We start from the raw sequence: 140,898 nt of genomic DNA, 5'->3' as shown, positions 1-140,898 counted from the left end.
CTTGTGAATTGCTGCATATTTCCAGCCTCGTTGCTCCAACTTCCTTTGCCAATGTTAAGCCCCCCAGGAGCGCTTCGTACTCTGCTTGGTTGTTCGAGACGGGGAACTCGAACTTGATCGACTGCTCGTATACGACCCAGATGGGGCTCTCTAAGATGATCCCGGCACCTCCGGACGTCTGGTTGGAGGCCCCGTCAACGTGGAGCCTCCACCGTGTGCCCGTCTCTTCGGTTGGATCCCCCGTCACTTCTACTAGGAAGTCCGTCATTGCTTGCGCCTTGATCGCATGTTGGGGTTCGTACCGTATGTCATATTGGGAGAGCTCGATGGACCAAGTCATCATCCTTCCCGCCAAATCGGGTTTTTGTAGTACTTGTCGGATTCCTTGGTCCGTCCTTACGACAATCTGGTGGCCTTGGAAGTATTGTTTTAACCTTCGAGAAGAGGTCAGGAGGGCCAGAGCTAGCTTTTCCAATTTGCTGTATCTTAGCTCTGCCCCTTGTAGGGCTCTACTCACAAAATAGACCGGTTGTTGGACCTTTCCTTCTTCTCTTACCAAAACCGTAGCCAGAGCTTCTCCCGTTATGGCGAGATACAGATACAACGGCTCTCCGGCCTTTGGCTTTCCGAGCACAGGGGGTGTTGCTAGGATTTCCTTGAAGTGTCTGAACGCTTCCTCGCATGCGGGAGTCCATTCAAATGCTATCCCTTTCCTCATGAGGTTAAAGAAAGGCAGGGCCTTTGTTGCCGAGGCTCCGAGGAAGCGGGATAGCGAGGTGAGTCGACCTGCCAATCTCTAGACGTCCTTGACACAGCCCGGGCTCTTCATTTGGAGTATTGCTTGGCATTTTTCAGGGTTGGCTTCTACCCCTCTTTGGGTTATCATGAACCCCAGGAACTTCCCAGCTTCCATGGCGAAAGCGCATTTGAGGGGATTGAGCCTCATACCGTGTCGTCGGAGAGACGTGAATACGTTTCCCAAGTCTCTCAGGAGGTCGTCGGACTGCGTAGTCTTCGCGAGGATGTCATCCACATAGACTTCCACAATCTTGCCTATGAGGTTGCCAAATATTTTGTTCATCAGCCTTTGGTATGTTGCCCCTGCGTTTTTTAGGCCAAATGGCATCACCTTGTAACAGTAGGTCCCCCCAGGTGTTATAAACGCTGTCTTGTCCTCGTCGGGACGATGCATCGGTATCTGATTGTAGCCGGAGTAGGCATCCATAAAGCTCAGATACCGGTAGGCCGCTGCCGCGTCGACGAGTGCATCTATGTTGGGGAGGGGAAAACAGTTCTTAGGGCACGCCTTGTTGAGGTCGGAGTAATCTACGCACATTCTCCATTTGCCGCTGTGCTTTTTTACTAGGACTACGTTCGAAAGCCAGGTTGAGTAGTCTAGTTCCCTTATGAAACCTGCTTCTAGGAGGCTGGCCGTCTGTCTGGCCACCTCCTCTGCTCTCTCTTGCGACATCTTTCTCCTCCTTTGGGCCACTGGGCGAGTGCCCGGCTTGACGGCTAGGTGGTGTGACATGACTTGGGGGTCTATGCCCGGCATGTCGGCCAGTGTCCAAGCGAACAGATCCCCATTGGCCCTGATCATTTCCACTAGAGGCTCTTTCAATTCATGTGGGAGGTTTTTGTTAACAAATGTGAACTTCGCCTCTGTGTCTCCGACCCTGATCTTCTCCAGGTCCCCCTCTGGTTCTGGCATGGGCTTGTCGTCAACCCTGGCATCTAAGTCAGCCAGGAACACCCCGGATGCCTCTTTAGACTTCTTCCTTAGAGAGAGGCTGGCGTTGTCGCAAGCGACTGCCGTTTCTAGGTCTCCCCTAATGGATCCTACAGATCCGTCATCAGTGACGAACTTCATGACTAGCAGCTTCGTGTTGATTATTGCTTCAACATCGTTAATCGTCTTCCTCCCCAAGATGATGTTGTAGGCTGTTGAGTCTCGAAGGACCACGAATTCAGCCATTGTTGACCTTCGAGCTTGTCCCTGTCCCACGGAAACCGGCAGGGATATTACTCCGTCTGGCTTGATGAAGTGGTCACCTAGCCCTATGACCCCGTGCTGGTGAGTCGATAGGTCGGCATCCCGTAACCCAAGTGCGTCCAAACACGTTGCGGAACATAATGTTCGAGTCCGCTCCCGTATCGACGAGGATTCGTTTGACGAGGCCGGTTCCCACTCTGGCTGTGATGACCATGGGTGGGTTTTCTGGGGCCTCGTCGAACCATTGGTCCTCTGGGCCGAAAGAGATGGATGGAGGCTTGTTGGAACTTTGCGCCGAGGAGGAGGAAATTGCCAGGACCTTGGCGTCTTTCTTGTGTGCAGATCTCGACTTCGGCGCCGTGTTTTTGGCGGTCACTACGTTTATCACAGTGAGGCCGTGGTCGTTTTCTTCTGGCTTTTGTCGCCGTTTGGTCGATCGGGTCTTGTCGTCATCATCCTGGTCGCGGTGTCATCTCCTCGGCTCCCGGATAAGATGGGAGAACTCGGCCAGTTTACCATCCCTTATTGCTTGTTCTAGGGCGTCCTTCAGGTCGAAGCAATCCTGTGTTTGGTGCCCATAGCCCTTATGGTAATCGCAGTAGAGACTCTTGTTTCCCCCTGTACGGTCTTTCAGAGGTCGGGGCTTCGACAAGATTCCTTTCTCGGCTATTTGCTGATAAACTTCCATGATGGAGAGGGTGAGAGGGGTGTAGTTGGTGAATTTTCCAACCCGGGGAAACGGCCTGGGTGTCTTGTTCGTTCCCCCATCTCTGGCATGTTCCTTCTGCCTTTTTCCGTTACCTTGTTGTTTGGGTTGATTGTAGGAGGGTTGTCGTTTATTGGCAGCCACGACTTGGCTGACTTCCTCGTCATTTATGTATTCCTTAGCCACGGTTTGGATTTCATGCATCGTCCAAACCGGCTTTGTGGTGAGGTGTTTTCGGAAGTCTTCGTTGAGAAGGTCGTTGGTCAGACAAAGGCTGGCCACCGAGTCGGTTAGGCCGTCAATCTCCAAACATTCGTCGTTGAACCGGTCCAGGTATTTCCTGGTCGGCTCCCCGGGCCTTTGGGTTATCCCCAGTAGGTTGATTGGATGCTTTGCCTTTGCTATCCGGGTCGTGAATTGGGCCAAAAAGGTACGGCTGATGTCCGAGAATTTGTAGATGGATCCCTGCGGGAGGCCGTTAAACCATCGAATCGTGGGCCCTGCTAGGGTGACCAGGAAGGCGTGACAACGGACCTCTTCTCCTACCCCTTCTAGGTTCATCCTGGCCTCAAAGGCCGTTAGATGTTCCAGGGGGTTTTGTGTCCCATCGTACCTCATGTCCGTCGGCTTGTCAAAATGCTTTGGTAGCCGGACCTCGAGGACGGAGTGGTGGAACGGGGTTGCGCCCATTATTACAGGTTGTCGCGTTCTCTTGGACCTGTGTTCGTCCCTCTCCCGTTCTTCATCGTTATTCCGTGTTCTTCTGTTGCGGGAGTATATAAGGGGGTCACGTCGTCTCCTCGGGCGCTCACTTTCTTCCTGACTGCTTCCAATTTCATATACGGTGGCGGACTCTCGCCGAGAGTGGCTTCTTTGGGTGGCATTTTTCTGACTTTCCGAGGAAGGGGAGTAGCTTGGGTCAGAGGTGTGCTGGGTGTGTTGCCGGTCGGCTAGCTGACGCTCCAGATCTGCACCCTGTGGCGTAGCTCCTGCATTATTCGAGAGCTGTCGCTGCCTGTCCCCCCGAAAGGGCGTCCTCCGGCAGCTCGCGTGGTCGTCGCGGCTCGCCGCGGGGGGGATCTCGCTCGTCCTCTGGAGGAAGCCGCAGAGGCAGCCCCCCGGGTTAGCTCTACCTTCGAGCTCTGCCGCACCGGTTGCATCCATCTAGGCGTCCCCACAGACGGCGCCAATGTACGGTGGTCGGTTACCGAACGGGTCGGGTAGAGATTGAGGTGATGGGAGACACCTTGCTCCGAGTAGCTGCGCTGGGAGTGGATCAACCGGGTTGCCGAGCTCTTGTCACGAAGTGGAGGGGGGTGTCACCTGCAAAGACACTCCGACGCTCTTGTCAGTGAGTGGGCAGGCGAAAAGTAGGAGGGTGATATGTGACGTACCTTGGGGGAAGGGTAGGTCTTTCCCCATTTATACCGTGTCAGAGATGGGCCCTGCAAGGACAGGCCCACCCTTTTCGAGACCTCCCTTGCACAGCTGTAGCGAAGCTGTCAAGGACGCATGTCAGGGACGCGTGTCCGGGACGGCGAAGGGGTGTCTTGCTCCTAACCGTTCGGGTCGGGTGGTACCCGGGTCGGGCCGACCCATATTCAGTTTGGGTCAGGCCGTGACACATACTAATGTTTTTATAAAATATTTAGGAGAGTCATGCTCTCATTGTTTTAGAAAAGTTCCGCCACTGCATCTTTGTATATAATTTGAAGATGTCTCTTAGATTCGTTTATTTTCTTTCTTTTTAATCTCTTGATTATCATGTTATCTAGGTCTGATGATATTAGTATTGATGAAGTTGGTTCCTATAATCAAGGAAGAATTTGTTATATTACCTATTTTATCTGTTGTAATAAGAGTTGAATTTCGGTATTTTTTGTTGGTACAAATGTTTTTGTAATATTGTATTGTTGAGAGCATTAAAATCATTTACTTTGACTTCAAATATAAATGTGAAGTTGTATAAATTTTTCAATTAGGATGGTGCTTGAGTATTATTGATATTTTGGAGTGTAATTAGATTTAAGTTAATTGTGTCCAATAATTTTTTTGTTTCTCTATCAAATAGCACAAAAATTATTATAGCACTTTAATCTAAAACCTTTAATTTAATTTTGAATCTATAATAATTCTTGCGTATTCGTCCATACGTCAAATCGGATGTTATTATTGGAATAATTGTTGGAGATTCAAATGGTGGATATGTAAGTATGATAACTTATACATTGTTCTATATCTCCATGAATTTAGAAATTTTTACTTGCATTGTATTATTTGATCTACGTACCGAAATTGATAACATTCGAGATTATGGTATAAATAATAAGGGTATTTTTTTTCATAAATTTGTTTTAAAAATACAAAAAAAAATCATGGTTTTATTTTTTTATTTTTGATTTTCTAAAATTTAATTGATTGATTTTTAAACTTTGTTAAGTAAATGTGTTCACGTGGCATCATTAGAAAAACAAAATAATAAGGGTAAAGTATACTTTTATCCATAAAGTTTGGTAAAAGTTTTAAAAATACCCCTAAAATTTATTTTATTTTAATTTTGTCCCAAAAGTTTTCGATTTGCATCAAATATACTATCGACGGCTAAATTTTCAAAAAATTTAAAACCAATTTAACAATAATGCATGAAAATTATGCTTAATTTGTTTGTGTTGAGGGTTGTTTTTATAAAATTATTGTTGAATTGGTCTTAAATTTTTTTGAAAAATTAGCCATCAAAGATATATTTGATGCAAATCGAAAACTTTTGAGACAAAATTAAAACAAAACAAAATTTAGGAATATTTTTAAAACTTTTATCAAACTTCAGGACAAAAATATACTTTACCCTAATAATAATAATAATCATGTTATTATTACAATCAATCAATCTTCCTCAAACTTATCAAATGATGGGAGGCCTTGATTTCTTAGAAGAAAATGAATTAAATTGTAAATTGATTATTGTATCTGGAATAAACTATATTAAATGATAATTGAATTTATTTCATTTTTGAATTTATACTTTTATTCCCCTCTCAATTTTATATATATTACATAAACTAGCACTTCTTTTAACTATTATTTCCCTCTACAAAATTTTTTAAATTATAAATATTAAATTTTAGTTTTTTTTTTCAAAAAATAAGACTTAAAAAATATGATATTATTTTTACTTAAATTTTTTATATTCTTATTAATTTTAGTTTTAGATTTTTTAATATTCATTAATATTACGCTAAGTACACATAAACATAACAGAAAGGTTTTAGAGAAAACAAAAGAAAAAAGAAGCTGCTCTGCGTTGCGGTTTCACGGTACACTAATGGGGGCTGCGGACACGGAGTTGTTAACGGCGGCGGAGCAGCCACGAAAGGTACCGCGGCCAGGTAAAGGAGGATACTCAGGTCACGGCCTGAGCGAAGAAGAAGCGCGCGTGCGCGCAATCTCTGAGATCGTGAGCTCCATGGTTGAGCTCTCACGTAAGGGACAGAACGTCGACCTCAACGCGCTCAAGTCTAGCGCGTGTCGCAAGTACGGACTCGCACGCGCTCCGAAGCTCGTGGAGATGATTGCTGCACTCCCTGACTCCGAGCGCGATGCGCTCCTCCCTAAGCTTAGGGCGAAACCGGTTCGAACCGCCTCTGGAATCGCGGTGGTGGCGGTTATGTCGAAGCCGCATCGGTGCCCGCACATCGCGACCACCGGAAACATATGCGTTTACTGTCCCGGAGGACCTGACTCCGATTTTGAGTACAGTACTCAGTCTTACACTGGTTATGAACCGACTAGTATGCGTGCAATTCGAGCGAGGTAGGGTTTTCGGTTAAGTTTTCTGACACTCTTTGGTTTTTAGCTGTTGTTTAGTTTCTAATTAGGTGTTTTTTAAGGAAAAAAATGAAAAGGAATGCTGTTAGGTTGAATAGAATGAATGCTGCAAGTGGTGATGATTGTATTTGTAGCTTTGAGATGATTGATAGAATATGTAGTCATGTTTAGGGAAATTTTATATAGAAAGTTAGCTAGTTCTTTGAATCATTCAATAATCAGCTTTTCAACAATTGTAAAGTGGGGCTGAAAGTTGGAGGCGATGATAGCACATATTAATGAGGCATCGAATGTTAAATGGAACGGTAGATTTGAGATGGCAAACATTGCGGAATGGACTTTTAAATGAGAATTCTGTTTTGTTTTAGTCTCTTGATGAATGGTGATTATGCTGATAGATTTGTGCTTCGTGATCAAGTAAGTGAAATGAAGTTCAAGGATTACAAAATTTCGATCTTGGATACGTGGATTATGAGGGCATAAGATAGTTTTGACTTCCATAATGGTTTGTGCTTGTTGATAGACTTTTGAGGCAAGGTTAGACAGTGTTTGAAATTGCTGAATGGCAAAGTTTGGGGATGAAGAATTTTAATGACATATTGATCAATTCTTTTTTTATACCAAAAGGGTTAACATGGATGTCATGCAGTGCACGGATTGTTTTCGTTTTCTTTTAAATATTTCATCAAAGGGCTTAATTTATTTCCATTTTATTTGTGTTCTTTCTTGTGCGTTGATAGATAATTATAAACATTTTCCCAGTGAATATTTCTCATTCTAAATTTGTGCTTTATGTACCTGCTTGCTACCCTGGATTTAGGTATAACCCATATGTCCAAGCAAGAAGCAGGATAGATCAGCTTAAGCGTTTGGGTCACAGTGTAGACAAGGTTTATACTTGAATTTTTTCCCCTTAATATCCATAGGGCTGAAATATGGTACTTTACATGTGTGGTTATTTTCCACTCCAGGTTGAGTTCATTTTAATGGGTGGTACTTTCATGTCGCTTCCTGCTGATTACCGTGATTACTTCATAAGGAATCTTCATGATGCTTTGTCTGGACATACTTCTGCCAATGTAGAAGAAGCGGTTGCATACTCTGAGCACAGTGCAACTAAGTGTATTGGCATGACAATTGAGACGTAAGTTGCCATTTAAATATTTATAGCAATTGTTTTAGATGTATGTGTACTAGTGTAGCTCATGAATTTGAGTTCTTTAATACACCAGAAGGCCAGATTATTGTCTTGGGCCTCACTTGCGGCAAATGCTTTCCTATGGTTGTACACGGTTGGAAATTGGAGTCCAAAGCACCTACGAGGATGTTGCTCGAGACACTAACAGAGGGCATACAGTAGCTGCTGTGGCTGATTGTTTTTGCTTGGCAAAAGATGCTGGTTTCAAGGTTTGTTATTGGTTTCTCATATTAATCATCACCTTATGTGACAAGGCAGTTCAGTCCAGACTAATTAATCTTTTATTTGTCCCTTATGTTTGAAATTTGTGGATAGAAATTCATTGGTAAATTTTCCTGCATTCAGATTTTCAATTTATGATGTAATCACACATGATGCCTCATCTATTTGTCTAGATCAGGATAAGCATTGGATATGTATTTATGTTAGTAACAAAATCCCACTGTCTATGTTACAACTTGGTGATTGTGAATGTTAATTGTTTCCTTTGAAAATATAGAGTATGCTGATTATGAATACTATCAAATTGACTCGTTCCTACCATTTTGGCTATCTTTAACTTTCTTGGCCGTGCTGTAGGTTGTTGCTCACATGATGCCTGATCTTCCTAATGTTGGTGTTGAAAGGGACATGGAAAGTTTCCGGGAGTTTTTTGAGAGCCCCTCATTTAGAGCAGATGGGCTTAAAATATATCCTACACTTGTAATACGTGGAACTGGACTTTATGAGCTCTGGAAAACTGGGAGGTATTTTCCAGTTGCATTATTTTATTCAGAAAGCTTTTTGAGAGAGACCATTCAATTTCTTTCTTAGTATATTTTTATTTCTTAGGAAACTAGAGGGGGAAAAAATTCTTCTCCTTGGAGACTGAAAATTTTAATGAATGCAATTTTAGGTATAGAAATTATCCACCTGAGCAACTTGTGGATATCATAGCTAGGATTCTTGCTATGGTGCCACCTTGGACACGTGTTTATAGAGTTCAACGGGATATTCCCATGCCTCTGGTTACATCTGGGGTTGAGAAAGGAAATCTGAGAGAGCTAGCATTAGCTCGAATGGAAGACCTGGGATTGAAATGTCGCGACGTTCGGACCAGAGAAGCTGGAATCCAGGTTATTATATAGAATCAGTCTTGTTTGAGAATTTTATGTAATAGAGTACTAAGCTTTTGAAAGTTCTATAGACACAATTAGTTTGCTAAATTTTATTTAAATATTTCTTTCTAGGATATTCACCACCAAATTAGGCCAGAGGAGGTGGAGCTTGTACGTCGTGATTATACGGCAAATGAGGGCTGGGAGACATTTCTCTCATATGAAGATACACGTCAGGTAATTTAACCTCTTTCCCTCTAATTTTATTGCTGGCATCCTTACGTCATACACCACACATTCGAGTGTCTGTAATAATCTCTTCATGTAATTTGCTCCTGCTGCTGAAATGTAGTAATGATCTTTTTTGTACTCTCTGAAACAGGATATCCTTGTTGGTCTTCTACGACTGCGAAAATGTGGCCGAAACATTACTTGCCCAGAGCTTATGGGCAAGTGTTCTATTGTTCGTGAACTTCATGTTTATGGAACTGCTGTACCAGTTCATGGGAGGGATGCTGACAAGCTACAACACCAGGTAATGCTCTCAAGCTAATATGTTCCATCAATAAGACTTTTTTTAAATGATCTTAATGAATGAACATCTTTCCCCCTTTTTTCTTTTTAAAAAAAAAAATTCTTTAGCTTGTATAGATATATTTATGCTCTATGTTCTCTAATAAAAATGATTGTTAACAGGGTTATGGTACGCTTCTAATGGAGGAGGCAGAGCGTATTGCTTTAAGAGAACACCGATCAACAAAAACAGCTGTTATTTCAGGGGTTGGCACCCGCCATTATTACAGGAAACTGGGATATGAGCTTGAAGGGCCTTACATGGTTAAATATCTAGTATAATTTAATCACTAGTAATAGCTATTTGTTAATGTAATTTTGTAGCATAGCATGTGTTAAATGATAATGTGTTATATGCCTATTGTAATGCCCTCACTAGTCCATAAAGGTTCCCTACCTCCCTTGCCCTACTTTTTCATAGCAAATTTTGAAAATTAAGAAACTACTTTTTTTTAGTTCACTATATTTTTTGGAAATTTAATAGATTGTTTGGTTTCTTTAATTCTAAGGTTCTTGCTTTATTTATAATAATCCACAGCTATGTTGCAACTAGTTTCGTACCTGCTAAGAATTAATATCTACTTATAATCCCCTATTTTCCTTTTAGAAAACTAAATTAGTTAATTATTACACAAGTTTTGATTACATCGAACATTTGAACAAATTCCCGATGCCGTGTTTGGCTTTGTTAAAGCTTTTAATATGTTAAATTGTGACTTTTTTTTCAAAAATAAAATTGTACTATTTGGTTTTTATATGGACTACCAACAATTATTTAATATGATTAAAAAAATTTAAAATATGAAAAACTAATTGAAAAATCAGATCAAATGTTTAATTAAGAACAAATTATCATTTTGATTCCAGAAGATTCAATTTTTAATAACATGGTTCTTTAGAGGATGTCGTTTTAACCATCCAAAATGATCTAGGATGACAAAATGTACCAATTTTTATATTTTTTTATAGGTGGCAAATCGTGTATTTGATATTTTCTTTATGTAAATATTTGTATAATTATTTAAAAGATGCATTTAAAAATAAGACGTTCGATTTCTAAAGGGAAAAATTAGTATTGAAAAATTAGTATTGCAAGTTTGTCCCTGTCAAGGGTTGCCCCATCTAAAACCTGTAACCTAATATTACATCATATGGATATCAAATGCACTATTAGTAGGTATTTTTCATTATGAGAGTTTTATTTATGTGATTTTTACAGTATGCTAATTTTTACTATTAATCGAGGTGAGATTAAAATAATTTAATCAGCTAAGACAACGATATGATAACGATGAGAAGTTCTTATATATACTACACATCACCAAAGAACAAAGATTTACGTCTTATGTTTGTGCGACTCGGATACTGCATGCCTGTGCCTAAATCATTGTACCTCGTACTTCGTAAATTATAGTAGCTACAACTTACGTTTCCACCATGCTCAAATCAACATTCACTCCCATTTTCTGGGCACTTGTCCCAAAACCCATGTCTCCAAAACTATCACCCAACGTAATCATCAACACCTTCGCAAACAGCACTTCACTTGTTCGACAAAATGTCTCACTCAAACAACACCACTGCATCACCCCTTCATCAGCATACATTCACCTCCCCTTCTGCAGAAAACGTTGCCACTACTGTGACTTCCCCATTGTTGCTCTTGGTTCCGCCTCGGCCCAAATAGACGACGACCCGCGAGTCGTAAACTACATACAATGGCTCTGCAGAGAAATCAGTGCAACACAAGTGGAACTTGATGCCAAGGCACCCCTTGAAACAGTTTACTTTGGTGGTGGAACACCCTCCCTTGTGCCTCCAAGGTTGGTTTCTTTGGTTCTGGAGGCCTTAAAAATGAAGTTTGGGTTGAGTGAGGATGCAGAGATATCAATGGAAATGGATCCGGGGACTTTCGATGCTAAGACGATGAAGGAGGTGATGCTGTTGGGAGTGAACAGGGTGTCTTTGGGGGTTCAAGCATTTCAGGAGAAGCTATTGAAGTCTTGTGGGAGGGCTCATGGTGTGCAAGAGGTTCATGAGGCTATTGATATTGTCAAATTATGTGGGGTTGAGAATTGGAGCATTGATCTTATAGCTTCACTGCCTCATCAGACCAGTGATATGTGGAAGGAAAGTCTAAGGCTCACAATTGAGGCAGAACCAACTCATGTTTCTGTATATGATTTGCAAATTGAGCAGGGGACAAAATTTGGAAACTTGTAAGTAGTAGTCACATTTGTTGTGAATGTGAAAGTAGCTTTTGTTATGTTTCGTCTTTGTAATTATTTGGAACCTGAAATCCGAGCGTTTTTGCAGGTACACACCGGGAGAATTCCCTTTGCCTTCCGAGACACAATCTGCTGATTTCTATAAGATGGCTTCAAGGATGCTTTGTGATGCCAATTATAACCATTATGAAATCAGCAGCTATGGTAAGAGTGGATATGAGTGCAAGCACAACTTCACCTATTGGAAGAACAAGCCTTTCTATGCCTTTGGCCTAGGCTCTGCTAGTTATATTGGTGGGTTGAGGTTTTCAAGACCAAAGAAGGTGAACGATTACATGAAGTTTGTGGAAAATTTGGAAAATGGATTAGTGAATAGCTCCGGTGATGGCCAGATTCATGCTAAGGACACGGCCACGGATATCGTGATGCTGTCCCTAAGAACTGCAAGAGGCTTAGACATGAAGTGCTTTGAAGAATCATTTGGGAGCTCTATCGTTTCATCACTGATTGAGGCCTATATACCTTATGTTGAGAGTGGACATGTAGTTTGTTTGGATGAAGAGAGAAGAACAATGGGGATAGATGAGCTCAACAATTCTTTACTGCATAAAACAAATACAGAAAGGAGGCTGGCTTATATAAGGCTAAGTGACCCAGAAGGTTTCCTCTTATCAAATGAGTTAATATCCCTTGCATTTGGGGTTATTGACAATTGCATGGATTGCCTTCAGCACTTGGAAGTTGTTTGAGAGCATGAAGAATTATTATTATCTATTAAAGCAACACACAAGTTATTTATAACCATAACCCATACTATTCAACAATCACTTGTGTCTATATTTTATAGTGGCAACAATATTTGTTCTGCATTTGATGGGTGGTGGATGGTTACTCAAAGTCTCAAACACCAACATTTTGTTTATACAAGTTACATATCTCCTTAACAAAATTATTAGTTTATTATAATCAACTTAAGGTACAAGGCATCATGACAAGTTACAGCAAATTTCAAACAGTAATCAATTCTGTCAAAATATTGATCTGTGCTTGGCAAAGGCTTAATGAACATGTGTATGACGATCGCAAAAAATATTTTTCCTTCCATTCGTGCTTGATATCCTGCAACCAATAATTCGCCTCAAATTGTGTTTAAAACCGAGCCAAGTTTGATTTCCTTATCACCATTCCATCACTGTTCTCCACAACTCATTCTTTAGCACAAACATGCAAAGCACATCATTGCTTGTATATCTTCCCAGCTTGTCAATCATTATTATGATTGCAACTGTTTAAGTGTCAAACCTGCAGTAAGGGAATTCCACATGACAGAGTGAAGTTCTCATCAAGTGAAGTAAGAGCAATTAGATGGCGCATGACATTGAGAAGGAAGAGACTAGGGCCTAATGGGGATGATTGAAGGGTTGACAAGCATTATAAGGTTTAGCTTGATTCAAAATGCACAATGTATAACAGCAGAGAAAGTTGCACATTAAAGAAAACACAGTCCACATCGTCATATAGAATAGATGTATGTGACAGCAGGATCATCAAATTTTAGAAGTCACAACCTGTTCGATATCATTAACTGATAGCAATTTAACCATAATGTTAAATAACTACCAAGATTTGACTAGTTAAAAAAGAGATAAATCTTACCAATCATGATGGCTTTGATTTCCGTCCCATTTTTGAGATGCGGCGAAGTTCTTGAGTACTACTCTTCATATCTCTGCAATTTGCCAAATGACATTATAAAATATAGAAAAGAAAATCACATGTTCTAAATTAAACTTAAAAATATAAAAAAAGAATATACCTTTGTACCAGATAAAGGAAAAGATAGAACAAAGGAAGTAGCACCAAGATCAATGCTCCAGAAACCACGACAAAGATACTTTTTTGTACCTGTAGAGCAAATAACCATGACATGATATAGAGTAGCTTTCTATGTGTCTGTGCGTACATTGCGATTATCACAGAAATAGAATGAGTCCTTACCTTGCCTCCTCTAGAGAAGGGTTTCTGTTTCCCTGAGCAGGTATGGGCCTCACAAAATTGGTGTAAAAATATTTCTGCCAGCCGATCAGGAAATTGCCACATGAAACAAAACAATAAAAGATGTCAATCATTTAAAAATAACATTCTAGTGGCACAAATGACAGAAGAGTGAATCTTAACATTTTTTACATAAGTATACCATGAAGACGACTTGCAGATGGACCATCACTTACAGGAAAACAACTCTCAGCAAGACTCTGAAAGAAAAAAGTGAATACAAATTAGGCAGACACTAAATGCTGCAGTGAACAGCAGAAGACCCTTGGAAAAGAAGTTAGAAGGAAAGAGAGAATGGAAACAACCTCACATAGGTGTTTATTCCTTGTGGCAGCAGCTGGATTACACTTGCTTCTAGAGAACTTTGTGTTCATCACAGCATCGCAATGCAATGCCCCACATAAATCAGCCAAGCACTTACCATCACTCTGTACATACACCCCCATCCCCCAAGAATTAGAAACAAACTTTTCCAATTATAAATTATTTAAATCCAAATTGGATTACATAGTTGCAACCAAGTTATTTACAGATGAAATTTTGAATGAAAATATGTAGCACAATATGCATGAAAGACTATAATGAATTTCATGTCCAATATTAGAAGTATATTAAATGAGTGCACACACTCAAATATAATGGAATTATGGAAACTGGGTGGACTAATTATATTGGGTTTAAAGTCATAGGAAGCAGAGTATAATTGTAAAAATTATATTGGGTTGCAATACACTTATTTATACACACACACACACCCCCTAATAGAATGAAAAAAAAGGTTAAAAAAAAAAACAATAATAATAATAAAAAGAATCTACATACTAAATTGAGATGATTGGAGTGTCTGTTATCAAAATGCTGATCAAGAAACTTCTCATCTCGGAAGCTTTTCTTACAATATCCGCACTTCCAGTCATGAAAGCCTAGGCAAATTTTATGCTCTTCTTGATCCCTAAACATGTCATTTTCAGGGTGAAGTCTGCACTTGCTTGAAAGCTGATAGTTTTCTTGCTCCAAAAATGGTGTCAAATACTAACAAAAACCACACATAACAAAGCAAACAAAATTAACAAAGATATGCCAAAAACTACAACCAGTATAATAAACTCACAAGAATTGAAAAAAAAAATAAATTCCCACACCTCCTCTATCACTTTCCTAGCTGCCCTGCTCCTTTCTCTAGAGCAATGCACTTCATGCACATGCTCTTGTTCCGGTTTGAGAATTCTACATCAATAAAAAAGCATGGTAATTGGTCACGATTCATATTCCACATTTAAATTAGGCTGAATATTAAAAATGAAAAATTTAAGTGTGGCTCCATTTTAGTACCTTTCATCTGCATATCCCTGAAATAAGAACAAATTCAAGCGTCAATTTTGCACCTCTTGGCAGTATAACAAAAACTGAAAATGAAGGTCACTGTGATTTTCATATAGATTAAAGCTAACTCAATCAAATATTGTATCAGGAAAGTTGAAAGTGAACCCTAAATTGATTCTTCTTTGAAAAGCTGAAGCTTTTTGAGCTGAGCGGAAAACATAGAAGCAACAATCAGAGAAGGTTGGTTACTTACCTGGTTCGGAAGTATGGGTGAATTGGATGAAGAAACACGAAGAATAAATTGATGAGAAAAGAGTGTGAAGAGTAAGAAAACTGAAGCAAAATCGATCGCTTTATTCATCGCTACGTTTTCTTTGAGACTGGACTTGGACCGCTATGGACTCTTCCACCATCTTTTTCCAACGCTTCTAAACTTTCGTTGCTAAAAACAGAATGCATTATTAATTTTAGTATGAAAATCAATTACTTTGAATTTAGATACAACATGTGATATAAATTATAATACACAAATAAATGCGTAGGTAAAACTTTTAAATGAATATTAATCCTTTTTATAATGAAAAAATGTTGAAATAAAATGATTTTTTTAATATTTTAAGAACATTTTGGTCAATTCAAATTAGAGAATTAAATTAAATTACATAATTAATTTTTTAAAAATTAAGAGAATACATTGAATTGAATTACCTATAAAATTTGAGAAAATATATTAAATTTTACTTTCCAAAATTGACAAGTATCATGTACAGGTTTAAAGATTATAATAATTAAGGGTTAATGAATAAGATGATTCTTAAAAAAAAATAATAAATGAGCTCATTTATCAATTATATATTTAAAAAATTGATATATATAATTATAAAAATAATTACTATTTAAAAAATATATATAATTAGACAATTATATAAAATATTTTATATTATAAATATATTAAAATTAAATTTATTTTAAAAATTTAGTTATGTTAAACCAATATTTTTATATCTTATTTTTAACATATCACATAACATTTGATTGTGATAAATTAGTATCATAGAATGATAATTTTAATTCAAAGTCTCAAATATCCAAATTCACTTACATCTAATCTTTTATAAGTTTATTCATCATAATGATTTATATAGTTTAAATAAACGATAAATAAATTCTCAATTTTTTTATCTAAAAGATAAATAAATTTTTGACTAATTAAAATATAAAAATATTTATTATTTTTTAAAATATGAGATATCTAAATTCTTTTGAAAATTAATTTGTCCTAATATATTTTAGACAAATAAATTTAAATATCTCATATTTAAAAGATTAAAGATATTTTATATTTTTAATTAATCATATATTTAAATTAAAAAATTAGAAACATATTTGTCTTTTTTTTTTTTTTATAGTTCTGATAAAAAAAAAATTCATGCGAAACGACGACGTAAGGTTGAAACTCAAAAAGCAAGTCCATTTTCTTCCGTGCTCATTTGTATTTTATAGTCGTCCCTGCCACTGCCGCCACCGCCGCTAGCTGGTTCTGCTGCTTCACCACCGTGAAGAAAGTAAAATAAATAAATAAAAATGGGGAAGAAGACGAAGAAGCCTGGCAAAGGCAAAGAAAAAACAGAGCGAAAAACCGCCAAAGCCGAAGAGAAGCGAGCTCGCAGAGACTCCAAGAAGCTCTCTCCCGAAGACGACATCGACGCCATTTTAGTAACCAACTCACTCTACTCTCTACTTTCGATTCCGAGTTCCAAATTTTTTTTAATTTAATTTATTTTTAAATTTTCGTGTTTTGTTCGCAGCTAAGTATTCAAAAGGAAGAGGCAAAGAAGAAGGAAGTCCACGTTGAAGACAACGTCCCCGCACCGTCACCTCGCTCCAACTGTACGGTAATGCCGTTTCGGAAACCATTGTAACCGTTTTCAGTTATTGTGTAACTGTCAAATACGTTTTAGTTTCGTGATTATATTATTGTTGTGATTTGCTTCCAGCTCACAGTAAATCCCTTGAAAGAGACAGAGTTGGTTCTCTACGGTGGTGAATTCTACAATGGCAACAAGGTTTATGCTTCTGATTATTGATTATTCTGTGTACGTGGAAATTGAAGTGTTTTTGAGTTGTGACTTTATTGTGATTTTGAAAACTTTTGGTGCAGACTTTTGTGTATGGTGATCTTTACCGGTATGATGTGGAGAAGCTGGAGTGGAAATTGGTTTCGAGTCCGAATAGCCCGCCTCCACGCAGTGCTCACCAGGCAGTTGCTTGGAAGAACTATATTTATATTTTTGGTGATTCACTAGTCCTTTGTCTCCGTGTGTTTGCTCATAGTTTCGTATGCAACTATAGAAACTAAGTGTTGATATACTATGTGAGCTTATCTACATAGATTAGGTCATGCTGTACTAGCGTAAATCAAGTTTGTTTTTCTCAGGTGGTGAATTTACGTCTCCGAATCAAGAGCGGTTCCATCACTACAAGGTTAATTGATGTGTTATATTATTACCATTGTCATGCAAATGAAATGTGGCTTGCTATATTGGCTGTTTGGCTATATAGAGATGTTTATTTTGGATTCTGAATTTCTGATCTATGTAGGATTTTTGGATGTTCGACCTGAAAACAAATCAGTGGGAGCAGCTTAATTTAAAGGGATGCCCGAGTCCACGGTCAGGACACCGAATGGTATGATGTACTTAAGACATTACTAATAAGAATGCTAGATTATTAAAATGTTTAATCAGAATTTGGATCCTCTAAATTTTAGATTTTTACTTTAGAGGATAAAGTTAAATCTCTCACCATTGAATGTTTTCTCTCTCATGTTTTCTCTTGGTCCCACCTATAAAATAAATGGTGATAGATCATACTTTACCCTCTAAAGTAAGTTTCAAAATTTAGAGAATCCAAATCCGTTTAATCAGGTTCTGTTTAACCAGAATACTACTGCATAGCAAAGTTCCTCAGTTGAGTTACTACTTACCATTGATTGTGTCTTGGACGTGTCACCTGTCAAATCATAGGTCCCCTCTTAGTTTATTTTTATTTTTCTTTTTTGCTTTTAGTTGCAACACAAATGTGAAGCTGGAATCATACTCATACCAACACCAAACGAATCAAAATTTCTGAAAACAAAGCTTTATTTTTAAGTTCTGCTGGAAATATGGAAGTTAAATGGTCTATTTGGTTTACAGCTTGATTTGGTTCATTTGGACATGATATTCCCAGCTCTTAGCTTGCTTTGCTCATTGCATTTTCTGAAAGTCTTAAGCCGGCAAATTGAAATATTCTGCTTGTCTCTCTTTCCATTTCTGCTGTATTTGAGATTTTATGCCACTTTCTTGCTATTGTTATGTTTGGGACTATGCTTCATAAATCTAAATTTATAGTAATCATGCTTTGTGATATCGTATTATGAATCTTAATGTGCATTTAATCCTTGTGCTTTGTTATTTGGTTCTTTTGCAGATATTATACAAGCACAAGATTATTCTTTTTGGTGGCTTCTATGATACACTTAGAGAAGTGAGGTTGTTGATGCTCCATATTTTTCAACATGTATCAAGTCCATAGTTCTGTAACTTATATGCCTTTGATATCCCCACCTCCCCTCCCCTTTTTTTACGATAATAAAACTGCTTGCAATGAAGAGCTTGCGATAGCTAATAGATGAGAGTTGTTTTGAAAGTGAGCTCTAAGATATTATTTCTGGGTTAAACACAAACTAACTGGAAATGCTTCACTTCAATAACATTTCTGTGCCATATGAGTGTTAACAGGTTTTGTATAATCATGCAGGTATTACAACGATCTATTTGTATTTGACCTTGATCAATTTAAGGTAAATATATTTCTTGGGCTATATTTGTTCAATTAATATATTAATGTGCTATCTGCTGGTCTAATGTTACTGCTGATATGCCAAGTTGCATGGTACAATAATGCTGATTTTTTACTCATTAATTGGGACTGATGGAGTTATCATTTGTCCTGTAGTGGCAAGAAATAAAGCCTAAGCCTGGAGCAATGTGGCCTTCTGGTCGTAGTGGCTTTCAATTATTTGTTTACCAAGATGATGTGAGTTAATTATTGGACCTTCTTATATGGATCCAGTTTATGTTTTAAATTTCATGGAGGCATGCTTATATAGCCAATTTTTCCTCTATGTGCTGTATTGTCATTGTGAATCACTAAGGTGGGTCTATGAAGTAATTTTAAGTTCAGAAACTATCTTATTTACATTGTTCTTTCCATATTACAGATATTTCTGTATGGTGGCTATTCGAAAGAAGTTTCTTCTGATAAGAATGGATCTGAAAAAGGAATAGTTCATTCAGACATGTGGTCCCTTGATCCTAAGACTTGGGAATGGAACAAGGTAGTGAGTAGTTTGAAGTTTAATATTAAATGAATTTTTGTAGTTCTAATTTTTATCCTTTTCCCCTCTCTATCTTCCATATGTTTTGAAAATGAGATATCAATCCATATCAAGAGCAATATGGTTTAAGTATCTTTGATTCATCATACAATGTTGGAGAAGTAGAGGCAGATGCTCTTAAGGGATAATTTTACTGTACAACTGTATAACTGTGAAGATGACAAGATGTTGTGTGTGACTGATGTTGAGTAGTCAAAAGGCAACTATAAAATAAGCTTAATGTTGTGGAGGTGAGAATATTGCAACTGATGACTTGATATGCTAGACATCACATGATAAAATTAGGAATTAATGCACCAGTGGAGGTTGGTTAGAAGATATGTGAAAAGGATAATAGGATCTCACTTTAGTTAGTTGCTCATTGGGTCATGTGTGGAAACGACCATTATATAGAAGCATCAGTAAGCGAGAAGAGTACATGGACAATATTGTAATCACCAGAAGTAGAGAGAGACAAAAAATGGAAGGCAAAGTGAATTATTAAGAAAGATTTAGAGTTTAATCATTCAACTTTAAACATGGATAATGAAATTATGATAGGAGACTAGTTCTGTATAATTCATAATTTTTATAGCTCACTCCACTTAATAAAACAAGGATTGGTTGGTCCTGTTTTCATCTTAGAAAATTTTGAGCTTTCTTGTAGCTTATAGTTGTGCCCACATTGTAAATTTGTAATAAACTTAAATGATCATAGCCATTGTTCAACGGAAGCATAAACTTATTCTCAGTATTCAATTAATAGTGTTTTCTCTTATATTTTTCTTCTCTATCTTCTCCCTCATACACACAAAAGGGACCCAGAAAAATAATGTAAATTTATCTCTTCAGGTAACTGATTTTTTCATCATTTGCTTTCATGATAGGTTAAGAAAAGTGGAATGCCTCCTGGGCCTCGTGCTGGGTTTTCCATGTGTGTTCATAAGAGGAGGGCTCTTCTGTTTGGTGGTGTTGTGGATATGGAAGTAGAAGGTGAGCTCCTTTTTTTTAATGATTATTAATTTTAGCCTTTTGTGATTGCATATAGTCTTACTATAAGTTAATAGGAGCCATCAGATGAGATTATATAGTCCTCTATGTGGCCCATTTAACATTTTTGTGACCTTTGTAAACAAGTAATGGCATCTGAGTATCTGACAGTTCACCTAGGTTCTTTTGGAAGGGGAGTGTTTCTTTGTTTATGCTTGCTGTATGGTCAGGTTTCTAATTGCACTAAAATTATGCAGGTGATGTGATGATGAGCTTGTTCATGAATGAGCTTTATGGCTTCCAGTTAGATACCAATCGCTGGTGAGTCCTATATTGTGTCTGCGCTTAATACATCATTTTCAGAAGTTGCTAGTTGCTCGTTTAAACTCAATTCTTCCATTATTTTTAAGTTTTCATCATTTTGCATTTACACTAATTGGCATTTTCTGCATGCACATGTTAGGGATAAAAATAAAATATGCTATAATTAGTTGTTAGATAGGATAGACTAGGTTTTCATGTCTCTTGATTAGCTTATTATTGCTCTTGTTTTGGCAACAGGTATCCTATAGAGTTGAGAAAGGAGAAGTCAACAAAAGATAAGGTAGATCCCATGTAAATTATTCCACGTACATTTCAAAAACTCTTGTTTTTAGATCTCTTTTTTCTATGTAATATTATATTGTTTATTAACAAGATGGTTTTGCAGTTAAAAAAGAATGAACAAAAGTGTATTGGTGACGTTGATAATAAGACAGAAGAAACTGAGGATTTAGAGTATGAAGAAGGCGAGATTGATGATATATCTCAAAATATTGCTTCAACCGTGACTATTGCTGATAGTGAACCACTAGCCAAATCTGAAGGAAAGTCTAAGGAATCCCGTGCTAAGACTGATGTTCAGAGTTCTTCCTTGCCTGAGGTTGTCATTTTGGACTAGTATATTGTGGCACTTCTTAAGTTTTTCCCAGTTACTGGTCAATGATTTTTCTCCGAAATCTGCAGGTAGTGAAGCCTTGTGGACGTATTAACTCCTGCATGGCAGTTGGAAAAGATACATTATATATATATGGTGGCATGATGGAGATTAAAGATCAAGAAATTACTCTTGATGACTTGTACTGTTTAAACCTCAGCAAACTTGATGAATGGAAGTGCATAATACCGGTTTGTTACATTTTCTTAACCCTTTTTTCCCTACCATTACATGCATCCATGCATCACTGCAAATAAAGAGCATATGTATCTGTGCAAACTATACCCAAAACTATGACTTGTTAGCACTGTTTACTGTTATTTAACTTTGTCTACTATGTAATGTGAATTGGGGTGGCTTATAAGTTTTTATTAAATTTGAAAAAATTCTGTCTTAAAATATAACCTGATGATGCTATCACTCTTGATTTTCATGAATGCAGTTTATTTAATATAGAATGTCTTATGATAGTAATTGACTAATTTTCTATTTGAATGTGCTTTTTTTTTTTTTTTGCTTTATTTTCTGTGGCCTGACTTAGCTTTTTAACAACCCAGGCATCAGAATCTGAATGGGTGGAAGTCTCGGAGGAGGATGATGATGAAGACGATGAGGAAGAGGATGGTGAAGATGAATCTGATGGGGATAGCGGAAGCGATGAGAATGAAGATGACGAAGAAGAGGAGGAAGAGGTGCACGTTCAAACTGTGTAATTCAATCAAGAATAAAAATGGAGATTGAATTACTTTCCTCTGTAGTATTTATACAGGTTCATTATAAAAAAAATTTTGAATGTATAATAAATTGCAGAAGGGAAGGCGATTAATTTCTAAAAACAATTTAACCCTGCAGAGAGAAAAGGTGGAGAAAACAGTATAAACAATAGAAACTGAGAAAAGATCAACAACATATCCTCTTTTTGGAGTTTTGCTTCTTACTGTAGTTTCATTATTCAAACTTACTTTGTTATTGTTGAAATCTTTCTGTTCTTTATGTATTTTTCTCTTTATAGTTTATACTGTAACCTCCTGTATTATTGACTTGGCTTCACTTTTTGGTCAGTAGAATCAGAATGCATCAGTTCAGATGGGAGATGCTGTTGCTTTAATCAAGGGAGTCGGAAAGAATCTGCGTAGGAAAGAGAGGAGGTCACGGATAGAGCAGATCAGAGCTAGCCTTGGCTTGTCAGATTCACAGAGAACACCATTGGTAATTAATTGGTTTTTATTGATTAAACAGTTGATAACGAATATATGAATTTCACATTGAGTAATAATATAGTAATCCTAAAAGGAAAATTCTAAACGGTACAAAAGTGTTTGGTACTAACAACACACATAATTAAGTTAGAAGCCATTGTGACTTGCATGTTGTTATATAAGAAATTTTCTTCCATTTATTTTAAGCAAGCCATTCTTTGATTGAATACAGAACAATTCATATTATTCACACCAACTGTTTTCGAGCTACCAAGTGGTATTCCTAAATTTCTCTTAATTACTAAATGAAGTAAATGATACTTTTTGTTGTAAAAATATAACAAGCATAATAGAAGAGAAGAAATACACAGAATGAGATAACTCTTTTATGTTATTCTTATTATATGTTACGTGGAGCACCCAAAAGGCTATTTATAGGTGAAAGATGAGATATATGAACCAAATCAAATAAAATATTCATAACTGATTTATAATTAATTCTATTTGATCAATTCCTAACCAAAATCAGATAACAATAAGGACATCCACATTTAAATATTTCATAACACTCTTAACGTTTTGAAACCCTAAAAAGATACTCAGTTCTTCCTTCATTTACAAGTTAGAAAGATTGTTAGGAAGATAAATAATTTTTCTTTCAAATTTTACTACTTTTATGCTGCATTTTTAATTGTTTCTTGTTGCATGTAAAGCCAGGAGAATCGTTGAGGGACTTCTACAGACGTACAAATATGTATTGGCAAATGGCAGCGCATGAACATACTCAGCACACTGGGAAGGTAGGTTCTCCCTTCTCTCTTTTTCCTTTACTATAGTATTTTGATAATTTTCCTTGAAAAATAATTTGATTTATAGTAGTTTTACTGGTTTCCCTATTTCTGTTTATGTTTCATTTCAAAGTATATTTGGTGTTGATCTCGAATGTTTTCTTATATCAGCCTAGTGCAAAGTGTTGGTTTGATATTAATGCAATTAATGTCTCATTGGAATTGTTTGTTATTTCTTATTATGCCGATCACATCTAGTGGGATAAGACTTTGTTGTTGTTGTTGTTCTTTGTGATTTCTTATTTTGGATGTATGTAGATTGGTTGACCTGATTGTATATTATTTTAATAAATGTTGCCCAAATGTAGTCGCAAATGATATATGGTGCTCAGTTATATGTTGCTGCCTTTTTTTTTCTGTTTTCAACTGCGATAAATTTCAGCTGCCTATTTGATAGGATAGAGTAGAAGTATTGGGAGTTTCTTTCAAAATGAGCAATATTCTGGATTCTGGAACTTAATATTTTTCGAAGAGGTTCCCGTAAATTGTTGGGTTCATTCCCCTTATTCCCTATTCTTGGTAGTGAGTACCATGAAATCCGTTTGTGTGGATGTGGATTAAAAAAACTATTTGATTACTTAGGGTTTAGTAACCAGCTTTAGACATCAAAATAATAAATAACCTATTCAAGCTGAGAACAGTAGAATTAAGCCCGATTAATTTTTAATATTTTTTTCGGGCAATTTTAATTGTTAATGTAGCTAATATATTATATTATATTAAAATAAAGTAAATATGTATTTAGTGATTTAATAATTAATAATGTTCAAAGTAAATTGTTGTTGTGTTATATAAAAAATATATTTATTTATAATAATAATGAAAAGTGAAGAGCATTTTCGCAATTTCTGCGCATCAAGCACATTCCAAATCAAACGGGTGTTTTGCCAATGCCATTATCAAATAGTGGAGGGAATAAAATTATTTTGTTTATAAGTTCCTTCCCCTACCTGCATTCTTTTTTTCATATATTTCATGGAGTTACTAACTAGTGCTTCATGTCTTTGTGACGAAATTCTACTGTCATAGGAACTTCGCAAGGACGGTTTTGATCTTGCTGAAGCTCGATACAGAGAGCTAAAACCAATTCTTGATGAGGTAATATTTTGTTGCACACTAAAACTTAGGACTAGGAATTATATTCTTACACCTAAAAACCATTTCGCTTTTGGGTACTCAATTCTCTTCGTTGTACACTGCAGCTGGCTCTATTAGAAGCTGAGCAGAAAGCTGAAGAGGCTGAAGGGCCTGAAACAAGTAGTAATGCAAAGAAGAGAGGCAAGAAGAAAACCAGAAATTGATAACTTATTACAAGGTTATGATGCTATAGAAAATGCAATTTGCAATTTTGAGTTAGTTTGATTTTTCATTTCTTGCAAATTTTTAAAGAGGCATGTCTTTCTCAAGATGTTGTAGTAGTAAAGAATTCACTATACAAAAGTGGAAAATTGAATTGATCCTTAGTTGTTTTTACCTTAAAAAAGTAAAAAACTCACTATGCTTGTTTCCCCTTTTATATAATGTTTACATTTCTAAGCTTGAAACTGGGTTTTAGCTGTTGTCAATTTCTGTGTCTTTAATCATCAAAACATTATTGGTCCTGAAACTTGAGTAGTAGTTATGAATTGTTCTAATGATAAAATTCGAAAAAAAAAAGTGTTGATACTCAAAAGTAGCATAATAAATGTGAGCATATGTGTATAATAAACCTTAATGATTGTATGTCACACACATGTACAAACCCTAATACTAGTTGTCAACTGAAAAATGTTCCTTGATAGTACAATTAAAACAGATAACTTATCTTAAGAGTTTTAAGTATTTCAAGAATATCGGTGTTCTAGTATTTTTATCTGTTGATCTTAATTATATATAAATTTTTTTATGATTGAGATCAACTGCTAAAATAATTAGAACATCGGTATTTTTTGAATACTTGACAAGTTTTATTTATCTTACTTGATAGCAATTATATTGAAATAACACTATTCTTTTCAAAATATATGAACACTTAGAATGGGCAAGTTAATTATGGGAGCTAAACCTGAAGCACATTAAAAGAAGAGCCTAACAAGTAACAAGGTCCTCCTTACTTTGTGCTACATGATTGTATTTCTTAATTCTTTGTTAAACAGAGTCTCTTTCAGAGGCTCCCTTTGGCATACCGATACAGATACCGTATCTCAAAAGAAGAACCCACCGCAGTCCCTACTCTAAGATTTTATATATATGAAAGTGTAGCAATTAATTTATGTATTGATGAAATAATTTTATGTCACGCATGCAGGAATTATATAATTTTATATGAGGCCTTTGAGAATCAAAGCTGCATTTGTGTTCACACAGATAAAATCAAAACAGGTATTTTCTCACGCGTGGCTATGTTTGTGAAAAAAAAGAAAAAATAGAGGGAAAATTCAGCTTCAAAGTTATTGTCACTTTTAAGTTCTATGTACTGATATAGTGGTGGAATCTCTCTCACAATCACAAGTAACGAGAAAGAAGGATAACTTTGAACCTACACTATTAAAATATGGATTTAAAAAATTAAAAGAATAAATAAAAAAGAAAAGAAACAGAGGGATCTTAAAATACATAATTAAGAATGGCATCTAGCCTGTAACAATTATGGGAAAATGAAAAAGAAGGTATTGTCTTATATATGATTCTGTAAATCTTTTTATTGGTAAAATAAATCAATTTATTTATTTTTTTTAAGCTAATTTTTTAAAATGACGCCTGAATGAACAAATGTTCTTAAATACCAATTTTATTAGTTTATTCCTTCCCACTTAGTAGGGTAACCAACTAAAGAACATGATTAATATACATGATTTTTGCATAAGTACAAAACAAGATGGAATATTATAAACTATTATCTCAGCAAGAAATTTGGAAATTCTAATTTGTAAGTGAAAATTGTGGGATTATGTAACCATATGAGTCACAAAATTTAAATAGCTTGGGTCCATTGAGAAATAGAGATGTGAATTATAACATTCAAATTGGGTGATTAAAATGGAAGAGTGCCTCGATACCATTAAAACTATAGGGTATAGTTATAAGACCATGTTCTATTAATTTTCAAAAGAAAAAAGAAAAGAAAAGAAAAGAAAGATCACGTTCTATTAGACAACATATTGCACTATTAAAGTAAGTAGCAATCTTTTTGGGGGCTAAATAACAAATAAGTTAAAATGTTGCAAAATAAATGAGTGGTCAATTAATCACCCAATTTGAACCCCATTAAATAAGTCAACATTTTTTATTTATTGACTCCATTTTAAATTAATTGTCAAATATTTGTCATTTTATATTTTTTTTTGATAAATAAAAAAATTAATGTATCTAAATATTATCATATCTATAACATATTGACTTTCTAATGTATAAAAAAATTATAACATTAATCAAGTAGAACTGAGGGTGAATAAGAAATGATTCAATAAGATATCTTATACAATGAATCGTAAGCATTTTTTTAAAAACAACCATAGTCAAAATCTACTTCTAGTTAGTCAAACAATGTTTGATTATGTTGGTGTTGGACTGTTGGTGGTGGTGGTGGTTGTATATGGTACCTTTAATCCTTCAAGAACACGTTTCTAATTTCTATTTTTGGTTTCATGCATTAACATCTTCCTTAACCACTTTAATTTAATTAATTTGTGCTTCTAAACACACATCATACGCGATTGCTTTCAAAAGCAAATACCTCTTTACCTGGTTCCTCAGATTTTTCCTATATTTTATATATATGTTCACTTTTTTTTTTGGAGAAATAAAAAAGAAAATGTAATAAAGAAAAGAAAATAGAAAAGTAAGTGAAAGAAAAATGTAATGAAAATAATGAAGTTGAATAATGTAGTGCCAGTAACATTTATTTAAATTTATGATTGCATGTTAATCATGCAAACTTCTTAATTAACTCACTTCTAGTTCTAGTATTATCCTCTAATTTAATTACATCAATCTTATTCATCAATGCACATTATTTCTCCTTATTTGGGCACGTTTAATTATGTGTTGTTTCAGGTTTTTTAATATTTTTTTGCCTTTTTTATATATTTAGATAAATAAATAAATGGATTCAAACATTATAGTAACTACTTTTCAAAGTACCATCAAAAGTTTGAAATCGAATATATAATTTAAAATAAATAAATTATTAAAGAATAAAGGTGCTAATGTTATATATATGCACACAAGATAAGGCTCCTAAGATTCCCAAGTTTGGATTGCAAAAATAGTATTTGATCTTTCGAAGATTTTGAATTTGGATTTTTCAAGCTACTCACTTGTCTTGCTTGTTCATAATTCAAAACAAATCTATTAAAGAATGAAGCACGAGTATTTTATTTCCATTTTCTTTTATCTAGTGGGACTAGATTATTAAATTATGTAACATTTTATACCAAACATTTGACTAAATTTGGACTTGAGACGACCATGTACTTCACCTATTTGTCTTTAATAAAGATTCATACCGAGTCGTTAGCAAAAGACTAAAAAAAAAAAAAGAAAAAAAAGTGTTTTTATTACGAAAAAAGACAAATAGGTCTCAAATTTTCTAATTTAAAGACATATAAATTCTTGACTAATTAAAAATAAAAAAATATTTTTCATTTTCTAAAACGTAGTACATTTAAGTTTTTCTGTCCAAAATATATAAGGATAAATAAGTCTTTCGGAGAGACTTAGATATCTCGCATTTTAAAAAATGAGGGACTTTTTGTATTTTCAATTAGTTGATGACTTGTTTATTTTTGAGATAAAAAGTCAGGGACTTATTTATCGTTCTCTTTTATTTATTTGTCGTTTTTCAATTTTTATACAATGATAATATATTAATAACATTTAAGGTAAGGTAAAAAGAATTCTTTTTGACTTAATTATAGAAAAATGTTAATGACCAATATACTTTTTATTTTTGTCTTACATTTAAACTAACATCAATCAATTTTTTTTTACACTAAAAGTATTGGTTCCTAAAAGTCTCCTTACAACATAAATACGTACAAATTAAAACAAAGCTTAGCATTCGACAAATGGTTAAATGATTTAAATCTCTTACAACTTACCAACATACCTTTAAAGACTAAAGTAATTAATACTTAGATATTAAAATAGAATTATGTGAACCCTTTTTCTTTCTTCTTTTTATGAGAGAATAATCTAAATTAACGATAAATCCACACGTGACACAACCTAGTTGGACAAATCCACGTTTTAAGGATCTTGTGTAGTTTAGTTGAATTAAATCACTTACAGATAAAATGCCTCTTGCCTAACTCATGGTGTAACATATAAACATTTACACGTTACTGCCAAAAATAAGAAACCAACAAAGTAAATAAAAAGATTGAAACTCTAAAGAAAATACTCCCAAAAAATAAAAAAAGGTGGTATAGATTCATTGATTTGAAGCGTAGAAAGGAATAGAACTCAACCATGTAGGGTCAAAAAAGAAAGATATACGTATGGTTAGGTGATTATGCATAAAGAATCATGATAAGGACATGGACCACCAAGGAATTTAAATATGGAGAAAGTGAGAAACTAATACCAACACATAGCATAAATAAATTATTTAATTTCTCATATTTTCTTCGCTAATAAAAATGCAAAAGCAAGCACTAGTTGATAATATACTAAGAAAAAAAAGTTTTGGCATGCAATAATGTATGTGCATATTTTAAACTGAAAAAAGATCGTGTAAATAACCAGACAGGTAAGCAATGCATCATATATAGAACATTAAATAAAAATATATATTCAGTTTTTTTAAGGATAAGAAAGTCTTTCAATTAGGAAAAGTATACCATCATATTATCTGCCAACTTATTATCAATAATAATTAATTATTATATTTTAACACATGTATAAAGAGACATATCTAGAAAACATATTTATAAAAACACTTCTATTAAACATAAATATAAAAAAGATATTTTTATTAGCCACATTGTAAAGACACTTCCATTAAACACAGTTATAAATAAAAATTGACAGAAATTGATAAAAATACTGTTGGTAACGTAGTGAAATTGTTCGATTATTAAAAACGATCACGCGAAATTCACATACATTGACTAGTTATATTACAATTTATCAGATAAAAAATATTATTCATAATAATAATAATGGGTAATACTAGGAAGACAAAAAAAAACAGCTAAAACTTACCTTATTTAGCATTTATTAATCAACAATTAATGAATGCTAAATAAGATAAATTATGGCTGTTTTTGACTAATTTTGTTTGACCAAACATTTCTGAATAATAATATAGTAAAGCATTTAATACAAATGATGAGTAAAGGTACGTTCGAGGTAAAAATTAATTAATAATAATCTTTAATAAATTTATGTGTTATAATATAAAAAATTATTTATTTCTTTCGCAATTTAAGAATTCTTTAATTACACGATCTTATATTGATTCTATTTCAAATTTATGAAGGCTATAACTATAAATAATTTAAATATTTAATGGCTTTCATTAATGATCCGTTGACGATATATATGTGCTTTACAAAATATCTACTTAATATAATGAATATCTATATTTTTATTTTTTTTCATACGAAAATATTTTAAGTTAATAATTAGAAAAAATACAAATGATTGTTTTTATATTAATATAATAATTTAGTCAAATATATTAAATTATTTAATTATTTATTTTATGAAAAAATAATTATAAGTGAGTCTTTGTCTAAAAACTATGATATACGGACACTAACATGGATACGACATGATACGGAATACGTAGTCATACGAATTTTAAAATCTTATAAGACACGGAGATACTGTATATATATAAAATATAAAATATTTTTTAGATAAATTACAATGATTTTGATATTTTATTAGTATTAAAATATAAAATAATTTTTTTAATATTTTAATATCTTTTTTAAACTATATAAAAATATTTAAAATATTTTTTATTTTAATAAATAATAATATATATTATTTTTAAATTCATTTTAAAAATAATATTAAAAATATAAAGTTAGACAGACTGACACGTGATGATATTTAGGTGTGTCTAAGTATGTTTGAAAAAAAATTATTTTTTATTTTTTATTAAGAAAGATGAATATCAATAAATATGTTATTCAAAATATCTGACATGCAAACACAGGAACTTTAATAAGGAAAATGAATCCTCTCCAGTGAAAAAAAATTGGATAGTATGTAATATTTAATTATGTTATTCATTTATTATTCTCTCTCTTTTATTTAATTTTTGTCCCACTTATAGAATTAAAGGTGAAAGATCACACTAAATTTTATCTAAATGTTAAAAAAACTGAAGAAGATCCATTTTGCTCTAGTAAGTGTTCGTGCCTGCTAAAAATTAATGCTAATTTATTGAATTGAACACGTCATTTTTTATTATAGTTCATACGATGAATGTTTCCCACTTTCAAAAAAGTCCACTATCCTTCATTAATTGTCCATGGTTCATAACTTGATATAGCATAGGCAACCCCCCACCTATGCTATATTAATTCCACACGTTACAATCGGTATATTCACTCTCTTCTGCATGATTTCAGCTTTCTCATCACACCCACCAAATAACAAAAGAAATCTCCTATTCATGATTCTTTCTCCCTCTTCCTTTTCTATATACACTACTCATCATACTCTTTGACACCCCATTACTCCTTTTCCATATATAAATAACTCATTATCAACTTAGAGAGAGCACCATAAACAACTTAGAAAGAGAAGAAGAGAGAGATTGATGGGTAGTGGAACAAGAATGGAAGAAGGTGGTGGTGGTGGTGATGGGTTTGTTTCAAAGTTTACAAGCTCATTCATCAAAATGGAGAAAGCCCTAAATAGGGCATTCTCAAAGTGTTTTCTTGGCAAGTACTTCAAGTTAGAAGCAAGAAAAACATGCTTCACAAGAGAGTTTCGTGCAGCCATGGCAACTTTTCTTACCATGGCTTACATCATCACTGTTAATGCTACCATCATCGCAGTCTCCGGTGGCACTTGTTCGACTGCAGACTGCACTCCACCTAAGAGTGCAGACTGCGTCGTCAAACCTAACGCAGGCTACGAAACTTGTCTTGCAAAGACAAAAAGTGATCTTGTGGTGGCCACCGTTGTTTCAGCAATGATTTCAACGGTGGCCATGGGATTACTGGCAAATTTGCCATTTGGTTTGGCCCCGGGCATGGGGCCAAATGCTTATTTGGCATTTAATTTGGTTGGTTACCATGGAAATGGTGGGCCCCTCTCATACCAAACTGCACTTGCTGTGGTCTGTATTGAAGGTGTTCTCTTTCTTCTTGTTTCTGCTCTTGGTTTGAGGGGTAAGCTTGCAAAACTTATCCCTCATTCTATTAGGCTTGCTTGTGCTGCTGGTATTGGGCTTTTCATTGCATTTGTGGGCCTTCAATCAAACCAGGGGCTTGGGCTTATTGGACCTGATCCTTCAAATTTGGTTACAATCACTGCTTGTAAGATTGTTGACCCAGTAACTGGGGCCTGCCTTGGTGGTAGAATGCAAAGCCCAAAATTCTGGCTTGGGCTTTTGGGCCTACTCATAACAAGCTATGGGCTCATGAAGAATGTGAAAGGAAGCATGATTTATGGTATTCTCTTTGTAACATTTGTGTCTTGGTTTAGGCACACAGGAGTTACTTATTTCCCTGATACACCACTTGGTGATGCAAACTATAACTATTTCAAGAAAGTTGTTGACTTTCATAAGATAGAGTCAACGGCTGGTGTTCTTAGTTTTAGTGACTTCAATAGGAGTGAGGTTTGGGTTGCATTGGCCACATTGTTCTATGTTGATGTGCTTGCAATCACTGGAACAGTTTATACAATGGCTGAGATTGGTGAGTTTGTGGATGAAAAAGGTAACTTTGAAGGTGAATACATGGCTTACATTGTTGATGCTGCTGGAACCATTGTAGGGTCCACATTGGGTGTTACAACCACAGCAACATTTGTGGAATCATCAGCAGGTATGCATAAAATTTTGAATGAGTTGTGAAAATTTGGATTTAGTGAATATATCTTTTGTCCCCTAATAATTATTACTTTGGTATAATTAGTATATTTGATAAAATGTATAAATAGTTATTAGTTATTTCTGTAGACATTAGTAGTAGCAAGAATCAAAGACCCAAATTTTATGTTTCCATCAGAAAACAAATGAATAAATTAATTATTTTTTATTGTCAGTATAGTTAACTAAAAGATAGTTACTAAATAATCAATAATATCATCATCAAACTAATTTTTGTATTAACACATAAGACTATGGACTTGTTTGGGTGAGTTTCTAAAAAAAGATCTTTTTTTAGTTATCTTTTTTTAAAAGATCTTATGCAAAAGTAAAAGTAATTTTATGTTTGGGTATTTCATGCAAAAAGATCTTTTTATTTATCAATTATGTTTGGATATAACAATATAAAAGTACTTTTTTGTTTATTTATTACATGAAAAACATCTTTTTTCATCTTTTTTTAAGGAAAAAAGATCTTTTAAAAAAAGATATAAATTACAGCTTCTAAAAAAAGATATTTTTTCTGATTTTTCTAGTACTTTTACTTTTACTACTCGAAATTTGCCAAACACGCTAAAAAATAAAAAAAAATATTTTTTCATTGAAAAAAGATCTTTTTTTTATCAAAATAATGGCGCCCAAACAATCACTATATATAGAATAAAAATTTCTTACACTTAAGTCAAAATATAGCTCCAACTTACCTTATTATTTTTTAACTTAATCCTTGAGTTTTCCTAACTGCTTTACTCCAACAGGTTTGAGGGAAGGTGGCAGAACAGGACTAACTGCTGTGTTCATTGGGATGTTCTTCTTCTTCTCATTGTTCTTCACTCCATTATTCTCAAGTGTTCCTCCATGGGCCATAGGATCCTCATTGGTGCTTGTTGGAGTGATGATGATGAAGGTGGTGAAGGACATAGATTGGAACAACATGAAGGAGGCAGTGCCTGCTTTTGCTACAATGCTGCTAATGCCACTAACATACTCCATAGCAAATGGGATCATTGCTGGGATTGGTCTTCATATTGCTCTTAACTTTTTTGACTATGCTTCAAGCACCATAAAGTGGTTTAGGAACATGAGAAGAATGGTGGTCAAGGAACAAAATCAAGTGTCTGCTACTACCACAGCAGCTGTTGACTCAACAGTGGAAATTATTTGACATGTTTTGTTGGGGGTATACTTGTAATTTTAAGTTGTCAGCTTTATGTCTTCATTATTAGTTATAGTACAAGTTTTTTGGTTTTTTTCTTTTAGACTCCTTGTTTATAGATTTTAGCTGCTTATATAGAAAAATAACTAGTTAAGAAAACTTAAGCATCACTAGAATGTGTTACACTTTTAGTCTCAAAGTTTTGATAATAGTAGTAACAATTGTATGCGGATTTTTTTTAATAACTCGCTCACATGAAAATGTCTTTTTCATAAAGATTATAATTGAAAATCATTAAATAATTTGACATGTTTTGTAAAATTGTTTAATATTACACATATTCCCATTTTAGCTTTAACTATTATTTACATAAAAACATCTTCTAGTGAGTAATTAACTTTTATTTTTCACCTAAATATTGGGATATTCACCAAAAGAGTTGTTTTATATATTTTCTTTATTTATGGTACAAGGAATTTACTCATTTTCCTTTCTCCACTATTGGATGAGTGGTTGAGGAGCATGACTCAGATAAGCTAAGCTTCACATATATACTACCTAATAATACAAGAAAGTAAATAAATTCAGTATATGGAAGGGTAAAAAAAAAGTTCTAAACTTTAAGCTAAATCAACTTTGCAATTGCATCTCCAGTAGTAAAACACAAGTGAAGAAAGTTCATTAATACAAAGCCATCACAGCATAAGACATATAACCAAAATACATGTAATATTTTTCTACCATCATTAATTGTGGTTTATATCTACATTGAAGATGTGTTTATCCTCCTCCTTAAGTTCAAAAGTACACAAATCTCCTGGTTGAATATTATTGGCTCTGTAAAATTGTGACCATCCTTTTATCAGATAAAAGGCTTTTGTACCATGCATTTTTTTATCATGAAGATCATGGTAAAGAACCGGCCATAGTCTCTTCTGTGGATCTTGCAGGATCACCACCATCCTGTTATTTTTATAGTTCCGGCACTGATGCAAGTGTGAAGGCAATTCCTGCATCGAAAGTAATGTTCAAATGATTAAAAACATACGAAAAATGTTGTGAGATAAAATTTAGACTGACTTAGTGTTGACATTTGAAGACAATAATTCAGATAGGGTCAACAACATGGATCAAACAATTCTACCATGTCCTATCCAAAATTAAACCTGTTATATTTTAACAGTATCCTCTAAAGTTTTCTAAGGTTCTCTCTACCTCTAATTACAGGATGACACGTCACCCTCTGAAGATTTTAAGAAGTGTTCTATGTAGAAAGTTACCAGCTAAAACAAAGTAGCAAAATTTGGCATTCCTCCAAGCAAGGAAACTCATGTCACTTCCTATCTCAAGAAACTATCTGTTTCAAATCCATATGCCTATTTTGTAATGTAAAATCAATTTGGATTCATTATATCATATGGTTTATATAGACTATAGAATATAGAGCTAAAAAGGGTTTGTAAACATCATACAAGAAAATTATCATTATGATCGGGTACCACGCAGCGCACAACTTCTGCCAATTGAACGTTATCACTGTCATCATCGTTATCATCATTTTGTTCAGTCTTGTGTGAACTCTTCTCAAACTCTTTCTTGATAACCTTTGGAAAGCCTATAATCACAAAAAGCAGTTGCCAATACTGAGATTTAAAGTGAGTAAAAGGACTTAAAAACAGAAGATTCAAAAAAGGGCTTAGATACCTTTGGGAACTTCAATACCTCTGGCTTCGAATTCATCCTTGAATCTGGACATGTTGTAAGTCATATCCATACGCGGCTCTTTTTTAATCCTTTTGGACATTTCACCTGTAATTAGAATAATGAGTCATTGATTGCTTTAGCCTAAATCAAGCAACTTCTTTGGGAAAACAGATACCAATTGAGAATATGTTCATGTATATTGCAGCATATGCCAAAGCATGCTGCAAGCACTATCAAGAGTGAGTAACGAATTTCAAACAGAAGTGACAAAAAGAAAACACCTTTTGCACACACTTTGTCCTTAAAAGTGCACTCCTCACTGGGATTCCTGTCTGCCTGCTCGCTCTTAATCTTTTTTAAGATTTTGCCTGTACTCGTCATATAAATTGATTTAATGCTTCAGGTACATCAAAGGACTCCAATGAGAAAAACAAATTAAGAAATAGAAAAGAACACCGAGATGACGAACCGTTTTGAGTAGCACTTGAGACCCTTGGTATGCCATTATTGACAATATGTTTGGTATTGGGACATCCATCAATTTGCAATCCATGTTTTCCCTTGGATGTTGCCATAGGATCACTTTCTGAAAATAAGCCAATGTAGTTGAAAATCATAAAAAGCTAAATGTAGGTTAGCATTACACATAATGCAAGGAATAATCTTAGAATCCCAACATATATATGGGAAGGGGAAAAAAGAAAAAAAAAATATATTGTTTATTCTTCACTTGATCCCTTAATAAATTCAAAGCTTCTAGAAATAAAAAAGGAAGCTAAATCATTAATTGATTGCTTCATAGATGACATACTGAGTCGAATAGCATCTGAGATATTCGGTGTGGCATTTAACATTGGTTTGGTGTTGAGACATCCATCAATATGAAAGCCATGTTCTTTCTTGGACATTGCCACCTTATTATCACCTTCTGAAAATAAGCCAATGTAGTGAAAAATCGTAAAAAGCTCTTTACTTGATCCCTTAACAAATTTAAAGTTTTTAGAAAGTAAATGGAAGCTACTATATGTTTCATAAGGTACCTAAGTCCTCAGCATATTGGAACTCTCTAACTTCCCTTTTCAAAACATTCTTCTCTTTTCTTTCTCCAAGTTTGCAAGTAGAAGTATTATCGTATGTGCTTCTGTCAGTATTTCTAATAGAATCCTTTTTTCCAGATAGTTCAGCTTCTGACAAAAATGCAGCAGCTCCTCTGAATCTCTCTTCAAATGAAGGAGAGTTGTCGCATAGAATTGCATCGACTGGATTCATGCACAATTTGTAGTTGACAGGAGAAACTCTTGATTCTCTGGTTGTAATTTTCGCAGTGTTGTCATAGTTTTCTGTCATTCTCGTAGATTTGACACTTCCATTGCTCTTATCATGTTTTGAAATATTCTCTACATTATTTGGTGTTCCTCCTACACCAACCACTTTGTTCTGGCTATTTGTCTTTTTAGCATCTGGCTCAGAAACAACCGACGCATTTTGATCTGGTGTAGCCAACATGACATCTCTAACTGGAGAGACACTACTGTCCCTTCTACGTTTTGTCTTATTTCTCGTATTCGAAAAACAAAGCTTTTCACAAGCATATTTATCATAGATTGTAACATAAAAGTGCACATCAGTAACATGATGGAATACCAGAATATCTCCACGTTCAAGTCCATGGTCCGACGAAAACTTATTCCATCCTTCCTTGAAAACCAAGTGACTACCGGCTTTGGATAAAGTTACTTTCCATCTCTCCCCACTTTTGTCAGCAAGAATGATTTTCTTATTAACGGAGGCAGCTACAGCAGGTTTAAACTTGTCAGGAAGATACTGCAGTTTGAAAAAGATGATCCAACAATACACAAGATCAGAGCCAGTGATTAAAATAAATAAAAATCCAAGCAAAGAAAGAAAAAATAAATGCAGTAAGAAAATGAATGATGGAACAAAAGGTCAACGAGGAGCTACAACACAGAAAATATGAACAAATGCATACCAATCATGGAGAAAAGTTACATACATAGAACTGGCCCTTTTTTTTGGCAGATATAGAAAGAGGTAGTATAAACACTCAAATAGAAATGCAACATGTATTGTTAATTTGTTATAGGTTGTACTTAAGAACCTCATTAAGTCAAACTATGTTTCAAGTTTCTTGCAATTTGTGCAAGCAGTGACGGGAAGAGGTAACTTTGCATTTTGGTAGCAATGTATTTAGCAAAACATGTAGACATTAAAAGAAATTATTATATCAAAATCAACTTGATGAATACCAAACGGATTTGTCAGTCTCTTGACCCAAAACCTTAACTAAATGGATTCATGATTTTCCGAAATATAAATCCTTTCACTTAATCCAAACAATGGGACTTACAATCACACTTGTAACATAACACCATAAGGGTAGCATCCGTCACTGGTTTGGACAAGCAGTGGTGAAGCTTGAAGAGCAATTTTGTGGAGCCAAAAAAAAGAGTGGTGCTGTTGAAGCTATATTTTCTCATATTCAAACATTAGTTGTTTATTTATTTATTTTATCAATTTATACATAAAAATATTGGAATATATAAGTTGTAAAACATGTAAAGAAATTATTGTTAAAATAATAATATTAAAAATTATGACAACGAATGGATCTGTCTAATAAAAAGGCTTCAAATTCGAGAACTAATAAAGCAATTGAATAATATCAAGAGAAAAAACTTCGAAATCGTGATCATTGTTTGAATATGTATTTTTTATTTGTGGGTAGCCATGCTACCTGTACACAATAACTGGCCACCAAATTAGGCAATCGTATAAAATAAATATTAAAATACAAAATATACATTAAAAATGAGATAAACAACATATGTATTTATATACAAATAGATAGTAGTTGATTTGGCTTTTTTTATTTGCAAGCACTATATTATGAAGGGTTAAATTAAGGCCTTATTATATTAGAATTTTATAAAGAAAAAGGAGAAAACATAATTTCAGGATTTGTGTTCACTGTTTTCTCTTTTTCCTTTGCAAAATCTAGAAAATAGAAAACCCTGACAATAAAAACAGAAAATAAAGGGCTTGTTCGGATGAGTTTTTAAAAAAAAAAAAAAGATCTTTTTTCTTTTTTTTAGAAGATCTCATGTAAAAGTAAAAGTAATTTTATGTTTGAATATCTTATACAAAAAGATCTTTTTATCTATCAATTATATTTGGATATAACAATATAAAAGTACTTTTTTTTATTCATTTATTACTTGAGAAACATCATTTTTTTTAAGAAAAAAGATCTTTAAAAAAAAAAGGTAAATTACATCTTTTCAAAAAAAATATTTTTTTTTCTAGTGCTTTTACTAAAAAAGATTTTTTTTTATTGAAAAAAGTTTTTTTTATCAAAATAATGACGGACAAACAAGGACAAAGTCACAAACCAAAGCTAGGTTAGGGATTGGGATTTGAACTCAAAACATAGATGTTGATAAAAGATGACTATTCCTTCGCATAAACATGATTATTTTCACATAGCGTCCAATCTTAACCAAATAAACACACTCAAAAAAAGCCATGCACAAACTGAGCTAACTATACTATACATTTGAATTTTGAATATGGAAAGGGATTAACAGTGAAACAAATAAGTAATCATCACTCAAGAAAGTTTCAATTTTGAAGGAACAGGGTGCAGAATGTGCAATAATAACAACATTTTAGCGGGGAAGATGAAAGAATCATACCATAATAGTGGGAGTGTTCTTGTCAAACATGATCCTGAAGAAAGAAGGAGGAAAAAGTGACGATTTTTTCTTCTCGTTTCCGTGCAACAAAACACACCTGCTGGCGCATTCTTCACACACTAGTGCCTCGGGACGCATCTTCTTCCTTTCTTTCTCAGCTGAAGATGCAAAATAAAAAGTAAAATCAAACAAAACAAAATAAAAATCTCTGGTTTTGAAAACACAAAGAGATGAAAGTGAAAAGAGAAAGAAACGTTACCAGAAATGAGGGATTGTGATGGGTTAAGAAGGTTTTGCCGTTTTGGGAAGCTTGCTTGCTCTGTACGGTTTTAGTCATAATCACTATCTTTTGACGTTTGATGGAGTGCAACTTTTCGAGGGAATGGATCATTTCACATTTTCCGAGTACAGATTTTGGTGGTGTTTTTAAGAGAAAATGACAAATAAATCCTTGTCAACTGAAAAATCAAAAGTCACTTAGTAGGTAAGAGGATTTTTAAAATAGAATAAATTAAATTTAAAGATTAATATATTTAGAGTCAGAAATTTAAATGTATTTTTAAATTTTCAAAGGTTTAAATGTCTGTCAATTAAAAAGTAGGGATTGATTTATCTTTTTTTCTGTTTTTAAATATCTAAGGATAAAGGACAAATAGGTCTCTGAGATTTTAATTCGTGGACATTTAACTCTCTCAAGATTGAAAAATACAAAACGATTCCTGACCTCTCAAAACGCTGTACAAATTGGTCCTTCCGTTCAATCTGTTCTCTAATGTCAAACGGACAAGGTTGATGTGGCATTCATATGGCGATAACGGAGTGATGTATCCATTACGGGGTAGGATGAGATGTTGACATTCATTTGGAGGACAAGAAGGTCCTTCTACTCTGCTCCAAAAACGATGACATTTTGGGAGGTACCCTAATTCTCCAAATTGGTCCCGGATGCCATCGCACTTGTATAGTTATGGGTTTATTGCGTCTAGGGTGTCTATGGCCAGTGAAAGAGGTTATTCGAGCACCCAACGAGTTCGATTACTGTCTCACATTCGTTGCATGGAGGTTGGAGACGAGAAGGACGGTATTGCTCCGATGTGCAAGTGTGGCATGTATGTTGTACTGTACAAGTCTAGGACGCCAACTAACCCCAACCGATTTTTCTTGGGTGCCCCTTCTTCAAGGTAACATGGTTCTATGAAGTTTGAAGTTGGTTCATGTGTTTAGTTGAATTTTGATTTTTTGGTTGATGTTGCAGTTGAAAAATCCATCCCACTGCAAGTTTTTTGTCTGACTTGATGATTATGTTGCAAAAATTAGGGGTACAGAGAAGTCAATTACTGACAACGAAGTTGACGACCTGGAGTAGTGCTTGTGGAAGAATAAAGTAGAACAGAGGCTGGTTAAGTTGGAGAAAAAGCTTGCTTGTCTAGAGAGGAAAAAAAATATAATCTGTAGGTTATTGTTGTATGTTTGGTAGTAATTTGTGCTACTGTTGTTGTTATTAGGTGTTATTAGATGTTGAGCATCGCTGTTGTAAGGAACAACTGACATAATATAGTTATGTTTATCCTTTGATGAACGATAATATGTTGTCGTTGTAACATCATGTGTTTAAATGACTATATATAATATTGTGTTGATGGTCTATGTATGCAAAATTCATTAAATAATTTGGATCATTAAATATTGAACCATAAGATAAGTTTGAAGGATTACAATCCTAACAAAATGTGATAAGCAGTCTCATAACAGGTCACAACTTGAGTATCATAATTTTGCCAAAAAGATACTAGAATGCATAACACATGAAAATAAGTTTGTCAAATTTTTACATCAGCTACGACTGACTTCCTAAAATAGCAACATCATTTCTTGGAATTGTTGACTCCTGGGGTGGGGATGAACCGAAACATGCTTTTAGTTCCAGCGCTTGCTGCAGCCAAAGTCTCATCAGATGGTCCTTCACTTGCTGCTGCACTTGGCTGCTGTGATCCTTGAACATGTTGTTTGTCAACATCCTTCCTTCTAATTGGTTGTTTTGGTCTCAAGGTTTTGTTGGATGACCTTGCTGGAACTTTGGCTGGAGGTTTGAATGGAACCTGACCTTGCCTTGCAGGAACTGCAGAAACAGGCACAGATGTAGCTTCTGGAGCAGCTTGTTGTTGGACCACATTTAGAGTTGGGAGCTGCAGAATGGTTCTGGTTGATTGGAATAGCTGAATTTCGCTCTTCACCCTGAAACACCATGTTATGTTCATGTCATAAATGAAAGAAAGACATTAAAGTCATCAAGCAAATTAAAAAAATACAAATAGGTCTTTTAACACTTTTAAAATGGACAACTAAATCCTTCAACATTTTATCGGGAGGACATAAAGATCCTTCGTCCAGCCAAGTACCTCTGCCTCAGGTATTAATTGTGACAGTGGTAGAACCACAAGTGAAAGGTTGTCATCGGTCATCTTCTTTGGTTTCCTAGTCTTAGATTTTCAATTTGGGTTTGATGGCGCACCTTGCAAGTCTTATAGTTGTGCCCTGTTTGACCACACTTGTTGCAGGTCACATAGAAACTCCTCTTCAATTTTTCACCTTCGATAATAGTTTTTGCTGGGTCTTTCTGCCTATTATGGACCTTTGGACGATCGATTGGCCTCTTAATGACAGGTGCAACAGGCCTAGTCTGATCAGTCCGTATCCAGAACTCTTCATTGGTAACAGGCTAGATGAAATGCTCGTAAGTCTTCTTCAGAGATTCCATGCATAACCATGGATGCACATAATCTTCCATGTTATCATGTCTTTTTTTATTGCTGCAACCGCATAAGTGCATGACATTCCTTTTCCAGAAAATCCAACATATTGGTAACAGCAATGCAAGTAAGGATAACAATTAGATAAATCCAATTTCTAGTAATTATAATACCAGCAGGTAGGCAAAGACAACAAAAAACAAGTAGAGAAATGCAATTTTCACTGAAGTAAAGATAAGTCTACACTGACCGGTTAGTTGTCATCTGTTACATGTGCATGTATGCTTGATCAGGTCCACATCCAACTTAGATCCCTTGTATATGACCTCAAATTGCTTGCGCTCATTATCACCAATCCACTCTACAGTACATTTGTTACTTGGTTTGACAAGCCACTTCAATCTTTTCTCTTGAATCGGTGCAAGCTTTCTGTGATGGCAGTCTACTAGTCTCTTGTGCTGAACCATACGCCTCATTAGGTAGCAGTGCACTTCCTCGCACATTGTGAGTATAGGCTTGTACCTGTACTTGAAAATCTTGGAATTGAAAGACTCGCACATATTGTTAGTCAGGTTATCCACTTTTGGACCATGACTGAAGTAGGCCCTTACCCATGTTACATGGTCAAATTTCACCAGGTATGACCAGGCATCCTGATTAACTTCCTTCACCCTCTTCATTATTGCCTTGAACTCAGACACAGTCGTACATTTTGCACAGTCCCATACAATTTTCCTAATGTATAAGTCTTTGAAACGGTTGATAAAATTCTTCCACATGTGCATGACACAATTCCACACATGTGCATTCGGCATTATCTCTTTTAATGCAGGCATCAGACACTAACACAGATTGATTCGAGAAAGGTTTTCATCAAATTACAATTTAAGTATTTAAATTAAGTAGAGAAAATCATGTACTAACCTTTTGTTGGTCAGACATAAAATTCCAACCATGTTGTTACACATCTCTAACAGTGTTGTCAGAATCGGACCGAACTGTCCGGTCGGATCGGAAAACCGGTGAACCGGTGGTAGAATCGGTTCGGGCAAGCTTTCTGACCGGACAAGGAATCAAACCGGAATGACTTAGTTTGAACCGGCCGGGTTTCATAAGAACCGGTGAACCGGCAAATTTCATTTAACTCGGACCGGTTCGAACTCTTTTATTTTTTTTTTCCATGCACTTGAAACGACGTCGTTTCTAATTTTTTTTAAAAAAACTAAAGCTACTGAAACCTAAACTAAAAGTGAAACCCTAGCCTCCATCGTCCATCATCCCCTTTCCCTGTTTCCCTTCCCAAACCTTTTGGCCATGAGAGCTGAGAGATAGAGAGTCTGAGTCTCTGAGACAGAGAGTGTGAGAAAGACAGAGACCCATTCAGCCAGCGCGGCAGCGCCATCTCACCTAGCTCACCGTCGTCGCTGGAGGCAACCACACCAGTGCGCCACTTACCACAGCCAAGAAGCACCTCCATCGAAGATTCAAGTCGACTCCTGCTATTACTACTGCTCGTCGCCTACTGCCTCCTGCTCGTCAGTCGTCACCTTCGGTCTCCCTCTTCTCTGCTCGTCCCTCCATCCCTCCAGGTATGTATTTTTAATTTTTAATTTTTTTGAAGTTATTAAGGATATTAAATTTTCAATAATTTAGTACTGATAGTTAGAATTAATTGATTAATGATATTGATTATGTATGTTGGTTTCTGTTTGATTTCTGTTTGATTTCTGTTAGAATTTAGATTGTTGATTGTTCAATTTTTTGTAACATATTGTTGTTATATATATTGCAGATGAAAACATGAATACTTCCACATATATTTTTCTGTTTAATCTCTCTTGTTTGTTGTTTTATTTTTTTATTTCTGTTCAGTTTGTTGATTATCCATTGTTGTTAGATTGTTGATTATCTGTTATAGTGTTATATATGTTGGTTGCTATTGTATATTACTCTTAGTAGTTAGTGCATTATTCTTAGTAGTTAGTGGATTTATTTTTTTCAATACTTGCTTTGGAAGATTATGTTTATGACATGGAGAAAGCCTTAATCGGTTCTAACTTCTAAGCTTTATCCTGTGGATAAGGAGCTGGTAAATTATGCAATTGATAAGGCTAGAACTATGCTTGATGATGGTAACAAGGAGAAGAAAGAAACTGATTTGCTTGTGGAGTATCTTACTGAAGCTAAGCTTGTTTTTTATCCCATTATAGCTAAGACTGGTTAGTTTTGTTTAGATCTTTCCTTTGTTGAACTTTTAATTTTGCTTGTGATGCAAATCTTTGTGATATAAATTATCTAAAGGAGATTGGTCATTGAGAGTTGAAATTTGAATTTCGTGGACAGATCTTGTGAACTTTGAATGTGGTAAATGCTAATTCAATATCACAATTTGGTGTTGTTTATGTTCATTGAGTACTCTTTGATAGTGGGACTATGGGGGTGTGGTGATATCATTTGCTTTTCAAGTGAGAAAGCCAAAAGAAAAGAAAGTGAATTGACATCATTGACTTTGAATCTATGTTATTGAATCAATGCCATTGCTTTGTTTATTGCAGTTGCAGATTTGATACTGTGGAGACAGAAGAATATTAGTGTGGGAATATTATTAGTCAGAGAATAAGAGGAAGGGGATTGGGAATATTGTTACTTAGTGTGGGAATATTGTTACAATGTTACTTATGTATGACCGGGTTAACCGGTTTAACCCGTGACCCACCGGTTGAACCAATGACCCAGTGACCCAGTAGTCTGACCAGTTCGATTATCGGTTCGATTCTAACAACTATGATCTCCAATGTCCTCTTGTAGTAGTGTCAGAAACTGCTTCCATGACTCCTTTGATTCAGATATTGTCACAGCATAGGCAATCACATAAAACTGGTTATTAGCGTCCTGTGCCACAGCAGACAGTAATTGGCCCCATGATAGGTCTTGAGAAATGCTCCATCCAAATGAATCAAAGGCCTGCATCCACTCTTAAATCCCATCTTGCAGGCATCGAACATATATACATTTTGTCGAATGTTTGGGGTTTTTGTGATTGGAGAATAACGTATAGCACGGCAGTAGACCTTGGATTGCTTCAATGTATCTCCATTAGATAGTCTCTCATCTTCCCATACTGTTCTATCTCATTACCCATGATCCTGTCTTTTACTTCCTTCACAGCTCCGTAAACCATTTTAGGGTGTAGAATTAGATTAAACTTTTCTCTTAAGAAATCAATAGCCTCATGTGTGTTCATGTGGGGATGGGTGGTCATCCTTTTCTCCACTTTTTTGCTGATCCAGTATTGGTCAGCTGCGTTGCTTCCAAGATCTCTTGCATACGTATGTTCACTCCTATATGTTTTCACTTGGAAACACTGCAACTGTTTATTGTAGGAGAGATGGGCAATCCAAGGATAGTCCTCACTCTTGCAGCCAACTCTAACCCTTTCTTTGTCATTTTTATTTTAGACAACTCCCTCCCCTCAACAATAAATGAATTCTTCACAACCTCCTTGAACTTTTCTATTGTAGCAAATCTTGTGCCTAGCTCAAATCTACCTTCTCCAAAGTTATACTATTCATCAAACTCAGGTCAGTGTGGTTTGTTCCCTTCATCCTCCGATGAGACAGGGGTATGCAGCTCCTCAGATTCATACTCGAACATAATGTCCTCATCTTCTGTGTCTATATCACTAATATATACTCTGTAATGGCTGGCCTCATGCTGGGCTCCCTAGCAGGCCTAGATCTATTGGGCTGTCTTTCTGGCCTACTTGTGCTGAGCTGTTTAGCAGGCCCATTAGACCTTGAGGAACCTTCTTCAAATGAGCCCACCCTTTTTTAAACTCATGTGTTGCTTGTTTTTTTTTTTTTTTTTTGCTTCTCCTTGGATTCAACCCTTTTCTTCGACGATAGAGACACTTGTTTTCTCTTCCCTCTGGCAGCTCTAACCCTTCTGCCCTCGTCATCTTCACCACTTTCACTCCCACTTTTATAACCAGCAGGTGGTGGTTTATACAGCTCATCTTCCTCACTATCATCATCAGTGGATGAGTCATTCAACTTTTCCAAGTCATTTGGATCGACTTCTTCCTCAACCTCATCATTTTTCTCACAATAACTATCTGCAATCTCAGGTTGGTCAACAGAATGGTAAAAAAAATTGTAAAACTCATCTGTGTCTTTATTTCTCAACTTAGCCTGTTGCATTTGGTTGATCCCTGCATCAACCCTCAGTATATGCAACCCTAACTCCATATCTTTGCTTTTTGGATCATACCAGTAAGCCTCCTTATACGACTGATATCACAGTTCTTTGAACATTGTGACCAGATCTATGAAATTGACAAAATCCAAGTCCATTGGAGGAAACCTCTCAACTTGACCATGCAGATAGACTAACTCATTGGTAGGTGCCCCTGAAAAGTAGCTCCCATGATGAAACACGGGAACACCAAATACATCAACCATCTGTAAAATTTTTCAATTCACAACACAACGCAAAACCAACCTTATTATCAATCTCCAAAACTTTACTAAACAATGCCTGACAAATGACTAACCCCACAACTAATCACCTACTACACTCACTTACAGTCCCTATCAGCAAATAAAGGGCATAAGCAGAACAAATTTGAACAACAATGTGCTTACCACTCTCCACGACAGACGCAGGTAGACCCACAGATAGGGGTGGCAAGCGGGGAAGCTCGCCGTGCCAGAAGCCCGCCTAGTGAGGCGGGCCTAGACTCCCACCCCGCCCCGCCTAACTGCGGGCTAAGTCCGTCAAAGCTCCTCTTTTTTTTATTATTAACTACTAAATAATATATATAATTTCACAACCATATTAATAAATTTATAATTTCTAAAGGCATAAAAAATTATATTTTTTATATTCACAAATATTAAAGTCTCTGTAATTAAAAATATCTAATAAACATAATTATAAACCAAATTTTCATCCAAAACATAATTATAAATATTCTCTCCAAAGTAAAATAAACATAATCCAAAACATAGTTATAAATATTGTCTCCAAAACAACATAAACATAATCCAAAACACTCAATTTTTATCTTTATACTCTTGTAAGTTGGGTTGGGGAAAATCGAATTTTAGCAAAAAAATTACAAAAATACTCCCTTACAAACAAAAAAAAAACTACCCAGCGGGGAAGCGGTGCGAGTTAGGCGGAATTTTGCTCTTTGGCGGTCCCAATTTTCCAGCCCAACCCGCCTTTTTTGGCAGGTTATACGGGCCGGCCCGCGCGGGTTTAGGCCTGTTTGCCACCCCTACCCACAAAGCTTCAATGGAACTGTTTCACGGAACAGCAACGACGACAATACGGAGACGAAGCATTGTATTTTTTGGAGGAAAAACATAAGTGCTAGAGCTTTCTATAATTGTCTGTGACTGATATGGGCATAATTGGCATATCTCATAAGAACCATTGCAAAACGTTTTCCGAAACGACGTCATCTTAGTGCACAAGGACCACAATGTCCCATAACCCTTTCCAGTGGACCACGTCAACCCCGTTCACACCATCCTGGAGACACGTACCCATTGCTACGCCACATAAGCGCCAAGTAATCTGAATTCGCAACGTGTTGCGAAGCAGATTGAACGGAAGGACCAGTTTGTACGGCGTTTTGAAAGGTTAGGGATCGTTTTGTATTTTCCAGTCTTAAGGGAGTTAAAATATTCACGAATTAAAAGTTCAGGAACCTATTTATGCTTTACCCAATATCTAAAGAGTTAGTGTGTTTTTTTGTATGGATGTTGCGGATTTGAGGGTTAAATTTATAGTTTTTTATTTTTATTTTGTTATGTCAAGTCAGATTTATGGTTTTTAATTTTTTTAAATATAAATCTAAAAGTTAGATTTGCATTTTGAAAAGTGGAAAAAAATCATTTCACTGCAACTAGACCTTTTGATTTGTAGACTCTATAAATATGATCTTTCAATTTTTTAAATATAGAGTCCAATTTATTATTTAAAATAAAATAAAAAATTTTAAATTCATATCAAGAAAAAACACGGTAATTAACTATGATACTGAATTACACCTTAATTTTTTTATTTCTAAAAAAATTAGTCAGATTTTTCTTTTCTATTTACTAATTTGATTGATTCTGATTGGTGTGATATCAATCCTAATTCCCAAATAGTTACACAATTCCCTAATTTTAAATCTAATATTTTAATATTTAATACATTTTTATTTTTTTATAATTTTTAACAATTTTTTCTATTATATTCATATATGACTAATAAAAATTAACATGTTACAATGCAATGGTGTAATTATGGATGAAATGACTAAAATGAGAATACTGTACATTAAATAAGACAAACCATTTATTATTATTCACTTAAATGAATATGAGGAACAATTCTAAAATATCATCAATTTTTTCTTCCAGTACTATTTAAGTATTTATTATTCAAAATCTCAATTCGCATGGTTCAATTTCATAGTATCTCGATTGCATTTTTTTAATATATTCTTTTTATAGACAAAATTATTAATTAATTCAAATAGTAAAAACCCAATTCAAATACTCACACGAGTCACATCAAATCATCCCAAGTTATCAATTTTTTTTTATCAACACTTTTTAGTAATATGTTGCTAATAATCTCTTTCAAAATTTTAAGTTGTATAATACAAATAGATCATTTTAATCATTAACAATTATACACATACGTATTCATAATATATATATATATATATATATATATATATATATATATATTTCTTTTATTAAAATATTGCAAATTTATAATTTATTCTATTTAATAATTGATTTTAGAAATAGAAAGCAATCTTTTTGTTAAAAGAAAAAAAAAACTTTTTGCTGAGTCCAATAATATCTTACAATCTTTTTTGTTGAATATTTTGATAAATTAATTATAATGTATAAACTCAATTTTATAATAATTGTAATTATTGTTGCAAATAATTTATATATAAATAAAAATTAGTGCCAAAGGGAAAAGAAAATACTCCAATGATTTGAAATACTAAATAAATTATTCGAGTCTAAAATATAAGTATATAACTAAACAATTCAACTTACTAGGTGTTAGAAGTTAGAGATATAACCATTAGCTAGCGTTTGTTTTGAGGTACTGACACAGAGACTGAGAGACTGAGACTCAGTATCGTGTTTGTTAGTTCAGAGACTGATACTAAAATTTCTGTCTTTATCTCTAAAATTTCAGTATTTCAGTACTTCCAAAAAGTAGGGACACAGGGGACTGAAATTTTTAAAGATGAAAACTGAAACTTTAATAACATTTTATACCTAAAATACTTTCATTTTAATTAATTAATTCCAATTTTACCCTTTATGCAAATTAAATTAGAGTTTTATTCTTATTTCAATTCCTGTATCCCATTTTGCACCAAACAGAATAATGAGATTTATTTCAATCCCTGTCTCTGTCTCTGTCTCTTAGTAACATTTGTTTTGAGGTATTGAGACAGAGATGGAAAGACTGAGACTCAGTATCATATTTGTTAGTTTGAGAGACTGGTACAAAAATTTTTGTTTTTGTCTCCTAAATTTCAGTATTTCAATATCTCCAAAAAGTAGAGACACAGAGGACTAAAATTTAGATGAAAACTGAAACTTTAATAACATTTTATACTTAAAATACCTTCATTCCAATTAATTAATTCCAATTTTATCTTTTGTGCAAATTAAATTATAATTTCATTCTTGTTTCAATTTCTGTCTCTCACTTTGCACTAAACAAAATACTGAAATTTATTTCAATCTCTGTTTCTTAGTCTCTGTCTCTCAGTCTCAATCTTTCTGTCTCTGTCTCTCCACCAAACACTACCTTAATGTTGCCTTCTCCCATCAGCCTAAGTTTTTGAGATGAGTAGTTTCATAACATGATATCAGAGCTCTATTGTCTTCTCCCATCAGCTTAAACTTTTGAAATAAGTGATTTCATAACACTGGCACGGTAGGGGCAGAGGAAATTTCCGGTGGAGCGGTGAAATGCGTAAAGATCGGAAAGAACACCAACGACGAAAGCTCTTTCTATATATACGAATTTTTCTTATTCATTTGAATATATGAATATAAATATATATTCAAGTGAATAAATAATTTAATTTCTAATAATTTTTATAAAAAAAAAGAAAAAAAAAAGAAATAATTAGAATACAATTCTTTTGATATATTTTTTACTTTTACAATATCTTTTATCATTAATTTTACGTAATTAATTAAAAGAGTTATGTATTCATACAATAATTTAACTTGCAAAAAATAACAATAGGAATTGTGCATAGGATTAGGCACAATAATACTTTTCTAAAATATTATTGCTATAATTTTTATTAGATATCTGTTATTCCTATTAAATGTCCAAAACTTGATTCACGAAAAATATTAATTGTCTATTTTTGCTAAAACATGATGCACAAAAAATTAATAAATGTTTATTATTTCTATCAATTATTAAATGTATAAAACTTGACGATTCACCTACAGCATGTAATTAATTACTTAGAAAGTAACTATACATATTTTTATAATTGTAAATATTTTCATAATTGTAAATATTTTCATAATTTTTTTAAATATAGTTTCAAATAATAACTGAAGTTTTATAGATATTTAACTAGTTTTAGCTAGTTGCTATCAATGATGAAAATCAACATAATTATTATTCATGTATTTGACGTGCATATTATTATTCATAGATTTTATTTTTTAATAAATATTTGACTAATTTATTTAAATAATATATATATATATATATCATTTGTAAATCTTATTAATTAAGGTTGATACATAATAAAAAAATATAAATTATATTTATTAAAATAATTGATAATTTATAGAATTTTAGTTATTAGATATCAATTTTTATATAATTTTAAAAAAGATATTTGACTAAAATATTATGAGAAGAAAAAAAAATACATACTCACATTAGATGTGTCATGTCAAATATTTTTGACATCAAAATATTAATGCTATAAATAATATAATATAATAATATAAAGATATTATTTTTAAGTTTTATTTTTTTATAAATATTTGACTAATTAATTTAAATAATGAGATGTAAATAGTTATTAAATATCAATTTTTCTATAACTCTAAAAAATACCTTTTTAAAATATTTTGAGAAGACAGAAGTCTCCATATATTACCAGAATGCTCCAAACTAGCATTTTTTGCATCAAAATACTATCTATTATAATATAATATAATATATAATGATATTATTTATAGATTTTATTTTTTAATAAATATTTGATTAATTAAATGAAACAATGAAATGTATATATGTTAGAGTTATACTATACATTCAAGTCTTTTTGTCAATTAAATCTAATTAAATTCGATAAAAATCAATTTTCTTAGTGAGAGCTTAGATACACGCTCCAACTACATAAAAGTTTCCGTGTTCCTTTCATTCTCCTCCTTTTTTTGTGTTTCTTCTTCCTATTTGTATGTTTCCTTCTCATTGTCGTTCTTTTATTGTTCCCGTCGTTCTTTTTTTCTTTTCCTCCCTTTCTTTCCAGTGATTTTGTAGTATTATGCGTTTCTTTTTTTTTTGTGTGTTTAATTTTTCAGTTTTTACTCTTGTTAAGAGAGTAAAACTAGAAGAATAATGAGAAAGTAAAATAAGAAAAAGATGACGAACAAGAAAAAAAAAATTAAGAAGGTGATACTAATGATGAAGAAGTAGGAGGAGGAGGAGTTTTGAGTTTGATGCATTCTGGATTTAATTTCGGTGCATTATGGTCTTAACTTGTTTTTAAATTGAATTTGTTTGTGTGTCGTCATCATTAAAAAATTTTTTGGTGCGTTCTAAATTTAAACTATTATACATATAAAAAGAAGATAACGATAATGACAATAACGATAATGATGATGATAATAATGATGATGGAGAAGAGGGGGGGGGGAAGAATGAGAAAATTGAAGAAATTCAAATGAAAAAATAAAGAGGAAGAGGAAGAGATGGAGGTGGTGGTGGTGATAACGACAACAACGAAAGAGAAAGATGAGAAAAAAAGAGGAGGAGGAGAAGAAGAAGAAGATGATGATGATGATAATGAAGAAGGAGGAGGAGGAAGAAGAGTTTTGAGTTATCATTTAGTAATTTTGGTGCATTTTGGATTTAATTTTGTTGCATTCTAGATTTAATTTCGGTGCATTCTGGTTTGAACTTATTTTAAACTGAGTTTGTTTATGTGTCGTCATTATTAAAGAATTTCAGTGCATTCTAAATTTGAATTGTTATACATATAAGAAGAAGAAGACAATGATAACAATAACATATTAAAGAGTTTGTTTAATGATGATGGAAGAGGAGAAGGAAAAGAAAGGAGGAGATTGAAAAAATTCAAATTAAAAAAAAAAGGGGAGAAGCTGAGGAAGAGGAGGTGGTAGTAACAATGACAATAATGAAAGAGAAAAATTAAGAAAAAAGAGGAAGAGAAGAAGAAGCAGTGGTATTGGGGGTGAGAAGAAGAAGAGAAATTTGAAGAAAAAAATAAAGTTCCCAAAGAAAGAAGCCGTCAAAAGCTAATTACATATACTAGCGTGTTTAGTTGCATGTTGATGTCAATTAGGTTATATCAACTTGATTGGATTTGGTTGAGTAATTAATTTCGTTGTAGAATATTATTCTATATATTATTTGCAAATTATATTAATTAAAGTTGATACACAATAAAAAAATATAAATTAGATTTATTAGAATAATTAATTATTTATAGAATTTTAGTCATTAAATATAATTTTTTGTATAATTCTAAAAATAAATATATTTTTTTAGAATATTATATATATATATATATATTGACACTAAAACGTACTACATTAGTATTTTGATACTATAATATTATTGTTGTAAAATAATATAATGATTATTAGCACACGATTCTAATTTTTTTTTTACAGAATTTTGTATGAACATACAAAATTAGTTACGTTATTAATATATTTTTTATATTTTAATATGTATATTATCAATATATGAATAGATAATTAACGTGTAGTATGTTATTATTTTTTTATTTATTAGAATAATGATAGAAATGGTTTTAATTTGAAATTCGTTGACATTTTTCTTTCTCCAAACATGTTTTTGACATGTCATCGACGATAAAGTTTCACCATTGATCAGATTACATTCCTAGTAAACACACTTAGCCATTGAAAATTTGAAACGCATTACTTTTTTTTCTTCAGGCAAAGGAAAAGGAAGACCCCATTGAAAAAGGAAAACAGAACAAACAGAAGAAAAAAAGCGACACTTTTTTCTTTTCTTTTTCATTGTCCAATTACGTCGCCATTTGCCCCATTTTCCATTGATCCGCGTTTTCTTGCAAAATCAAAACACAACGCAACCCTTACTCGTTAAGCTACACAAAAACAATAAACAAAACCCCCAACATTTTCTTCCATTTCAATTATTCTCATCTAAACCCCCTTTCTCTTTCAAATCGTGTTAGTTACAGAGTGAGAACTGAGTTCCTTACTGAGCTCGGTGGAAAAAGGAGAGTCTCGAAGAAAAAGGCGTAACCGCCAACCATGGCTAGGGTTAGCGAGAACTGGGAGAGGCTGGTTCGAGCGACGCTCACCAGGGAGCAGCTGCGAAATGCTGGACCTGGACACGGCAGAACCGCTAGCGGCATCGCCGGTGCGGTTCCGCCGTCGCTTGCTCAGACCACGAACATTGACCTTATCCTCCAAGCTGCCGATGAGATTCAAGCCGAGGATCCTAACGTCGCCAGGATCTGTAAGTGCACACGGTGCTTGCTTTATATTTGTTTGTTTATTTTTATCTAGTGTTTGATTGTGCAGTGGATGTTGTTTACGGAAATGTATACGAGATCTGGATAGATAGGTTTGTTTGAGTGATGAAGAAAGCCTTGTGAAATTTGTGTTGCCATGCGTTTTGTTTTGGAAATTGAGCTTAGTTTGATGGATAAAAGCTAGGATGAAGCTTAGACTGATGCTAGTTTAGGATGAAGCTTGGTAGAAGAGGACGAGTCATCCTCACAGAGATGAAAAATATACGAATAATAAATAACGGTCAGGATCAGTAAAGACGATTGCAATCCCTTTGAATGTTAGGTAAAGGAACACCTTAATTGGATCATGTGCTGAGCACCAAAAGGTGGTAAGAAAAAGGTATCCTATGTAAAATGTAATTAATAGTTGAAAAGGATTTGTTAAGAACCCCAGATTTTCCTTCCAACCAAATACAAAATGTAAAATCCTTGCTTCTTTGTGCATTCCAAGACCTTTGAATTTAGGGTAGAAAGTTGACAGAAGTCAATAAGGCAAATCCATGATTATCCATTGATGTCAAAAGGCCTACTCCAAAGAGATCTCACCATGGGACAATGCAAATTCATGAAGGCTTCTGCTTCTAGAGCATATTATTAATGCTAATACTATCAAGGAGGACTGATCAAACAAAATTTTTGAACATAGAGGGTGGTTCAGATTTCAGAAGAAGTTTTAGCCAAGAAAGACATATCTGGGTTAGAAGAGGAAGTCAAGGACTACTGGACTAGAAACAAGATTTACAAGAAAAGAAAATCAGAGCAGTCAAGATTCCATATCCTAGTATAAGGGACACTTGAATAGGTGAACATGATTAAGCAAAAGGACAGAGGGACTCTAATTCATTGACCTCTCTATCACTGAAGTTTCGAATAAAATGGAACTTCCAATAAAGGTCATTGAGGGAGAAGAAGTGACAAATAAGGGAATTGTGCAAGGTGGATAGGTTAAAAGGAGTGTGTTGGAATTAAGAACTTGTTAGTTATGTGGCTTTTATGTATTCTCGTACTAGCTAATCATTGCTTTGTTTCTAGTGGTTATTGCTTAGTGTCGTGTATATTGTGTTTATTGTTTAATATCATATATGATACAAATATAAATTGTCTGGTTGATTAGAGCTCATTTTGTTATGGTGCCTTGTAGAAAAAAAATGGTAAAATCTTGTTTTAGGGTAAGTTGAAATAATTACTTTTAAAAGAATCAAGTTATTTTTGTTTTGAGTACGTCAAAAGTAAGTTCAAGAAAATGATTATGTTTGGACATTACTTTTGTTGGACATTACAAAGTAAATTTACTTTTGAAGGTAGAATTACTAGAACTGACACCCTTCTTTTTTTTGGCTTCAGTGTGTGAGCAGGCTTATACCATGGCTCAGAATCTTGATCCCAGCAGTGATGGCAGGGGAGTTCTTCAGTTCAAGACTGGTTTAATGTCTGTTATTAAGGTATTAGTAGCAAATCATGGTTGTGTAACAGGAAACCTTTTGTTTGTTTCTTTTTCCTTGTTTTCTTTTGTTCCTTTCAAGTGATTCTGTAGTTCTTATCTGCTCATTTTTTTATTTTCATTTGCCACATTTATTAGCAAAAACTTGCTAAAAAGGATGGGGCCAGGATTGACCGCAATCGTGACATTGAGAACTTATGGGAGTTCTATCAGCGCTACAAGCAACGACATAGAGTGGATGACATCCAACGGGAAGAGCAGAGATTACAAGAATCGGGAACTTTTAGTTCTACACTGGATGAGTATGCCTAACATATAATTTTGTTGCTAATCAGATTTGTGGTAGTTTAGGCCACTACTTGTTTTGTCACTGAGAACACAAATTACTGTTTTTTCTGTGCCTAAAATTTGTTATTTTAACTGTGTCTTAAAGGTTGGTGTCAGAATGGGGTGCTGGGAGGCTAGGGTGTGAAGGATCATTTATAATTTTGATCACCATTGTGTGTAACTAAACTCTCTAGAAATACTTATCTTTAGCTATGTACAAAATGGTATAATGGAGCAGTTAATTCCTAATCTGAGGAATACTTAGCTAAGAATCCTGTGTACTAATTCACCAAGAATCAACCACAGCGTTTTACAGTTGCCTATTTAACGTCTAGAAACACTCGCTTGCCTGATTTGTTGCTCAAGCTGATAGGATTTCATCTAGAAACAATGTGGAACCCACTGAAATGGCTGCAAAGCTGTCCATTTGATTTCCCTAAATATGTTAATGTTCCACATGATTTACAAGGGAGTGAACCGAGTGAGTGAAATTGATGTTGGAACAGCCTTTCTCCTTTTTTGTTTGTTGTTTGTTTTTTGGATAATTTGATTAGCAAGTGATATAGTGAGCCGATGAGAGTAGCGGAACAGTTTAGACAATACTGGGCCAGCCAGCTAGGATAGGACTGCTGTAATTACCTCACAACTGTCATAACTAATAAAACAGAAAGACAGTATTCCCTCTTAGACTAGCTTTCTCAACACGCTACAATTCTATTGTATATAAAGCACAACATACTATTCTCAATTAAATCTCCATAACAGATTCAGTTACATACTTGCATTCCTTTCACTCTCTCTTGTTCTCTCTCCTCAAATCATAATAACAAGAAAAGACTTCTATGAATAGCATGGAGGCCATGCGATACTTGTTACTGAGACTTAGAAAGATGCTGAATTTGTAAAGCACGCAAAAGGGCCATCTCAATTACTTGCCCCATTTTCTTTATTAAAACAATAAGTTCACTTTATCTTGATTACTCTGTGATCTGCTGGTTACACATGTGAATTGTTTTCTATTGTTCTAGGTTGAGGCTAAGGGCATCAGAAATGAAAAAGGTTGTTGCCACACTTCGTGCCTTGGTGGATGTCATGGAATCACTTAGTGACGATGCTGATCCCGGTGGAGTTGGAGGCCTCATTAAGGAGGAGGTACTGCTTTTGTGTTTAAAAAATAGGAATGTTAACTTGATAATTTTTTTTTCCAAATAATAATTTCTCTGTTGTAACAAATTGTTTTACCAATTTCTTATATTTTTTATTATTAATCTAGTGGTATTTCACTTTCATAATTATATGCTACTATTTTTCCTTTTATTTTTGGGATAACAGTTAATCATGAGATAAGGAAATTTTTTGAGTCCCAGTTCTCATCTGGCTGCTTTGCATTCTATTTCTGCAAATGTCTTATAAGAATATTTTTAAATATGCTGCTTAACTTTTGTAATCCTTAATGTTTTTTAGTTGAGAAAAATAAAATCTTCGAGTACGACGTTAACTGGAGAGCTGACGCCATATAATATTGTTCCTTTGGAAGCACCGTCATTAACCAATCCTATCAGAATCTTCCCAGAGGTAAGGTGAAATCTTCATAAGGCTTATGGTACTATTGCTAATGGTAGAATCCTTTATGGTGAATTTTTTCCGCTGTCCTGCATCTTATTGTTTGCATGATTCTGTAATATATTTTTCTCAAATTTGTAGCCTGTGCTTGATAGTTTTTCAATAACTGGTAAGGTTTTGTTTGGCTTTGAATATCAGGTTAAAGGTGCAATATCTTCAATTAGATATACTGAGCAGTTTCCTAGACTTCCTTCTGGATTTAAAGTATCTGGACAGAGGGATGCAGACATGTTTGATCTTTTGGAGTATGTTTTTGGTTTCCAGGTTTGTAATGTATTCAATTTCCTCTTCTGTTGCCGTGTATTGTGGTTCGTAATGTTGTAATTGACACATTATATAGGTTCGATCTGGAGTCTCTCTCTCTCTCTCTCTCTCTCTCTCTCTCTCTCTCTCTCTCTCTCTATACGTATGATGAAAGTGTAACACATATATTGATTACAAAATTGATTCCCAATAATTAGCATTATGTTAATAAACATTTACTAGAATAAGTAACAATAGAGGGACTTTTAGCCAATGTTGGTGTGATTCAGTTGGAGCAAAAGTTGTATTTTTTATGGAAGACAGGATGGCTTTCAGATAAGCAGGTTGTTTGGGATAAGTTTTGATGTCTTGCACCTACCTGGTCCATCATGGGGTTCGTTATTCTATTTAGAGAGATATCTCTATCTGATATCCCGGTATTTAATTCTCTTTGCATCCTTTCTGCTGGTTGTATAGTTAACGTGTCATATACAGATGTTAGACTTGGCAAATTGGATTTTGCTGCAAGTTTCTTATAGTGATGACTGAACAAGATTAACTTTGAATTATGCAATAGCTTGGAGTGTGATATTTTTGTTTGGCCAAAAATGTTCTTATGTACTGATGATAATTGTCACATATACAGAAAGACAATGTAAGGAACCAGCGTGAAAATGTTGTGTTAATGATAGCAAATGCACAATGTCGACTTGGCATGCCTACCGGAACTGATCCAGTAAGTACTCTCTTGAGCTGCTTACCATTCTTAGCTGTAATCACAATATTTTGATGCACATTAGCTACCATACTTTTAGCTTTTCTTCAATGTTGGTTTAGTACTTCTACATGAAATTGCTAACAAGATGCACATGTTATGTTTCTATTGGTGGTTAAGGAGCTAGTTTTCTAAGGATAGGTTTGTATTAGTTTTTACCGTTATATAATCTTAACTGGATTTTTCATCATTGACCATATTCTTGAGCATAAGTTCATTCAACTGTATTAATGTTTTGATGAAATTTGAAGAAATATAACTTTATAACCTAGTTGTAAGTATTTATTTTTTTTGGTTTAGAGAAGCTTAACTTAGGTAAGAGAAGGTTGTGTTGTGTTAAGTGGTTTGTGTTTGTAGTGGTGTGTTTAAGTGGGTTATTGAATTACAAAACACAAATGTGATGAACTGTATATTTTCCATATATGCCTGTGGTTTTATATGTGCAAGAGGGCATCTTACTCTTTAAGCATTTGTATTTTTCCCACTATTAATATTTCGCTTCTGTATTCGTTAGAGAATTTTACTGAAGATTGGTGCTATTTGCCATGCTGTTGAAAGAATGGTACCTGTATTGTGAGGTCTGAAGTATGTTTATAATAGATATTTTAATGCTTACATTTGAAGACTATAGAGTGTGCATGCACATGGTTATGGCCCATTGGTGTATGTTGTATGGCAATTTCTTGTTGTGCATTGGTATTTGATTTATTATATTTATTTATATTTCTACTTATCTGTTCTTGGTTTGGTGGGATGTACAGAAAATAGATGAGAAAGCGATAAATGAAGTCTTCTTGAAGGTACTAGATAATTATATTCGATGGTGCAGATACTTGCGAATGCGACTTGCTTGGAATAGGTCATCACATCTGCTATAGCTCATGATTTGAATAGCTTTTCTTTGTTGTACTTTGCTTGATTGGATCTTCTGTTTCCTGCAGTTTAGAGGCAATTAACAGGGATAGGAAACTTTTTTTGGTTTCCCTTTATTTTCTTATTTGGGGTGAAGCAGCAAATGTTCGCTTTCTCCCTGAGTGCCTTTGCTATATATTCCACCATGTAAGTCTTTATGTGGCTCTTTTTTTTTTTGGTGACTCTTTATGTGGCTCTTTAATTTGGTACTTCGTTGCCTCTGCTAGAATTATTTACTGCAAATAAATTTTAGAAAACCACTTTTTATAGTTGATCTTTTCTTGTGCATATGATTCCATGCTTTCAGGGTTGGTACTTCCTCCTTTATTGTTTTGGGGACCATTGCTTCATATAACTCCAACCAAAATGCTTTCATGACAGCTTTTGGATGGAGTTTTTTTTTTGGGTTGCTTTCTTAAAATTAAATAATTATTTTAAACAGTTTTCCAAAACTAATCAATAAATTAATTGTATGCAATTACACATTATTGTTGTTTTTAGTCACTGGTTGCACCCTCTTTTGAATTGGCATAAAGGTGAATAATTTTATAACCTTACTTACCTTAGTATGTTATATTTGACTTCTTTTTCTTTCTTATTGAAATTAATATCCTCCAACTCACATCAATTTTGGATAACTAGGATGTGTTGCTAAATATTAGCTTCTAATTAAGGTACATATGATGAAGCATAACTTATTGTTTGGATTATTTGGTTGGTGCAAAATGCTTGCATTGCAATGACATTTTCTAGCAAGCAAGTTTCATGGGATTGGATCAGACGTCTGGCATTTATCTAGTGTATATGTATATAGGACTTTCCCTGGATATGTTATGACTTATGAGATTGGAAAGCTATTCTTTATATATAAAACTTAGTTTCTGTCAGATTTTATCTTTAATCAAAATTTTCTATTCACTAATGGTGTGGAAATTTATGGGTGTTGCCATGGTCATAGTTTATTCTTTTTAATTTATGCTGGTGGTAGTCATGCATCATTTATAGTGAGTTGTTTATATATTTTGAATTCAGAGGTCTGGATCAGGAAAACTTTAAATAAGTGCTGTTGGTATCTCTGTTTTCATTAAAGTTTTTCCTGCTTTCTTTTTTGGTTAATCGATGAAAGGAACGACTGCATGGAGTGTTATTGGTTTATTCCCACTTTCTAATGTTAGATAATTTATTTTTAAGTATCTTTTACATTCAGACATTTCAAATTACTTTTGAAGAAGGTTAATTTTCTTTTTTCCTGTTATTTGTTACTTAGATGGCAAAAGAGTTGGATGCTATTTTGGATCATGGAGAAGCCTATCCTGCTTCCAGCTGTACTGCCACTGATGGTTCTGTGAAATTCCTTGAGCAAATAATTTGCCCCATATACGAGATCCAGGCTGCGGTCAGTTGCATTATTTGCCGCTCTTGCTATGTTATCCTTCTCTATTCTAATGTAGTTCTATGAATTTAAGCATTTTCATCTATAAGTATCCTTCTAATTAGTTTCATATTTATTTTGAATTTGCTGATTTCCATTTTGTTAAAGAAATCATATCAATGGTCACCTTTTTGTGCACATACATCTTGTGTGCTAAAATTCCTCACCTACATTAACATCTAGGTAATTAGCCATTGCAAAGTCCAATGATTTGCTAGAAAAGCATTTGAAATGGTAGGATAACGATTCTTATTGTTGAGCTTCTTAGAAGTTTTATTAGGTCAGGCTTTAGCAGTTCTTAAGTAGTATAAATGATAGCCAATTTGTTAAATGAAATCAATGAAGCTTCTGATTCTGATTTGGCTCCGGTGTCACAGATACGTCTACTTGTGTCTTCATTTTGAGATCCTATTGTGGAAAAGATTTCTAAGTATTTTGGAAGCTAGAAAAGGGCCTACTTTTCGTTAGGCGTGGTGAAATCATCCTCATTAAAGCTTGTCTCTCTAGTATTCCACTCTTTCTTATGTTTCTTTCATATTCTCTTGGGGTTTTTGCCTACTGGCTAAATTATTGATAAGATTATGAGACTTTCTTTGATCCAAGGCTTCGGAGATGAAATGGGACCTTCTGATGAGGGCTTATCCTCTTTTCTATATCCTTTGATATTTGAATAAAATTTCTTTTTTCTATTAATAATTCGACATACATAATTATTTTTCATACCCAGTCTCACCTCTGCCAAAAAAAAAAATGCAGGAAGCTGATCGAAACAACAATGGGAAAGCTGCACACTCGGCATGGAGGAATTATGATGACTTCAACGAATACTTTTGGTCAGCAACACTGACGCCTCAAAACATTTTGGATGTAGAATTGCCTTCTAATTTCAGTAATGTGTAGGTCTCGTGCTTGTTTTGAATTGGGCTGGCCAATGAAGAAAGATTCCCCATTCTTAAGGAGACCTAAAGGCCGCAGAAGGGTTAGTTTTGGATCTTTGTATTACTCATCCTTTAAAAGTTATGTAGGTATTTATTCTTGCTGAGCTTTGTCAGAAGTACGATGTGTGTATCTTTCTTGGTTTTTCAATCTGTACAACGTTCGGAATTTATTTATCATTGATGATTTTTCTTGAACTTCATTTCTGTTAGAGATGATATTTATTTTTCTCTTGCTGTTTTTCTAATTGATTTTCTCCTACTTTCTTTATTGTAACTTTAGAATGTTCTTTCAATTTATGTGCTAGTTTACATAGTGCATTTAGTGTTTGCTTTGCTAGTTAATGGTAGTTGCACTTAACTTTTTTGTTGGTGTCATGTACCCCCCCCCCCCCCAACACACACACACACACACTTGTGGCTGGTAAATGTTTATATCTTGTGATTTGTCTTGTGGCTGGCTTTTGTAATAATGGTGGTTTGTGGAAGCCTTATCAAGATCTAATGAGTGCAAGTGTTTTTGAAACAACAGAGATCTGGTTCAAAATACATCAGCTTCATTGAGCCTGGACAGAACAATGATCAGCTAATACAGCTGTCATCAACTAACTTAGCCTTGGTCTGAATCAGCAGCTTACTAACTTAAGAATATTATAGAAATTATTTTGTGTACACCAACATATTATAAAGTTTTTGTTAGTATGATCTTGTAGAGTATGTTCCTGTGGACATTGTTTGGCTTGGAGACATTGATGTAATTGCTTATGAGTTATGACTAGTTTGAATGACTATATGGGTTGGGATGTTTTTGTATTCTATATCACATTGATTATCTGATTAAGTCTGTTGCTCGTACGTTAAACATGTAATCAACAGACTGGCAAAAGCAGTTTTGTAGAGCATAGAACGTTTCTGCACTTGTTTCGAAGTTTCCATCGGCTTTGGATCTTCTTGGCATTAATGTTGCAGGTTTCCATTTTCTGTCAACCTTTCCTATAAAATCTCATTCTTTCTGTCATTGTTACTCATTTACTCTGGCATTTAGATGCTGGTTACCAACAAATTATCTAAACATAATGTTTTCCCAACTCATATTGCATGCAGGCATTGACAATAATTGCTTTCAAGGATGGAGATCTCGATCTGGATACTCTTAAAACAGTACTTAGTATTGGGCCGTCATTTGCAATTATGAATTTTGTCAAGAGTAAGCCTTTAGTGTTATGTTCTTGTGAAGTTATTTCTCATTTGAATGGCATGTAGTTCTCAGTACATGTATAATGATGAATAGGCATCCTGGATGTGTTGCTTACATTTGGGGCATACAGCACCGCAAGGGGAATGGCTGTCTCAAGGCTAATCATAAGGTTTTTCTGGGGTGGCTTGACTTCCACGGCCATAACATATCTTTACTTGTGAGTTTCATGTTTCCTTTAGCGACGTTTTCATTTAATTAGCAATGATAAGAAATAGAGGAATACCGGAGAGGCATGCTTGAATGAGTGATACGACCACCTAGAGAAAAATAGGCTCCTTTCCAAATTGGTAGATGTTAAGAAATCTTCTTAACAACATGATCCCAAAAGGAAATGGATCTACGATTGCCACCAAACAAAACAAGAGGCCACTATCAAAATATGACACCAAGCCATAGATGCTAAAACAGAAAGGTCATGACGTGTTGTATTAATCCCAGCTAAACCACTCTTGGACATATCCGAAAAATAGAGAGAGCATTTGAAACGCGCTATCATTTTCCAACAACAAGATGGTGTCATTGACAAATTGTATATCGGATATCATAGTCCCTTCAGAACCCATTTTGACACCTTCACTAATCCTTCAGACTCCAACTAAGAGTGTCCACTACTAAAGTGCACAAAAAAGCGGACAAACCTTGTCTGAAGCTCCTTTCACCACAAAACCATGACTTTGGCGCTCTGGTTACAGTAATTGAGACAGAACTTGTATGAGATCCTGTAATCCAACTTACCCCCCAAGAACAAAAACCTTTCCTTTGCATCACTTTATTAAAAAGTCTCCAACTGACCTTAGAATAAGCTTTCTCAAAGTCAAACTTAAAAACAAGATATTCTTTTACTCTTCACCTTAGTCCAGCCTATATAGCCATTTCCATGGCGTCAACAACAAACCCCGACCTCTAACTACTTAACAAAGCTTTTTCTCTTTCTCCATTTGCTATTTTATGAAAATGTTTAGAATTTACATCCGTATCCTTGGCTCATTTGATCTGTATTTATTGTCCACAAATCACCCCAGTACTTCACTCTTATTGTAACTTAAGCGTTCAAGACACCAAAACAATTTGAAATACTGACCAAATTGTTGATGAATAATGATAGAATTAGTAATCAAGTAATATCAGTGGTCAACTGCAATACAAAAAAATGGACTTGTAATACACCTCCTGACGGCCAAGAATGATCATCTGGAGCGTGAACATTTATGGGTGGCTGACCCAACAACATTGGATTGGATAGACCTTGATACCATCTTTAAAATTGATAGGACTTAACCGCAAAAGCTAGCTTGGGTGGTGTGAGACGCTTCACATTTAGAAACATCAGTGTCCTTATCCTTGATGGTTGTTGAACTTCTAATACTTCAATCCAAAATATTTGCGATACTGTGGATATCAGTGTGTAATCAATGATAAACACAGTATCAGCTTCTGGACAGTTATAAATAGGAAAGTTTAAAGCCTCTTTTCTAGTGATTTTTTCCTTGGTTGTTAGGTACATTGGAAGACATCATTACTGCCAAGAATTTGTTTGCTGTAAATGCATTGTAGGGCCACATCATCAAACCTTCTTTATCGTGAAACTTCTGACCATTATTATGATTCAATTGCAGGAAGGTTTTGCAGGAAAGGAATAGTCGTAACGCAGACAATTCATTTTATTTCCGGATATACATTCTTGTACTAGGTGTTTATGCTGGTCTACGTCTATTCCTAGCACTGTTGCTCAAATTTCCAGCCTGTCACACATTATCAGATATGTCTGATCAGTCCTTCTTTCAGTTTTTTAAGTGGATTTATCAAGTGAGTAATTTTTAGTTAGGTTTGACAAGTAAATTTCCTCAATGTACTTCTCTCTGTGTTCTGACTGGTGTTTTGGCTTTTCCAATGACTAATGCAGGAAAGATACTTTGTTGGGCGTGGTCTTTATGAGAAGATGAGTGATTATTGTAGGTAGGTTGTATTCTGAACTAGTTATGAAAAAATTTCAGTTACCTCTGGTTCTGTAACATTAATACTTTTAGCAAGAGTGTTTTACACTTTTGCCAAGTGCTTGTCAACATGTTTTTATTAAGGTTGTGTTATACTTCTAATATTCATATTTACTTACCATGTCGTTTGTTTCCTACCCTGCAGATATGTGATCTTCTGGCTGGTGATATTTGGCTGCAAGTTTACCTTTGCATACTTTCTACAAGCAAGTCATTACGTTTTATATATTTATTTATCATTTTTTTTAAGACAGATAACAGATAGCTAAACTAACTATAATTTGATAAAAGTATAGGGAAAACCCTTTTTCAATTGACTCTGTGAGAAAGATTTTTATTATAACCCATTTTAAATACAAAATAATCTAATCCAGACTTCTATTGATGTTTGTGTATGTCCGCTTATTTTATTTTTAAAAAGATGCAAGGAGGTCCCAATGCTTTTGTGCATTCATCTCTTTCTTAAATAGAATATCTTTTTTCCATAATGTTTGTACATTTGAATGCTGTTTATTCAATAATTGCCTATACTTAATTTGATATTCCAAAAAAAAAAAAAGGAAGAAGAAATTATATAGTAAACCAGATGCAATGTTGAGAGATTTTATGTTTGCAATTTACTAAAACTTATTGTAGTATAAAACTTGCTGTAATATATATCTAATATTGCAGATTCGACCCCTTGTCAGTCCTACCAGGATCATTCGACGTCTTCGCATTAATGATTACTCTTGGCATGATTTAATCTCAAAAAGTGAGTTCCTGTTGTTATTCTTACATTTTCAACGGATCACAGTCTCGTTCAAGGATTCTTTTTTTTTTTTTAAATGAGAGAATTCTTCTTCTGATAGGCTGCATTTGATATTTGAGACAGGATACATATACAGTAACAGATAGAAAACTTAGAAGGACAAGAATTACATGAAATTTGTGTCCTGGGACAAATTATTTGTCCCCTCTATCTCCTTCCGTTTTTTTTTTTCGATGGACAGGAAATACATGAAATTTGTGTCTTGGGACAATTTGTATTGTATGCATGAGTACAGCTCCAAATACATTTTGGTGCCTCTTTGTCTTTTCATTTGTCTTGTCTCAACAACCAAATGCAACAATAGAAAATGAGTGTTTTTTTTTTGGGTGGTTGTAGCTTCAATGAGATGGAAGAGATGCATTTTATATTACATTAACGCTGGCATGGTGTCGAAAGCCAGTTCTCATTATAGATTAGACAGAAATTGGTGGAATTGGACATTACATAAATAATTTGTATTATTACTTCCATAAATGGTCATTTAGGTAACATTTTGCTAATGAAGTGTTTATTTGGATATGAGTGTCTTTCTTTGTTCTTTTATATTTTACATATAAATATAAGATAGTTGTGTTTGTCACTGATCTGTGCATGTGAATTTTGCAGACAATAACAATGTGTTGACTATAGTTAGCTTGTGGGCTCCTGTTGTGGCTGTGAGTTTCCTTCAATTAACTTTGTTCTCAATAATCTAAGTAGACTTTGTTAATCATGTGATGTTGTGTTTTGTTTCCCATAGACCTTTTGTTGAATTTATGTAAACTTACCTAGGAGTTTTGTGAAATATTAAAAAAAATACATGAAAGTGCGGGTGTGTACACAGACACACACAAAATTATATGCAGTTGAAAGTTAAGTAATGGATAGATCAGGTAAGAATAGAAAATCAACTCTGGAAGTGGCAGAAAAAATATGTGTGTGGTCTGTCTGTCGTAAATTTTGGTTATCTCATTAATTTTTTATTCGCCACAATACTTGATAGGATATTAGTGGTATTGTGTTAGAGTTTTATTAGAATGGGCTTTTGCTGGTTGTACCATACTACTAGTACATCACTTAGATATTTAGCATAGAATAAGACGGTGCTTAGCTAGTATTAAGTTGTGTTATAGCATGTCATCCTTTCATCAAGATCTATTGCTTTTCAACTTTTACCTTCCCTTTTTCGATTGAAACTTTTGGGTGAGGTTCAGCATAACAATAAGATCTATTATTCTTATGTTTGATGTTTGCCTTATAGTTGTACATCTACTTGTATTCATGTTTTCCAGTAGTCTACATATTCCAAGGTAGACAGATGAAGGTTTTGAAGAATGTTAGCATACTTTGACAAAGATTATTCCTCCAATTGTTTATCTTACACTTTCCATTTTCACTTTTCGCGTTAGAATAATAGAGTTTTGTGATAAGAGAGAATTCAGAGACTTAATGAGAAAGCTCCAGAAATGTGTATGTGTAATATTCATTATGAATGAGTTTGGCACTGATCTGTGCTTATTTACAAGAAAACAGTAACTTGCTGTGGAAGGCAGTGCTAAGGTCCGAGTTGTCCTGTCTATCTTTAGTTAGATACGAGGGCAGTGTACTACCTTACCTTTTTATCAGAAAACAGAAAAGAAAAATACTACCTTGCTCATTCATGCTTTATCTGTGGTCTGCAGATTTATCTCATGGATATTCATATTTGGTACACCCTCATGTCAGCAATTGTTGGTGGTGTAATTGGTGCACGGGCTCGGCTTGGTGAGGTATAACTGTATGAGCTCCAAAGTAACACTTTGGGATTTAGATATTGTTTCTTTTCCTTTTTTCCAAATTGATTAGTAATATTTATTCAGTAAAAAGGTGTTTGTGTTTACTTATTCCTAGATGTATATGTAAGGACTTATTTAGCGTTGAACAGATAAAGGCTGATAGAAGTTCAGCTGACATAGAGGATTATAATAAAGTAAAAAAAAAAAAAAAACAAGTGACAAAAGAATGTTTTTAGTTCTTTTCTTGTAATAAGTAGTTCCCATTGAATGTGTTTTGAAAGGGTGCGAGTTGATTAACTCTATTATGGGTGTCATTGCTGCTGGTCTATTGGTATCCTAATCTTGATGCATTCCCTTTCTTGACAAACTTCTTTCAACAATGTCAAATTTTCTCCCCAAATGAACATTTACTCCTTGCTTCTTTTGTTTTCTTAATTGTCTGTCTCATCTTACTATTAATTATTGTTCCTTTTCTTATGGTTTGATGCAGATACGTTCAATTCAAATGTTGCATAAGCGTTTTGAGAGTTTTCCTGGGGCATTTGTAAAAAATTTGGCCTCTCCACAAGCAAAAAGGTTGATTATGTTACCTACAAGCTTTTTTTTGGTAATAAGGTTTAAAATTTGATGTTTTAATTGATCTGATGTCTATATATTTATCTAGTAGTAATCTTCATTGATACTAGTCTCTACACATTTATTTATATAGAGTGTGTTGGGGATTAGCTTAAGAGAGCAGTAGCTTGGCTTTAGAGAAGTGCCAGCTAGGATAGGACATCCACAACTAAATTACAGTTATCACAACAGTGCTCTAATGAGTAACTGAAACGATAGATTCCACACTCTCTCTCTCTCTCTCTCTCTCTCTCTCTCTCTCTCTCTCTCTCTCTCTCTCTCTCTTTATATATATATATATAAAGTTCTGAGATTCTATGATGACATGGTGACTTAGATCAGGTGTGACATCTTTTAAGTTGGTGGCAGGTGAATTTGATTTTTGTTTCTCCTTTTTCTTTTCTTTCTTTTTTTTTTTTAAAAATTTTTTCCACTGTTCACTGTAGGCACTCCTTCTGTAAATTTGTTTGTTTCCATCATTGGTCTTTGCTGAGGCTGGTTATTAGCTTCTTTGCTTTTAATTGTGTTGCTGTTTTTTAGTAAAATTTCTTCTACATAATTTTATTTTTATTTATTTATTTTTTCAGGTTGCCCATCAGTGGACAATCATCCCAGGTGATCTTTTCCCCTTTGTTAAGGGAGGGATTGGTTCAAATATGGATGCCTTCAATAACTAGTTCTTTTATTCAGTGTTAACTACCTTTTTGAGAGCCTCTTCAGTATAAAATGTTGTAGTTATTATGGTCTTGGAGGGTATTGGGGTTTCTTTGGTAGCGTATAATTTAAGATTTTAGTTGTTCTACATACTGGCTTAAGTTAATAATGATGTTTATCTTATTGTTGTACCTGTATTTCTTGCAGGATTCTCAGGATACAAACAAATTGAATGCTGCTATGTTTGCTCCTGTTTGGAATGAGATAATTATAAGCTTGCGTGAGGAAGATTTTATTAGCAATAGGTTAGTTACATGAAATATGTTGCTTTGCAATGCATGCATAGTAAGCCCTTGTGTAGAGAGACTTTGCAATGGTCCCTCTCAATCAATTTTGTTCTCATTTTTCTTCTATTGTGAGAGTCAAAGGAGACTATGGCTTAACAACAATAGCAAATGCTTATGTGATGAAACTTGCAAGCTCTGTTTCAGTTTTTGGGGAAACTTTTCCTATATTGAGTTTATTGCATAATTTTTACGTGGCCAGTGAAGCCAAGAGAAAAGAGGAGGGATATATTAGACCTCTGACAACAATGGTATGACTTTGTTGAATCACAAGGCCATGGATCAAATTCGGAATAACTCCAATGCTAGATAAGCTACTTCACATAGGCAAAGGGAGTGATAAGCTGCGATTTGGGACATGGAATGTAGACATACTTACAGAGAAATCAATTGAAGTCGTGGACAATATGACAAGGAGAAAGATTAGCATTATGTCACAAGAAACCAAGTTGGTGGGGGCGGAGGCAAAGAAGTTAAGAGACCTCAGGATTTAAACTTTGCTAATAGAGGAAGGGTGAAAAATAGGAATATGATAGACATTATCATTGATAAATAGTGGAAGAAGGTCGTGTTAGGCGCTAAAAGGGTGGGGATTGCATCATTGCACTAAAATTGGTGGTAAAAGAGATGCTTTTTATCTGGTAAGCATTTTTTTCCTGCAAGTCAGTTTCGATCAAGGCAAAATTTTGAGAAGATTTAGAAGATTTAGTCCATGACATCCTGGTGGGAGATAAGATTTTCTTAGGAAGACATTTAAATAGGCTTGCTGGGAAGGATGAGAACAAATACGAAGGGATCCATGTGGGCCATGGTTTTGGAGTAACACACGGTAGAAATCATCTTAGACTCTTCAACTTTCAAGTTTCTATACCAAACACTTGCTTTAAGAAGTGACACAAACATCGTATAAGAGTGGGGTGACATGTTCTGAATTCAATTTCTTCTTACTAAGAAAATCGTACCATAAGGGCTTGTTATGAGTCATTGAGTCCAGCGAATGATGAGATATTATCAAGAAAAGAAACCAAAGATCAGGTGGTGGTAGATGAAATATGAGAAGGAAAGAGACTTCCAAAGTTGGGCAGAAGAAAAATCAAGGTGTGATGGAAATGCAAAGGAGATGTGGGGTGAGATGGCATGAGTAATTGGAAAAGTAATAAAGAAACCTTTGGAGAAACAAGAGGTATCGGATCAAAAGATAAAGAATCGTGTTGGTGGCACACAAGTAGGTAAGAGAAGGTGAAAGTAATAATAGACTCCTATAAAGAGTGGCCTTTGTGTTGGAATGCAAAAAAAAAAAATGGGAATAGTGTAAGACAACCAAAAACGAGACAAAATGGTGCTAAACGAGAGCATAAGAGAATCTTTAATAGTCTTTGAGTACAAAAGAAGAGGAAAAAGACATTTACAAGATAGCATAGGGCCGTGAAAGAAAGACAAGTGATTTGGACTAAGTTATGTGCATAAATGACTAAGAGGGTATGGTTTTGCTCACAAATGAAAGCATTAGTGAGAGATGGAAGAACCACTTCCACAAATTCTTTAATGGGGGACATGAGACTCTTTCTTGATTGGGTAGACCACACACAACATCCACACATAACACGAGGACCAAAACTTTAACTACTACCGAAGAATTCGAGAGTATGGAGATGAGGAGGCTATATAACGGATAAAGAATGGTAGAGCAGTAGGTCCAGACAATATACTTATTGAAGTTTGGAACGAGTTAGGAAAGAAAGAGGCGTCTATTGGTTGACCAAGCTCTTGAATCAAACGAATGGAGGAAGAACACCCTTAGTTCCTATCTACGAAAACTAGGGAGATTTACAAAATTGTAGAAACTACATAGGAATCAAGCTCATGAGTCATCTTGAAGTTATGGGAGAGGGTGATAGAGAGGTGGTTGAGACAAAAGACTAGTTTTCAAAGAATCAATTTGGTTTTATGTTGGGTAGATCTACTATGGAGGTCATATATTTGCTAAGGATAATTAAGTAGGGGTACCAGAGCAACAAGAAGGATTTGTATTTGGTCTTCATTGGCTTCAAAAAGGCCTATGATAGGTTACCAATGCAGGTCTTATGGAGAGTTTTGGAGAAGAAGAAGATGGATGGGTGGTCATATACCAATATACAATAAGGAATGGGGACTTGAGAGACAAAGTCGGAGCGCCTAGTGTTAGAAAGATTGTGGAGTCTTGTCTCAAGCTGTTTGGATATATGGCCATGTCAGGAGAAGATCGAGTTAGAATCCATTCAGGAGGGCTGAACACATAGAAAATAGACTAGTGGTTAGGAGGAGATGAGGAACTAAAAGGATTTTGAATAAGGTAGACAAGAGAGATTTAAGTATAAATGACTTTGTTGCAGACATGATATATGACAATGCACAATGATGTCATTTGATCTATATAGTCGACCGCACCTAGTGGATAGGGCTTTGTTTTTCTTCTTTAGGGAAATTCATCCTTCTCATCATTGTTGTTTCTTTTTCTCTTGTTTACAATATTTTTGTTTAGGCACAAATGGTAATAAAAGCATTATTCTTTGCCTTGCTTCTTGGTTTCAATTTTTTATGACACCCGTGGTGCATTTTTATAGGTTGCTTATCTGTTTAATGTCAATTGTTACAGGGAAATGGACCTACTTTCTATTCCTAGCAACACTGGAAGTCTGAGATTAGTTCAATGGCCTTTGTTTCTTCTAAGCAGTAAGGTAGAACTTGATATGCAATATGAATGATTTAGAACAGGATTCTGATAGGCATTCTGTATTTGTTAGGGTTCCAATTCTTAATTTTAACTATAGAAATTTTAGGAGGCAAGCTATTTTTGCCAATACTTAGACAATACTGTATTTTTATACGGCTGCACTCAAGTTTGTCAAGCTTTTGTATACAGACATGTTTGAATCATGCACTCATGAACTAGTTTTATTTTGCATACACAGAAACCAGAAAGGGATAGTCTAGATGACCGATGTTTTTTTAACCAACATGTTACTAACAAACTTATTTTAGTTAATATGTAATTTACTTTGTTCTTGTTTTTGTTTTTCTTTCACTTATTTTTTAAGCAATCATGTGAGAGCCGGCTACAAGTTAACCAAAAAATTGTTGGCCACGTAGTGGGGCGCTTTTAACTAATATATTTTGTTCAGATCCTGATGGCGATTGATTTGGCTTTGGATTGCAAAGATACACAGACAGATCTGTGGGGCAGGATATGTAAGGATGAATATATGGCTTATGCAGTGCAGGAGTGCTATTACAGCATTGAAAAAATTTTGTATTCAATAATAGTTGATCATGAAGGAAGACTTTGGTATGAATTTACGTTTCACTGCTTTTCGGTGTTTCATTTGCTTTTACATTACATTACATTTTTGAGTGACACATTCGGTTATCTGTGTACAAAGGGAAGTTCCATGTGGTGGGAGTTTAAATTTGATGTTTTAATTCCTCAAAGAGTTTTCTAAACTTGAAAATATATTTGGGTATACATTGTGAAGTTGAAGGGAATAAAATTTTACTGTGCTGAACATGCACCTTTCAATGGTATTCGATGATATATTTTGAATGTAACTCAAGTGCTTCTTACATACAAGTCTTTTGGCTATTTCTCTGTCAGGCACTCTCTCCAATGTTCATTTTGTTAGGAGATAGTAAATGAATATCTATTATTTTTCTGTGACAGCCACTGTTAGGCTAGAGCACTTTGGGCTTTGAAGCATGAGTCCATGACCCTGTTTTTCATAATTTGTAAGGAGAATGTTGGTTCAAGCCTTTATATGCACAGATCTATTGTGTTTTACCTTTTTGATGTACAAGCGAAAGAGGCTTTATTTTGTGTGTGTGTATGTGTGTGTGTATTTGGTTAGAATACTGCTAGCGATTTTGGGAAGTGAGAATGAGTTAAAAGTTACAAAAATAAATAACTGCTATTGAATGTAGGGCTATATGGGATAGGATTAGTGGGTATTAATTTGGAGATATATTGTAGTAAGGATACAACTGGGAAAAAAATTGTGCCCAAATGAGATGTTATAATGCTTTGCCTTTTTTATTATAGTAGTCATGTAGTATATATCAAGAGTCAACTTTTACCAAAGTTCAAACTATTATGTGAATTGCATGAATGGGTTTTGTTATATCTCTGACTAATGGTGGTATACATATCTTAACATATTTTCCTGGCTAGCATTTTTCTTGTTATGTGTCATTTTCTGATACCTGGTTTTTTATGGATTTACTGGAACATTGTAACTGTTTTGAGGGGAAAAAAATTCCAAATGACAATTTATAGCTTCCTAGTTGCTGCACCAGTTAGTGATACTTTTTTGTTTGATTCAGACATATTCTTTCTAAATATTCTCTTTGACAGGGTCGAAAGAATATTTCGTGAGATCAATGCCAGTATATCAGAAGGTTCACTTGTTATAACCTTGTCTCTGAAGAAGCTACCACTTGCTTTATCAAGATTTACAGCATTAACTGGACTCCTGGTAATTCTTTTATTTTTGTGGTCCCTTATTTAGTGTTTTACAGTTATATAGCATATTATATTTTCTCCATTATGAGTACCTTTGGATGTGACTTTGGGAGATTAAATTGTACTTGGTAGCTGAGATAGAATACAAATACAGTTATTGAAAGACAAAATTTATATCATCATCTTCTTCTTCTTCACATTTTGAAGGACAAAATTTGTGCACAGATGGCCAAGACACATTAATGTACTTCTATTTAGTTTCAAAAACCTTTTTGTGTCTCTCTATAACACTACTTGTATCTTGTTCAAGTTATCAAATGTGGCTTTATAGACATTACATTGATTTTTTTGTTTCATTTTATGGAAAAATAATTGCAGTGTAAAATTGTAAGATTTTCTGCATTTTTTTTTTATAAGCAAGTGTGGGGTTTGTTTCTTTTGCTGATGGTTGTAAGCAAAAAGCAGCAGCGGAGAGATGAAGTGTGGCATGAAAAATTAGAACAATTACTGCTAAATTTGTCAATGATTTTGAGAGAAATGGACTTTCACATTTGCATTGAAACCTGAAATAGTTTTTTGCTTCTGCATCTTTTTATCAAAATGTTCTTTTCAAATAATCTTAACCAAATGGGCCATATATCATCAACTTATTATAATTTTATCTATTAATTTTTGAAAAAATAATTGGTCAATTGCATAGACATTGTTACACAGTAGTATTTTTCATATTGGGTAAACAAACACATTTGTTGAATTTTTGCAAATTTTTTTACTAGGATTTCCTTATGGTTATTGCGTCAAACAAATAATGAATCTTCTTGTATTTTATGGCATAAAGCTTGATGAGGATCCTTCTTTTGGTGTCTTGGACCAGATAATTTTTATAAGAGAAGAACCAAGAATTTGTTAGCATTTTTTACTCGCACAATTTTACTGTGTTTGGACAAGCTGACATTCTTATCAAGTGCTGTTTTCACCTCTGTTAACTTGATTTGGGACCTAGAAATGTAACTTGTAATTGAATAAGTTAGGGAAGCTCTCAGCTGCTCTAAACTAGAAAGGAAGTACTAGGACTAATCTAACCGGCTAACCGCCTCTGCCAGCTACTACATCCCTTGTTACTAACTTACTAGTGAATCCTCTGAATTATCCCTTGTTGTAGCTTCCCTCACAAGCTAACCTTAGATTGTATATAAACTGATGAATCAGAACATTGAGAAGTGAGAAGTTAATCAATCACAATTATAAGTCAGACAAATCTCTCTCTCTCTCTCTCTCTCTCTCTCTCTCTATATATATATATATAGTGAAAACGTAAACACCTGAATTGTGGAACCGAGGGAAATATCTCTTGGGTTATGTCTCTATCTCCCATCCTACTATATATTGGTGATTGGTATATTTTGTGTGTAATTATGTGAAATGATTTCTTTATCAGATTCGAAATGACCCGGAACTTGCAAAAGGTGCTGCTAAGGCTGTGTATGAAGTCTATGATGTTGTTACTCATGACCTGGTTTCTTCAGATTTAAGGTATACGGTTGCATTAGTATGATTTCTTTATGTTTTGAGAAGAAGACTGGTTTCTTCATTTCACATAATTTGCAATATTCATGTTATAATTTTTCAGGGAGGCTCTGGATACTTGGAATATTGTAGCTAGAGCTAGAGATGAGGGACGCCTTTTTTCTAGGATACGATGGCCTGATGATCCAGAAATTGTAAGTACCTTATATTTTCACAAATTCTGTTGATAGTTCATATCTAGCAATATGTTTATGCACTTGTTGCAGAAAGAGCTGGTGAAGAGGTTGCATCTCCTTCTTACCGTAAAGGACTCTGCAGCTAATGTTCCAAAGAATCTTGAAGCCAGAAGAAGATTACAGTTTTTCACAAATTCTTTATTTATGAAGATGCCTTCAGCAAAGCCTGTTAGTGAAACGTTGCCATTCTGGTATGTACATAGCTATACAGATTATTGGCTGCAGAGTTTTTATTCTTTTATACCACATTATTAACATTCTTCTTTTTTTTGTCTGGCTGGTTGTAGTGTTTTCACCCCATACTATAGTGAAACTGTGCTATACAGTACTTCCGAATTGCAAAAGGAGAATGAAGATGGGATATCTATTCTTTTCTACCTTCAAAAGATATTTCCAGGTAATGTCTTTAGGCACACTCTCCCCAAAAGCAAAGGATAACACATGTTTTCTGTTCAACTCATATTTGGTTTGCACATATTATGGCTATCTGTTTTAACACTTTGTTTGGAAGGTTGACATGTAGTGGAAAAATAATTTATCTTTTGAGTGTCTATCAAGTACTGTAAGTTTACTTGGGGATGCCTTATTATACATTAGAGGTTTGAGGTGAGTGATGATACTAAATTTTAAGTATCTTGTGTCCAGAGAAAAAAAGGGGAGCCTGGTGCACAAGCATCCCACATTAATGCAGAGTCCGGGAAAGGCCGCAGGTGTAATGTAGGCAGCCTAACCTCGTAATCACATCAGTGGGTGCTTCTGGCTAGAACCTGTGACCTTTAGGTCCATCACATAGAAAAAATTATGGGAAATTATTAGAGAAAAAGTAGAGTAGCACTTGGGGAATGGTCCAATCTTGCCCAAAGTTTTGCAACATGAGAAGATGCTTGTTGAAGCCCCACTAAGGGGAGTAGATTTGATGAAGGATTATAGAATAGTTAGTTGTAAAAAATTGATGGGTCTTTATAATAGGACACAATGGCATCATATAAATAAATGCATAAGAGAATTGAGCAAAGCAACAAAATAGAGAGAATCTTATAGATAGTTGGTATTGAAATAAAGCATTATTTGCGATTGAAGGACTAGGGTTTAGGCTGTACCCCATTTTTAAATTGGTTTTATTTATTTATTTATTTGACTTGGTTGTTGTCCTTAGTGGATTTAGAATTGTTTTTGAAAACTTTTTCAATTGCAGATGAGTGGGATAACTTTCTTGAAAGAATTGGTCGGGGAGCATCCACTGGAGATGATGAACTTCAAAAAAATAGCAGTGACACTTTGGAGCTCCGTTTCTGGGCATCTTATCGTGGGCAGACTCTAGCTAGGACAGGTTACAAGTGTTCCATTTATCTTTTTTCCTCATTTGTTCTTGGAAATTAGTTGTGGGGACTAGGAAATACATTTTTTATAGTAATATTTCTTACTTAAACCCGACCTCTTTTCTACAATCACCTACCCCTTTGGTTTGCAGTTCGTGGAATGATGTATTATAGAAGAGCATTAATGTTGCAGAGCTTTCTGGAGAGCAGATCACTAGGAGGTAACTATACGAGAACAATCCTGTTGCAATTTTTTTTTATCCTCTCTAGTGATGCATCATGCAAGTAGTTGCTAACATCTGTTGTGTTATTAGTGGACAATTATTCTCCAAATAGCTTCATCACAAGTCAAGGATATGAACTGTCACGTGAATCACGAGCACAAGCTGATTTGAAGTTTACTTATGTTGTATCATGCCAAATATATGGACAACAGAAACAGCGAAAGGCACCAGAAGCTGCTGATATTGCTTTGCTATTACAGAGGTATGGAATTGAATCCTTACATCTTCTCACGTGCTATTTTCATGCTAAGATTATGACTATATAAGGTAATGAAATTTATGTAGACACATGTAGGTAAAGTAGTGTAGTAGTTGTGATAGTGAGGCATGACTCCTCTTTTAAACTTTGAGGGCTTTTATGTTATTACTTAGTGGTTGACTTAGTTTCTTTTAGTGTATTTGTGTTGTTTAGATTATGGATTTTGGATATGTAAGGACAAAGAGATAAGAGAAAGGCTATAAGATAAGATAAAAATAGTGATATGATATGACTATGTTGTGGTATGTTACAAGAGGGCAAGAAACTAATCGTTTTTATAATAATTGGAAAACCCTATTCCTAATCAAATAAGGAAATGATAATTGAATATTAGTGATACGAAACTAATCCTAGGATTATTTTTTTTTGTATTATTAGATGTGGTAGAGATCACATTGGAGTGGGTAAGTCATTATTTTGTTTGGTTAATCTCGGTGGTGGTCTATTTTAGGAGATATTCCTGACTCTGATGTCTTCAGGAGAATTTTCGGTCACAAATGTTTTATGTTGTTATACCTTTTCTTAGTGGTGAAGACTCTGTACATAACTACAGATGAATTTCTTTTTAAACTATTATTTCAATGTTTTATCTGCATAAAAATAAAGGCTTTCTGTGTTTTCTTTCAGGAATGAGGCACTGCGAGTTGCTTTTATCCATGCTGATGAAAGTACAACTGAGGGAAAGACAACAAAAGTGTTTTATTCAAAGCTTGTTAAAGCTGATATAAATGGAAAAGATCAGGTGGATTAAGCTTCTAAAGAAGTTATTTTTCTACCAACAGTTTGCCTTAATGTGTAGAAGTGCTTAAAACATGTTATTTGTATTTCAATGGCTTTTGATGTTTATGAATTGCCTTTTTCTTAATGTGAAGTGAATTGGTATGAATATATCGGTCAAACATGTTTGACATTTTTGCTTCTTTTTACCGTTGCCTTGGACAATATTCTAAATCTTATCATGTTTCATCCAACTCAAGATTAACAGAGTGATGTTACTGATGACTGCTATTGTGCATTGAAGATGATTAAGTCTTCTCATTGTGGTTGATAAGGGTAGGCTATATTTGTAATTTCTTACCAAGCCACAATTTTCTGCTGATGGTCTTTTTAGATATATTTCTTTAAAAGATATGATGACAGCACATCATGCTTTGGATAAGTATCACTGTTTGAAGGACTTGCATAATTCCTTTTCATTTTTTCTCCTGAAGATGGGTTTTCTTTTATTTTTACACTCTTTTTGTTTCCCATTGATAAATTTCTCTTTATATAAAAAATAAATTGAAATCTTCGTTCTGAGCTCTGACAGCTTATAACCTATATGGTTTTATCCTTTTAGGACATCATGTTCCTTGTTTTATTGTGTTTGTTTTTCTTAAATTAAAGTCTGTCTTGATGGTTTCTGAATTTTCTTCTGTTCTGTAGGAGATATATTCTATCAAACTTCCCGGGGATCCAAAGCTAGGTGAAGGAAAGCCCGAAAACCAAAACCATGCTATAATTTTCACTCGCGGTGATGCTGTTCAAACTATTGACATGAATCAGGTGACGACATTGCCACAATCGGTTATTGGTTCTTTCATAGTACACTTTTCTGTTGGAAGTGATGCTTTTTATTTTTTAGCTTTTCTCGGCTCTTTCTTTTTCCTTTTTTTTTTCTTTTTTTCTTTTTTTTTTTTTTTAAATTTCGTTGATATCTTTTCCTTTGCCCATGCATTTTGCATCTTTTCCCTTTCCTATTTCAGTTTTTTTTTTTTTTTTTTTTGGGGGGGGGGGGGTGGAGAGATAACTGGGGCATCCATTGAAAATCATGAACCCATATTTGGTTATATAGGGTCTAGTTATTTTTGTTGAATGGAAGTGCTGAACTTGAACCAGATTTTGATTCATTATATGCCAACAACCATCGACTAATGAAATTGTCTTTTACTGTATCTTCCACTTTAAGTTTATTTCATACAAAAGTTGTTTTTTAGCCGCTTTGAGATTGTTGCCTTTTACTTATATGTGAAATTTACTTATTCCTAACATGATGATGCATGTTCATTTGTCTGTGTCCTGACATGTGTTGTTGACCTTGTATTGTGCTGATGCTGTATGCTTGTAAGAATTATTCATCAAATGGGAGACATGTGATTATGTATAGCCCTATGCATTTAGCCGAGTTTCATGCTGTTATATAAACTTCACCCCTAACTTTTACATGCAATGATTTTTGTATCTTTTGCGTGCCTACCAATCTTGCACTTTTATATGATCCGTTGTTCTTCAGTGTCTAAATTCCCAGTTTTTGGTGTTTTGGACCCTGTCCACCATGTGTGAGAGTGAATGTTTGGCTGAAGAAAGTTTATATAAATTAACTTGAATTCTTCTGTTGGACAGGACAATTATCTTGAGGAAGCAATGAAAATGAGGAACCTCCTTGAGGAATTTCATGCGAATCATGGCCTTCGCCCTCCAACTATTCTTGGTGTGCGGGAGCATGTTTTTACTGGAAGGTTTGTCTTGATTTTAGTAGAAATTTGATCAACAAATTGACACGATTGTGTTTTCTCTGCTCTCAATAACTCAAATTTATCACATTTTACTCTGGTGCAGTGTTTCATCCTTGGCTTGGTTCATGTCAAATCAAGAAACTAGTTTTGTAACCTTAGGCCAGCGTGTTTTAGCTACTCCTCTGAAGTAAGTTGTTTTTGTTTTGCTTATTATCTTAGTTACTTTCAATGTTTGTCTATTATTCTTACTCTAGTCTCCTTATATGCTTCAAAATTTGATGCATTTACTTCTTTAGAAAAAAAAAATTGATAAAAGAAGAATTTCATTAAGACGGGGAGAAGGATAATACAAATTAGGGGATAACTGATAAGGGAGCCCAATACAAAAGCAAAAGCAAAAAACAAAATATTTATCTATAAATCATAACTTTCCAACCTCTCAACATGGCCAAGAGGAAAAGTCCCTTGTAAAGATCAGAGCATTACACTAACCAGATGCTAGGCATATAATTCTCTCCCATAAAACACGTTTGTCAGAAAATCTGTCATTGATGGTGCGTGCACTATTGTCCAATCAAATTTTCCAAATAGTGGCAAAAATTGCACATTGCCACAAAAATTTTTCCTCTTTTCTACTACCAAACCCAACAAACCTAGTCAACAAGGGTTACAGGGCACACCCAACATTCATGGAAGATGCTAAACAAATTGTTCCATCAGAAAACAGCTATTGGGCAATGCAAGACAGCTATGTGGCCTTCAAACCTGCAGCAAGTCATTGGTGTTAATCCTGTTAAGCACAAGTGTCCATATGAACTATTTGACTTTAGAGGCAGCTTTGGACTTCCAAATGGGTTTGTCTAAAGTTACTCCTTTTGAAATACTACATAAGAATCCTGATCTTTTTTCCTCATCTTATTTTGCAAAATGGAAAGAAATGAAACAAAAAAAAGTTAGATCCTTCCATTAAATATTTCCATTTTGACCCAGTTATGTGAATGATGATAAAGAACCAAAAATTTAAATTTGTCTTTTAGGGCCCACTTGACAACCCATTTCATTTTTTATGTGCCTAAATAGTTACAGTTTTGGTTGGCCATGTTAATTTGGGAGTTAAGACTTAAGAAGGAAAAGAAAGCGAGAGGAAGGAGAGTGTTTAGGAGGTTTGGCTTTGCTGTTTGGGAGTATAGCAAGAAAAGGAAATGAGAGTGGCTATTAGTTACTTTTACATTTTCACACTTGTTAGTAATAATCAATTGTTTATTTCTATATTTCTTAGTTATATTTTTATATAATTAATTATTTTAGTCAAATATATTTAGAATCTAGATGTTATGGAGGCTCTTGGATGGCTAATGAAACCCCTCAAACCTTTTTTTATAGGGGAACCCTTTTGCATCAATCTTGTATTATCCTTTTCCTCATCTTAATGAAATTAGTCTTTTATCAAATACAAAGAACTCTCCTATTTGAACTCATAGACAAACCCTTGGTGGCATTTTTTCAATTTTATGTTTGTCAATCAATGCTAATTTAGACCTTTCATATCATTTTAGCATGGCCTATATCTTACAGACTTTCTCAATTTTGTTGGTTAAATGAAAAATATGCAGAGTTCGCATGCATTATGGACATCCTGATGTATTTGATAGGATATTTCACATAACTCGAGGAGGCATTAGTAAAGCATCCCGTGTTATTAATATTAGCGAAGACATATACTCAGGTAATAACCATCCATAATTCTTGTTCTTTTTGTGCCCAGCCCTAGATTTTCTGGGTTTATATGGGTCATGTCTTTCTGATATCAGGTGTTGTGATATTAACGAGTAAAACAAGAAAAATTCTTTAGCCATCTATCGTTGTGTCTATTCTTTCCCTGTATATATTTCTGTAACTATTATTTCCCAAACATACCTAGTGGTAGCAATAATCAGAAGTGATAATAACAACAATGATAAGATAATCATTTTATGGCTTTGGCTTTAACCTATGATGATTGATGTCTGTTTGGGTGTGTGTTTCGAATTTTCACCATTATCCATGGATACCCTGGAAAAATTAATGGGATCGTTAAGTGCTTGAATTTTTATTTTTAATTTAATTTTTGGCTCTCTTCCCCTTCCTCTCACACATGCGATTTTGTATCTTTATCTTTCTATAAGAACTTGACTTTTTTTACACAAAAATAATAATAGGGTGTCATACAATAGGGGGTTATAGATTAGTTAAACCTTGCATAAATACATTTGTTCTCTATCATAAATCAAATAACCTACACAATAATGCTGCAGGTTTCAACTCGACCCTGCGGTTGGGAAATATAACACATCATGAATACATTCAGGTTGGATATACTATTATACTACGATGCAATATGCTTTCAACTGCACAAAAAAAAATGTCTTTCTAATTTGCTGATTATTGCTTTTTCTGTAGGTTGGAAAAGGAAGGGATGTTGGGTTGAACCAGATTGCCCTCTTTGAAGGGAAAGTGGCTGGTGGTAATGGAGAGCAAGTGCTTAGCAGGGATGTTTACAGACTTGGACAACTTTTTGATTTTTTCAGAATGCTTTCCTTCTTTTACACAACTGTTGGTTTTTATGTTTGCACTATGGTATAGTCCTTAAGCCTATATAACTTTCCCCCTCAAAAATCCTTTGATGTTTGTTTGTCAAAGTTTTCTTACTGATGTTTTCCCAATTTTTTGTTGCAGATGACCGTTCTCACTGTATATATATTTTTGTATGGAAGAGCATACCTGGTAAACTAAGGGGATTACTTAAATTTTTCTTTCTTATTACTAAAATTTTGTATGAAACCATTCCTAGTTATTTGTAATTAGTTTTTTTGTTCTGGTACTTTTGTTCTTCTTCTCAATAAATAAACGACGTTTAAGAAAGACATTATAGCATCATTTCATGCATATAATGGACTCCACCTACTTGACCTGGTGGTGGTTTCATTTGTTTTTACCTAAGTACCATGATGATCTCAATGTCATGAACTGGATTTTCAATTCTGAAGGGATGTTAAATTGTCAATAGATGTCATGAAAATACTCCCAAAAGCTTAAACCAATAGTAAGAGGTATATGAATAGTTATATCTCTAACAATAGAACTGCTTCCCACCATTCAAAAAGCATAATAAAATGTATAATACGCCGCCTAGTTTATCCTGTCTATTTTAGTTTGGCCACTCATCCACCACAGCTTAAAAACAAAAAACTTTTGAGTAGCAACAATGATCATTCGAACTGCCTTGTATATGGCAGCTATATTTAAGGTTAAAGTCCTTGAATACATAATGCTCTGTCATTGTACTCTTTTTCTTTCTCATTAATGCACTTATCTTCCTATGAAGAAAACTATTTCTCTTACTCTCTGTTGGAAAGAAACATTGAATAAATTGAAACTTGGCATAGATAGTAACTAGTTGTATCGAAAATAAGCATTCATAGGAAATTATCACTCTCATTCCTCACAGTTATCACTCTTTTGAACTATTATGAGCTTGGTCTTCTTCTCTGATGTTACAACCATTTGTAGGCATTCTCCGGTCTTGATGAACACATCTCGAGGGAAGCAAGGATTTTGGGTAACACAGCACTTGATGCAGCTCTCAATGCACAATTTTTGGTACAGATTGGTGTTTTCACTGCAGTGCCAATGATAATGGGGTTTATACTTGAATTAGGATTGCTGAAGGTTTGGCCCTACAATTGTTTATCTTTCTTTTACAGCATATCAACCTAAAATAATTTGTTGGTGTTTAACCAAAATGTTATATGCCATGGAAATGATTGCAGGCTATTTTTAGTTTCATCACAATGCAACTTCAGCTATGTTCTGTGTTCTTTACATTCTCATTAGGAACTAGAACTCATTATTTTGGGCGTACAATTCTCCATGGGGGTGCGAAAGTAAGTTGCTGTATTTTTTTATTTGTTTGTTTTTCTTCCCTCTCTATGTGAAGTCAGAACATATATAGTTATTCAGTGTAACTCAGACGTGATTGAATTTGACCTTTTATTGTAGTATCGGGCAACTGGCAGAGGGTTTGTTGTCCGTCACATAAAGTTTGCTGAAAATTACAGACTATATTCTAGGAGCCACTTCGTCAAAGCGTGAGTACTCTTTATTATTATTGTTGTCGTTGTTGTTGGAAATTCATTGCAATGTTTTATTTATTTATTTTCCCTGTGATGCAACAGGCTGGAAATAGCACTACTACTTATAGTTTACATCGCATATGCGTATGCACAGGGAGGTGCTGTTACATATATTTTGATAACTCTAAGCAGTTGGTTCCTTGTCATATCCTGGCTTTTTGCTCCTTATATTTTCAACCCATCTGGCTTTGAGTGGCAAAAGTAAGTTTCCTGCTGTTAAATTTACTGCTTTCAGTTTCGATTTGTATACTTGATATTACATGTCATTTCTTGTCCTTTAAACATACAGAAGTTAATATTGGACAACCAGTTTTTCATATTTATTTTTGAAGGGCTAAACTGACTACACTTGTATCTTTGGAGGACTAAAATGGCTATTTACTCTTTTCTTGCTTCTAATTTGGATGATGTTTGGTTTCAAGATTGCTAATTTTTAAATATGATGATATCGTTACATGAATTATATGAGCTATTCTGTACCTTTCTAACTTAGTAGCTTATGTAGGACTGTGGAAGATTTTGATGATTGGACAAGTTGGCTTCTTTACAGAGGAGGAGTAGGAGTGAAGGGAGATAACAGTTGGGAGTCTTGGTGGGATGAAGAGCAGGTTGGTATTAATAGTTACTTGATTGTTCTTTTATCCCAAAATAATAGTCACTTGACTGTTTTTATGATTTATGGTTTGAAATAGGGTTGATTCTGTCTTGCTCTATTAATTTATAATGGAATTTCTCTTCAAAAAATAAAAAATAAAAATAAAAACAAAAAATAAAAAACAAAAGAAAGAAAAGACATGGCCACGTTCAATCAACCTTATTAAGGATAGGTCTGTGGTAATGGGGGAAGATTAGTATCCGCCTTATTACACAGAATCTCTCAACCCCATGTTACACATGTTAGGGAGGTTTTCTCTAACGAAACATGGGGTCAAACACAAAAGGAAGTCCCTATATTTCAAATATGATCCAAGTTACCTCCATAAAGATTTTCCCATCTGTTCCAACTAAGCTTCTGAATAGATGGGCATATTATTTGATTAGGTAGCATGTAAGTGGAACAAGCACGTGAAAGCCCATGGCATTAAAAAGTTAGGTTGAATGATTTAAATCTTCTGAAGTTTCTTCTGAGCCATGTCATTCGATTCTGCTGCATAGAGCAAGTATTGATGGAGGGTGCCATGTGAGGACCTTGTGAAGTTTATTCAGTTTTACTAATTGTAATCAGACAATTGAATTATAAATGTTACAGAATCGTAGGCTCTCAGGATTTGAGTAAGACTGTGGACATTGCATGAAATAGTAGTCATTGAGCTGATGCCTTTTCTGTTGGTTTTTAATGAGTTGCTCTTGCTGTAGATGCATATCCAAACAATGAGAGGTCGGATCTTGGAGACAATTTTGAGTTTGAGGTTCTTCGTGTTTCAATATGGAGTTGTATATAAGCTACATCTTACTGGAAAAGATACATCACTTGCAGTAAGATCCTTTTCCTTACTCTGAATTTAACTTTTCATGTAGCCATATAGCCTATACCATCGTTAGTCCCGGCAATTATCAAATAGAAAATCACTTTAGTGTTCCTATAAAATTTACATAGAGTATTTTAGCCTGTATCTTTTGAATCTGAAGCAAATACAAGTCTCTTATTTCTTGGTTCTGATAATTTGCTATTTTGTAGGTATATGGATTCTCATGGGTTGTCTTGGTCGTAGTTGTCTTGATATTTAAGGTTTGAACTAATTTTTTAGTTGTATTGGTTATATTTTCCCTTGAACCTTTCTGGCCTACCCCTCTTCCTAGGATTCTGATACCTCATTGCTTTGCAGATCTTTACCTACAGCCCGAAGAAATCTGCAGATTTTCAGCTGGTAATGCGTTTTTCTCAGGGAGTTGCAGCTATTGGCCTTGTTGCAGCCGTGTGTCTTGTTGTTGCCTTTACAAATCTGACAATACCTGACCTTTTCGCAAGCATCCTAGCATTTATCCCGACTGGATGGGCAATGCTATCTGTAAGTTCGGATTTATTTATGTATGAATATTCACATGCCAACGTGGATAGTAACTGATTCTTTATCTCGAATTATACACAGCATCTAAATCGAGGAGGGTGGGGACAAAAACATAATGATTTAATCTCCAATTATACATAACAATAACTACTATACATTTTACCTTTGCACTTAATGCATGCACAAGGGATCAGTTGGCCTATTGTTTTCTCCATCCATTTAGTTTTTAATGTACCATTTTTTTTCACTGATAATTATTGATGGAAGGAGTATATTTACAATTGTTAGTGCCTGTTGATATTTGTGTTTTAAAGCTTATTCTCTCTGCTGCAACATTTATAAGATTTTCCATTCTGCTCTTTGCAGTTGGCAATTACTTGGAGGAGGATAGTTTGGAGTCTAGGATTGTGGGATTCTGTGCGCGAGTTTGCAAGAATGTATGATGCTGGAATGGGAATGATCATCTTTGTGCCAATTGCGCTTCTATCATGGTTCCCATTCATTTCGACTTTCCAGTCTCGCCTTCTCTTCAATCAAGCCTTCAGTCGTGGTCTCGAAATCTCACTTATCCTTGCTGGAAACAAAGCTAATGTTGAGGCTTAACTCTCTCTACTCATCTTTTATTGCTTGTGAACCTCTGCGGAGGATTTTATAGTTCACATGTATATTATTTTGCAGTGCAGTGTGGACTTGGTTCCACATTTAGTGTGAGAATGTATGATCATTCTTGGTGGGTTTCTCTTTGTATTATTAGTTATTTAGTTTTGCATAGTCTGCAGTTCAGTTCCCACCAATATTAGCATATTGTATTGATTAGTCTGTAAGTACGAAATTAAATATAATCTCCCATAGTTTAACCACTCTTTTTACGTTGTTGCCACTTGCCATGCTGATGTTTATGCTTTCCAGTTTCTTGCTTAGGGACGAGAAACTGAAAAATTGTCTAGCTTAAGTGCTTAACAAGATTTGTAGGAATTCTAAGAAAGTAAAAATGAGGCGTTTGTAAAAGAAGGAAAAATGCGTTGGAAGATAAAGACCTTGGTAAGGCACAATCTTGGTTGAACAAGCCAACAACGAGATAATATAAAAAAGGGGCCACATTTCACAACACACCAGATTGTCAGAACAAAGATAATTTACTGACACTGTTAGTTAATGTCAACAAAGGATTCTATTCGACATATATATATAGCTATCATCAGCAAAGCTTGTGGCTGATGCAAGCATAACCGGTGAGTTCAATAAATATTCAAGGAAAATTACAAAATATGCATATATTCAAAGCAAAAAGATCTTTGACAAAGTAAGTCCTAAACAGGCTGCCGAATTGCCTCATCATTGGCATCTCCATTTCCCTCCATCGTAGTCATCTCATTAGGCGTGTCTGCATAAGAAGTTTGCTGATCAAGTCCAGGACTACTTGGGGGAGATGGGTTTATTACCGGGTGGTCAAACTTACAAGCTGGTCCAAATTTGCAAATCCCGTAGCGGCTGTAATGGGAGCATACATTCTGGTCCTGAAATTTTCATAATTAGCATAATTATGGATGATAAGGTAAACTAGTAATTCAGCATATTTTACATGCATATTTTCGTCTACCAGCGGAAGTAACAAATATTTCACGTGCACATGCATATTTTACCTTTAGCATTTTATTAGCATGAAGTGCTTGTTATTATAGTGGTTATGTTTGTATGCTGTAATCAACACGTTCCTTGTTCAAAATCAACACACTATACTTGCCACTATGACCTATAAAATCACTTTTGCTGTTTGTACTCTTTTGATCTTTGCCTTTTACCAAATTTATTTATTTTTCTTCAACCATGTAAAAGATTATTTTAACTATTTTTCTTGTATAACATTCACTATTTTCATATAACCTTTCTTATTTCATAAAAAGTCCTGATAAATCAAAATTTTTAAAATAAATTTAAGGGGCACGTTTTATTGTAAGCTTACAGGTCTGAGAGGCAGGCCCTTGTCACTGAGGTTGCACGGAGGTATTCTTGCAACCCGATTCTTTGGATGATGGAATTTACAATTGGATTTGAACTTGCAATCCCCAGTTTTTAAGAAGTAGCTGCATTCGGGTTCACCAGGCCTTTCTGGAAACTCTTCAATTGGCGTCTGCTTTGGTTGGTGCATGTACATAGGTGTTTCGATTGTTGGGTTGTTCATGACATATGCCGGCGGTTGGTGCATACCCCTCTCGGATAGATAGACAGGTGCCTTTACAAACCATAATCTGGTCAAATTTCTTGGAAACATACTACTATATATAATATTACTGCCTTTTCTTTATTAAATGTGAAACCGGACTAAATATGTTGTAACATAAATGATATTAAAACAGAGAACATTAAAATTAAAAAGCAGAAATTTGGCAAACTCGTGTAATAGTAATAATGTAGTAGATTGGCTCTTGCCGAAGGTTGTTAGCTTTGATCCCAAATATATGCAGTTTACCTGGTATCCGTTCCATTCAGGACTTCGGGGAGAAACCGCTTGACTAGGCGAAAGCATCATTGGCACAAAAGGAGTAGTATCATTTAATGTTTTTGAAGATGACCACGAGGGACCAGATGGTGGTTGTGATGCGCCTTGTAGAGGGACATAATTACCGTTACCAAATCCTGAAACAGAATCCCCAACTCTACCACCAGAAGTAGGATCAGGATGATTAAACTTGCAATTTGCTCCAAACTTACAGGAGCCTGTGCGCATGTAATAGGGACATTGTTTCTCTCCCTGTCATTGAGGTGTTTAGGAATAAAGAAACAAAGGAGAGTATAAATCCCAAAAAAATAAATATCACTACAAGTGGACGAAACTAAATTATACCAATCGTATAGGCAGGCCAAGAAAGTTAAGCTCCAAAAGTGGCGCAGCTGAAGGCTTTCCTCTTGTGTGGTTAAATTTACAAGCTTTTCCAAACTTACATCCTCCCGACCTTAAATAATACTGCCATAACATGCAAATAAAGCTATAAAGATAATAAATAATATCATATGCTTTAATGATATGCGATTTTATTTTATATAAAAAAGAAACTATGTTTCATTGTCATTAAAATAGAAGTTAACACAATAGAAATGCAATCGTAAATCTGAAGTTTGCAAGCTGCAACACCATAGTTTTGAAAGTAACCTTGCATTCTATCTGGCCCGATTTTTCAGCCGGTTCTTCTCTTTCTCCCCCAACCTTCTCTTTAACAGCCTTTAGTCAATGAAAAAAAATCAACACATAAATTATTACCACAAAATGCAGTTTTTAATGTTATTAGTCATACAATGTTACAAATTTACCACGTCCTTGAGCATAATGAGCCAATCAAAAACCAAAATTTTAAGCAATATTACATGTAAAAAGTAACATTTTCAAGATGGACACTAAAAAGCATATGACCAAGCAATCTCTTTGAAACTTCTAAAGTTTTAATATTTGGTATAAATCATGATAAGGGTACCAGTGCTTCAAGTCAAACATACTACATTATTCAGCTAACCATAAATGCCCTTTATCTCAATCTACTCATTCCATTGATATAATATATAAGGCTAAAATACAAGGAAAAAAAATCTTGGGCAATTGATAAATATTCATAAGTGAATTTCAACCCTAGTTTTCAAACATGCAATCCAGACCACTGTGCTAGATTGATAATAGGAACAGAAGAATAATTAATACCTGGCTCTTCCTCCTACCAAGTGGGTGATTAAACTTGCAATTGAATCCAAATTTGCAATTTCCAGTTTTAAGATAGAAAGCACAATCTTCAGCATCAGGCCTCAGTGGATATTGCTGCTGAACTCTACCGCTGCTTCTATCTTTCTTCTTCTCCACTTCTTCATCACCTTCAACTTCAACTTCATCATCACCATTACCATCACCATCAACATCAACATCAAAATCTCCACTTACCTTATCAACCTCACTCTCTTTCACATTCTCATTCCAGCCATAACCCTCATCATCATCCCAACCATCATTATCATCACTCCCTTGTGCTTCACCTGTTTCCGGGGCACAACCACCTTCACCACCCAATTCCTCACCACCATATTCTCCACTACCAGCTACAAAGTCCGAATCTTTCTTCTCATTTTCAGCTACCCTTTCATCCTCATCCTTCAAATCCAACTTCTTGTGGAACTCTGCACCAAGTTCATCGCGAGTTTCATCCTGCAACCCCAAATTTTCACTGAGATCTGGCTCTGATTGTTGAGGATCGTGATGATGATTGGGAAAAGGAGAAGAAGGTTCATTCTGAGAACCCAATTGTGGGTCTTTGGTGGTGGTTGTGGTGGAGGAACCAACTGATTCTGATTCAGAAGGTTCCATTTTTGTTCCTCAACATTTCAAGCAAAAACCCTAAAAATGGAGATTGTTTGAAAGATTATTGAAACAGGAACAAGACGGTGAGAGAAAACCTCCCAAAAGTAAAATAAAAATAAAGGTTGGATTTTTTTTTATTTTGGGAAAAATCAGAAGAAGACCAGAACAAGTGTGAACTCAAAAACGCAAAGGGGTGTTACTTTCCGCAGTGTACTTTTTGCATTGTGTTTTGTGAGGTGTATTTAAGTATGTACCTTTAAATGGAAGTACGTATTGTTATACGATCAAAGGTTGCTGTTAACCGTAGACGGCTACCATTGGACACTTAGAAGTTAGAACCAAAATGAGCTGATAATTATCCATGGCGTAATAAATTTTTCTTACTACAATTAAAAACCTTATTAAATAGACTTAAATCATACTATAAATCTACAATTCCAAAGGAGTTGTTATTTGGACAACAAAAAAAGGAGTTATTATTTGTTAATTTGAATATTAATTTTCTTTAATTTTGTGTCAATATCTCATTTAATTGTGTATTTAAATATTAATATTTTTCTACCAAATAAAAATTTGTTAGGGATAAATAAAATAATATTTATTAAACGTTTTTTTAAGTATATAAAAAATAATTTATTAGGTTTATTAAAGTATCCATTCTTTTTGTAAAGGTCCTATTAAAATATTTGTTCTTTAATCTTATGTGTCAGCATATCATTCAATTATACATTTAATTATTAATTTTTTTTCTCCAAAAAAAATTTTGTTAGAGAATGAATAAAATAATAGTTTAGCACTTCCTATTTTCCCTGCCGTCATTCTTAGTGGAATTGCATATTTTCTTCTTATTTCAAGTAATTTCCTTCACTTTAAGTGGTATTGAGAGATCTCCTCTTCTGATTTGTCGGTCGCTTTTTTGGACAATTGTATTCTTTAATTTAATGAAATGAAAATAAAATAAGAATTTAAGTGTTATATAAGAAGAGGTTCATCAATGCTTTTTATTTTCATATTCTTTTATAGGTGGTAAGTCATGGCTAAAATATTTTCGTCCATTTAATATTCTATTAGATGCAAGAATAAAATAAGATCATATAAAAACCGTTGAAATATGATATATGAACTAAAAGAAAAAAACATTTTCTGGTTATAAAGACATGAAAATTTATTGTTTATTGACATTTTTGTTTACAAGTTGGAATACAAAAAAAATAATAAAATCATAGCGTCAATCATACTGTTATTCTGTGGGACAAAGGTCTTTAATGTAGTTTTGCATAAGTGGTTTCATATGGTTAAAGGATGAGGTTTTCTTCCCAAGAAAAAGAGGAGTGCAAAGTGCAATAGTCAAATGCAAGTGACTAGTATTTTAAACATATACATCTCGATATTCAATGTATCCAAAAAAGTGAACGTGACTTGTTTCTTAAAATGGATTGAGTTTCATATAAAAATATACGACAAAAAAAAAAGTGCAATTTTTTCAAAATTGCCAAAGAATCCAAACCTAAATATTCACAAGAGACTTTAGCTACTTCCTACGATTAGAGGTATCAACAGGCAGATGTGGGTGAATCAAATGACTTCATATATGGCTTACACACATAGCCATACATACAGTCACAAACCATATGAAAATAGAAGAAATATTTCTAAGCAAATTCAGCTCAACAGTGAAAATAAAAAATAATAATAAATCTACTCTAAATTCAGCAATCATCTACAAAATGACACCCCTACCAAAATACACCTTAACCAGGGGAAGTGCCACTGGAACAAATTCATAAGGATTGTACATAAATGTTGGAACAACATTTGCATGTGATAGAATTGGATGAATATCATGTTTCCAAATCTAAGCAATTGCTTCAATTAGAATAAACAAATGGGTTAAAAATACCCAAAAAGAAACAGAATTAATAGTTACTCTAAATGGCAATTGCAGGGATATCCTAAACTGTTAATAAAACCTAGTCCTAGAATGGTCAATTGAGCAATGGATTCATAAATTCATAAACCATGTTAAAGTAACAACAACATCTACTCCAATTGATATTAGCGACTCTTCTTTGTTGAGTGCCCAGTCTTACGCTTATGGCGACTGAAATCAGACACAAATCTGAATGTTTGCCCACAGCCTGGCTCGGCACATACATATGGTCGCGCACCAGTGTGGACTCGAATATGTTCTGTACGAGCCCATGCCCACTTGAAAGTCATCTTGCAGCCCTTCCAAGGGCACTTCAATGGGCGGTCATCCTCGTGAACTCGTCGGTGCTGCACCAGATATTTGTGCGAGAAAAACTTCTTCCCGCAACCTTTTACAGGACATATATTTCTCTTGTGATGCATCAGCTCCTGTTTTGACCCAAAACTCATGGTGCAGCCATCAATGTCACACTGGAATTCATTTTCCTCATCCTTCACTTTAGCATTGCTAGCTGCCTTTGCAGATGTAGCATTCTTCACCCTTTTCTTTTTGGTTTGCTTTTCTTTTGATATTCCATCAGACTCCTCGACTTTTGGGGCTCTCTTCCTAAGGCGTGTGCTAGGTCCACCTTCTTCCCCCTCTTCCATTTTCAAACTAAACTCTCTGGATTTACCAGATTGCTTATTCCGCATCTGAGATGCCTTTAATTTCTTAAGTGTCTGAGCACCTCGTTTTACAGGCCGGGATGTCTGATTTTTCATTTGGAGAGAGCGAGCTTGCTTCATCTGCTTAAGTGTCATTGGTTTTGATTGCTTACTTCTAAGAGTTCTCTGCTGCTTCTGCTGAGAATCATCTTCCACTTCATCATCAGAATTTACATCATCATCATCACCATCATCATCATCAACGCATTTCGCTTGCTTTCGTTTAGGAGTTTTATGGACCAGATGAGAATTACTGTTTTGCCTATTTCTAGGAATACTACTCCGCTGCTTCTGAATGTGATCCTCCATTTCATCATCAGACATCACATCTTCTCTTTCAATTTGTTTGTTTCGCCTCCTCCTAGAAACACTAGTTTGCTGCTTCTGAACGTGATCCTCTAATTGGTCATCAGACATTTCGTCTTTAACCCCTCTTTCAATGCCTTTGTTTTGCCTTCTCCTAGAAACACTCTTTTGCTGCTTCTGAAAATGGTCCTCCAATTGGTCATCAGTCAATACACCTTTGTTTTTCCGCCTTTTAGGAAGACTTGTTTGCTGCTTCCGACTGTAATTCTCCAATTGCTCATCAGATGATACATCTTCCCCTGCTACATATTTGGCCAGTCTACCTTTAGGAGTCTTTCTATACTTGCGACAATGTCCCTCCAATTGACCATGTGATATAGCATCTTCTCTTGCAAGGTATTTTGCTTGCCTGCTTTTAGGATTCCTCTGTTGCTTCTTCTTCTTGTGTGGCTCCAATTGGTCATCAGACATCATTTCCTCTTTCTCAGCAATGCATCTGCCTTTTCTAATGTATCTGGCATGCTTGCTTTTAGAATTCTTCCTATGAAGCTGAAGAGAACTGTCATCCAATGAATCCTCAGAAACTGCATCTTCTATGTCTTCAACTTGCATGCTGCTATGTTCAAATCTCTGATGGCAATCAGAATCATAGACCATTGTATCATCCGAAAGCACATCATTGTCAATAAATTTATCATCAAGTGAATCATCAGAAACAGCATCACTTCCTGTGCAATTTGTTTGGTCACTTAAAGGTTTTCTATGATGATATGGGGGAGAATAATCCCCTTCCAAATCAGCACCTTCACTCTCAATATCCCTGGCTTGCTTACTTCTAAGAGTCCTCCTCAGCTGTTGGTTAGGTTTGTCTTCAGTTGGATTATCCAAATCCACATCTCTCTCAGCAAAACTGCCTTTCCTGGCTCTTCCATTCTCAATAGTCATTTTCCGCTTCTTACCTGATTTTCTGGCACTAGTTTCGCTTTTAGGGATGCTTCCTGATCTCTCTATTTTCTCATCATGTAATCCCCACCCATGTAAGCTTTTCTCATCTTCAACATCTTCAGAATCTCTTTTGGCCAAAAGAGGATGTACCTGACTGGACATCCAAACTTTACCACACCATTTCCCAGCAACTATCTTTTTCTGCTTGTTAACCCTTCTCTGATAGACCTTTGGTTCTAATGGTGAACTTCCTGGAGAGCTTTGGCCAAATGCATAATATATGACAGAATTGTAAGGCATCTGCTTACTGTAAAGAGGAGAACGGCTAAGAGTTGAACTGTAGAAAAGATTGATTCCCAGCTTCACACACCAGTCCCCATTCCCAGGAATAGCTTCCTCACTATCCAGGGCTACCTGGATCCTCTCCTCATCCTCCTTGCTGGAATGCCTGTACTCAATCTTCTTCCACAGGTAATCAATCCCAAGATCTTCTGCTACAAGCTTAGCTTCAGCCTCTATCTTGGGGAAATCTGTGGAAATATATTATTAAAAAAAACCCACAAATGAGAGGATATCTAGTAACACTATTTATACAATATGAACACTAGTAATCCTATAAGAGATTTAGAAATTATAGCAACAAGGTAATACACACTAGCTATAATCAATCCACAAAACTATGAAAATGTTTTCCAAAATCAGCAAGAAAAACCTGTTTGATATCCAAGTTTTAAAGAATATTGTTGTGGCTTATCATAGATTTTATAACAAAAAAATAAAGCTTAAATGAGCTTTCACAAAGTTGAAAACATGAGAAACAAAAACAGGAATATATATTGCTGAATAGTTTTGTTCAACTGACTTCTAGAAGAAAAAGAAAATAGAGCAATATATATATACGCACGCACACACACACATTTACAAACGTGCACACACACACACATACACACATGCTAAAACCTTTAACTAGAAGTTAACTTCTTTGTTGGTTCTGATGATGACTTCCATATAGTGTGACAAGTTTCACTGACTGAGTAGTGAATGGACTTTGGATAACTATTTCATCATGAAAAAGGAACTTCTCTCACCTTTTGATAACTTCCATCCCAAAAGTCTCACGTTTCATGACCAAAAGTTGAGATGTTTCTTGGGCAGTTTACTCTAAATTTACTAGGTGCTCATTTGAAAAGGGAAAAAGAAGTGGGAAGAAAAACAAGTGGTGGAATATTATGTAAGAACATGGGATGAGATAAAATATAATGCAGCATAAACTGATTAGTTGATCAATCACCACACCTGGATGACATAGGAGCATTATGTGGGCTCCACCTATTGGGCGAAGTTGCTGCTCTGCTTCTACAGCATGCTCCAGACAGAAGACATGCATTCTAGATGAGTCTTCATCACCTTGTGGGATCACAGAGGCATTTTTATCATCATTGGGAACCATAGCCTTGCCCAACAATGCTTTTTCAGTATCATTGGTATACATTGCCCTCATATTTTTTAATGCAAGCCCTGAAGCAGTATCAGAATCCTGTTTTTCTAAAGAGTGGTCAAAAGATTGATGACTAAAATCATTTCTGCTATCAGGTCCAGTCGGGGGAATAGCACAGGCATCTTGAAAATTAGATGGTGATCCTCCTAATGTGGCATTAATCACAGGTGATTCATGACCATCAACTACAATATCTGAGTCACCCTGCTCTTCCTCAGAGTCAGAAGAATTTCCATATGTTGAAGCCAACAATGCAAGAGCTGTATTGCTTTTTCCTCTATCAGAATTAAGGGACTCCGCATAATTACGCTCAGCAGTCAGTAGCTGATACTGGGCAGATTGAACAGGATCCTGATACAATCCATTTTGGGTCTTCTTTTCTGTCCACCCTGCATGTCACAATAAAATGGATAAGTTGTTTCACCTAACCATTAATTTATATATGACAAACTTTACAGAGATGAAGCTAGAGATATCAAAGGCATTTGTAGACACCTAGGTTGTTCTTTCATAATTCATATGCATATCAGAAAGGTTTAAATAGGGATCTAATGCATGTTTCTATGCTCCTATTATCCCAACCCTACGATAATGACATGTGCTATGATGCAATCAGTTACAAGTTCATGGCACCATTGACAGTAGGAACAAAGCAAGATAGGCCCAATCCATACTAATGCAAAGCCAATTCATCCTACAGGGTCAACATTTGTGTTGTGCTAGGAATTTATCAGGATCGGTTGGTCATACCAGCTGATCTCTTCCATATCAGAGCATGACAAGGGCTTGAAAAATATCAAAAACAAAGATGCTTCATCATTATTGTATTTGAAGAATTAAAGAAACTTAAAAACTACTTTTGGTGCAATATGAAACACAATATGGAAGGCATGAAATAGAACCATAAAAACCTGCCTGCATACATACTTGATTCAGGAAAAGCCGCTTCTTCATGGACAATAAACTTTTTGCTAGACACTCCAGAACCAACGACCCAATCGTTAAAGAAACTACAATCAGCTGACATGAGATATCTAGCAGCAGATTCTCTAGGCTGTACAATAGCTACACAAGGAAAGCACAATATTCCGCATGTGACACATGAAAAAAGTCTCTTATCTGGCGATCCATCCCCTTCACCACTTTCTCTTTCATTGTCACCTTGAAGTGGCTTGGAACTTGAAGAGCAGATGTTGCCATTTACATCATATGAAGAAATCATGCTCCTTTCACACAATGAAGTAATCTTGTCTTTTATAGAAAGGGAACCTTCTTGCTTGATTCCTCTGTTCATGCTGAACGCCAGATCATCAGAAACAAAACCTTTTGAGGAATTCATTTCCTCGGAGTTGCATGCACCAAGGGAAAATCGAGAGTTCACTTTTCGCTGTTTGGATCCAGAACGTAATTTTGAGCAAAGAGAAATGTCAAATGAGCTACGAGGTAGAAGTATTATCTCAGATCCTTTGCTGAGTTCTTGAAGCAGATCATTGTTCTGTGACACATCCTGGACAAATAGTTCTTTAATTACAGTTTCCCCTTCACCCCTCTTCTTATCTTTAAGGCGAGAACTCCGTGGTTCAGCAGTGATACTCTCAGGAATTCTGTATGTAGAATACAAAAAATATTTACAAGAAGAATATATTATAGAAGCTCATTTTGTCATCATAATCATTGTATATGTAGTGTGTGTGTGTGCGCGCGCGCAGAGTGCAGACTTGAGTGCGTGAGGAGAGAACACGTGTATGAGCAAATCATATTAGTGGAGTGGACATTAAGTCCTCAACAAAGACTACCCTAAAAAGGCAAATTGTCACTATTAAAAATACACACATTCCGATGTCTAGAACCATTGATTCACATATTTTTAAAATTAGAGAATGAAATTGCATTCTGGAACACTGTTAATAAGGTACTGTTAACAACGGCATCAATCTACTCAAACAAAAAGAAAAGAAAATGTAGTTCTGGTAAGATATCAGCATCACCCTGTTACAGCCAAAAAGTAAGAAGCCATAATAGCAGAAGACAAACCTAGAACACAAAGCTAAGGCTAGGTCATAAAGTAACTGGAAATGTGAAACCATAGGAGAATGATTTACTGAAGCCCTCCGAATAGCAGCATCTTTTGCAACTCTCAACCATTCAGGCGTTGCAATGTTGGCTGCCTCTCCACAATTAAAACCTACACAGCATAGTGACATACATCAAAAGCATTAGAAAAAGAGGCAGCCCGGTGCATATCACCCTATGTTACGTAGTGTCAGAGAAAGGGCCACATGCGTGTGTGATAATGTGATAAGCTTGCCAAGAGTCTTACCATGACTAAACCCTGTATGATAAGCTCTTGGAAAAGTCACAACAAATTCCCCAGCATTTTGAACTAACCTGGTAGCAATTGAAAGATAAGATGTCGATAGAGCACCGTACCAGAAAAAAGTGGCTTCAAATTATTGCAATGATAATTACCAACATCCATTATTTTTAAAATGTTATATAGAAAGGAAATATTATTAGATGAAAAGAAGGTAAAGGGTTAGGGTCCTTTGAGCCAAAAGAAAATGAGAAATATTCATCAAGCTGAACAAGTAAACCTTTAGAATTAACAACATCATCGTACCAAACAAAAAAATATTCCAAAAAGAATTAACAACAGAACAAAAAAAGTCCCAACATAACTGGATGCTGCGATGAATTCCGATAATTATTTGAAATTCGAAATTGTTTTGACTGATTGTTCAAGATTAATTGTTTTTAACTAGCGATACATTTCCTGCAAGACCAAATTTGAAATCTAAACTGAAATTCAACAGCTTTAAGTTGATTGAAATCAAGTGGAATATAAGTGGAATCTCAGTTCTAACAGCCAACTGCTAATATAAGTATTATGTAATTTACACATGAGAATTACACAGATGAGTAACCAAATAAGATTACCACAAACTATAGTATGGCATTAGCAAGGGTTAGTACCTGCAGCATGGAACACCTGCGTTTATCAATACTTCAGGTGACATCACTGTGTTTTTCTCGCCAAGAGTAGAAAAAGTAACTGTTGACCGAAAACAATTCACAAGTAAGTTTTATAAGATGCTGAGTGATATATAAACATTGAAAGTTAAGTGTCATCGTCTTATCATATGGAGATCAGTTCCTCTGTTATCCCAGATGAAACCAACCAATATGAAAATCAATCCACAACTGACTGAAATAATAACATTATACAACAAGGCTAAAATAAACAAAGAAGATAAATAAAATAAAAAATAAACAATTGGGAAACAGCGAGATTAGAAATTACTCTATAATCCTCAATAAAGAGTTATAGGGAATCCACCATAGAACACCTCACAGAAAGCAGAGAAACAGAACCATAATGCCACAGAACACACTACTCGCAGATAATAAAACTTTTGCTACCTTAAATAACGGACTAACCTATGCCCCAGGCTCATTTCACAAGTACGCAGTCCAAATTCAAACCAGAACAGAAACTCAGTCAACATTCAACACTCGTCTTGCTCATGTTCACAAACATCACCACCAAAACACATCCCTAAAGACCTCCTATCCAAACCCAATGATGCTCTTCCACAAACCAGTTCACAGTAAAACCAAAACCTTTCCAACAATAAAACACAGTATAAACAATCAAACAGCACCATAACCAAAACCTAAAAATGTCCAGAAACAGAGGAGCTACCAAAGGATTTTGTTTGCTTCAATTAACAAACTATGCTCTGGTCCAACAGAAAGCTAACTAAACCCTAACTTCACTTCTGGACTTCTGGTCAAAACTATAACAATTCAACTTGATTTCGCTGAACATGTTGACCTAAATTGGAAGCTCGAAGCTCAAATTGCATACTTGAAGCTACAATTTGGGAATTGGGGATAGTAACAATGCAAATTGAAATCCAAAGTCCAAAAACACAAACACTCTGTTATCCCCTGCAAAAAGTGAAGAAAACTCACCAAGAGGATTAATCTCAGAGCCATATCCATGAACCCTAACAACATCTTCGAACGCCACGGCTGCATCTCTCGGCACGCCATACCAGGTCTTCCCAGAACCCATGTGAAGGTAATTCAAGCTATGGAGGTCATGGTCCTCAACATGCCAAGCGAACCAGCTGAACAACATAGCCAAATACACCATAGGAGAAGTAACACCAGGTATCTCCTCCTTCATGAACCTCAACAACGAACCATTCGCCCTCGAAATCTCCCTCATATTCCACGCCGACTCCGCTAGCGCCGCCGCACACTCCTCCCTGCATTTCCGGCTGAACGCCGAGCCCGGCATGTCGTTCGCATACTCCACCGAGAACGGCTTGTCAACGGTCGCCTTCCAGAACAGCGTCTCCACCTCGAGAGGCCCTAGGCCACCGGAACCACCACCAGCTCCTCCTCCCTTCCGGTGGCCTTGGTGGTGAAGATGATGCTTCTTGAGGTAGCTCTTCTCGAATGCTTTGGCCTTAGCCTCGAATTCCTGAAAAGTGTAGTTCTCACCGCTTTGCCACACGGGCCTCTGAACGGGCCTGGGCCGGCGGGGGCAGAACCCGATCTGCTGCTGGCGAGTGGTGAATGTAGGCTTTGAGTTAGGCTCGTCGGGCTTAGTCAGCGAGCGAGTGAAGTTGGCAATTGCAACCTTCCTCGGCGGCGGTGGAAACGGCGGTATGATCTTGCAGATTCCGTACTTGGAAGCTTCCTTCTCGATCTTGAAAATGTAGGCGATCGGATCTTGGAATTCCGTTAGCGTCGGCCTGTACTCCGGCGCTAACGGCATCGACTTCAGCCACTGGAAAACGTCGCCGTTTGGTTCCGCCATTCATCAAAGTAATAACAGATAAAACAAAGACCTTACTCTTACTCTTATTTTTTTCCTTTTAGGTTTTTTGTTTTGTTCTCAATGAATGGCCATTGAGAACGCGAAAAGAAGATAGAGAGAGAGAGAAATGAGTTATTCTGTTCTCTTCAGATTCGCATGGTGGGTGGGTGAGTGAGCGAGTGAGTAAGTGAGTGAGTGCTTTATTGTTGTTGTGATTTTTTTACTCACTCTCTTTCTCTTTCTCTTTTCTGTTTTCTCTCTCTCTGTTTTTATGTGTTGTTTCCCCTTCCTCTGTTTTCAATGCCTACAGAGGAAAGAGAAGAGAACGGTGAAAAAATAATGAGAGAGAGAGAGAGATTGAAAAACAGGGGAAGTATGAAAGCATTAGCACACAGTAAAGCAGGGGAGAGAGTGGAACATGTGACTGATGTGAGTTGGGGTTTTATCTCTGGGTTTGGGTTTTGGGTTCGGGTTGGGTTTTTTGGTTATGCATTTCCGAAAATGCCATTCATTCTTCCTCTTATTTACAATAACTCTAGTCCTAGTGTTGCTGACTTGCTGCATTTTTCTAAATTTGTTTAGGGTTCATGATTTGAGTCAATGTAGTTTTCAGAAAGATTCAACTCTTTAAGCTATATACTATATAGTATGTACAAATTTATTCGTAAGAGATTCTAAAAATGAGATTATTTTTGTTTTTTAAATTGGACCTTGATTAAAAAATGTGCTGTAAAATACTAAATTACTACATATTTCTTAATAATTACTAAAGGCATACTTTTATTTTTAATCTATATTTAAAAGTTAAAATTAAATGGTGTAATTCTAATTATTTTAGTTGTGTGTTTAATTTGATAATTTGTAAAATAAGCCTATACAAATATTAATTCATTGATGAATTCACATATTTTTTTAGAATAATATTATACATTCAAGTTTTTATATTAATTAAATTTAAATAAATTAATCTGACATAATAAAAATTAATTATGACTAGTATTATTCTAAATTTTATTATTTAATTTGATTAAATTTAATTTATAAAAAATTTACACGTATAACATTATTCATTTCGTTATTATTATTAGACGAAGGGTTAGAAAAATATGTATGAATTTAACACACTTGTGTAATTTGTGAGTCAGATTACTCAGCTGTTTTTCTAATAATGGTGTTTAATGTTTCTTTGCTTTATTTTATTAGCAAAAGAAACTTATCTCTTTTTGGATTTAGTTATTTACTTTTTTTCAAATAATATTCTCTCTAAGATCAAAATGAGACTCTCCTAGATTATAGCATGTCTTTACCTATTCTTATTAATTACTACTAAAATATTTAAATTCCGATAAAAATGTAAGATTATTACAAGCTACTAATCAATTTTATTACTCCAGTCAACGACTTTTATGTAACAGCAAAGCATGGATGTGTGTCTTCACTTATTGTGCATACGTATGTGTGGGGTGGATAATAATAAATAAATAAATAAATAAAAAATATATATCAAATAGATTCCTAAAATATTTCGGATCAGATATTTTTGTCATTAAAAAAATTTTATTATATTAAAATTGCTAAATTTATAAAAATAAAAAATATTTATTTATTTATTATACTTTTAGAAATTTATTTTTTAAATAAAAATAATATATTTAAATAAAATAAAAATTTTAATATAATAATTTTTTTAAAAATAATATTAGATACAAAAATTTTTAGAGACGTGAAAATATATATGCTCATAAATAAAATAATAACTTTAACATATATGCCCTTTTTCTGCCGCTTGCACCTCCTTTGTTCTTTTATGTTTATCTATATTTATATCCACATATATATTTATAGTTTTATACTATGCTAGTAGTAGTATTATTGGAATAGCAACAAATTTGTCTGCTTCATTGTTTTTATATTTATTTGATATTTTGGTTATCTTATCTTATTGAATGTTTATTTCCCCTAATTCAATGCCAACTTCAAACTAATTTGACGTGTTACCTTTACTTAATATTATGGTTATAAGATCATAATCTTTTAAGTATATATATATATATATATATATATATATATATATATATATATAAAGTGCTATGTTATACTACTAGATATTTAAATATATGAAGCGTCAACACATAAAATTGATTTATTGTTTACTCGCAAATGAATATAAAATTGAGATCTCATTGAATGGTATAGTGGTAAATTACTGAATTGCCTGTTCTGCATTTTTATCGACCAACTTTAATTAAATTAGTCCAAATTTAATAAAAATTATTTATAAATTATATTATTTTCTCTTTTCATCGTTCTTCTATTAATATTATTTATTTTTTTATTTTTTTATTTTTATTTTGATATTCTTACGGTATTTTTTATTTTTTTATCTTATTTTTTAAAATAATAAAACAAAAAAAATTATGAGAAGATAAATAAAAAATAAAAGAATAAAAAATATGATGAAAAAAAAAGGAAAAAAAATAAAAAAAAATTGAATTGTACAAAATTTATCAGAAAATAATGCTAAAATTTTTTTATCATGACACAATTTTTTTTTTAATTTTGATATAAGAAATTTTTTAATTAATTAAAAATTATCAAAAATAAAATGGTCTCAAAATTTTTTAGTCATGACACATAAAATTTTTTAACCAAATAGAAATTATTAGAAAAATACTTAATTTTTGTTTCTTTAAAGACTTCTTAATCATTCGCCAAAAATTCATGTATTATTATTAACTAAGTGATGTGTTTTTCTTATTATTGAACTTATATATAAGAGGTGTAATCAATAACATCGAAAATTTTTAATCATGACACAACAAATTTTTTAACGTGGCATATGCAATTTCTTACTCAATTAAAAGTTATCAGAAAATTTCTTTAATTTATAGTCTTTTAAAGATTTGTTGTGTTATTCACCAAAAATTCATGTGTCATTGCTAACTAAATGATGTGTTTTATTATTATTAAACTGATTGAGTGGTTTTGAACTCCAATATAAGAAGTCTAGCTATTAATGTGTCATTTACAATAAATTGATTTTTTTAATACATAACACATTTGGATCTATTTTATTGGTTATGTGAGTTAAGATTTTAGACTTGTGATTCCTTAAAGATTTATTGTGTCATTTTTAAAAAAAGTTATGTATCGTTTATAACTATATTATGTGTTTTTATTATCGTTGAATAATGTAGTACTGAACTAATATATAAGAGGTTTAGTCATTCCTATGTCATTTACAATAAATTGATATATTTTTTGAATTTAAAACACATTTGATTGTATTTTAATGGTTGATTGAGTCAACGTTTATAGACTTGTGGTCTTTCAAAATTTTTGTATCATTCATCAAAATTTTATGTATTATTTATAATTAAATGATGCATTTTTATTATTATTAAACTGATTTTATGTGTAAATTCTGCATAATTAATGAATAATTAGCTAATAAATCAATTATTAATCAAAGAAATTAGAAAATTAAAATTTATTAATCCAAAAAAGTAAAAATAATTAAAAATATAAACTTTAACATTAATTTTAAAGATTTTGACTTAAAAATGAGCTAACAGGCTAGACCGGTCGGACCAGGCCTAAGGCCCACCATATAAAAGAGAAAACTCGGCTTCTTCTTCCCAAATTCAAAGGGAATCCCGCTGAGAATTGAGGAAGGGGAAGCAAGAAGGAGCCCTAACCCTTGTTCCAAATTCAAACTCCCATATCTTTCAATTTCAAACTCTGATCGGCGCACCGTTTATGGCCACGCGACCATCACGTTGAACTCTTCGAAACCATCTAAACGAAATAGTAAGAAATTAGTTACTTCTCACCCAGTCACTTCTCCCTTTAAATTTCGAAATTTTAGTTAATGGGTATTGAGAATTTTGTTGTTTCAATGTTCTAAGGTTGAATTAGTTTGAAGAAATTGTTGGGTTGTGTCAAATTGAATCATGGATAAGGCACGAATCCTCAAACCCTCTTAATTATCGATTAGTAATCTCTTGTATTGATTTTTATGATGTTATGTGAATTAGAGTAAATATGGTATTAATTTGAAGTCCAATTGGTGGTTGAGCTTATTAAATTGAACCTTGGAGGCTAGGGATCCAATTTGGTGTGGTCGCGGAGAAGTGAAAACTTGTGGAACAGTGGAATTTGAGACATTCCGAGCATTAGGGAGGAATCGGCCAAGGCATAGTTTTGGTTTCTCGTAGATAATGTGTAATGTTACGTGAAAACTTAGGCCAGTTGACCGTAGGATAAGTTGAACTATGGGAACTTGTTAAAGTTTAGTGACTTTGGTGAAAATATTGAAGTTGATTATGAGAATGTGTTGAACAATGATGATTTTTATGTTTGATGATAACAATGAGTTATGATGATGATAGTTTAATGAATAATGAGTTATGTTATCTTGATTTTAGATTGTTTGAGATGAAAATGAATATAATTGACTAATTAGTATATTGTGAAAGAGATAGAATAGATATAGAATTGTGTTGGACTCAATTGGTGTTGTTTTGGGATGTCAAACATTGGTTTTGAATGGAGGTTTTGGTAAGAATAGAGGTTTGGTATTTTTGGTAAAAAATTTGATTTTTGACCAATTTTGATGGGTTATAACTTAGCTTTTGGGCCCTCAAATTTTGTCAAACTTATTTCAAATAAAAATTTGGTCCCTGAAGTTTATGCCGTTCAAAAAACGGACCAAAAAATTTTTAACAAAAAAGTTATGCGCGCCTGAAGTTTGGTGTGCAAAATTAATTTCTGCAGACTTAACAGCTTTTTGCAACTTTTGTTGGGCATGCGTACACGAACACACACACGACGTAGATCCTGGGCTCTGCCTAGACGTCCTGCGCAGAATGGGAAGATTTACAGACTCGCGTATGCAGGCAGTACCACGCAACGCACGAAGGCTTCCCTGTCTAAGGGGCTCGCGTATGCGAGATGGACAAATTCACACCTCTGCATATGCGAAATATGACATGTGTACGCAGAACCCATGTTTTGGCTAAAAATGATATTTTAGAAGGTTTAACCAATCCTCTAACTTTCTTAATCTATATAACTACCTTCTAAGGTCCGATACTTAGTTTTTAACTATAGGAAGATGGGTGAACCTAAAGAAGGAATTAACTTGGTAGTGAAGAGAGGCTATGAAGTGATGTTTATATTTGAGAAGTGCGAAATTGTTGAATATGAAATAAATGAAGGTTGTATTGATAATGACTGATTGAACTTGAATGAATTATATGGCTTATTGCACTTCTATTATCTAAGATACGAGTTTTCATGGGTAGACGCAGTGGCTTGCCACCACTTGTTCCAAATTAAGACTCGATACTCTGTTGCTCTATGTCGCAAGATATGGCTGGACACTTTAATTTCTCAAAAATTCTCCCAATGAGATGATGAATGAATGAATGATTGTGATTATATGCATAGACTCTTGGGGATGCGCGCACGGAGGAACTGTTCAGGGCTACCTACCGGACATGTCGGGTTTGGCTATGTAACTAACAGATGAGACTCATCAGTCATAGGGTATGCATACATCATATGCATTTGTATATTTTGTTTTGAGTGTGCATTACTTGCGTTTGCCTAAATGATTATCCATACTTATTTGCTATTCGTTCTACGTGCTGTAATTGCACCCTATTTGTGTTTTCTTTACATGTTTTGTATGTCTTTGCAAATGAGATACCACTTATTTGGCGAAGGCATGACGAGAGTAGCTTTACCGGTGTTTCAAAGGATTGGAGAAAATAGAAAGTGAAAGATTGAGTTAAAGTTAGATTTAGAACTTGAAAGTCTTAGCAATTTACTCTATTTCTAGTTTAGTATATTCCTTAGAAATAGAAGCATAATGAACTAAATTCTCAATGACCTATTTGTCCTTCGAACTTTATTTGCAAAATGACGTCAATGACTTATTTGTCCTTCGAACTTTATTCCCCTTCCAGCGTGGTACCGTAACGGACACCTGGATACCGTTTCATCCACGTCAGCCAGTTCCGTTTGGTGTATGAGAGGCAAATAGACGGAAGGATTAAAGTATCTTCCGTTTGTTAAAGTCAGGGACTTTTTTGTATTTAAATTTTGTCAGGGATGTATTTGTCAAAAATTTAAAAAGTCAGGGACCTATCTGTCTTTTTCTTTTTTTTTTTTTAATTTTTATGAAAGGGTGAAATCGTCTAAAAAATGTTGTTTCTGGACAAAAGGACGATTTTTTAACGTTTTGTAATGTTGATGGTGATTTTAATAAGAAAAAAAAAAATTTAATTTTAGCACAAGACCTTAGGAACAAAAAAAAGTATTTAACCCTATCAAATATTATATGTAGATATATCATTTTTTTACGGAGTAAAAACTCACTTTAATTTTTAAATTTGATCGCCACAGCTCTTAAAATAATAATTTAATATCTAAAAGATCATTTTTTAATTCAATTTAGCAATTTGTTTTTATCGTAAACAAAGTAAATTGAGTCACTTGTAAATCAAATTACTATTTGATTATGACCATAATTTAGGTGGGTCATTATTGCTATTATTTTTTCTAAAAATATTGTTGATTTATTTTATTTTTAAATTTAATGTTTATATTAGTAAAATAAAATATTAAAAATATCTTCAATAAACATAAAAATTACATACTTCTAAAAATATTGTCAAATTATAAATAAAAGTATAACCACATGAAAATTTTTTGGTTTACAAAATATAAATGACTTAAAAATATTCAAACAAAGAAAAAATTCGAAAAAATATGTCAAACCCACCTATTAATCAGCTCATCTCATTTGCATTATCAAAAAACTATCATTATAAACTTTCTACTAACTAAAATAGAACAAGTTAATAATTAGATTGCTCTATCAAACATTTTGTTATATGACTTTTAATTTGATGTCATTCAGGATTGATGATTTATAACTACTATCAAATTATAAAAAATAAAAATATTATGTATATGCAAAAAAATTAATTATTATATATTTATTCATATATTTTTATTGTGTATTTTTTATTATTGTATTTTATATAAAAATAGTTAATTAAGACTTATTTTATTATATATAAATAATATGAAAAATACATATCATTCACGAAAAAAATATTTAATAATCAATAGTGTTGTAATTTACATTATATTTTAATTTAATAATAATAATTAATTTTTTTATTTTTACTAATTTTTTATTTTAATTTTTTTTCACAATATTTCTTAATCTAACAAGTAAAATCCTAATCTATTGTAATTTAGAATTTTATTTAAAATATTTTTATTAACTAATAAATTATTCTATACATAAAACTGAATTTAAAATTCTAAACACTTATTTAAGCGAATTAGTAAATTATCTATTATTTTCTACTAATCAGATCCTACTTTGGTCAGCATAAGCTTAGGACTTGGGTTGGGGAGAAGAGTGAAAGAGGACCCCACCAATGGATGACATGTCACTGGCTCTGTTTATGCTTAAAGGATCTGACACGTGTCATAATATGATAAGCAGTTAATGGGGGTATTGGGGGGGGTGGGGGCATGCTGACCCTTCCATGAGGCAGTGTTTGAGAGAAGGGGGGCCCCCACTCTGCATCAAATAACTGAATTCTGCTGCTCACTTCTTGGGGTTACAATATCAAGAAACTGGATAAATTAAAAAAAAAGCTGCTATATATTGGCTAATTTTTTTTTCTTATAGAAATAAAATTATGTGATATATTCCAACATGAAAAATATTAAAAAATTATTAAAATTTATTATTTTTATTTATCTATTAATTATTAATATTTAAAAATATAAAATAAAATATATAATTAAATTATTAAACTACAAAATTGAGTTAAAAATTAAATAATAATAAAAGAAAAATAAATTTTAATAATTTTATAATTTTTTTTCTGATATTGTAATTTTTAGTATTTTTTAAATTTATAAAAAAATTAAAATTAAAGGTTTGATTTATTTTTTTATTTTTTTTAAAAACAGAAATGGAAGCATCTAATTTCTATACCTTCTAAAAATTAGAAGGCTTAATTTATGTACTCCAACTTAAATAATTTTACATTAAAAATTAATAGTCTATAATTTTAAAAAATACCACTATTAACTCAATATCAAGAATAAAAAGTGCTGATATATTAGGTTAAAAAATTAACAAACTAATTTTTATATTATACAAGAATGTTGAAATGCTTATATGTGAAGATAAGTTGCAGGAAATTGCATGTTAGAGAAATTTTTTTTTTTTCTATTTCCTGCTGATTTTACGAGTGTAACGTACTCTAAAATTATTTCTGTTTAGTTGTTTTTTTTTGGGTTTGAGTCTCCTTGAGTGTTAAAAAAATTAAGTAAAATAAGTAAATAACATATTATAATTACATCTCATACCTAATCAATGTTCATCTTCATTGAGAAGATAAATCATAAATCAGAAAAAAAAAAAAATTGTAGGGACAAGAAATTACACTTGCAAATAAAGCCTAAGTGCAACTCTGGATTTTTAGGCACATTCAAAATATATCTTCTAATTTCTTTAAAGAGATCCTAGAAAATGTTTATTATATTATATAATCCAAAAACAAGTAAAAACTAATAACATTTTTCTGTCCAAAGCTTTTTAGTTTCTCCTTTCTCTTTCCAAGGGTATGTTCGGTAAGTCAAAAAATTATATTCATTTCAATAATCACTTATTTATATAAAACTTTTTATATAATCGCTTATTTAAAAATAAATTTATATTTAGATAATTTAGCTGAAAAGTAATTTTAATTTAATATGTGGTTTTTAGATTGTTAAAAACAGTATTTTTTTTTTTAGATTTTTGCTTGAAAACAACTTTGTTTAGTAACTCTAACCTCTTAACTTATACATCTAAAATCACCCAAAAACAATAACTTTCTTAAAATAGCTTTTTTTTTTTTTATACATGGACTAAGTATTTGTAAGGTATTTGGTAGATAAAAATGTAATTATTGATTCTTGGTTCCTTTCTGATTGCTTTTAACTTATATGATTAACATCTTTTAAATTATACATCTAAGCTGTATTTTTCTTTATTTAACTTTTGGACTTTTTTCCCCCAAGGTGCTTGACTTTCACTGATTTGAGTGATTTCATTTTAATTTGCTGGCATTAGTTTAAGCCATTAACTAGTATAGTTCAGTTGAGAAGGCTGTGACATGGAAATCGAATCCAATTCTGTTTTTTCTTTTTTTTTTTTTAATCTTTTTTATACGATCGAATCCAATTATATTTTATGGTACATAACAGTGACATCACCAATTCACCATTCATTCATGGAATTTTTTGTTTTAGATATTGGAGTGTGGATTGTTGGGATATTATTCTTAAATGTGTAACTGTTTAATTAGAGAAATAAAAATTGAACAGTCTGATTTGTAAAGGTATAAAAATTAGACTATTTGATTTGTGTTAAAAAAAAATTAAAAAATTTGAGATATAAATTGGACTATTCAATTTGTGTACTTTTCACAATTTTAAAAAATACTAAAAATTACAATGTTAAAGTATATCACTACTTTTACTCCCATAAAAAAAACCTTCATTTGTGCATTGATGAAAAATTAGTGTATTTAAATAATATTAAGGTACATTTTATTTTTTTATAAATAGTGAAAATTATTCATTTTATAAAGAAGAAAATAAAATAAGTTATTATATCTATTTTTTATAAATTTAGTAAAATCTTCCGTTTTTAAACTAATTATATTTTTTTACTAATTTTTGTAAAATATGTATATATGTACTTCCATATAATTTTCGCATAATGTTATTCGGGTTAATAGTCAAATTCATTCATGAAAGATCACTTAATTTTTAAAATTAGTTCTCAAATAATTTTTTTAGTCATATTAATTTTTGAAAGATAAAACGTAAGTCAAATTGATCACTCCGTTAGTTAGATGATGATGTGTCACGTTAGTACCACATGACATGATGACGTGGTAGGTTAATACCACGTGTCACAAGATGATTGGTTGACGTATCAGGTCAGTGACACCTAGTACGCCACGTGTTACTTGACATGTAAAAAAGCTATTTATAATCAAAATAGTCCCTAAAAGTCTAAACGTAAGCAATTTTCATCTCTAACATTTTAAAAATTAATCAAATTAGTCCTTATATAATTTTTTTTTATTTTTTCTTCATAATATTAAATTTAAAATATATTTTAATAATACTAATTTTAATTAATATTTTTTAAATCTTAATAAACAAAATTTTCTTTACATAAAATAATAAAAATAATTAAATTATTATAAAGTTATTTTGTCATTTGTATTTTAAAATTTTATATTTTTAAATTGTAATTTTTTTATAGTGACATTTTATTATTTAAATGAGTTTATCAAATTATTGTTGATTATACATTTAAAAATTTAATATTTTAAATCTCACTAAATAATATAGTAGTTATTTTAAAATTCAAATCTTTTAAATTTTTTAAAATTATAATTTTTATTATTGTTTAATTTATATGGTAGAACTCAATAATTGAAAAATCGATTTGTGAGATCACTTGTTGAATCTTAATATTTTAATATATTTTTTTTAAAATAACTACTATATTTATTTAGTGAAATCTAAAAGATTAAAACATTTAAAATAAGTATTTAGTGATATTAAAACTAGTTATATACTAGTTATATACTAAAAGAGTAAAAGTTTTAATATTATGGATTTCACTGAATAAATATAGTAATTATTGTAAATGTTTTAATCTTTTAGATCTCACTAAATAAATATAGTAGTTATTTAAAAAAAAAATTATATTAAAATATTAAGATTCAACAAGTAATTCTACAAATCGGTTTTTCAATTATTGAGTTCTACCATATAAATTAAATAATAATAAAAATTATAATTTTAAAAAATTTAAAATATTTAAATTTTAAAATAACTACTATATTATTTAGTGAGATTTAAAATATTAAATTTTTAAATATATAATCAACAATATTTTGATAAACTCGTTTAAATAAAAAAATTTCACTGTAAAAATTACAATTTGAAAATGTAAATTTTAAAATACAAATGACAAAATAACTTTATAATAATTTAATTATTTTTATTATTTTATGTAAATAAAATTTTGTTTATTAAGGTCAAAAAATAATATTAAAATTAGTATTATAAAAAAAATTTTAAATTTAATATTATGAAGAAAAATAAAAGAAATTTATATAAGAACTAATTTGATTAATTTTTAAAATTTTAGGGATGAAAATGATTTACGTATGGACTTTCAGAGATTATTTTGATTATAAATAACTTTTTTACATATCAAGTGACACACTGACACATAGCGTGCTAGGTGTTACTGACCTGACACGTCAACCAATCATCTTGTAATACGTGGCATTAATCTACTACGTCATCATGCTACATGGCACTTAACGTGACATGTCATCATCTAACTAACAGAATGATCACTTTAACTTACATTTTATATTTCAAGGACTAATATAACTAAAAAAATTATTTGAAGACTAATTTAAAAAATGAGTGAACTTTCAAGAACCAAGAGAACAAACTTTTCTTAAGAACCCAAATCATCATAAGTAGAAGTGCTCTCCTCTTATGGATTTTGGAAGCTCTAAACAACATATCATATAATTTAGAACTTGTATATATCCTCTAGTCTTTGTCCATATGTCTTTGATGCTAGTGTTTGTCTTCCTCCAATGCTTCTACTAATATGTTTTTCAACCCCAACATAAATGTTTTTGTTAAATTTTCTTCAATTTAACATAAATGTTCTCTCCGTTTGTAGATAAAATTTACTCTGACAAATAAACTAAACTATGTAATTACACTATATATATGGTATTATGATTCATAAAAAGTACAAGGAAATATAAAAGCATCTAATGAAAAGTGATTAGTACATAAGAAAATTCGTTTAGCACATGTACTTGTAGCCTACCATCACATACCGAATAAATTAATTGATATAGAAGGCCAAATTGATGACCCCAATTACTTAATAAAGTGAATGCCATTTGTGGCAATAGCATTGTTAGAACTTAGAAGTTTGTTTCACTTAATGTGGGTAGTTATCAACAAATAGACCATGATAAAGCTTAATAAAGCACCTAATCAATACCATAACATTAAGCATTTCCATGAATAGACACAAAGTTTACAATGACTTCCTAATTAACAAAATATTCAATATTTGAATATGGAGTGAAGAAAGAAAGAAGGCAGTGGTTTTGTTAAATAAGAAGCAAAGAAATTGTCATTCTGGATTCTCATTTTGAGAGTTGGAACTTGGAGAGAGCTCCAGTGTAACAGGGCAGTGATCACTTCCATAAAAGCCTGCAGAGATAAAAAAAGTAATGTCAGGTATAGATGAAAAGTAGTAAAAGTAAAACTTGTAAGGTGCAGTGACACTCAATTTTCAATTAGGCCATTATAGTTCATAAATTTGTAATCATATCCTTATACTAAATAAAATTTTATAATCTAGCCCTTGAAACAAAAGTTAAGTATAATTACATATCCTTAACAATATAAATCATATTTCCCTTCATGAATGAAGAGGAATGTTTAGACAAATATGGAGCCAAAAAGGAGTGTCAATTCCATGAATGAAAAGCTTACCTTGTAACTCTATTCCATGTCCATGCATTTCGCATGCAACGATCCTGTCTTTGAGTTTTTCTGAAACTAGGAAATAGTCTATTCGCATCCGTTTTCCACGATACCTTCAAAGAGAAACAATCATAAGGACTAACAGGCCAAAGCTAAAGTGTGCTTCACATTACTCAAGTGCACTGGCTCAACATCACATTTAACTAGCAATAATGCTGAGAATCAACGGCAATGATATATAGCTCAAGATAGATTCAATTTCTTACTTTCCTATTGGGTTTCCGGACCATGAGAAACCTCGTTCCATGTCCTTGTCATTGTGCAGAAATCTGTAGGCATCTACCAGCTGTCCCCTGAAGGCATGAAAACTCTTGGTTATTGAATTGATATAATAGGTTAACAGACTGTAGGAGACCAAAACACAGGTTAAAAAAAAAAACAATCCTGAGTCTGAAATCTACTATCTTAAATTAGCAATTCTACTATGAAAATTTCTTACAACTGCACAATAACCATATTACTAATTAGATCCTAAGAATCTAGCTTATGATTGATTCAGGTATGAAATATAACAAATCTTGAGAATATCCAATAAGCAAATGATAAGTTGATAATAAGTTCAAGGGGAGGTATGGGATTTTCCATGCTGATATAGCAAACAAGAACACAACGACGAAAAAGAACAGTGAAGTCACTCACTCTTTTAAGATGTTACCAAATCGTCTTCTTTCAGATAAAGTAAAGCCAGGCTGCCCGCAATCCTGCATAAAAGATAAAAGCCAAATCATCAGGATTTTAATTCAGATATAAAATATGGAGAACTATACTGCACTATTTGGGAGGCGCTTTAAGGAAAACGAACTTTAAGCTTCAAGGAAACTTATGCTTAACACTGTACCAGAGCTTATATGAACAGGTCCTTGACGGGTTCAATATCTTTTACACCCACTCTTCATAATTAAGTTAAACTTTAGGAAAATGTGGCAAAAGTTTATACATTATTTACCTATTAAGCCTATACCATATGAATTGTGTGAGAGGGCAATGTAACTTAGAATATAAATCATCCTAAATCCAGACTAAGGTATCAAGATTTTAGGAGATAAATCTATCAAAGTCGAAAGAGATTAGTCAATCTTAAAGGGAACTTCAGAGTAAAGTGATTAGACCTCTTTATTTGGAGGAACATAGCCGTTTTGTTTCGCTGCACTGAAAAACTCTGGATGACTCACATCAATCTCTTCATGGCTGCCAACAATGAATTTATGAGAGGTTTACATATAATCTCTTCATTTGAAAGTATGAAAGTATAGATGAATTATTAAAAATATGGATGATATATCAAACTCCTTGAAAAACGACATGCAACACTCAAAATAATTCTCTGGTGTAAGATAGTAAAATAGAAATGGCCAAATTATTCATCGATAAGAGTTACTAGAATTCAGGATATGCAAGATGAATATAGGGAGGAAGATGTTTGGGGTTAGGTAAAACTATATTTAAGTGTTTTTTGTTTTGCGTGAAAACAATATTTAAAAAGTTAATCACAGGAAAAGTGTAACCTAAATGAATTAAGTTCATATAATGCATATAGATGCACCAAATGAAAAGAAAATATCAATATTAGTTATCCTCTCAAACTGTTTGAATTTCAGCTTTCTTCATGGCATGGATTCTAACAAAGAGCTGAACTTGTTTCATAGCTACAATGACAAGAATGAAAAGTATGCCACCAAACAAAGAGATTGGAATTTATTAATCTCATACTGCCAGAGACAAAAGGAAAATGGAGATTAGCTACCTCACATTTAGATCCCCACACCATATCAAAGGCTTGTCTGAATTTTGTGTAACAAATTCTAGAATCCTTTTGTCCCATTTTCTTCTCCTTTGAAATGAGTTTGGTTCCTCTTTCCACCCATTATTTGGAACATATGTATTCAACAACCGAAGGGTTTCGAATTCAACCAAGATTACTCTGCCATCTGGTTCATGCTTTGAAGCTGGCAGCAAAAAAAGTTTTCCATAAGCATTAAAGAAAACTTATTGAATATAATGCAATGAAAATATGTTCCAGTAAAACTCACTATCCTAATTGTCGTTTAGAACATCTAAAATTCATTAAAACACTAAAGTGGAAGTTTGAATGATATATGACAAGTTCCTAACAATTAAAGGCATTTCAAAATGACATGATAATTATATTTTGAAACCGAGGAAGAAAAATTTTTTAAACAGTAATTCTTGAAATCTTCAAACCCCTCCCGCACTCGTACTCGTACCCACTTCACCCTTAGTAGAATTCTAGATTCTCAATTCATTTCTTTCTTTCTGTTTCGTTCAGAAAAGAAGGTAGTAATAATAATATTATGGTAAAGTAATTCTTTGAAAATTGATCATAAGGATGAGCAAATCAACGCAGGATAGAAAATTAACGTCATTATACCTATTTTATCAAGATTGAAAAAGACATTTTTTGGTTTGAAGCATTTTTTCACAAATAGTGCTGTCCCTGCATACTTGGAATCTGCCAGAGACCACCAAACACGATAGTTCCCAAAAGGTGGAGCTGAAAGAGCACGCATCAATGCCTGCAACATTTTTTATCAAAGTCAGATAACAAATGAAAATCTTATAGTCCCATTCAGATAATGAAAAAGTTCCACTAGACAAAAATTGTCAAACCCTGTTTGAATAATCATTTTTATTATCAAATCCTCAGACTTGTGGCTCTACTAAGAATAACTCGAGTAAGCCAGCAGGTCAAATATATATAGTGCTAAGGATTGGCTCATAACTCATAAGTTATACATGATATCTAATGCATACTGAGACTCAAAATAACATGACAGAAAAGTACCGCCTTCTCTTCCCTGGACGCGGTTGTATCATCCTTAAGTTCTCCCTGATTTTTGGGTGTGCCCTTAGATCCAGCAGCAGGCATCCGCACTTCCTATCGAAAATCTGATGTTAGAATACTCAATATTCTTAATTTCTTACCATCAATTTTACTATAAAATCATAAGAATGTTCCCCAAGTCCCAACAAAACAGAACAAGTCATGGAGACAATTTACAACTAAAGCAGAATCACTTTCATGCTTATGTGAAACACCTTCAATTATTTGCCTTCCACAGAAACAAGTCATTTATAAGACAAGGGTTCATATGCTTGAGTTAGGAGGAAAAAACATTGATAATATAGCATTTCTCAGAAACTACACTTTCTATCTTCAAAGAAAAAGACTAATAATAAATAAAAATTGTATCTTTCAATTTTTAAGGATTTAGCTATACACCCTAATTTCTTTTATATGTAGCTTTCAATTGAAAAAATAAAAACTGCATTTTTCTTAAAAACAATAAAACAAACATGTCATAGGCATTCTCATGAAGAGCTAAAAAATCAACACAATAACCTAATCCATGATCCTCTCCACACAGATTCAACAAGAAAAACAAAAATTGAAAGTGTATTTGGGACCTGAATTGCAATGACGTCAGGATCAAAGGAAGTGACGAATTTGCATAGCTCAGGGAAGTTGTTCTTGACGCGGAGGTAGAAGCTGTTGGCGTTCCAAGTAACGAACTTCAATGGCTCCTTTTTCTTCTGAGTGTCAGTGTCAGTGGCATTATCGTAATTTCCTTCCTCTTTGGGCTTCTTGCATGAACCATCGGAGTCTTTGTTGATAACCTGGAAGAAACGTTTCATCTTCTTCGCTTCGTTCTTTCTTCACTCTTCTTCGTTCATCGATTTGAAATCAAACACTCTTTTTCAGTTCACTGTGTTTTGTTCTCAGTTCTGAGTGTAACAAGGTAACAACTACTAACAAATAGTGCTGTTTTTTAGGTTCATTATTTTATTTATTTTTAAAAACTTTTTCCCACTCTTTTCCTGTTATTATTATAATCATTATTATAGAATTTATTTTTTATATTAACTATATGAATAATTATTTAAAAAAATAAATGTGATTAAACGATGGTATAAAAATATTTACATTGTTAATACATTAAAATTAAATTCTTATTATTATTATTATTATTTGGAATTTAAAATTTTCTTGGTATGGATTCGAAGGTATGTTTGGAAAAATTTATATAAAATCAAAATTAATTTATATTTAGATTCTAAGTAAAATATAACCTTTTTAAAAAAAATCCTTATATTTGAATTTCTCAAAAATAGAAGGAAAAAATTGTATTTTATGAGTATGTGAAGAATTTTTTTATATGTTTAGAACATATTTAATTCGTACTTTATGAGTGTGCACAACTAAAATGAATAATTATAATATATATTATATATTAAACATGTAGTTTAAATGTATTTCATCATTACTATCCAATAGTAGCTTCTTATTGGCCCTTGTAATTTTACTTTTTACACACTTGTGTAGGTTGTTTTCTTTCTTTTTTTTTTTTTTTTTGTCGTCCACGGTATCTCTTAACCTGACAGGTCAAGGATTAATTCATCGCTGATCTGAACTCCATTTAAGGGTTTGCCGCTAGCCAATGGGTTGCTGCATGTACAAGGCGGAATTCGAATTCTCAAGACTTACTTAAGCGGACGAGTGAGCTGACCATTCAACCAACCCAAGTTGGTTTGGTTGTTTCCTTTCTTTGTTCCACTGTTTCATGGTTAGTGAATAACGGAGAAGATTGGATTGTCAAACAAAAACAAATTTTGTGGACTATTTTGCGTATTTTAAAGTTTGAAGTGCGATTTTAAAAATTGTAGAGATTGATTTGGGTAAGAGGGCACATGTTAAAATTATAAAAAAAAAATTAAGTTTTCAATGCATTTGTTTTATATTAATTAAATAAAAATATTTAAAATTTTTCACTAGTAATAAACTTATTATGTGTCTTTAAAATACAAGTTAACTAAACTCTTTGACACTTTTTATTTATTTTCTTTTATCATTAATAATAAATTGTCTTTGCTAAATAAAATCTAATATATGGATCAAATAACATCATTTCTTTTGAGAATAATATTTAACTTATCAAGAGTGAATCTTCTTTGATGTTAGAGTTACAATATTTGAACTTGCAAAAAGTAACATGTTTATGGACACCAAATCAAATCCAAGGGTGGAAATAAGAATGTCAATCAATGTTAACAAAACAGACATGAATCATTAAGTAGAAGAAATTAGATGTTAAAATAACATTTCTCTTATGGTTAAAGCTTCTTTATACAACCAAATGGTGATCTTTTCATCATTGATTTGAAAAGGTAGGAATGAAAACATGAAAAAAAAAAAGAAAAAAGAAATTGGGCACTGATACACATAAGCAAAGTAGAGTTGAACAAAATCCTAAGAGCATGAACTGAAATATATAGTTTGTTTGCTTGCTAGCTCACATACTGCTTCTCAAGGAGGTTTCCACAGAATGCTAAATCAAATCTCTCCTCAGGAGGATCACCAATGAAGTCAAACACAGCATCTGCATTTAAGAAATCTTCATCTTTTGTATAGCTACAATTTAGAGAGAGAGGGTTAGTGGAAAACTAAGATAATGCAGCATTGTTAGTGTTAAAAAGTTTTAAACAGAAAGTCAATCATATAAATGTAATATTACATTAGCAAAAAAGAAAAATAGAGTAAAGTACTATTTTAGTCTTTAATGTTTTAGTTGAATCTTTGTTTTGTACCTAACGTTTAAAATGTAATATTTTTGTCCCAAACGTTTTATTTCATTACATTTTTGTCCTTCGGTTAAAATTAAAACTTTCTTCTTCCCAAAATACCATTTTTCCTCTATTATTATCTTGTTTTTCTTATTCTTCTACCACTTTCACTTTCAAATCACTATAACCACCACTATTACCACTAACAATATTACGATTTAAAGAGTATTCTTGAAAGAAAAAAAAATTGGGCAGAAGTTAAAATAGGACGAAATAAGACACTTGAGATAAGAATAGGTAATGTTAGAGATGAAATTATGGCTTAATCCAAATGTTAGGGACTAAAACAATACTTTATTAACAGAAATAACTATTTTTCATATCAACTAATTAAACAACCATATAAAAGAAAAATTCAATTGGATATGAAAGTTGTAGAATAAAGAAATAAATGCATTTTAGTATATGCTCTCATTGAAATAGAAACTTTCATGATATCCAACATTTCTATCAAACAAGTAGAAATTTTGAAGAACATAAAGTAGTTTTTTCCATTGTCATTAGAGAAAATTTTACCCGCTCTTTGTTATTATACACTTCATCCCTGCTCCTTTTGCAGCTGCTAGGCCTATGGCACTGTCCTCAACCACAACACATCTGTGGAAAAAAAGGGCATTTCATATTCAAATGTGAGATACCAATGAAAATAAAACAAATGAGTGATCACAAGCAACGAAGTTGTTGTGTAAGAGAGTAAGACACGTGACGTGTCGGAAAATCGAAAGACAAAGAAGGACAATTTGCAAATTATTAAAAGGAGTAATGATAGAATCCTAAAAATCTTCATAGGAGATCAACAAGCGCTGAAGTTGCAGTTTAAGACACACTTCAGTGCTTGTTGATCTCTAAAGACAAATGACACATCGAGGGACTATTTGCAAAATATTCCTAACAGTTCAAACTGATGTATAGAACCTAGCCAAGAATATCACAATGTTATGACATCTTATATGCAACAATTTTACCCTAAATTTATAGCCTATGCATTGTGAGGTACCTTGAAGGTTCAACGCCGAGAGTGCTAGCGGCTAAGAGATAGATTGCCTGTTATAGGAAGAGTGAAATGCAATTAGCTGATAAGATCTTGACATGTAGTACATTCAATCACTTACAATGAATGAATGCATAATTTCTCGAGTTTTGCCATGACATCGAAATCCAGCGAATTAACATTAGAAGGATAAAAATGTGTTACCGGATCTGGCTTTTTCCGGGGAACAACATCTCCAGCAAATATCTTTATCTTTTCTGCCCTCTCAGGCCCTAGCAAGAATGATACTATTGCAGAGACCTAAAAGCAACTCAAAGTTTAGGTCTATTGGATGAGATTACTATGTTGAACTTGGTATATCATGCATTAACGGAATCAAAAGGTATAGATTGAACCATAAGAAAATGACATACATCATAATTCAAATCCAATTGTATAGCACAAATTAGATGCATTGCTACAATTATACAGCAATGTCATCACAAAACAATAAGGTTACTTCTATTGAGAACTGAATCTATATATCTATATCTTATGAACTCAGATTCCGATAGTTCAATCGAGACAAAAGAAAACTATTTAAGGAATTGTGTAACTGATTATGCTTACCGCCTTCTCATTAGAAGTGCTGCACACTGCTACATTAACTCCTTGGCTTAAAGCCTGATCAATAAGCCTACATGTTTGATAAGAAGACACATATAATAAGAAAAGGCACACATATTTAGTGTATCTTGATAATGGGTATTATTTCAAAGAAAAATACAATTACTTCTTGAGTTTGAGTTGGCTTATATATATATAGCATAATCTGGGAAAAAATCTGTTTTCTGTGTTTTACTAGAAGCAAGTAGATATTTTCTTTCGATTCAGATTTTACGGTTTGTATTGGATATGCCCCTTTTTTTCCTTTTAAATTTTCAAAAGCTTATCCTAACACCATAAATAAACCATACAAATCGAAAACCATGTCTCATAATATAGTTTTATATGCAGAATAGGAGCAACAACTATGAACTCCTATAACCAGCTAGACACCAGGCTAAGAAACAAATTAACCAGATAATTAAGCTGTTTAGTAGAGACTAAGAGAAGTTGTTAAACTTTTTATATCTAAAACAGAAACCAGGGTTTGGTAAATAAGATAAAAAGAACAGATAGTAACCAACTTTGCAACACCTGGACGAAGAGGCAACAGCTTTTTCTCAATGAGAGCCATGAATAGCTCCGTCTTCCGCTTGTGGAGTGAAGCTATGAAATCTTTTCTTTCTTTTTCGCCTGTCGGGGCATTCGCCGGCCAACCTGTCTTGTTAAAGTATGCTGTCATCCTAACATTAAAAGAAAGCTACATCATCGGTTGCATAGTTCCATATTCAATCAAATAAGGAATTCAACAATGACAATGGCATGCTTTCCAACAAAATTTTGAATTGGGGGGGAAAGAAAAATATATATGTACCTTTCTTTTCCACCTCCAATTTTGAGCAGTTCTCCATACAAGTCCACATCCCAGGTCACACCTAACTCTTTCTGCATTTCCCAATCAATAAGGCACCATTGTTATTTGTTGAAGTAATCACATTCTTAAAAATATTTACAACCATGCTACGTTTACATAAAATATTCCTGTTAGCTCGCTAACAAAATGCAAATGGATAGAGTAACTAAGTTAAAGGTGAAGTAGTGCAAAGCAATATAAAGTACCTCTTGGAAGGTTTCATTGAAAGAAATGCGGTGGCCATCTTTCTCAGTGTCAACAAGAACTCCATCACAGTCAAAGAGAAGAGCAGAGGGAACAACAGTGGAAGAAGAAGAAGCAGCTGAACAGCTCACTCTAAAAGAAGAAACACTAACAATTCCCACTGTTCTTGGTCTTGTTGACTTAAGGGAAATTGTTGTTGGGGTGCCCATGAAAGATGATGATGGAACAGGAACAGGAACATGATCGTGGTCTTTGTTGTGTTTGAGGAGGCTATGTTGTGTTTTTGTTAAGAGTGAAGAAGAGGAGGAGGTAGAGATTATGGTGGTAAGTGCTGCCATTGTTACAACTTCTTCAATTCTTGTGCTTGCAATTGCATAACATCCTCAAAAATTGGTTAGAAGTTATATGGTTGTAAATTGGTAATGGTGGGGCCGTTAAAGTGTCAAAGGTTCAAACTTGGAACACAGGTTTTGGTTTTGGTGGCATGTCAGCAAGATTAGGCTGAGGCATCTGAGCAATCTCCACGTGGAATCCAACAAATTTGTTGAAGCTTTGAAGGATGAAACAAGAATTGGACATAAAAGGTTATCATTGTAAGTCTCATATTTCAGGCCCATTTATTCAACATCCATAGCTTTTATACATCACCCTAACTATCCACCAGCATCTTTCAATTACCCAAAAAAAAAAAGGGAAAAACAAGCATCTTTCATATCGTTTTGGTAAACTATTAAAAATAACCCTAAAAAATAAAACAATAACAAAACACTCAAATTTTATTAATAATATTTTACACAATCTCCCCTGACACCCCCCCCCCCCTTTTCCTTAACTACTAATTTTAAAAACATTCGATAAATATTAACTCTACCATTTACATTAAGGCTCACGATCCATTCAATTTATAAATAATACAATTACAAACTCAATATTTCTCCTCAAGGCTTAACATTTGAGCTCATAATGATGAGAAATGGATATGTTTTCTCTCGTATCTTTCTTTTCCCCTTTTTTGACCATCCTAAGTTGCTTTGCGCCAATTATTGCACTCAATTAAGTGACTATATATAATTACATACTTGGGGGTGAGCAAGAAGCACACTATACTCAATTGCTCTTTTTTTTTTCCTCAAATGGTACATATCATTCTTTAACGTGGCATGAAGAGAGGTCTCTACACAAGTTTGACATGGAAATCACCTTAACCAAGTTGGACTTGGCTGCATCAAGCAAAGGGTCTGATTGAAGGGCTTTTTCAAAACAATACTTGGCTTCTTCCAAAAGACTCTCAGCTACAAACACAAGACCCAGGTTGTTGAATGCAGGGGCATATCCAGGTTGAAGTTCAAGTGACTTTGAAAACATAGCCTTAGCTCGTTGGTATTGTCTTTGAAAGCGGTAGAGAATCCCCAAGTTGGATAATATCGCATGTGCTTGTTCGGTAGTTGCTAAAGACAAAGCTTTCTTATATACTTCTTCGGCATGTAACGGTTCATCTGATAGTTGAAGGGAAACACCTATACATGGAAGTTTGACCAATAAGAACAAATGATAAAAGGGTAATAGTTCTTTGATGGAAAGAGACGGTTGGCTACACCAAAAGGTATAAAGAGCTCCCTCTATTTCCTTTTATTCGTTGGCGTCACTTTTTGGTATGTCATTCTATTCTATCTAGATGCGAAAATTTCTGGTGAGAGAGAGAGAGAGAATACCTAGGTTAGACCAAGCATAGCTGCAGTCCTTGTCACAGGCAACAGCAGCTTTGAGGTACTTCTGTGATGTTTTGAATTGCCGAGCGCAAAGACTATGGAGGCCAAGTTGAATCCACTGCATAGGGTCATCTGGATCTTCTGCTATAGCCTGGTTGGAAAAGCATGACACCCCAACATAATGTAAGAAAAATATATTATATCCATCAAAACATATAAAGACATTGAATTATTATGACATATTGAGTAATCTTTGCAAACATCATCTCCTGTGTGACAACTGCACCTCATCCTGGAAATGGAATTCGGAAAATAAAATAAAGCAATAAACTACCTGCTTTAAACTGCTAACAGTGCGCTCTTCAACTTCCATCAACTCATGATGTTCACTATCATACGAGGCTGCTATCTCATGCTGAGATTTGTGAACCAAGGCAAGCCCAGCCCATGCTATTGGAAGCTCAACCAGTGATGAATCACCATCCCTTATTATAGAAGCCATCTCGTTTCCAGCGCATGAAAGCAGTTCACTAGGATCTTGAGATCTTTCTGCATCCTTTATTCGATGGATAGCAACAGCATATCGAGTAGACATGCAATTGGGTTCCAGTTTTGCTGCCTACAAAGCAATGACAACCGAAAGGATGGAAAAATTAGCAAAATTTCCCAAAAAGTTTATCATCAAAACATAATAAGGCGGAAATTGACATTGACACAAGCCAAACTGGAACAGACATTTTATGAGAAAACAGACTAGCTAAGAGCCTAAGAACAAGGACCAGAAAACCAATGAATAGACTCAACTATATTCTATATATGACTGTAGCAAGGAACCATTAGCACCTTCTCCAAGCACTTGCTGGATGTTCGATGATCACCACTCAGAGAAAATGCAGTTGCAAGATTTGCCCATATATGGGCTGATTTGCCATCCACTTTAATTGCAGATAACAAGCATTCCTTAGCAACATGAATAGCCATAGCACGATCTGCCAAAGCATCTTCAGCAGCACTGGCACCAGCACCTACAAAGTTTTTTGCGATTAATAACCGTAAGAAATAAATTTCTTCAACCACTTGATCATAAATGGCAAAACAGTGCAAAATCCACAAAAATTAGTGCACAAAGAGACTACCTGCTACGACTGAAGCATGTTTACACAAAAGTAGGGAAGAATAATTTACTAAAGCTGCAGGGTGGTTTTGATCCTTCAGGATGAGCTCCTGGAAACATTTTGCAGATAATTCCAAATTCCCACTGGAAAACAAAATAGACAGTATTTAGATAACATATGAAAGGATTAGAAACTTGTAAACCATTTGTCAACTAAAGTAACAAAAGTATTGTTAACTTCCAAATAATTCAATGCAATATTCAAGATAAAAGCATGTTGGAGTGTCACCAGAACACAACAAAAGATCTCAATTAGGAAAGCAACAGCCACTAGTGCATAGATGTCAAGATGTGGCAGTTTCCTCTTCTAAACTTTCTCACTTAAAACTACTCATTCAAAAACAAATAAGTTTAAAACCTAGAATAAGCCCCTCCGCATATAAGAGTAAATAAAAGCTTCTTTTTTCTTTTTTCGAAAAGTAACAAATAAGGTTTAAAACCTAGAATCAGCCCCTCCACATATAAGAGTAAATAAAGCTTCTTTTTTTTTTCTTTTTTCGGAAAGTGACACTATCAGAATACATTGATTCAGGATTGAAGAAGAAGAGCTAATTACCATTCAAACTAACCTTTGAAGATAAGCTATCCCAAGGTTCCCCAAGCAATCATAGTTCTCCGGTGCAATGGCCAACAATGATGACAAAACTGTGATAGCACTCTACACCAGCACATTGGTTTATGCATAGAGCAGAGTTAGTGGTATCAGGTTAAGAGGTACTGAAGATGAAACTGAAATATCATGTGTGCCTAAAGAATATTAAAACATTTAGATAGAAACCAAGGTATTCATACCTGCACACGGCCACTCCTAAGAAGAATAAAACCTAGTGTATTCCATAAAGCTGCCTGTCTGATATCTGACTGCATTGACTCTTTGAGTTTAGAGAGAACTTCTTCGAGTTCATGAGGTTCAAGTTCTTTATCTGAACTATTTTCTGATGAACTTTCTAGTATCAGGCACTATAAGGATTATAAATCATGTCAATGGACAGGAAGATTCGAATCATTAATTTATCAAATTAAGATTACTCTACCTGTGCATGATGAATCTGAACTAACGAAAGCAACTCTGGCCTGTCAATCTCAGCCTCAGGCTTGAGTAAGATCTCAGCAGCCTTCTCATAAGCTAATATAGCCTGAAGAAATTTTAATAACCCAACGAGAAAAAACTGTGTCAAATTATAAAGGATGAATCTTAAGGCACTACCTTTTGAGGTTGGCTTAATCTTTGGTACATCAAGCCAAGAATAAAATGAGCATGAGCATTCTTGGGCATCTTTCTTGCAACATGAACCAAGCCCTACAAGCGTGAATATGGTATGGTTTCTAAGTAATGAATCAAAATCAACAAGAACGATAAGAATAAACACCATAACATTTTTATCAATAAAGTAATAAAGTGCTACTATTTAAAGCTACTATGTGAAGACTACAGTTTTGGGTATCAGCCTTCGACTTTACTCCGAGAGAGAGAGAGAGAGAGAGAGAGAGAGAGAGAGAGAGAGAGAGAGAGAGAGAACTTATCAGCAGCAAGGATAAGTAACTAACAAAGCCAATATATAAACGTGTTTTCCTCGTGCAAATGAAAATCAATTTGTGGTTTTAGAAGCAGGATAATTTACATGAAGAGGTGATAATGTTTGACTATTCCAAAGCAAACTCACAGTTTTCATGCTGCTAACTTTTTCCTCCCGAGAGGAATTAGCCCCCTGAACATGTTGATCACCATCTGCATCAGCTCCACAGTCAAGAGAAGAATCTGTCTTGCTAAGCCTGGAGCGAGATTTCCCCAATTTGTTCAACTTTTTACCTTCACCTTCAACTGTATCATTTTCTTTGGACAACAAACTCTTGTCTTGGCTGTTTTCATCATTTGCCAACCTAGAGATTCATTACAAAAAATCACGACATATGACAGAAACACATTTAGCATTACTAAAAAGGATGTGTTCTTCCATTTATGTTATCTATTATGTGATGCATTGATTGTATTTGTATGTGTTCTATGTTGGGGCTTAGAGTCCTATAATGCTTAATTATAAGTACTTATTGCATAATTATTGATGATTTGAATCTACTAAAGTACTTATTATAACTTCTATTACTGTTTTAGTTTATTATGTGTTTTGTGGTTAAAATTGTTAATTTTGAATGTCTAGATTTGAGTGTATATATATATATATATATATATAGCTTATGTATGATATATATTCTTTGTTAAGAAGAATAACAGTTAAACTCGTGCGAGTCTATGAGTCGAGTTTAGGTGAGCTCCACAAGTTTACATAAACCTGCGAATTTGACAACCTTGCTAAGTGGCACTCATAACTCAGAAGTCATAACTGAGAGCTCTGGTTCCCCCACACTACAAGCTCAGAAACAAACAAACTCAACGCTACAACGGAATGAAGAAAACGGAAAACCCTACATACTCCGAAAAAACAGCTAGTTTTAAATTAATTACAAAGAATTCGAAGATTATCTGTTTCGTTCGGTAGACTGGGAAAGCCACAAGAAACATGACACTGAAGTAGCAGAAATTGAATAAGAAAGGGAACCTGGTGATAGGAGGTGGCGGCAGCGGTGGTGGCGGTGGAGGAGGAGGGAGATTATGGTGGAGGGGGAGAGGGAGGGGGTCGTCGTCGTCGGCAGCTTCAGGAGGATCGTTGAGGTCAGCGAGAACAACGAGCTTGGTAGGGTTAAGACCCTTGGAATTGGAGCTAGAAGGAATCTCTGCAGCTTCGGTTGTTGGTGGTGGTGGTGCTGCTGCTGCGACCTTTGCTTCGATTTGTTCCGCCATTTTCATGCTTCACTCAGAACTCTTTTCTCTGCTTTCTGTTGACAACGACCACGGTCTTCTCTTCTTTCTGTTAGGTTTCGCGTTTTCTTCGGTTTTACCTTTTTCGTTGCTAATGAACTTTTGGGAGAAAGATATTTCCTACTCTAGTATCCTTATTTTAATATTTTCTCACCAAATTTTAACCAAACGAAAATAGTTTTATAAATAATAATAAATATGGTTTAGCTCATATTTTTTATATGAAAAAAATATTTTGACTTAAAAAATATATAAGGAACAAACTAACTTGCATTTTCCCTGCATAAAATGAAAATGTTAATCTTATTTTTAATAATTTTAATTCACACATAATTTTATTACGTTGTAGGTTAATACATTTATAAGATTTAAAAAAATAATATTATTAAGATAAACATTATAATATCCATTCTCTACTTATTATTCTAAATCTTTATTACTGAACACAACAATTATTAAGCTATTAGCTTCATTTATTCTAAGAAAAAATTCAAACACTTTCATTTCTATGTAAAATTAAGAAATTTCATATAAAATGTTGGCAAACACTTATTAATTTTTATTTTTAACATATCAATTTCTAACACAAAAATATTTGGCAAAATATCTTTGATCTTTTAAAATATTAAATAATTTAATGTTTGATAAAAATAAAAAGGAACAATAAATATAACCTAAAAACAACCTTTATACTATCAACTAATATTTCCATAGTCAAAACCCTCAGCTGGTTAGAAATTTTCACAAGTAACCCTTTTTTATTAGTCAACTTAATTCTTATCGAACTAATATACTAAACTACAAAACTTTAAAAGAATCATTATTACAAAAATTAACTATTATAGTTGAAGGATCAAATTCCTCTAAAGTAAAAATGTTAGTAAAATGATAAAATAATACTCTAATTATCTTGGAATACCCTTTGCTCGCATCATTTATTTGTCCAAGTAACTCAAATAGATAACAGCGGTAAATCCTATATAATAGACTACAGTCACAGAATGCCAGTTACAAACACCAACCCAAAAGTGAGTCAACTAATTAACTGAACTATCAAATTCCAACCATGAAAAACTACCATTCCATTGCAAGAAAATTGGTACAAACTAGGAATTGTTACCCTCCATGAAAATGATCCTATCAAACCATGTTGGGCCTCTGTGGTAGAAGGAGATTATAAAACTTATCATGCAAGAAGAAATTCTTTCCCTTGCTATCAACAGCTTTCTTCCACCCACACCATCCACCATTAACGATCTTTTTCAGATCATCTGTGCCTGTATAGTGTGGATCGAGTATTAAAAATGCGCAATCTCCACTTGCTTCATTGTAATCCACTCCCAAGAGTGTATATGCAAGTACACCCCCACCTGCATTTAGATGCTAGAGGGTTAAGAGTAACTCATTCTGAAAATATCAGAGAGCAAAAGACAAATCATTGAAGCGAATATGCAACTGAAAAAATATATACTTTGGAATTTAAGCCAATCATTTTGGGAAATGTTGTAGATGAATGACAGATGGAAAGTATAAAAGTATATCATTGACTAACCAATCATAATAGGTGTTCCTTGGGTCTCAAAGTGCAATGCTAGCTCTCGACATTTTTCTGGAAGCTCAGCTCCGGATCTAACATTGATCACTTTGCATGTGACCTGTTTCAGAAAGAAAACAACCTAGTCAAGTCAAATAATTTATCTAGAACCCAAATAGGTGATTTAGAAAGAGAAAACAAAAAAAAAAAGGTTTGCACTCTGTTCAGATCAGATCAAGTATCTAGATAGCCTTCTTTGCCTAGGGCTCAGCATATGTTGTCCAGTTGGAACAGAAAAACCATAGGTTAACGTTTAATCAATTAGTGTTTAGTTAACCAAAAGGTTAATGTTACCAAATACTGTAATAAGGAGAATACTTACGCCAAGAAGTTTGTCCAAAACAAAGCTCAACTCAATGGCACCAATCCAATCCCGTGTCCCAACAAAAGAAGGATCTTTATCACCAATCTCCACAAGTGACTGCTGTATTTCTCTGAGAAAGGTTGCATCTTTGTCAGTCTGAATCATTCGCACAAGTATGACATGCCAAGATTTTTATGTGATATGAATGAATTTTGGCTGGAATAGTGGATTTATAAAATCTCTTCAATGATATATATTTACTACTACATCAAACCGAAAAAAATAAAGTGCAGTATAATTTTAAACCTGAAGAGAAAATACGGAGATAAGCTAAGATTAAATTACTTCTAAGAAATATTAAAATGAAATGACATATCCCCTAGTAACAAAATCCATCCTTAAGATGAGGCAAACTGAAAATACCTATGAGAAGGAACCTCTATAGATGAGTAGTTTTGGAGTCTGAACCATGAAATGATAGTCTGGAGAGAGCGATAAGCACAACCCCATCCCTATAAAATCAAAGTAAGTGATTTAATTTGTGATACTACAAAGAAATAGAGTTAAGAGCCATTTTGCTTTAATTATATACAATTTCAAGAAGTGATTTACAACTGCATAAAACCAGATTATCTTTGTCTGATAATTTAAAACCAGTTACTCAGTAATTACAAATGGAGTGTATTTGGTTATGTCATTGCAATAAAGGCCAACATGAAAAAGAAGACATGTAATTTCAAAACCATTGGGAAGCAGAAAGATGGAAATTACCGAATCATTAAAACCATCCTGAAGATAATGAAAGTATTCATAGGAACCTTGAACAAGAGAAACACTTCCCCCGGAAACTGCAAAAACCATAACATTTTCAGATGAGTCAGAGAAAAATTACACTGAGACACAGAGCAAAATAGCACTTACCCCCACTGTTTGGAATCCCAATGTGTACATCCTTGAGTAAAGTTGAACCTAATATTACGAAAAGAATATTAAGTAACTGAAGGCATAAAACAGAGGAAATTATAGGAGTTATTACTAAAAAATAAACAATGGAAATGCAGATGCAATCATAATTCTCAGTACCTATAAAGCATTACAAAATAAATAAATAAATTAGATCTACTTATTACCCTTTTGTTGAGAGCCAAGACCACCAATTTTCAATTTTGAAAAATCCAAGGCGTTAGCGATTCTCAAAAGGGGTCGATCAAAAGGTAATCCCAACCTTGTGTGTAAGGATCTCCTAACTTCAACTGCAGAGAGCAAAATATTTCATATAACAGAGATGCATGATAAGATCATAATGATAAACAGGAAAAGTCTAGAGATAGAATACATAAATTCTTCTATGAAACTTAACAACAGCAGACAAAATAGCCTTGTGATAGTATTTTCTAAAAGAGACAGGTAAATGTTAAAAGAAATATCCTATCCATGCCAGATTACAGAAGCATACCTTGCTTCATTTCTGTCTCCCCGAAACTCAGTTCATAGAAAACAGTAATTGGATGCAGAACATGAGGAGGACTGAAGTGATAAGGTTTTATCTGACAATTCAAAAAACTTGTTAGTCAATAAAAAAGAAAAGTATGTATTAAATACACGTGAAAATAAAATTTTGAAGTATAAAAATTAGCAAAATAGATAACTATAAAAAGAAAACCAGAAATTATGTTGACGTATTATCCACAAAAGTAAAATCAATATCAATATTCTTTCATAAATTGCATCTGAAATATCCCACTAGCACAGACAAGCATTTGCAGAAGAAAGATCTGTTTTTTTAATCATATCTTGATCTACTATAACATAATATCTGTTGGGAAATTTCAGACACATTGGTATCTCTTAGCACTTATACATATATATCCAAATATACAATTACTAATGCTTTCATCACTCATACAAACAACAACAATAACAAAACCTTATCCCACTGGGTGGGGAATCATCACTCATACATAAATGAGAATCCAGTAACCCATTAATCATTGTCATGACCTTATTTAGAGCTCATAAACCATTCCAAAACAATAAAACCAATTTCTAATGAAATCTTATGAAAAAGTCAGACAAGCACAATTACACATAATCCTGGTGCATCATACAGGACAGAAAAATGAATATGTACGATGTACCTCTACATCCATTAACCATAGGAATATGTTCTTGCGAAATGTTTAGACTCAAGGTGGAATGAAAAACCAAGCTGCCTATATGAATGCATTGCCTCACCTGAGGGTGTTGTCCCAAAAGGTTAGGCAACATTGAATTCTGCAATGCATTTAACTGATCAGCTAAACCAGGGATGATTAATCTTGAAACTGCATGCCTCAAGGGGAGGTTCTTAGAAGCATAGCAGAGTACATCTAGTTTAATATCCACAACAAGGAGCCTGGCTTCATCCTGGGCTGAAGGTAATAATTCAACTTCAGTTAAAAAAATACCCCAAAAAAAATCATGCTAACATATAGGATATAGGACATCAATTTAACCCTAACTCCTGATTCCTGACCTGGAATGTACTCTGCAACAGGCACAGCAGACGCTGATGATGGCCCTAAGCTGTTAAAGAGAACACTAACTTGGATGGTATCTGCATTCTAAGAAGAAGAAAATATCACAATGGATGATTGAAGTCATTTCACAATTCACAATGCGCATGATTCATGGTAGCAGGCCAAAAAAATAAATAACCACTAAAAATAAATCACAAATACTATCATATAACATCAGCAGCAATTAAACAATTAAAACGAAGAATATCACAATCAACAATTTTACCTCCACAGAAAATGCTGACGATCCTTTACTGATGACAGAAAAGTATGAACACGGTAGAGAATTCACATCAACATTATCACCACCCTCAGCCAAATGCCAGATGTTGGAGAGGTCTGCTCGAAAGTCTAAATGGCCACCACGAATTACAATGGGTGCAGGTAGATCCATAGAGGTCTTGTTTAATGCCTCTAACATGTACACAGCCTGTGAATCTCTTAACTTAGCAACAACAGCTTCAATTGCCCTCACAAATGCTTTCTCAACATCTGAGAAATTTGCATTTAGAAACTAGTTAAGCATGCCTCTATCATATAGATAACTTAGGAATGCCACACTACTAAGACATACCCAATTTCTTCCTTTATATCAAAACTGACTTTACCTAATCAAAATAATCCACTACTCTTCCCCGCTCACATTTCTCTATTACTCGCGTACATGTGGACGCACACATATGTTCTTAGTTGTAAGGCATCTTGCAACTCAAATTCAGTTACTTGGAGCTAAAGTTTTCATTGTATCTCATAAGTCCTGTGCTCTATAACTTCCATCATCAAAGTATTATCAATTAACGCTACTAGCTCACAAACCCCAATTTCCAATCCCTAGATTGCTTCATTATATGACAATGCAAAAACAATAAATTGATTGAAGTTAATTTCAAAATGCAACCCCAGCAAAACATGCAAAGCAAAATTAACACCAATCCAAACGAACACTTTGAGATTAGAAGAAACAAAAAATTGAATAAAACTAACCACTCGTATTCTTGAGAGGATAATATACTGGCAACTTGATCGGAAGCTCACAACGAACCAAGCAACCATTCTCCCACACATACTTCTCCGAATGTTCTTCTTCAACAACTGAATCAACCTCTTCGAGGCTATTCGATTTTCCACTCTCCGACACGAAAAATTTCAGCTCGCCGGAACCGGCGGCGACTGCTCCGATCACCGGTCGATTATCCCCTTCCTCTTCACCGTATAGAAGCTTCCTCAGTCTGCGAGCAGCATGAACTGCCGCTTGAGCGTCGGCGCCGGCTCCGTAAGCAAGCGCTCCAATTACTTCAAAGCCTTTAGGAATCAATGTCCGAAGCTCCTCTGTTTACAAATTCCAAAACGCGAGACAGAGAAAAAGTTGAAGTGAATTTAAGATTTGAAATTGATAGAGAGAGAGAGAGAGAGAGAAGGAAAACCTGATTCTTTGTGGAGATCATCGGAGGAGAGGCGGAGGAGGAGGGATGCGACGGTGAGCGGCGGTAAGAAGGGGGATCCGACGAGCCAGTATGTTTTCGGGTCGGATCCTGAGATGAGGTGTTTGGTTGGGCGGCATAGCAGCGTCACGCGGCGGTTGCTGTGAGCTGCCATGGAATAATAGCATGTATCTCTCTATTTGGTCTGCTCAGTTCAAAACACAAATGTTAAGAAACGTATTTTTTTTTTCGGTTGGAAACGTTTATCTGGTTTTCTTTAGTTTCTGGTCTTGAGCTCGCCTTGGCCCAATATTAAATTGGGCCTCCGTTTTTTCATACAATTTGGATCTAGGCCCATTCCAAGCAATAAATAAATAAAAATGATAAGACTTACTGATTTGTGCAGGTAGCAGTTCATTGGCTAGCGTCACACCTTTAAATGGAGCTCAGATTTACGATGGATTAATTTTTGACTTGTCAGATTGGAAGATACCGTGGTCAACTGAAAATAATAATAATAAAAAGGGTTTAATTGCTTGGAACCATTGAGGGTTTTTTTGACTTCTAAATCATGAATATTGCTACCAACATGATTGATAAAGCAAAACAACAACAACAACAATAAAGCCTTGTCCCACTAAGTGGGGTCGGCTACATGAATCAAATGATGCCATTGTGTTCTGTCATGTATCATATCTACAGAGAGACCCTTTACATGTAGATCTCGTTTGACCACCTTATGGATGGTCTTTTTAGGTCTTCCTCTGCCTTTCGCCATTTGTCCATCTTCCATCTCATCCACCCTTCTGACTGGATGTTCTATCGGTCTTCTTCTCGCATGTCCAAACCACCTGAGACGCGATTCAACCATCTTTTTCACAATGGGTGCTACTCTAACTCTCTCCCTTATATCTTCATTCCTTATTTTATCCAATCGCGTATGACCACTCATCTATCTCAACATCTTCATCTCTGCCACATTCAGCTTATGTTCGTGCTCCCCTTTAGCCGCCTAACACTCCATACCATACAGCATAGCCGGTATTATAGCGGTGCGATAGAATTACCTTTAAGTTTTAAAGGCATTTTTTTGTCGCATATAAAACCAGATGCACTCCGTTATTTTGACCAACCTGCTTGAATACATAAAGCAAAAAAAAAAAAAGAAAAAAAGAAAGCAAAGAGAGACCTCACCCATGATATAACTAGGAAAAATTGCTACGTGTTGATATATAATATGTGATCAACCAAATAGAGCTAAAATCAATGCTACTAAATAATAACATCATTAGCACATGGTATCTTTGATTTTGAATGTTTACTTTGCAACTACATTATATTATAAATTTTAAGGATATAAAAGTGAAATTCTTTTTATACATTTTTATCTTTTCAATAACATCTAAATAAATCCATAAAATAATTTTAAAATACTCTAATTTTATATTTTTGAAAGTGGTTTTAAGACACTCGTCACTAATAGAAAATAACTTATTACTGACAGATTTTAGCGATGGATTTTATCTGTTGAAATTACCCGTCACTATTTCCATTGATTTTTCTTTTTATGTTTTTGGCCAAATTTATAAATCAGTTATTAAAAAAACTTGTCAGTACAATATTATCAACGAAATTTTTATCAACGGATAATATCAATCGGTATATAAAAATCCAACTATAAAAAGACAAAATCTGTCACTAAATTTGTCGATATTTTTTTTATATATAGTGCATTAGCATACGTACCTTCATCTAATTTAATTTTAGGCCTTGAGAATTCTCCTACTAACTACTACTTAATAAGAATGCCCAATTAAGAAACTAAATTTACATAACCATGACATGTTGGTTATTAACAATGCTTTAATTTTTGCCAGCTCTAATAATCAAGATAATTAGCTCATATATATCCTATCATGAATATTGTTAATTGAAACAAAAGTGCACATATAGCTATGGTTGTCTTTATTTTAGAGTAGCTTTATCACTAACAACAACAATGCCAATTGCCAAGCATATGCATATATAATTGGTGCCAGAGAGTAATGAAGTGTTATCTAATTAATTAATAATTAATAACGGATGACCGATATGCATCTTTTAACAAACAAATAGTTGATGTTTTTTAAAGTTTAATTATTTTGTTGGTCTTTATAATTTTATTAAATTTTTAATTAAGTTTTATTTTTAATTAAATTTTTGTATTATTTTAAATTTTGTAATTAGATTATTTCTAATATAAAAAATATTAGAATAAATTGAATATTTTTTTATAAATTAAAGATATTTATAAATAAAAATTTTGAAACTATAAGGAATAATAAAAAAAATTAATTTTTTTTATATTTAATTATGTCAGCAAACAATTGGGTTGGTGAGGATGGATTTTAATAAATTAAAAACAACAATAGACATATTTGAAAGTAAGTCACGGAGTGCTATAAGAAATTTGGGAAAAAGGGAGGGGGGGGGGGGGGGAGAGAGTGTTAATTTTAATATCATTTTGGGGAAAAGAATATCTTATATATATAAATATAAGCCAAATGCTATAATTAATCTTTTTCAATGTTTCTTGGATTTTATTTAAACCGATATGAGGATGAGATGATAAACAAGGCACACTTCCTAAAATATATATTAATTAGGGCACAAGCATAAGGAAATACATTTATGAAAAAAGTTAGTTGTATAAATGATTTTTAATCAAGTCTCTAAACAAGTGATGACAAAAAATATAGAGGTTTTTTTTTCTTTTTATTTTTTCAATACAAAATAACACAAAAATTCTTTTAGAATAATACAAATTTTTTCATAACAATATAGAAAATTTGATAAAACAAGGAAATTTTTTTATGAAATCAACACAAAAATTAATTCAAAATAACACATAAATTTTAATAAAACAACACAAAATTTTATGTATTTTATTTTCTTTTCTCTTACACAAACTCCATTCCCTTTCTTTCAAAAACCTTCCTCCAAAATTCATCCTCTTCCACTTCATTTGACTACAATTCTCAATGCCAATGACACTTTTTTCACCATTATCCTATTCAAATTTAAAAATTAAAACCCTCAAAATTTAAAAATTAAAACCCTCAAAATTTCTAATTTCAATTTTATCATATTTAAAAAAAAAAAAAGAAGAACACAAATGTGTTTATTAGCATTGTTAAGAATTGGATCAAATTGGCCAATTCAACTGGATTTACAAAAAAAATTAATTACCTAATCAATCCAGTTCAAATAAAAAATTTAGTTGTAAAAAATTAGAAAAATAAAAAAATGATAAATTATTGAACCAGCTGAATAAGCTCAGTTATTTTATTCTAAAAAAGGATAAAAATAATTCTTTTAAGGATAAAATATTTTATTTTATTTTATTTTATGATATTGGATTCAAATGTATATTAAATATGTAAATCAACAAAATATATATATATATATATATATATAAACTAAGTCTCTTAATCACTTTCTGATTTTAATTAAGTGTTGTAGTAGTCTTTGTCATATTCACAACTTGGTGTATTCTACCCTATTTTAAAAAACACATAAGCTCTAATCCAATACTCCAATTTTTCAATTTAAAACAATATGAACATTCTTAAGGAATATTTTAGAGGAGGGATAAACCATCATATATACACAAAACTTATTGCATAGTTAAATAAGATACACAAAAGTAATAACTACTATATAAATATACATTTTATAATGGTGTAATTTGATTATAAAGATACAATTTAGGGACAAAGTTGAGTTCTAATAACCCATTAATTAAGCAATACTTTGTGGAATTATTAGCAAATTAAGGGGATGGAAAATGAAGGCTTTGATGTGAAACATGTGCACTAGAAAGAAAAATTGGGTTTGATGAGAAATAGACTATACTACAAGCATATATAATATTAATTAATGAGAATCAAGTAGTGTTTTTAAGTATGTATATAAGTTGGAGTTGCCAAGTACTTGTCACAATAAATAAATAAATATATATATTCTGGCCGACTTTAGTTTCACAGGTTGTGTTAAGGGTTTATTATCTATATTTTGAAATTATATATATATATATATATATATATATATATATATATATATATAAACCTTATTTTCGATTTTGTTTAACCATCTATGCTTATCTTTCATGAGTGATATATATATATATATATATATATATAAACCTTATTTTCGATTTTGTTTAACCATCTATGCTTATCTTTTATGAGTGATATATGCGATTTCTGTTTCGTTTTTTATTAATTTCTCTTTTAAGGTTAAGTTACAATTCTTTAATTATATTATATACGTATTTTTATTTTTAGAAGTCGTTGCACCTCGCTACCTCTAATTTACGTTATAGACATAAAGTTCTGTATTGTAGGATATTATATTAATAAATAAATAAAATAAAATAAAAAAAGAAAACTAGTGAAAGTCACTCTCCCAAATTAACCACCTCTCTTCTTCAACAGAACCCAACTAACATGGCTGTGCTTTTATTTGAACCCCACCTTCACTGCTTAACAAAGACCTCCACGTTGTTTTTGTCCCACAATTAAATAACTTTTAGATAAAGTGTGATTTAAACCCAATTATTTAGAATTTATATATGTATTTTTTTTAATTAAAATTTAAAAAACACTAATTAAATTCTTTTCCAAGTTGTACACTTGTACTCACACACTACTACTGTTTATTAAAATGGAGATCATTGGTGACATGTCAATGTCCTAACTTAATGGGGTTTAATTTAATCTTCACAAAAAATCATTTATTCTCCATTTTTTAAGTACATAATATTTTACATTTAAAAACATTTTTTTTTCTTGGAGCTTAGACGTGGATTCTCTTATTGGACAAAGTTGTTTGTCCTAAAATATATTTTTATGAGAAAATAAATTTTAGGGAAAAATAGAATATCTACTATCTTAACTTTTAAATTTAAATTTATAAAACATTTACAAATTCAGAAATATAAAATAAAAATGATTATTTTTTACTATAAACATCTTTAAACAATACAAAAAAAAACAATGATAGAATTTTTCACAAAGTCATAAATAAAATAAAAATAAGATGTAATTAATTAATCTCACACATACATCATGTATAATTTTTTTCTCCGAGTTTCTTCCCTTTTTTTATTTCTTAATGTTGCGGCCCAGCCCAAATGTTATGCTGGCCGACTCGATTCATAGGACACCCGATCCTGAGTAGGCGGGCGCGAAACGCTCAACGGCCGACCCGAACAACACGCGTTCTTTACAGCTCACTGCTACAGCTGTATTGAGAAGGTTCGAGGAAGATGGATCTGCCCTCGCGGGACCCACTCCTGACATGGTATATATGGAGAGGGTCCTACCCCTCTCCCAAGGTACGTCACCTTACTCTAAATTCTCACGTCACTTATACACTATACTGACTTGGGCGTCGGAGTGTCATTGCAGGTGACACCCCCCTCACTTCATCAAGAGCCCGGCAGGTCGACAATCAACGTAACCCGTCCCCAGGGTCCAGACTAAGGCAGAGATCCATCTTCGCATGCGACCTACCACCTGAACCGTTCGGTGACCCGACGTACCGAACACTTAACATGTTTTTATCCTTATTTATTAATTAATTAAATACTAACCTAATTTATTTTTCCGAATAAATGCATGACAAGTTGACAAGAAGGTCCAACGACAAGGACAAAGCACATTGTTAATTAGAGTGAAACAAAAAGAACCCCACAAAGACTTCCATAATTCATACATATACATTTGATAGATCTTATATCAAAGTTTGCACACAAAGTGTGGAATCCAAATATATTGTATTTAATAAATTTCTTGTGAAAGAAACAAAGAATAGAGGTTGTGATTCTGCCATGTAAGGATGGAATATATGGTTCTTTTGGGGTGTTGCATTAAAATTCCGGCTAAGTTTGCGGTTCGGAAGATTTAATATTAGCAAATAGAATCTTAGAATTATGTTACGTGCATGAGAAAGAGGGGATATATTTTGGACCTACCAAGCCTTATATTTTAGACCCAAAAGTTCAAAAGCATGTGACTTTGTCACTATTTTTTTTTCTTACTATTTTAATTGATATTATTTTGCTTGTGATATGTTTGTTTATGCCACTAAGCCTTAAAAAAACAAATGAAATATCAATATTGTATGGGTCCAAGTGATAGGAATAGGCATGCTCAACTCTTTATATTATCATAGTTTAAATTTTAGAAAAATTCTAACAAAAAATTTATTACATTTTCACAAGACAAATTAATTGATTGAATTTTTAAATTAATCCCACTAATCATATGTGTTCTGTGTTGGTCAATGATTCAGCCGATCTGTAATTCGGACTCGTAGGATGTGAGATTGATCGGCGTTTGAGATCCTTTCCTCCTTTTATAGGTATTCAAACATTAGGAGGTTCTGTAAAAAATATTCTGACGATCAAGTCAATAGAATTTCTTAATAAGAATGGAATCTTTTAATATTCTTTTGCTATTAGCCTTTTATCGTTGTTCTTTCTCGTGTCTCCTTTATTTGGAATATTCCTCCTTTTATAGATGATCATATTCATAATTTTGTAACCGCTTTAAATTTTTTAGCTCTAAAAATATTGTGCACGTATAGACTCTATTCGAGATATAGTCGTGTGGTAGTTATACCAAAGTTTTACTAGTACGGTTCAATATGTATACGATTTATGGTATTTACAAAAAACTCTAATATATAAGTCAATAAAAATTTTAACAGAACTAGTATATATTGGAATATTAGATGATAAATACTTAAAGTGTGTAGATATTTATGACAAAGGGTAATAACTTGATCATTAGTAAGTTATGTCATGTTGAATTGGTTATCACTTCGAAAGTGATAACCGAAGTAGTATAGTTTTTAATTTGCTCTTTAAGTCAAATAAAAAATTGGTTTAACGGACTCAATTTAGTGGTGTTTGACTCGGCGCATCTGGTCAGACAAGATGAAAATCTTTTTTATTGGACTAAATCGTATGCGAAAAAGACAATTCAACCAGAAACGTTGGTTAAGCAAATTGAACCAAATTTAGTAAGTATAAAGAGAAAAAATAAAAATAATATTTAATTAAACACAGGCTAAACAAGTTTTTAAAATGAAAAAATGGTAGGGTTCCTTGATTGTTATCGGTTATGTGCTAGTTGTTGGAAAGCATGGAGAATAGTGGGGATGGATGGCCATAATTAATTAAATCACAAACATCATTTGTCAAACTCAAAGTGAGGCAAATTTTCAGTTCCTTCCCTTATACTCATTATCACGGATTTCATTCATTATTTCATATGCTTTTGTCTCATCAATTTTTAGTTAGTTTAGTTATTAGTGTACCACACCAATACACCATTATATTATTGTTTGCTTCTTCCCATGCATATTTTCATTTCTTTAAATAATGAGTTCAATTAGGAAATTAATTTGCTTCAGTTAATTTTTTAAAATTATTTTTATTTTAAATTTGAGGGTAAAGTATACTTTTTGTTTCTAAAGTTTAATAAAAGTTTAAAAAATATTCTTAAGTTTTATTTTGTTTCAATTTTGTCCCAAAAGTTTTCGATTTGCATCAAATATACTCTCGACAGCTAAATTTTCAAAAAAATTTAAGACCAATCTAACAATAATGCATGAAAATTATGTTTGATTTGCTTGTATTGAAGGTTGTTCTTATAAAATTGTTGTTAAATTGGTCTTAAATTTTTTGAAAAATTAGCCGTCATGGGTATATTTGATGTAAATCGAAAACTTTTGGGACAAAATTAAAACAAAATAAAACTTAGGGGTATTTTTAAAATTTTTGTAGAACTTTAAGGACAAAAAATATACTTTACCCTAAATTTTAAATTCTAAATCTCAAACCCTCTAAAAAAAGTGGGAGTTAAAAAAATAATTTTATGATAAAAATGAGGTAATATTAACTAATTAAAAATTAATTTCTTATATCTATTCATTTAATAAATAAAAAATGATTATATTTTTGGTATTTATTTTTAGTCTTTTTATCTCAGCTTAAGTATTTTTTTTAGTACATAATACTATATAACATATAGTAAAAAATTAATATATTCAAATACAACTTTTCCTTGATCACGGATTCAATAATTATACAAAAAAAATAAAGTTTAGCTCAACTGTGTTACGTTAGAAAATAAATTTTGAGTCGCCTTTAATG

The 140,898-nt window shown here is 33.6% G+C and overlaps 13 protein-coding genes and 1 pseudogene across 16 annotated transcripts; 5 read left to right on the top strand and 9 right to left on the bottom strand.

Annotated features, from left to right (window-relative positions):
- Nucleotides 1-5,949: 5,949 nt before the first annotated feature.
- Nucleotides 5,950-9,894, top strand: ELO3 (radical SAM domain-containing protein / GCN5-related N-acetyltransferase (GNAT) family protein). The gene is made up of 9 exons (XM_088507815.1): nt 5,950-6,509; nt 7,345-7,414; nt 7,496-7,668; nt 7,757-7,931; nt 8,302-8,468; nt 8,618-8,837; nt 8,952-9,056; nt 9,202-9,354; nt 9,516-9,894. Exons 1-9 carry the CDS (start codon nt 6,022-6,024, stop codon nt 9,672-9,674), a joined length of 1,710 nt encoding a protein of 569 aa, XP_088363941.1. The 5' UTR covers nt 5,950-6,021; the 3' UTR covers nt 9,675-9,894.
- A 664-nt stretch (nt 9,895-10,558) lies between these two features.
- Nucleotides 10,559-12,569, top strand: LOC107629344 (Radical SAM superfamily protein). The gene is made up of 2 exons (XM_016332118.3): nt 10,559-11,611; nt 11,709-12,569. The coding sequence occupies exons 1-2, from the start codon at nt 10,830-10,832 to the stop codon at nt 12,367-12,369; spliced, it is 1,443 nt and encodes a 480-aa protein (XP_016187604.1). The 5' UTR covers nt 10,559-10,829; the 3' UTR covers nt 12,370-12,569.
- LOC107629345 (uncharacterized) lies at nt 12,469-15,453 on the bottom strand. The gene is made up of 10 exons (XM_016332119.3): nt 15,252-15,453; nt 15,008-15,024; nt 14,818-14,902; nt 14,498-14,707; nt 13,981-14,103; nt 13,818-13,875; nt 13,619-13,692; nt 13,437-13,525; nt 13,277-13,349; nt 12,469-12,922 (listed from the first exon to the last, which is right to left on the bottom strand). Exons 1-9 carry the CDS (start codon nt 15,357-15,359, stop codon nt 13,280-13,282), a joined length of 834 nt encoding a protein of 277 aa, XP_016187605.1. The 5' UTR covers nt 15,360-15,453; the 3' UTR covers nt 12,469-12,922; nt 13,277-13,279.
- Nucleotides 15,454-16,423: 970 nt separating this feature from the next.
- On the top strand, nt 16,424-25,952 carry LOC107629346 (Galactose oxidase/kelch repeat superfamily protein). The gene is made up of 21 exons (XM_088507814.1): nt 16,424-16,714; nt 16,807-16,893; nt 16,996-17,064; nt 17,160-17,292; nt 17,436-17,482; nt 17,600-17,686; nt 18,470-18,531; nt 18,800-18,842; nt 18,998-19,078; nt 19,263-19,379; nt 20,306-20,411; nt 20,666-20,729; nt 20,970-21,012; nt 21,118-21,330; nt 21,414-21,575; nt 21,942-22,076; nt 22,450-22,593; nt 23,297-23,383; nt 24,461-24,529; nt 24,634-24,746; nt 25,719-25,952. Exons 1-20 carry the CDS (start codon nt 16,583-16,585, stop codon nt 24,730-24,732), a joined length of 1,980 nt encoding a protein of 659 aa, XP_088363940.1. The 5' UTR covers nt 16,424-16,582; the 3' UTR covers nt 24,733-24,746; nt 25,719-25,952.
- Nucleotides 25,953-30,923: 4,971 nt separating this feature from the next.
- Nucleotides 30,924-33,810, top strand: AZG2 (Xanthine/uracil permease family protein). The gene is made up of 2 exons (XM_016332123.3): nt 30,924-32,427; nt 33,230-33,810. Exons 1-2 carry the CDS (start codon nt 31,191-31,193, stop codon nt 33,634-33,636), a joined length of 1,644 nt encoding a protein of 547 aa, XP_016187609.1. The 5' UTR covers nt 30,924-31,190; the 3' UTR covers nt 33,637-33,810.
- Nucleotides 33,811-34,208: 398 nt separating this feature from the next.
- Nucleotides 34,209-39,460, bottom strand: LOC107629348 (uncharacterized). 3 transcript variants are annotated; one of them, XM_016332124.3, is made up of 9 exons: nt 39,304-39,460; nt 39,045-39,202; nt 36,372-37,155; nt 36,143-36,259; nt 35,801-35,917; nt 35,613-35,699; nt 35,332-35,436; nt 35,100-35,242; nt 34,209-34,637 (listed from the first exon to the last, which is right to left on the bottom strand). In XM_016332124.3, the coding sequence occupies exons 2-9, from the start codon at nt 39,180-39,182 to the stop codon at nt 34,374-34,376; spliced, it is 1,755 nt and encodes a 584-aa protein (XP_016187610.1). In that variant the 5' UTR covers nt 39,183-39,202; nt 39,304-39,460; the 3' UTR covers nt 34,209-34,373. The 3 variants fall into 3 exon arrangements, with proteins under 3 accessions (XP_016187610.1, XP_088363939.1, XP_020973369.1); XM_088507813.1 differs by having other exon boundaries at nt 35,350-35,436; nt 39,304-39,438; XM_021117710.2 differs by lacking the exon at nt 39,304-39,460 and having other exon boundaries at nt 35,350-35,436; nt 39,045-39,295.
- Nucleotides 39,461-45,376: 5,916 nt separating this feature from the next.
- LOC148569656 (uncharacterized) lies at nt 45,377-46,254 on the bottom strand (annotated as a pseudogene).
- Nucleotides 46,255-52,985: 6,731 nt separating this feature from the next.
- Nucleotides 52,986-86,397, top strand: GSL8 (glucan synthase-like 8). The gene is made up of 51 exons (XM_088507811.1): nt 52,986-53,569; nt 54,969-55,066; nt 55,204-55,367; nt 56,421-56,544; nt 56,857-56,967; nt 57,154-57,279; nt 57,905-57,994; nt 58,795-58,892; nt 58,975-59,092; nt 60,213-60,341; nt 61,134-61,210; nt 61,278-61,356; nt 62,189-62,281; nt 62,417-62,519; nt 62,604-62,727; nt 64,187-64,376; nt 64,474-64,526; nt 64,710-64,770; nt 65,237-65,318; nt 65,982-66,031; nt 67,037-67,123; nt 67,620-67,705; nt 68,332-68,359; nt 68,606-68,703; nt 71,378-71,459; nt 71,904-72,067; nt 73,127-73,247; nt 74,673-74,767; nt 74,865-74,955; nt 75,028-75,188; nt 75,285-75,394; nt 76,193-76,327; nt 76,469-76,537; nt 76,631-76,802; nt 77,487-77,601; nt 78,285-78,404; nt 79,242-79,357; nt 79,458-79,541; nt 80,968-81,080; nt 81,649-81,701; nt 81,794-81,970; nt 82,070-82,117; nt 82,904-83,062; nt 83,164-83,277; nt 83,393-83,481; nt 83,569-83,727; nt 84,032-84,134; nt 84,883-85,002; nt 85,205-85,255; nt 85,353-85,535; nt 85,902-86,397. Exons 1-51 carry the CDS (start codon nt 53,362-53,364, stop codon nt 86,136-86,138), a joined length of 5,718 nt encoding a protein of 1,905 aa, XP_088363937.1. The 5' UTR covers nt 52,986-53,361; the 3' UTR covers nt 86,139-86,397.
- A 255-nt stretch (nt 86,398-86,652) lies between these two features.
- On the bottom strand, nt 86,653-90,119 carry LOC107629349 (Zinc finger C-x8-C-x5-C-x3-H type family protein). The gene is made up of 6 exons (XM_088507812.1): nt 89,227-90,119; nt 88,687-88,755; nt 88,381-88,500; nt 88,006-88,287; nt 87,499-87,768; nt 86,653-87,052 (listed from the first exon to the last, which is right to left on the bottom strand). The coding sequence occupies exons 1-6, from the start codon at nt 89,878-89,880 to the stop codon at nt 86,846-86,848; spliced, it is 1,602 nt and encodes a 533-aa protein (XP_088363938.1). The 5' UTR covers nt 89,881-90,119; the 3' UTR covers nt 86,653-86,845.
- Nucleotides 90,120-91,645: 1,526 nt separating this feature from the next.
- Nucleotides 91,646-100,501, bottom strand: REF6 (relative of early flowering 6). Of its 2 annotated transcripts, none has more exons than XM_088508648.1 (7): nt 99,233-100,501; nt 98,231-98,309; nt 97,578-97,645; nt 97,292-97,442; nt 96,185-96,861; nt 95,056-95,646; nt 91,646-94,289 (listed from the first exon to the last, which is right to left on the bottom strand). In XM_088508648.1, exons 1-7 carry the CDS (start codon nt 100,086-100,088, stop codon nt 91,930-91,932), a joined length of 4,782 nt encoding a protein of 1,593 aa, XP_088364774.1. In that variant the 5' UTR covers nt 100,089-100,501; the 3' UTR covers nt 91,646-91,929. The 2 variants fall into 2 exon arrangements, with proteins under 2 accessions (XP_088364774.1, XP_088364773.1); XM_088508647.1 differs by having other exon boundaries at nt 96,173-96,861; nt 99,233-100,454.
- Nucleotides 100,502-112,060: 11,559 nt separating this feature from the next.
- Nucleotides 112,061-116,567, bottom strand: LOC107629350 (DNAse I-like superfamily protein). Its single transcript, XM_016332126.3, has 9 exons — nt 116,211-116,567; nt 115,588-115,680; nt 115,174-115,318; nt 114,529-114,730; nt 113,894-113,972; nt 113,424-113,485; nt 112,991-113,077; nt 112,734-112,837; nt 112,061-112,448 (listed from the first exon to the last, which is right to left on the bottom strand). The coding sequence occupies exons 1-9, from the start codon at nt 116,436-116,438 to the stop codon at nt 112,369-112,371; spliced, it is 1,080 nt and encodes a 359-aa protein (XP_016187612.1). The 5' UTR covers nt 116,439-116,567; the 3' UTR covers nt 112,061-112,368.
- A 1,317-nt stretch (nt 116,568-117,884) lies between these two features.
- LOC107629351 (Haloacid dehalogenase-like hydrolase (HAD) superfamily protein) lies at nt 117,885-121,935 on the bottom strand. The gene is made up of 8 exons (XM_016332127.3): nt 121,120-121,935; nt 120,875-120,945; nt 120,585-120,743; nt 120,025-120,091; nt 119,620-119,715; nt 119,422-119,468; nt 118,941-119,021; nt 117,885-118,212 (listed from the first exon to the last, which is right to left on the bottom strand). The coding sequence occupies exons 1-8, from the start codon at nt 121,453-121,455 to the stop codon at nt 118,089-118,091; spliced, it is 981 nt and encodes a 326-aa protein (XP_016187613.1). The 5' UTR covers nt 121,456-121,935; the 3' UTR covers nt 117,885-118,088.
- Nucleotides 121,936-121,990: 55 nt separating this feature from the next.
- Nucleotides 121,991-126,933, bottom strand: LOC107629352 (tetratricopeptide repeat (TPR)-containing protein). The gene is made up of 11 exons (XM_016332128.3): nt 126,559-126,933; nt 125,665-125,881; nt 125,208-125,300; nt 125,035-125,136; nt 124,793-124,960; nt 124,570-124,658; nt 123,963-124,084; nt 123,670-123,851; nt 123,161-123,445; nt 122,830-122,977; nt 121,991-122,634 (listed from the first exon to the last, which is right to left on the bottom strand). The coding sequence occupies exons 1-11, from the start codon at nt 126,804-126,806 to the stop codon at nt 122,261-122,263; spliced, it is 2,028 nt and encodes a 675-aa protein (XP_016187614.1). The 5' UTR covers nt 126,807-126,933; the 3' UTR covers nt 121,991-122,260.
- Nucleotides 126,934-127,612: 679 nt separating this feature from the next.
- LOC107629353 (Peptidase C78, ubiquitin fold modifier-specific peptidase 1/ 2) lies at nt 127,613-132,942 on the bottom strand. Its single transcript, XM_016332129.3, has 13 exons — nt 132,699-132,942; nt 132,259-132,603; nt 131,501-131,766; nt 131,232-131,319; nt 130,952-131,127; nt 130,173-130,263; nt 129,847-129,969; nt 129,638-129,685; nt 129,488-129,564; nt 129,140-129,228; nt 128,735-128,846; nt 128,371-128,473; nt 127,613-128,188 (listed from the first exon to the last, which is right to left on the bottom strand). Exons 1-13 carry the CDS (start codon nt 132,868-132,870, stop codon nt 127,959-127,961), a joined length of 1,920 nt encoding a protein of 639 aa, XP_016187615.1. The 5' UTR covers nt 132,871-132,942; the 3' UTR covers nt 127,613-127,958.
- Between the last annotated feature and the right edge of the window lie 7,956 nt (nt 132,943-140,898).

The sequence above is a fragment of the Arachis ipaensis genome, chromosome B3, assembly GCF_059453495.1.
Source record: "Arachis ipaensis isolate K30076 ecotype BB chromosome B3, ASM5945349v1, whole genome shotgun sequence".
In the NCBI taxonomy this organism is placed as follows: domain Eukaryota; kingdom Viridiplantae; phylum Streptophyta; class Magnoliopsida; order Fabales; family Fabaceae; genus Arachis; species Arachis ipaensis.
Note: the sequence above shows the minus strand (reverse complement) of the source record. Positions and strands in the feature narration are given on the sequence as shown.

Bases quoted from the DNA above. Each gene is read 5' to 3' on its own strand.
- LOC107629352 (XM_016332128.3), bottom strand. From the start codon at position 126,806: ATGAAAATGGCGGAACAAATCGAAGCAAAGGTCGCAGCAGCAGCACCA. The intron at 123,852-123,962 runs GTAGTCTCTTTG...AAAACTTTGTAG, and splicing joins ACATGCTTCAGTCGTAGCAG to GTGCTGGTGCCAGTGCTGCT. The intron at 122,635-122,829 runs GTATTCTCTCTC...TTCCATGTATAG, and splicing joins CTATGCTTGGTCTAACCTAG to GTGTTTCCCTTCAACTATCA.
- LOC107629344 (XM_016332118.3), top strand. From the start codon at position 10,830: ATGCTCAAATCAACATTCACTCCCATTTTCTGGGCACTTGTCCCAAAA. The intron at 11,612-11,708 runs GTAAGTAGTAGT...GCGTTTTTGCAG, and splicing joins GGGACAAAATTTGGAAACTT to GTACACACCGGGAGAATTCC.
- LOC107629345 (XM_016332119.3), bottom strand. From the start codon at position 15,359: ATGAATAAAGCGATCGATTTTGCTTCAGTTTTCTTACTCTTCACACTC. The intron at 14,708-14,817 runs GTGTGGGAATTT...GGTTTTTGTTAG, and splicing joins CTAGGAAAGTGATAGAGGAG to TATTTGACACCATTTTTGGA. The intron at 13,876-13,980 runs GTTGTTTCCATT...TTTTTCTTTCAG, and splicing joins GGAATAAACACCTATGTGAG to AGTCTTGCTGAGAGTTGTTT.
- LOC107629350 (XM_016332126.3), bottom strand. From the start codon at position 116,438: ATGAAACGTTTCTTCCAGGTTATCAACAAAGACTCCGATGGTTCATGC. The intron at 113,973-114,528 runs GTAGCTAATCTC...CATTGTTGGCAG, and splicing joins TGTGGGGATCTAAATGTGAG to CCATGAAGAGATTGATGTGA. The intron at 113,078-113,423 runs GTGAGTGACTTC...TCATGCCTTCAG, and splicing joins TTTGGTAACATCTTAAAAGA to GGGACAGCTGGTAGATGCCT.
- LOC107629353 (XM_016332129.3), bottom strand. From the start codon at position 132,870: ATGGCAGCTCACAGCAACCGCCGCGTGACGCTGCTATGCCGCCCAACC. The intron at 131,767-132,258 runs GTTAGTTTTATT...CAAATTTCTCAG, and splicing joins TCCTCTCAAGAATACGAGTG to ATGTTGAGAAAGCATTTGTG. The intron at 131,128-131,231 runs GTCAGGAATCAG...TATTACCTTCAG, and splicing joins TGTTGCAGAGTACATTCCAG to CCCAGGATGAAGCCAGGCTC.
- LOC107629351 (XM_016332127.3), bottom strand. From the start codon at position 121,455: ATGGCAGCACTTACCACCATAATCTCTACCTCCTCCTCTTCTTCACTC. The intron at 120,092-120,584 runs GTTGGTTACTAT...TCAAACATGTAG, and splicing joins CTTCGTCCAGGTGTTGCAAA to GCTTATTGATCAGGCTTTAA. The intron at 119,022-119,421 runs GTACCTCACAAT...TTTTTTCCACAG, and splicing joins CTCGGCGTTGAACCTTCAAG to ATGTGTTGTGGTTGAGGACA.
- REF6 (XM_088508647.1), bottom strand. From the start codon at position 100,088: ATGGCGGAACCAAACGGCGACGTTTTCCAGTGGCTGAAGTCGATGCCG. The intron at 98,310-99,232 runs GTGAGTTTTCTT...TTCGGTCAACAG, and splicing joins CTCTGAGATTAATCCTCTTG to TTACTTTTTCTACTCTTGGC. The intron at 95,647-96,172 runs GCAGGTTTTTAT...TGTGACATGCAG, and splicing joins TGAATCAAGTATGTATGCAG to GGTGGACAGAAAAGAAGACC.
- GSL8 (XM_088507811.1), top strand. From the start codon at position 53,362: ATGGCTAGGGTTAGCGAGAACTGGGAGAGGCTGGTTCGAGCGACGCTC. The intron at 67,706-68,331 runs GTTGATTATGTT...TTATTTTTTCAG, and splicing joins GCCTCTCCACAAGCAAAAAG to GTTGCCCATCAGTGGACAAT. The intron at 81,702-81,793 runs GTTGGATATACT...CTTTTTCTGTAG, and splicing joins CACATCATGAATACATTCAG to GTTGGAAAAGGAAGGGATGT.
- LOC107629348 (XM_016332124.3), bottom strand. From the start codon at position 39,182: ATGCGTCCCGAGGCACTAGTGTGTGAAGAATGCGCCAGCAGGTGTGTT. The intron at 36,260-36,371 runs GTACCTTATGAA...GCTTATTTTCAG, and splicing joins CCAATATGCTGAGGACTTAG to AAGGTGATAATAAGGTGGCA. The intron at 35,437-35,612 runs GTGTTTTCTTTT...TTCTAATTACAG, and splicing joins GGACAAAGTGTGTGCAAAAG to GTGAAATGTCCAAAAGGATT.
- AZG2 (XM_016332123.3), top strand. From the start codon at position 31,191: ATGGGTAGTGGAACAAGAATGGAAGAAGGTGGTGGTGGTGGTGATGGG. The intron at 32,428-33,229 runs GTATGCATAAAA...TTACTCCAACAG, and splicing joins ATTTGTGGAATCATCAGCAG to GTTTGAGGGAAGGTGGCAGA.
- LOC107629346 (XM_088507814.1), top strand. From the start codon at position 16,583: ATGGGGAAGAAGACGAAGAAGCCTGGCAAAGGCAAAGAAAAAACAGAG. The intron at 19,079-19,262 runs GTGAGTTAATTA...TCCATATTACAG, and splicing joins TATTTGTTTACCAAGATGAT to ATATTTCTGTATGGTGGCTA. The intron at 20,412-20,665 runs GTGAGCTCCTTT...AAAATTATGCAG, and splicing joins TGTGGATATGGAAGTAGAAG to GTGATGTGATGATGAGCTTG.
- LOC107629349 (XM_088507812.1), bottom strand. From the start codon at position 89,880: ATGGAACCTTCTGAATCAGAATCAGTTGGTTCCTCCACCACAACCACC. The intron at 88,756-89,226 runs GTATTAATTATT...CATTGACTAAAG, and splicing joins TTGGTAGGAGGAAGAGCCAG to GCTGTTAAAGAGAAGGTTGG. The intron at 88,501-88,686 runs GTTACTTTCAAA...ATGTTATGGCAG, and splicing joins CGGGCCAGATAGAATGCAAG to TATTATTTAAGGTCGGGAGG.
- ELO3 (XM_088507815.1), top strand. From the start codon at position 6,022: ATGGGGGCTGCGGACACGGAGTTGTTAACGGCGGCGGAGCAGCCACGA. The intron at 6,510-7,344 runs GTAGGGTTTTCG...CCCTGGATTTAG, and splicing joins ATGCGTGCAATTCGAGCGAG to GTATAACCCATATGTCCAAG. The intron at 8,838-8,951 runs GTTATTATATAG...ATTTCTTTCTAG, and splicing joins CCAGAGAAGCTGGAATCCAG to GATATTCACCACCAAATTAG.